Consider the following 144179-nt stretch of genomic DNA (forward strand, 5'->3'; position numbering starts at 1 on the left):
AGTGTAGATGGAAGTAAAGAATACAGATGGAGGTAGAAATTGTTCTTTTGTCTATTGTCCGCCCTGCCATGACTAGGAGTTGTTGTATGATGTCAGTATGATGTCCAGGCGGACGAAAAAGATCCCTCTAAATTCTATTAGTTTTAACTATGGGCTATATGCAGCCTCTCTCAATACACTCTTAGCACTGATCTCGGGAAAGCTACTCATTGTTCCATTTATTTCATTAGGATAGCTTACTTCATGTTTCACTAATATTTTCTATTTGAACAAACTGCTTTCTGTTAGCTTGTTGTAAGAATGCTGGGATTCTGGGGAACTCTTGAACAGTCACAGAGCCGCAGTGCACACACAATTGACTGGCGGAAGGAGAAGTAGTTCCTTAACCTAACCTGATATAATTAGACTTTTCTGGTGACTACAAGTTACTTATAAACACTCACTCCAAATTACTGAGTTTAAATATCGATCTTTTTATGAGAATCGATACTAGAGCAGGAGACTTTGGGATCGTAAATATCAATACTTTAGTATTGATCCGCACATCACTAGTCCCTGCCTCGAAAACTTCCGTCTTCGGGTCGGTTACAGTAGTAAGCTACAAGCGAGAGAGTGGCGACAGTAAGACAAGGACTGTGTGTTGGCGTTGTTCAGCAGTTGTTGGGTATGTGAGTGGAAATACATCTAACATGCTAACGCATATCCAACACCATCACCCAGATGTGCCATTCACTGGAACGAGACAAAAAAAAAAACTGTCCAACTTCTCCTCCCTACTGTGCTTAACCAGCCTTTAGATACAAATAAAAGTTAAATTAAAGGGAGAAGAGCTTGGATGTTAAACAAGAGCATATTCATATTACCTACTGTTAAAAAAAAGAAGCAAATACAGGTTAATCTCTCATACACTACTCTTTTTGCACTTGCTCTGTTTACTTACATTTTTTATTTTTGTATTCCTCCTGAAGGTGACTTTATTTTGTTGTTGGATTGATAGCTACATCTGGCTTCAGGTTGCACTACAAATTCATTTTACTTGAACTTCACTGTTCAAGTAAAATATTAACTGTAAATGTAACAGATTGGTTTGGGTCTGTTAATTTTAAATTAATCTAGATTCGGATTCCGGGCCACACCAACACAGTGAAGAAGGACAAGCGGGGTTTCGAATAGTCTATTCCAATCCAGAGATACGGGACCAGGAATTCTGTGGTGCTGTTCTGCTTCTGTTATTGGAGAAATTGTAAAATCAATGTGCAGCCTGCTCGTAGCCCGGCAACCTTGAAACAGTCTCAGGTGACTATAGAGTGACAACTTTCCTTTCGTATCACTTCATGTGGGCCCATCAACAATACTGCCGATACCGCTGCTCTGCCATCGGCCCCTGGATCTGGCACCTTCACAGAAATAAACGACTAAAAACGGCTCCTTTAGCTCAAATGCTAAAAACATACACACTCATCAGTGTGGGAGAAAAGGACCACTTTCCTTTAGTCAGAGTTTTGTGAGCGTTGACATTGCAGAGTTTGGGAGTCGGTTCCACCAGGGCACAGGAGATCCCGTCAGCAGCAACACCGAGGGCAAAGAAGATCAGCAAGTCAGGCCGCTGCAGCACACGGCACGTCCATCCATCCAGAGCGTTGTCCCCCCTGGTAAGAGATCTAGCCTCCTTTTATTGGGAGTGGTCTGATCAGCTGGCCAATTAGATCGCTGATGTGAATGGAGTTCTACAGGTGTGTCAATTAGTGTTTGTTGCAGTTCGTGAAAGAGGGAAAAGATAAATTGTCCACAGCAAAATATAATAAAGTAAATCCACACCTCTCCGGGAACCATCACCTTATCGTGGTGGAGAGGTTTGTGTGTCTCTATGACCCTGAGGGCTGTGTTGTCTGGAGCTTTGTGCTCCTGGTAGGGTCTCCCAAGGCAAAGTGGTCTCAGGTGAGGGGCCAGACAAAGAATGGTTCAAAAACCCTATGACACAACGAGGTAGAGATGGAGTGACCCTGCCCAGAGGAAGCCCGGGGCCCCCGTCTGGAGCCAGGCCCAGATGGCGGGCTCGTCAGCGAGCGTCTGGTGGCCAGGTTTGCCACGGAGCCCGGCCGGGCAAAGCCCGAAAAAGCTACGTGGCTCCCATCTCTCCAGCCCATGGCCCCACCACCTGTTGGAGGAACCGCTGTCGAGTGCGCTGCCAAATGGGTGGCAGTGAATGTCAGGGGCCTCGACGGACCAGACCCGGGCAGCAGACGCTGGCTCTGGGGATGTGGAACGTCACCTCTCTGTGGGGGAAGGAGCCAGAACTGGTGCGGGAGGTGGAGCGCTACTGGTTAGATCTGGTGGGGCTTACCTCTACGCACAGTCTCGGTTCTGGAACCATACTCCTGGATAGGGGTTGGACTCTTTTCTTCTCCGGAGGTGCCCAGGGTGTGAGGCGCCGGGCGGGTGTGGGGATACTCACAAGCCCCCGGCTGAGCGCCGCTACGTTGGAGTTTACCACGGTGGACGAGAGGGTCGCCTCCCTACGCCTGCGGGTTGTGGGGGGGAAAACTCTGACTGTTGTTTGTGCATATACACCAAACAAGAGTTCGGAGTATTCAGCCTTCTTGGAGACCTTAACCGGAGTCCTGCATGGGGCTCCAGTGGGGGACTCCATTGTGCTGCTGTGGGACTTCAACGCGCACGTGGGCAATGATGGAGACACATGGAGAGGCGTGATTGGGAGGAACGGCCTCCCTGATCTAAACCAGAGTGGATGTTTGTTGTTGGACTTCTGTGCTAGTCATGGATTGTCTATAACAAACACTATGTTCAAACATAGGGATGCTCATAAGTGTACTTGGTACCAGAGCACCTTAGGCCAAAGGTCAATGATCGATTTTATAATCATTTCATCTGATCTGAGGCCGTATGTTTTGGACACTTGGGTGAAGAGAGGGGCGGAGCTGTCAACTGATCACCATCTGGTGGTGAGTTGGGTCAGGGGGTGGGGGAAGACTCTGGACAGACCTGGTAAGCCCAAATGGGTAGTGCGGGTAAATTGGGAACGTCTGGAGGAGGCCCCTGTCCGACAGACTTTCAACTCACACCTCCGGCGGAGCTTTTCGTGTATCCCTGTGGAGGCTGGGGGCATTGAACCTGAGTGGACAATGTTCAAAGTTTCCATTGCTGAAACTGCGGCGAGGAGCTGTGGTCTTAGGGTCTTAGGTGCCTCAAGGGGCGGTAACCCACGAACACCGTGGTGGACACCGGTGGTCAGGGAAGCCGTCCGACTGAAGAAGGAGTCTTTCCGGGATATGTTATCCCAGAGGACTCCGGAGGCAGTTGCAGGGTCCCGGCGAAGGTCTGAAGGGCCTGCAGCCTCTGCCGTGAAAGAGGCAAAGCAGCTGGTGTGGGAGAAGTTTGGAGAAGACATGGAGAAGGACTTTCGGTCGGCACCAAAGTGCTTCTGGAAAACTGTTCGCCACCTCAGGAGGGGGAAGCGGGGAACCATCCAAGCTGTGTACGGTAAGGATGGGACACTGTTGACCTCAACTGAGGAGGTAATAGGGCGGTGGAAGGAGCACTTTGAGGAACTCCTGAATCCGACTAATAAGCCCTCTATGTTAGAGGCAGAGCTGGAGGATGACGGGGGATTGTCGTCGATTTCCCAGGCGGAAGTTACTGATGTAGTCAAACAACTCCACAGTGGCAAAGCCCCGGGGATTGATGAGATCCGTCCAGAAATGCTCAAGGCTCTGGGTGTGGAGGGGCTGTCCTGGTTGACACGCCTCTTCTGGGACAGTACCAAAGGAGTGGCAGACCGGGGTGGTGGTTCCCCTTTTTAAAAAGGGGGACCAGAGGGTGTGTGCCAATTACAGGGGTATCACACTTCTCAGCCTCCCTGGTAAAGTCTACTCCAAGGTGCTGGAAAGGAAGGTTCGGCCGATAGTCGAACCTCGGGTTGAGGAGGAACAATGCGGATTCCGTCCTGGTCGTGGAACAATGGACCAGATCTTCACTCTCGCAAGGATCCTGGAGGGAGCCTGGGAGTATGCCCAACCGGTCTTCATGTGTTTTGTGGATTTGGAGAAGGCGTATGACCGGGTCCCCGGGAGATACTGTGGGAGGTGCGCTGCGGGAGTATGGGGTGAGGGGGTTCTCTCAGGGCCATCCAATCTATATACGACCAAAGTGAGAGCTGTGTCCGGGTTCCGGCAGTAAGTCGGACTTCGTTTCAGGTGAGGGTTGGCCTCCGCCAGGGCTGCGCTTTGTCACCAATCCTGTTTGTAATATTTATGGACAGGATATCGAGGGTAGTCGGGGTGGGGAGGGGTTGCAGTTCGGTGGGCTGGGGATCTCATCGCTGCTCTTTGCAGATGATGTGGTCCTGATGGCATCATCGGCCTGTGACCTTCAGCACTCACTGGATCGGTTCGCAGCCGAGTGTGAAGCGGTTGGGATGAGGATCAGCACCTCTAAATCGGAGGCCATGGTTCTCAGCAGGAAACCGATGGAATGCCTTCTCCAGGTAGGGAATGAGTCCTTACCCCAAGTGAAGGAGTTCAAGTACCTTGGGGTTTTGTTCGCGAGTGAGGGGACAATAGAGCGGAGATTGGTCGAGAACAGCGAGTGCGGTATTACATTCCATCTATCGCACCGTTGTGGCGCGAAAGAGAGCTGAGCCAGAAGGCAAAGCTCTCGATCTATCGGTCAGTTTTCGTTCCTACCCTCACCTATGGTCATGAAGGCTGGGTCATGACCGAAAGAACGAGATCCAGGGTACAAGCGGCCAAAATGGGTTTCCTCAGGAGGGTGGCTGGCGTCTCCCTTAGAGATAGGGTGAGAAGCTCAGTCATCCGTGAGGAGCTCGGAGTAGAGCCGCTGCTCCTTTGCGTCGAAAGGAGCCAGTTGAGGTGGTTCCGGCATCTGGTAAGGATGCCCCCTGGGCGCCTCCCTAGGGAGGTGTTCCAGGCACGTCCAGCTGGGAGGAGGCCTCGGGGAAGACCCAGGACTAGGTGGAGGGATTATATCTCCAACCTGGCCTGGGAACGCCCCAGTCGGAGCTGGTTAATGTTGCTCGGGAAAGGGAAGTTTGGGGTCCCCTGCTGGAGCTGCTCCCCCCGCGACCCGACACCGGATAAGCGGACGAAGATGGATGGATGGATGGAATAACATTAAAAGAAATACATATAAACCATGATAATATCTCGTGAATAATGTTGATTAAAACAGCGGTTATTGGGCTAAAAATACCAATAATAACTGTCACAGATTTCGTTTTTTTCTTTCGTCGGTATTTGACGGTGAGGGAATAACATGAATGTCTATCTGACGGACCCCCTCGTCGAAAAATAACGTCAAGGATACACCTCTTTCGTTGAAACTTGACGCCAGGGTTCTTGACCATGCGTCATACATTTGACGAGTAGGGAGTGAGACTGTGTTGACGATCCGGGTGACGCTTTTCACATTCAATATCCAACTAAAAAAATGTGATTTTGGTTTTTGGTGTGGTCCCTCCACGCCCTACTTTTTCCTTGCAGGTGTTGCATATTGCAAACTTTTTATCTTCTGCACACACGCTGAAGAATTTTCAAACAGCTGACATGTTGCAGGTTAATTCACGAGGTTATCTACACGTGCGAGAATAGCGCGGACAGGCGCTTCACACAGCGAGTGGGTACGCGCCACACACAGCAGAAAAGTTGAGAGAAAGGAAAAAGAGACTGTGCTGTCGCATCCGTGTGTGCATGCGTCCTTGAGAACTGTAACTCGTATAACTTATGTTGTCAGTTAATTGTAGCATTGACCGGCATGAAATCGGCATATGTCAGACTGACCTGCCGGTCGCTCGTCATGGCCGAGCACGTGAAGCACGGCTTTGGTAGCCGTCATGTTGAATGTAAACAAAAAGCTGCTCGCTATCGCTGCGCTATCGTTGACGCGTAAAGCCCGCCTCAACGGTTGTGATTGTTGTAAAGCCTGCCTCAGCGGTTGTGATTGGTGCCTCGATTTTGGGGACATTGGAAATGGGTTTGAATGGCTCTTCGCCACACTGACTTGGCACAGCTACCAGAAGACTTACAACTTTCAGACAGGTTGCTCACGTCACATCTACGTCATCAAGGTCAGTTTGAGGCTGCGTAGTATGCTCAGCCATCACTGGAAAAGTGCTTCTATATAGGCTCATTCGAGATAAGCCAGGTCTGCGCAGAATCGATCACCGCGATCGCCGCCCAATGCATGCTGGTTAGATTTGTGTCCGACTTAATCCCGACTTGCTCTGACGTCATGCACACGATGGCAACGATAACCTCACGAGATGAAGGCGGCCGTAGGTTTGAGATGCAAACATCTGTTCATGTTCGCTGCAAGAGTTACTTTTCTGTTTAGCATTGTTCAGTGCAAATATAACCTATAATTTAATCTCAGTAATGATGGAATGTAAGCTCATATACTGTTGTTCTGGTAAAGGCAAACGTCCCACTGTATTGCTGTTACACAGATCACGGAGATCTGATTGGGTATCTACTTTACGGCACCGTAGTTAAAGGGGAACTATATTATAGCATAATTTACATTAACTGAACAGCTTCGGAGTCATTGGAATGGTTATATGACTTTTTTCGGGTTGAATGGTGGTCGTCTCGCTCCCCCCTAGCGCCTGTGAATGGAAAAACCACCCTTACAACTTTTGGCCGGCGTCAGGAAGTATTGCGTGATATAAGGTCTCGCGATGAAACAAATTGCTTTAGGCACTGCACACACGCGCCCATTCAGGAACCGGCTAACAAGGTAGCGATGGAGTTTTTCACACTATCGTCATGGCTGAGCCGGCAAAAAAGAATCAGAAAGCTATGAAAGCATTGTCAGAAGAACAGAGAAAGAGGAAACAGCAGACTGACCGAGCGAGGAGTCAGACACAAGTAAACATAGGAGCTGCCAAATATCTATTCCGAAGCTGTTGGGGGAGCTCTATAGAGAAACCTGCGAGCAAAAAGCGAAAGAAAAGAAATGGCCAAAACTGCATAGTGCCCCTTTAAGTGAATGTGGGTCAAGTTGTAATGTACAGCCCTACCAGCAGGCGGCAGCATAGCCATGATAATACAGTATGTTTACAGAATGCATTCGAAATGTATATCTGATTCATTGTATGTTAACTGTTAGCGCATATGCCAATAACTGCAAGTAATGATTTAATCAAAATGTTGAGACAGAACTCACTACAACACATTTTTGTTATGCATTTTGACTTTATTTATTCACATTATTTTATATTTTCAGTTAAATGATGACAGACTATTTCTAAAATGAGACATATTAAAAGGATATTCACAAAATGACATTATAATTAGGAAAATATTTGATGTTAAACAAACTTGTGAATATAAATATTTATATCCAAAAGGTAAATGCACAGCATAAGCTGTATAATGTATGTTGCCAACTTAAAGGAGATTTTTTTTTACGTTAATCTTGATCACTATAAACATGCGTGTACTTTCGACTGAAAAACCCCCGACCCGAATCAGTGCAGGCAACACGGAGAAGCTGCAGCTACATGTATGAGCTTCCACTGAGCTAAAATGGCAGTTGTCAGGGCAAGTTTTAGAGTGCCTTTTTCCCTCTTAATAGACATAAAATGCAATCAAAATGTCTGTGCAACATGAATGGGGCCCTTACGTGACAACAAGATGCATTTTCAACTCAGACATTGTTTAAATTCACCTACCCTGGTCCCTGTCTCGATCCGGTAGCTAGCTTGCCCTGCTAGCTGATAGCTGTTTGCTGCTAGCTGCCGTCCGGTGAGTGTATTCAGCCAGGCTTCTGGGATAATCATACACTCACCGGACGGCAGCTAGCAGCTAACGGCTATCAGCTAGCAGGTTCAGGTTGGGGTTTTTGTCAATCGAAAGTACACGCATGTTTATAGCGAATGTAAAAATTGGCCGGAATTCTCCTTTAACTATTTCCAAACCTCCAGAATCTTAGGATTAATTTTTATTCATTAAATGTTTCTTGGTGTTCTTCTCGGGCTTAAACAATATAATGAAACACTTTGGCGTAAATATACACAGTATTAGTCCAAAACTGGAGGCCAGAATGGCAAATATCTCCACAGCCACAGTAAATTTTCCAGGAGAGCTGAGATATGCAGGAATAAAGGTGATCCAGACTGCACAGAATATCAGCATGCTGAAGGTGATGAGCTTGGCTTCATTAAAATTATCAGGTAATTTCCGAGCTAGGACAGCTAACACAAAGCAAAAGACAGCCAGTAGGCCTATGTACCCGAGCACAGCCCAGAACCCAACAGCTGAGCCTAATGCACACTCCAGGATGATTCTCTCCTTGTATATGGTTAGGTTTTTCATTGGAAAAGGGGGACTAAGAACCAACCAAATAGTACATATTAGGACTTGAATAAGCGTGAAAGACACTACAGTCATTCTTTGCTGTGGAGGACCAAACCATTTCATGACATTACTACCTGGGAGTGTAGCTTTGAAGGCCATTAACACTACTATTGTTTTTCCAAGAACACAAGACATACAGAGGACAAAGGTGATCCCAAACGCTGTGTGGCGCAGCATGCAGGACCACTCAGATGGTGCTCCAATGAAAGTTAATGAACATAAGAAACATAGAGTCAGGGAGAAGAGCAGAAGGAAGCTCAGCTCAGAGTTGTTGGCCCTGACAATCGGTGATGTCCTATGACGATAGAACACAGCCGCTGTTACAATGGCCAGACAGGCGCCACCAACTGAAAATGCAGCCAGGATGATTCCTAGGACCTCGTTGTAGGAAAGAAACTCTACAGGTTTGGGGAGACAAGTGTCTCTCTCTGCATTAGGCCAGAACTCCTTGGGGCAAGGAAAACAGCCAGGGGAATCTGAAAAAATAAAACAAAAAGGCTGTCTAGAAGTCATACTGTATAGTGATCTTGTACAGTACATCGGCTTTGTATAGGAGAAAAAAAAATACCTGTAGCATTACTAATCTCTCCCTCAGGACACAGTATACAATCGTAACAGCAGATGGGTTTTCCTTTTTGCAGCAATTTACGAGTTCCAGGAGGACAGCTGTCAGTGCACACTGACACAGGAACCTGGCACATAGAGAGAAACAAACTCATACATATTCATATATGCCCTGAAGCACTGAGGATTAAAAGGATTAAAAAAATTATTTATTGAACTATATTGACATATTTATAAATATGTCATATATATAAATATATTTATTTTACATGTTTTTATATATTTTTCACCTCATTTATTTATTTTAGGATCAATTACAATGAACAAAAATGTGTCCAATGTACACATATCAGACCCTACAAGATCACCATATTTATAGCCTGGGTAAACCCGGACGAACTTCCGGCAAATTTGAGATTTGCTCTGCAAGTCAGTCTGGCGAAGAGCCCATTCAAACCCATTTCCAATGTCCCCAAAATCGAGCCACCAATCACAACCACTGAGGAGGGCTTTACACCAATCACAATGGTTGAGGCGGGCTTTACGCGACGACGATAGCGCAGCGACAGCGAGCAGCTTTTTGTTTGCATTCAACATAACGGCTACCGAAGCGTAACGTCACCCGGATTGTTGGACTGATTGGTTGAACTATCCAATGCGCCCAGAGGCATTTGAGCGGCGTCCGTTATTGACGCCCCTTTGGAATTGAACTGTCAATGAACCTTTCCCAGATCCACTCTCAGTTACAACTGGGAAGGGTCTGGTGTCAACCAGGCTACCATATTTATGTAAAATTATTGCTTTTCATTTCTTACTTGTGTGCCACCATCCACCCAGGTGAGGTTTCTGTTGATTTGGAACTTCTGGCCCACCGGCAGTGATGCATCGTATTGCCCTACTGTCACCAACTTAATGCTGCCACTCTCACTTTTTTGCGAGTTAACCAGTTCGTACCGGGCCACTGGATCACTGTTGGCATCAAACGACACATCATAACCATTTCGGGAAAAATTTACTTTTTTCAGCTGAGTTAGAACCTGTAAAGATCAAATAAAGATAAACAGTGAGGGAGAGCAAGGAAATAACATAAAATAAAACAAATATTTTATGTCAGAAAAGGTACATCATGGCAAAAAAAGGGAATTGGCGTTTCAACTTATTTTCAACTGACCTCTTTGGGTTCTAACCGGGTAAATGTGTCACACTGAGTTGTAGAATTTGTTTCCTGACACACTGCTTTATGAATGGCATGAGCTATTGCATAAACAGCCTTGTATACCATGTTAGTGATCCGGAGCTGAGATGTGTCAGTGTACGGGCTCTGGAGTGTCTTTATGTCTTCAGTTCCATCACATAATCTCTCGTCTATGGCTGCACCTAAAACACATGACAAAGGCCTTGACAATAATATGTGATATTACATTATTATTCTTCCCTATGTGTTTCTTATTAGTTTACCTCGGGCAGGAGGGTTATGTTTTTGGTTGAGTTTTTTTGTCTGTTTGTCAACAGGAGTACAACAGGCCTGCTTTTAATGAAACTTGGTAGAAGTTTGTATCATGGGCCAGGGGAAAACCCCATTAAATTGTTGATCAGAGCCGAATCACGGGGCAAACACGCTAATTAGTTTTCACTTTCGTTACCATTGCAAGAAATGGTGGTCTGCATTCTCCAAACACCCTTCTAGTTGTATTGTTGTCTTTTAGTTTTTTTAACCTGCTAAACGTGCCTTGCAGAAATCCATATATCTACATTGTTATAATTTATTAGTAAAACATTATTTTACAACACATTTCAAAGCACTGTTTTGCAGATATGCCTTTTTGTTTTCAAATTGTTGCTGTTTCAGTTTGTATCAGGACATATTTTAGTTTTTATTATCTTTATTTATGCTAGCTCACGACAACACAAATCAGTCATCAGACATTTAAAAAAGGCAACAAATTTATTTTATTAAATACTGACATGAACGGCCTGACGTGTTTAAAATAAATTGAATGATCTGATATCACTGACAGTATGATAGCCTTAATAGAACTAGAAACACAGGAATCTGCAATCAAACAATAAAAAAACAAAAAAAAAATGTGTTAAACATAAATAAAAATGTCTCACTTTTTCCCAGCCTGCAGTTGAATGCATCCTCCCAGAACTCAGTAAGCACTGGAGAGGCAGCCACTTTAGAAGGAGAGAGATCCAGCAAGAAGTCTCTCACACCTGGTATTACAGATTTCTGAATGCCAAATCCGATGGTTCCAGCACAGAAGCTGAACCTCAGCATGTCTGGGGCGGTTACCCAGGATTCACTGCCTATCCACTGGCGAGGTTTAAAAGGCTCAAGTGACAGCTCTTCCAGCAGGATGCTGAGGTCTACAGGGGATGTAAATGCCACAACAACCATAGCTGTCGACCTGGAGAGACATTTAAAATAAATACAGTATACGTTTTAAAATACCTATCAAGAAAGTAAACACAAACAAACATTGGTGCCTATATGACACTTTAGAAGGCTATTTTGTCTGACTGACCATTTTTATAACAATATCAGTAATACATAATGTAATAAAAAAAAAAGAAACATTTCCAATTTGACACGGAACATAAAAAAATTTACAGAACATTTTTGTTTTGCTTTTGTGTGCAGAAGGTCAGTGTCAACACAGGGAACATCAAACCTGCGGATAACGTCAGCTACTTTCTGGATCCTGCTACGTGGGTGGGTCCGATAGAAAGATTCTGAGTATTCTACACAGATCCCCTCTTTGCGTGCTGCGTCCAGAAAAGACGCCATACCATTATTTCCATAATCCGAATCTGACCGGACAGCACCTATCCAAGTCCAGCCAAAGTGTTTTACCAGCTTGGCCAGCGCGTCAGCCTGGAACTGATCACTAGGGACTGTTCTGAGGAAATTCGGGTACTGCTGCTTATCGGACAGACATGCACAAGTGGCAAAGTAGCTCACCTGAAGTAAAATAACAGGGTAAATATTAATGGGACACACAAAAAAATCAGCACTGCATGGTATCTATTCCATTTTTTTTTTCAGAAATTAAGAATATTTACTTGAGGAATGTTAAAGGGCCCGATGATGCGCGACATGCTGATGGATGGTGTGGACTCAGACTCACCAACGACAGCCTTCACCATACCAGATTGTGAGCAGTTGTCGCTGGTGTAAAACACCGTGTCCAGACCATTTGAAAGCTGGAATGCCACATGCACCGCCACGGGCACCGAGCCGCACGCATCATAGATGTGATAACCGAGTTTGATTCCTGGCAGCAGCTCCGTGCTGTTGTTTATCTCCTCAATGGCGAAGATCATTGCGCGTGAGAAGCGCAGTTCACGGGTGTTAATGCTGCACACAGACACTCAAGTATCTTAATCAAGGACAATCACAACTTAAAGAGAAATAATTGTAATAATAAAGGGAAATTGCAATACATAGTTATTGACAATGGCTGATATCTGCCCATATGTGAACAAAATACTGTATAGGCATCAAAGAGTGTCTGAACACCAAAATTCAAAGGACTAAATATGAGTCAAAAACGATAAAAAAATATTATATTCAATACTCTTAATTTGTTTGTATCTTAAATACAAATACATTTTCAGTTAATATTCAAAACAATTTTTTTTTCATATCAAACTCGAATTTGTAAATATGTGAATTAATACCTGCAATATATATGACTAAATACTGAATTGCACTTTATGTGAAATATATTTTTTTTGTTCAGTCCAACACAAAACCTGCAACACAATTGTAAGCACATGATACAAATCAGAACAATTCTATCGCCACACAGTCTAACATCCTCTTATCCCCCACTTCTCCCTCATACTAACCTGGTACATCTTAGTGGCTCAGGCATGGTGGTGTAGTTATGCTTCACTGTGTGCATGTAGTGGTGTATAGAGAAAACACCCCCAATAATATAGTCACCATCCATTGAGAACACAGGGAGACGAGTGGTACCCTGGAGCTTACATTTCACAGATGAAGTCTGAGTGCTGACCCCAGCTCCAGTCCTATCCTCTGTAAACCCAGTCCTTTGTTTAACATCATCCTCAGAACCATTCAAGGCAAGAGCTGAGTTCAGCTCACACAAACCCAGAGACAGGATCAGGCCAATACAGAGAGCGGAGATCTCCATCCCTCAACTGTGAGCATGTGGGCATGTGTGTTTTATAAATTTTCAGACAAAACCTTCCCTCCTTCTATTGTACGTCAGTTTACTTTACATCAGAGAGAGGATGGCCTCATCCAGTCCTATCATTTCATCTATTTGGCTTTGATTTAGCTTATATTAGAGTTAAGCCTAACAAATGTGCACCTTCAATCCAATTTAAAAAAATGCAAATACAGAAATTATTTGTAAAAGAAAATTATTTTATAATAAATGAAAGTATATGTTGTGAATTTAGACTTAATTTATTCACTTAATTTTTTATATTTTCAACCCATGATGAAAGAATATTTATAAAATAAAACATCAACAGTAAAAGGACATTCACAAAATGTGAAAGTGAAGGTGAAGACTTTGTTGGATGTGCACAGTTTACATACTGTATGTTGCCATCTTAACTATTTCCAAACCTCAGATATCTTAGGATTGATTTTTGTTCATTAAATGTTTCTTGGTGTTCCTCTCTGGCTTAAACAATAGGATAAAACACTTTGGAGCAAATTTACACAGTATTAATCCGAAACTGGAGGCCAGAATGGCAAATATCTCCACAGCCACAGTAAATTTCCCAGGAGAGCTAAGATATGCAGGGATAAAGGTGACCCTGACTGCACAGAATATCAGCATGCTGAAGGTGATGGGCTTGGCCTCATTAAAGACAGATATTTAGTCATTTACACTGTGTTCCGCAGTTATTTAATTCTAGGGAATTTAAATGCTATCCTGTATTCCATGCAGTTGGGCCATCTCCTCCTCCTGCGCTCCGTAGCGGACTCTGTGACAGTGAGATTAAATATTGAGAACGAATGGATTTACGATTTGAGTTGGATTTTACACGGTGTTTATGGAACAATTATCACTCAGTACAAGCGCAAATAAAACAGCTGGATTTAATCTTCATGATAATGTGGATGATATGGAGAGAAAATATGTGCGTGAGACATCAATACTTGAAAATATTACATGTAATCGTTATTCACACTTTTACTTTCTGCAGTCTGACTTCAGTTCACCACCTCACCATTTGTGTTGCCAATTCCCATTGTCTCCAAAATGTGCATATGCATGGGTCAGAGTTTGCGTGGAGGACCGCACATTCTCCCGTCAAGTTTGTTTTTTATGAATTACAACTTTTGCGTGGGAAGTGGCGTATGGACATTTTCAGCCCCGTTTTGTGCTTAACGTCCAGGAACCTAAGGCCATTTTTACAATTCCTTGTCCGTCTGGTTTTATTTTCTAAAAAAGCTTGTAAGACATCAACCCTGTTGTCTATAGTCAATCATTGTACATCATTTTTTTCAGGAAATATTGGGCTATTAGAATATTTGTGCTGTAGTGAGGTCAATTGAATGTAAGAAAAAGGTTGTATGACCTTAAAAACAAATAAATAAATAAATAAAACGGAAAATGAATCTCACAGATATTTATTGATATCACACACAGAACAATAAAAGCTAAGCCAATCTCCTGTCTAAATCAGTTTCCATATGTTTTGGGTGTCAAACTGTGAAGAAATAAACATTATAACTTATACAGTTGACAAAATATATACATTTGCATATACAGCCCAGACGCTTTTGCCAATAATCAAAATAATAATGTCAAATTTATTGATATCACACACACAGCAATGCTACACAAGCATTTGTGTTGTCTAAAACAGTTATCCTATATATTTGGAGTCATCCAGTGCAAAAATAAACATAGTGAACATTATAACTCATATAAATGACAAACTATTTACATTTCTTCAAAAAAAGGCCCAAATGTGTCCCAAATATCTAAACAGTGACGCCATTCTTCTCTGTAGAACGGCCATAGACCGTAGTTCTCTCTCTTTTTCACTTTACTCTTTGTTCTCGCTCGGATTTCTTTCTTTTCCGCTATATACTCTTTGTGTGATGGACCTGCCTTCCCATTGGTTGAAAAACATAAACACATTCTTGCAAAGCATCATGGGATATTCAAAATGGCAGCTAGCATCGAGCTAGCGGCAGAAATGACCGAAAATGTGATAAATTATGGACGTAACGTGGATAAATCTTGGATGTAAGTTTGGATTTATTGCTGAACAACTCCAAAAAGGAGCACAAGTTCCAGGCTGGATATAAAACCTTCAGGCTACGAAGACAACAAAGACACCCCCATGATGGCTAGCTCGTTAGCTTTTCGCTGGAAAAAAACGGTAAGAAAATTAATAAAACTTTCATTAAATTATCTAAATATTAATCGGAGGTGCCGTGTGACGTCGTCGACGACGTCGTAGGGCTCTGAGGGTACTGTGCATATATCATCAAATGTCAAAGTCTGAAAATACAGACGTTAAGCTCACATGCAATCGTTACACTTAATGTCCTCGTTATCGGTCCAAACTTTAATACTGTTCATGACAAAATCTGCATGAAGAAAAATGTGTTTCCAAATTGTATTTCGGGGTGGGGGATACCACTAGTTGATGCTGTGATTTTTGGCAAGCTGTTAACAATCACAAATTGTTGTAAACAGAAATACTGCCCATGCATAATGCTGCATGATGGCACTGCTGGCACTGCAGGAGGACTACGCCAATGGAAGAATCAGGAGAGAAAAAGACTTCAGGGACCATAACGATGACTGGCTAATATGCCGATTTAAATTCCCTAAAGCTGTGCTTTTGGATCTATGTAGTGAAATGGGTACAGTAGAAAGGGCAACGCGCCGGAACCGTGCCATCCCGGTTCAAATACAGGTCCTCCGCTCTGGGGGCAACCAGCTTTTTCCAGTGGTAAATGGCAGACAGCTGTAAAGTGTTTTATATAAATATTATATATAATCTTCAACTTTATCACAAAGGCTTGTTTGGATATATAATATATAGTTATTTTAAATATTATCTTTTCTGTTATCCCTGTTTATGCTTTGCATATACTGACATCTAGTGGACATTTTAGGTAGAGCTAAGGTATTCTTAAGTTTCGCTTTCCATTCTCCATTTTGTTGTCAGTTGAACAAAGAGCAAGCTACTGTGTGAATGTGAAACAGTCTTCTCCTTTCGTTTAAAGGTCCGATGACATGGCGCTCTTTGGATGCTTTTATATAGACCTTAGTGGTCCCCTAATACTGTATCTGAAGTCTCTTTCCCGAAATTCAGCCTTGGTGCAGAATTACAGCCACTAGAGCCAGTCCCACAATGAGCTTTCCTTAGTATGTGCCATTTCTGTGTCTGTAGCTATTGAGGAGGACAGAGGGAGGGGCAAGGTGGAGAGTGGGGAATTGGCCTTGACCAACTGCCACTGTTCTCGTTTGAAAGCCATGATGTCTCTCTCTCATGTGTTGGCCAAATTCTCTGTGCGGGCAATGCAGAGAAAGGGGAGGTAACCTTGCTCCTTATGATCTCATAAGGAGCAAGATTCCAGATCGGCCCATCTGAGCTTTCATTTTCTCAAAGGCAGAGCAGGATACCCAGGGCTCGGTTTACACCTATCACCATTTCAAGCCAATTGGGGACCATAGGGAGGCTGGGGGAACTCATATTAATGTTAAAAAACCTCATAAAGTGAAATTTTCATGCCATGGGACCTTTAAGCCTTGGAGATGATGGGCCCTATTTTAACGATCTGAAACGCAAGTATGAAACGCAAAACACAAGTAGCTTTGTGGGCGGATCTCGGCTGCTGTTGCTATTTTACCGGTGGGATAAATGAGTCTTGCGCCCGACGCAAATCTTAAATGGGTTGGTCTGAAGTAGCTAGGTGTGGTTTGGGCGTAACGTGAAAATAACCAATCAGAGCGTCATCTCTCATTCCCTTTAAGAGCAGGCGCACTTGTTCCATGGCGGATTGCTATTATGACGGCGGATTTGCCTGCCGCATGCCAGCGGGAGCTGTCCGGGATGCGGCAAAGTAACGTTGCTGCTCCTCTCAGGCGCATCTCCTCAAGTCTGGAGAGGATTGCTGCAGCCATGCAGCGTGGGCCTCCAAAGCACCACCTGCACCTGTTGTGCCCTTTCCTCCTCCCCCCACTCCATCTCCTCCAATTCCTCTAATATTTCCTCATTTATGTCATCAACACATCCATGATTCATGGAAATGTTGTGTAAAACACAACAAGCCACAAAGAATGCTGCGACTTTTTGAGGACTGTACTGTAAAGTGCCTCCTGATCTATTCAAACACCTGATGATGTGATTTGATGAGAGGAACCCGTATCGAGAGGAACTTCATAATGCAGCTAGAGTTAGGAGTCATTTTTGAATCATTTACAATCCTGTAATTGTCTCCATGTGTTAATAGCCCGACCGAAGTTGACTCACATTATCGCCGTTGTCTTTCACTTTCCCTTTTAGCTTTTTGCTTCTCTCACCGTTTAGATGAGAGAAGCAAAGTGTATGCGCATTGTGCGGACGCTACATTACAGCCAAGTATGCGCCCCTAAAATAGCATCTGAATAACGCGCCACTGACTTTAAACCAGGTTTTTCCTGGTCAGTGGCGGAATTGTTTTCTGAAACTGCAAAATAGCACCAGAGAACGTTTGCGCCGGAACACGCCTCCTCTTTTCGCTGAACCGCCCCCTGCAGCGCAAATACATTCCCTAATTTACCGATGTGCTTCTGTGAAGGGAAAAGTCCGCTGTGCGTAGGGTGCAAAATAGGAATGATACATGCGTCGGTGTACAAAGGCAATTGCGCTGAGTGCAAGCTAGGGCCCGATATGTCCGTAAGTAAAGATGCAAAATGTTAGAATGAGTATTTTCATGGTGAAATTAATCTGCAAAAAGGAACGTTATCAGTTGCTAGATGAATATATAATACACGTTTTTTTGCTTCACTTTTCGACTTAGCAGCTAGCTTTAAGGAGCATTCCTATTGAGGTGTGTGCTAAGTTAGCTGTACATTCCTATGTTAATACTTAACTTGAGTTACTTACCATGCTGTATACTTATGCTAGATCAGATAAAAAATACTTACCTTCCAAGTTACCTGTGGACAGAAGTTAAAATACATGTACTGCAAAATGCATGGGCATTCAAGTATAATGTTAATTACATTTCAATCAGGAGAGACTCCGTTGCAGATATGCAAACATTTAATAAGGGAAACCAAGTACATACACATAGGTATTTGGAACATTATTTGAAACGTAATTATTTGGAGATTAGTCTCCATTGGAAGGGTATCTATACAATTCTTTGGTTTAGGAAAACCAAACACATCCCCCAATGGAAACCAGACACTGGTGGTGGCAAGGAAAAGCCGAAGACGAACGAGAGCCGACAGCCAGGAGAAGACGGAGAACACCGTCCAAAGGCCGGGAGGAGAAAGGGGAGGAGGCGGGTCGCACCGAAGTCTGAAAAACAACTGACAGAAGCAGGAGAGAGGACAGCTTTAAAACACGGTAGTCAGCTGTGATTGGTTAGAACATAAGTGCCAGACTCTAATTGGTATACAGAACCGTAACACCCGCCGCCCAGCTGACGGTAAAGGGGGAGGGACCACGAATAGAAGTCTCCCTGACTGAATTTACGCTGAGCTCCATTTCAATCAGGAGAGACTCCGTTGCAGATATGCAAACATTTAATAAGAGAAACCAAGTACATACACATAGGTATTTGGAACATTATTTGAAACATAATTATTTGGAGATTAGTCTCCATTGGAAGGGTATCTATACAATTCTTTGGTTTAGGAAAACCAAACACATCCCCCAAAAATAGAAGACTTAAGTGAATAAAGATGTGAGTAACATACCTTATAGCCGCCACGACTGTATGGTGACCTAGAATAAAATGTGTTACTTAATCAGAGAAGAAGTAGTATAAACGCTTAACCATACTATGCCAAAGTTCCACCCCACGAAATAAGTAACTGCAACAACCCAAGGCAAGTCAGGCCGTAAAACCAAAACATCGGCAATACAAGCTGGTACAAATAAAAACATCAGCCCTTCAAGCCGGTACAAACAAAACCATCGGCAATTCAGGCCGGTACAAACAAAACCATCGGCAATTCAGGCCAGTACAAATAAAAACATCGGCACTTCAAGCCGGTACAAACAAAAACATCAGCAATTCCGGCCGGTACAAACAAAAACATTGGCAATTCAGACCGGTAAAAACAAAACCATCGGCAATTCAGGCCGGTACAAATAAAAACATCGGCAATACGGCCGGAACAAACAAAAACATCGGCAATTCAGGCCGGTACAAATAAAGACATCGGCAATTCAGGCCGGTACAAATAAAAACATCGGCAATTCAGGCCGGTACGAACACCATCGGCAATTCAGGCCGGTACAAACAAAACCATCGGCAATTCAGCTGGCACGAACTTGGCTATCCAGGCAGGGAGCAACACGACCCTCTGCAGACAGCGGCACCTGTAATTATAAAACAGAACACTGCAATTTGAGCTGGACACCCTCACATCAGGAACCCAGCAGGAACCCCGGGACAATAACTACTACTGTAAAACAATACAGGAATACCATTTGAGAAAACACCCAAACATGCGCCACCACCAGTTATATGCAATCTTACCTCATCAAGGTTTCAGAGATCTCTGATTATTGATGACGTCCTTTACATCAGGGCGAATATATGAAGAGTACGCAGAGGAAGCCCACCGTGCAAGTTGTTGAAGAGACATACTGGAGACACCCTGACTAGCAGCAGTAGTAGCAGCCCCTATTCTAAATGAATGACTTGTATAACGCTTCGGTGAAATGTTAGCCTTTATAAGAACAAGTTTCAAATGCTGGTTGAACCAACATTTCGACATAGGAAAATCCCCTGGAATAACAAATAAGGGTGCCAAGTTACTGCTCTGAGGCCTGCAAGATAGATACTTGATCATAGCTTTAAATGGGCAAAACTGTGTATCGTTACGGGCAACAATGACTGAACAAGAGCTGCCACTTTTAGAATGCTTGAGTTGCAAGCTGTAATGTCGGGAATGAAAGGTTAAATCAGAAAACGAGATATCTCGGTTGGAATTGAAGATCTTGGATGGAGTGGTAAATTCACTACACCGCAAAAAGGCATAAAACGCCATAAAGAACACAGCTTCCAATAAAGAATCAACATAGGAGGAAATAGCGTCGACACCAAAACATGCAAAATCCTGAGGGTAATAGCCTGTCTAAGGTCAGGAGCTGAAGGATGAACCTTAGCTATACCTTTTAGAATCAATTTAATTGCGGGATTGGAAAACAGGCTAGGAAACGAGGGATCATAACATCTGATATTGAACTGTATGCCTGCAAGCAACCCACGAGTATACTGATGTTTAAACTTACGAGTATCAGTGCAAAAGCAAATAAAAGCACAAACCGTATTGATGAGAACTGGTTTTAGTGGAACATCAATGGAAACACAAAAAAATGCAAAAGTACACGAGGCGAAATCATAGGTTCTTAATGTTGACTCAGCCAAACCCTTCCTCATATAAAACCTGGCAGAATCAACATAAGCGCGTAAGGGTACCTGGTTTAATACAGCGCTAAATCTACCAGAGAGGGAAGCACTACTGGTACCGGGCTGGCTGCGGGGCAGTGGCTCCGAAAGGTCTGAAAGTGAAAGCGAGAAAGAGCATCAGCTGCTGTGTTATAGTGACCAGGGACATGTCGGGCAGTGATAATAAAGTTGTTCATAACAGCTGACCAAGTGATGTGTCTCATGTAAGGCATAATTCTATTACAGGTAGAACGCCCTCTATTAATGATGCTGACCACAGACTGATTGTCGCAAAGTACTGATATGCGTTTCCGAGACCAATGACAGCCCCATACGTGACATGCTACAGCAATGGGGTATATCTCGTACAGCGCAAAAGTATCTGACACTGTGAACTCGGAAGGCCAGTGGCCCGCAAACCACTGCTCGAGGAAAAAAAAAAAAAAACCCGCAGACGGGGCAGCGTCGGTAAACAACCGCAACGCGTCGGAGGAATACATCATGTCATCATAGAAAAAAGAAACCCCATTCCATTCACTCAAAAGACGAAAACAGAAACCCAAATCAGAGCGGCACCCGTCATCCAAGGACAGGACATCATGCAAACCAAGCAGAGGAAGCCAAATCCAACAACCGAGAAATAAAAGAGCGGCCCTGGGGAATAACGCGCATGGCGAAATTCAAATGACCGAGAAGCGAAAGCAATTGCCGTTTGGTCACGCTACCCGCACCAAGAAAAGACTCAGCGATCCCACGGATGCGCTGCAATTTCTCCAGCGGAAGAGAAGCTTCCATACGGAACGAATCAAGGGTAATGCCGAGAAATTCCAGGCGGGTATCGGGACCAATAGTTTTAGCCTCCGACAGAGTCACACCAAGTGACTGAAAACAAGCCCGGAGCTTGCCAAAGGTCGAGCCAGCACTATCCTGAGGGGGATCAACGAGCAGAAAATCATCCAGCAAATGAAGCACAGACGGCACCCCAACCCTGTTAAGCAGGATGCAACACAGAGCCTCCGATATGTGGTTGAAAATACACGGGCTACTCCGACACCCAAAAGTCAGCCGCACCCCGAAATAATACTTGGAATCCCACCTAACACCAAAAAGAGGCCACCGGGAAGGATGAATGGGCACGATCTTGAACGCGTCAGTGATATCAGCCTTAGAGAGCCAAGCCCCATTACCAGCCACTTTAATCAGCCTGATGGCATTATCCACAGTAGCGTAATGCAGAGAAAAAGGCACAGGCGATATCAGGCTATTGACGCTAGCAATCTCACCGCTGCGCGGAGCAGACAAATCAAAAGTCAGCCGCTTCTTACCTGAATATTTACGAGTAGCTACACCAATAGGACTAGTACGGAACACCGAAAATGGGGGAGAAGCAAACGGCCCGATGACATACCCTTTCTTGACCTCGGCATCCAACAGCAGTGACACGGACGGCGGAAAGAAGATTTTTACATACATGCGTCACAGTTGGATAGGAAAGCACACCCACCCGAAAACCCTGAGAGAGTCCTGAGAGAACATGATCCACAAACATGGAATTAGGATGAGACGACAGTTCAAATGCCAAAGCCGGAACATTTATTGGAGTGGACGGATGAATCTTCAAAATGTCTTTGAACCACGTCGCAACTGCTGCTTGCCCCTCCGAGCTGGAGCTGGGCGCCGGGGGCAGACTGACCTGGGATGCACATCTCGGCAGTCGCTGCAGATATGAAGGAAAACGCAATTGGGGTACGTACAAACACCTTCATTATAAATGGGAGTATATCTAGGATTATAAACCTGACGCCCACGGGAATCCACACCAGGAACTGGATTACTCTGAGAAGCCCGTTGCACCGGACCCGCTCCGGCTACATCACGCTGAAACGCCACACTAGGGCAGAAGGAGGCAAAATGTCCAGCAACGCTGCAAGTCACACACGCCAACGCCGGGGAACCCCCCGCAATCAAGATCAAAAGCTCAGTGTCAAGAATGGACCAGTTCAGGCGGACATTGGATCGGGCAATATACATAGCAGACTTCCTGGCAAAGGCCTTGTGGTACTGATAAAACACATTCCTACCATACCTCAAATTAAGATCAGCGATAAGCGCCAGATACGCATCAAACTCCTGTCTCCGGTCCGGATACACAGAACAAATCACATCCCGGTAGATCCCGAAAGCCACCACAAACTGCCCGATCGACAGCTCTTTAGAAAGCCTGGGATCTGCAGATTTAAACACTGCAGAGAAATTTTCCCCGGAGACTAGAGACATATCACACTCCGGTGATGGCAAAATAAGGCTCACTAAATTAATGTCCTCCCTCAGCAGAATTTTAGATCTCATCCTGGCCGAGACATTAGCAGCTTCGGAGATATAAGGCCTACCCATAGCTGACGATGCCACACTCGAAGCCAGGGAATACGTAACATCAACCGGAGCCGACACAGACGGCTGAGAAAAACTGGGCACCGGCAGTGCCGCAGAAGCCAGAGCGGCATTAACAGTCACCGAAGCACCGGCAGCCGAGGAGCCCTCCACAGCCAGCAGCCTCGCATCCAGAGACTGCATCGATCTGCCCAGAGCCTGTAGAGACTCGAGAATAAGGCCGGATTCGGAGGAACCACCAGGAACAGCAGCAGCAGCAGGCTGGCGGGAAGAACCACCACCGCGACGCTTCGGCGGGGCGCAGGGAGGAGTATCCGCCTTCCTGGTCCGCTTCCGACCACGAGCCGCCGCCGGTACAGCCAGCACATCCCTCGGAGAGATGCACGCAGCTACATCCGCCAGCTCCCGGATGTCAGGAGAATCCAGCCCCGAAGCCGGAGTGATCCCACGAAGATGAAGATCCTGCAGCAAAACCTCCGTCCCCTTCGAACAAGACCCGGGAATCCCAGCCAGGCGGGAGCTCCGTCCCCATCCAGAGAATCAGCACAAACCACAGGAGAAACCCCCCGTACAGGATCCGGGACCCCCAAAGAAGCAGACTGGGAATCCGACATAGCGAGAGCGCCGAACCCGACGCAACACAGGAAAAACACAAGTGCCATAAGCCAACCCACCAATCGCACCGAAGTCTGAAAAACAACTGACAGAAGCAGGAGAGAGGACAGCTTTAAAACACGGTAGTCAGCTGTGATTGGTTAGAACATAAGTGCCAGACTCTAATTGGTATACAGAACCGTAACACCCGCCGCCCAGCTGACGGTAAAGGGGGAGGGACCACGAATAGAAGTCTCCCTGACTGAATTTACGCTGAGCTCCATTAAGTGAACGGTTATTTCATACATAGACCTATTTACATGTCAATAATATTTTATATGCATATGTGTGCAGTATATTGATACATGCTTTGTATTGTATCTTTCAGTTTTACAGAAACGGCCATCAATAAAGCCACACGTCTTCTAAAACACGGTTTATTGGAGTTTCTGTCTAGCCTTGCCCAGACACACAGTCGTGTACCCGAGTGCCGTAATGCCTGCCGTTTTGGACGTATTATTAATATAGGTAGTATATAGATCAGGTTTCCCGACACTGTGCTAGAACAGGCCGAAAATTATAATTCAATTTGCAGCAATTTCCGAACGTCTAAGAAGTTTTTTGCTTTTTCCCAGCCTGTCGTCACATAACGAAAGAACAACTGCCAGGGTCCTTAACGTACTGATCATCATTCATGCTTTGTGCTTTGTGTAACTATAGTTAGTTAAATCCCAGGTTATTTCTAATCTGTTCTAAGAATTTAACTGTATATAATTTATTTGTGTTCTAAATGTGTCTCTCTAATTTAAAATTATAAATGTAATATTTTCCATGTGAAGAAAGCACCAAAAGTAGCTTCTCCTAAGCTTAAAGGAACACGCCGACTTATTGGGAATTTAGCTTATTCACCGTAACCCCAAGAGTTAGACAAGTCACATGAGACACAGCCATCTTCTAACCGTAAACAAACCAGAAACTATATTCTCAGGCGGAGAATATAGTACTTGGGCGGAATGATTTGCTTTGCAGCAAGCCTGTCTGAGAGTATAGTTCCCGGTTTGTTTACGTTTAGAAGATGGCTGTGTCTCATGTTACGTTGTTTTTTGTACACGCTGTGACTCTACAAATCACAACACGTAAATAGGAGCATGTTGGCGTTATTTTGTCACTTATTCGGAGCAGTAGGCTAGTTGGAACCAGTTACCTGCAGGTTCTGTGCTAGGCTAAGCTACCGGTGGGGCCGTCAAACAACGTTACAACACGCACGGACACGAAGAGGGTATGTATCGACTTGTCTTACTCTGGGGGTTACGGTGAATAAGCTAAACTCCCAATAAGTCGGCGTGTTCCTTTAAGTCAAATTACAACTTGTATATGTGTTACTGTACCTTTAATTGAAGCAGCATTTGTTAGATGCTGTTTTCAGCGTGCAAAACCGATTGGAGTGGTCATCTTACCTGGGTACCAATCTCTGTGCATTCTCCTCGACTGATGCATTGTGTGTGTGTGTAGATGAAGAAAAGTAAGTCAGAAGTCAGAAAACTGACAGATAAGTTGAACACGGATGAAGAAGAGGCAACTGTTTAGAGTTGTAGACAATTCATTTCCCGGTGAGTAATGATCGCTATGCTACATTAATTACACGCTGTTAAAAACGTAAAGATGAGCCTTGTACTCTCACTAAAACCAGTCGGGATAAACTTTAATTAATGTCTGAAGCATAAGTTTATGTGCTTTATGAATCTTGTTGTTATATAATAACTGTGTTGTTATTCAAATTATTACGGTGTGTGAAACACTTGATAACTGCTTGCTGCAGGCTAATTAGGTATTGCGCTAGTGTTAGGCCAGCAGAAATTTCATGCAGCTAAGCTTATGAGTGTTTTGAATTCCTGGGGTGATGTAAAATTGTGTAAAATTAATGTAAATAGGTTACAGTATGAACTGTATATTAAGGAAACACTTTATTTTGAAACGTTTATGTGAATTCATGTTATGTGTACTGTGAATTATGATGGTCATTTTCCTTCAGGTGACAGGTGCAGGTAGGGGTAACATTTGCATTAACTATTTATGGTTAAAAATTCACGTATGCACTCTTGTGGGTCATCTGTGATTTATAAAGGGAGCATTGCTTACAGATGTGCGTACGCACGGTTTTTTAAATCTGAATTGTTTTTGGCATACGCCATTTTTGACTTTTGGTCGTACATACACTTTTAGTAAGCATCCTACGCACAGTTTTATAAATGAGACCCCAGATCTCTGTTCTCGCAACTGTAATATTCAGTAACTGAGAACGTAAGAGAGGACCGTGCAGGGCACAAGAGCGCAAAAGAAATTTTCACGACTGCGCATGTGCAAGGGATAAACCCAATAGCAACAGCTTTTAGAGGGCTAGCCTATACGAAATAGAACCGACCAAATCTGACAGTCTCTTAATCCCCCATCCTCAGTACACATTACACTAAAACACATCCTGGACTATTATCCCTGGACATTCCACATATTATTCTGTGAACTCCTGCACATCGCTGATCAACATTTCTCGGCACTCTTTACAAACCGTACAGCCTGCTTTTCCATTCTTTCAGTTATATTGCACATATTTGTTATAGTTAGTATATCTTTTTACATACTTTTTTGTCTTAATAAATCTGTGTTTATATTCTTGACTGCAGCAGTCCTTTGCCTTAATGTTTATTCTCTTTTTAATGGCAGAAGGGCAGGGGGTAAGTATAGTTCCAACAGTAACCAGCTCCTTATATTTGATCTAGAAATCAAACAGGGAGGATGGGGAAAGGGGGAATAGGGAATGGTGAATGGTGAAGGAGATGGATCTGCAATGGAATTGGCTTTGGTGAGGGGGTAGAGAGGGGTTGAAGAAGGGTTGAGAGTCCTTGTCTCGGCTCCAAGGTGGTTATGGCTCTCCTCAGATGGGGGCTGAGATGGATTTCTGCTGTGCTGTTAGGTCCTCCTCTTGTTTGCATTCGTCTCAACTCTTCTTCTGACTGGCGGTAGATGACCACTTATAAATCCAATCCAGTCCAACCTAACTTCCTTTGTAAAGCACATTTAAAACAACCAGGTTGACCAAAGTGCTGGACATTGACAAGATTTCGGACAGAGTATAAACACATGAGTAACAAAACAAACATTTAAAACAAGTAAAAAACTAGAAAATGAAAATGCAGAATACAACTCTCAAGCAGGTTTAAAGGCCAATGAATAAAAGTGAGTTTTAAGTTGTGATTAAAAAAATGTGAAGGCTGGGGGCCAGTCTGACATGCAGAGGCAATTCATTCCACAGACTTGGGGCCACAACGGAAAATGCTCGATCGCCCCTATTTTTGAACTGTGTTCTAGGGACAACAAAGAGTCGCTGGTCAGCAGACCTTAATGACCTTAGAGGAGCGTGCGGCTTCAGAAGTTCAGTGATATAAAGAGCACATAAAGAGCTTTAAAAACGAACAACAGAATCTTAATATGTATTCTAAAGCAAACCGGTAGCCAATGATGGAGGCAAGAATGTGAGTGTAATGTGAGCTGGTTTACGATTTCCGGTAAGGAGTCGAGTGGCAGCATTTTGAACCATTTGTAATTTGGAGAGGGAGGCCTGGCTAACACCTACATATAAAGCATTACAGTAATCCAGGCGAGTTGTGATAAAAACATGTATGACCCTCTGAAAATCTGCGAAAGATAAAAATGGCTTCAGTTTGGTAAGCAGCCTGAGTTGAAAGAACTGAGTTGAATTATGTTTTACAACATAATTTATCTGCTTCTCTAGTTGAAAATCACTATCCATCTTAACACCATTTTAAAACCACCTGTACATAGGGTGTCAGGGTCCCAGGTCCAATTGGGAGGCGCCAAGAGAACTGCTGTGTCTAAATATCATGAGCTCGGTTTTTACTTTTCATTAAAACCATCCAGGCTTTAATGTCATAAAAACAATCTAACATTTTTTTTAGGGAATTATCACCCAGGCAAGTAGATCTGTGAATCATCTGCATAAAAATGGAAACTGATGTTATGTTTCTTTAAAATGGATCCAATGGGAAGCAAATAAAGGTAGAAGAGAATGTTGTGTTTGTGTATTTCAATATTTAAAATAGGCAAACTGAATGACAAAACAAGGTGTGGCCATGGATCTGTGTCAGACCACTTACAAACTGTGTAAGGTTAAAACCGTCAATAAGATTTAAAAAAAATCTTCAGCCAGCAGATTCATAGGACAGCATACATGAATGTTCATATCTCCTACAATTAAGATCTGGTCATCATTCAGCATGATTTCAGACAATAATTCAGGAAAATCTCTGATGAAGTTCTTGTTGTATTTAAGAGGTCAATAGATAAGTGTGTAACCCAGATGATAAATACATGAAGAAGAGAAGTAATACATTGTTACAGATCATAATTTTGATAAGAAAGTTCAGTCATATTTTAGTTGGACTTTTTCTAAGAAATATCTTGATAAAAGATAAAAGATGTATATTTTATTGTACTGAGTGGTAGATTTAAAGTTATCAAGTGAAAGATATTTAGTTTAAAATAAGCTTTTGTTTTGTTTTGAAAGGTTAAACTTGATTCTAAGTTTATGTTTTCATGTGTGAAATGCATATGAGGTGCTAATTTGAAGTATTTATCCCAATGCTTTATTCTGAAATGAACTAATTATCTTTTGGTACGATTGTAAGCTTATTGCAGTTGTAATTTGAAGTACTTATTTGAATGCAAGGTATTATATCTGATTACTTTGCATTGGTTAACTGAACGGTATACTACTTTTTAGTATGAAGAAGTAAATACAGTTCTGTAAATATTTATTTTTACACACTGGAGTGTTGTACAACATGTGAACACAGGAGAATTTGATAGATGAATATAAAATCAACCTGCATTAGGGAAAGGAGTTATGAAACTTAACAAAAGGTTATAACCTGGTTGTGAATGAAGGTCAAGTTTTTGGTTGGATTTGAAAAGTCCTGGAAGAAGATTCATCGATGTCCATAGATTTCGAACCAACCCAGCCGGATGCCCTATCTGCTTCATGGTAGGATTGTACCAGTCACTCCACTGGTCATCACTCTTCGGATAGCCACACACTGACTATTGACTTGACTAATCTGACTTTACACTTGAAGCGAGGATTGGAAAAGGAACATACAATTAAATCCAAGGAAACACAATAATTCAACTTAAAGGAAAATTTATTGTATTTTACGGAATGTTCAAAGAGCCCATTTTATTTTTTTACATGTGTAAATGTATTTGCACCTGGTTCAATTATACATTTGGTTACTAAAGTCTAAGTAACTTTAACCCTGGTGTGTGTCTGCTGATTGCACTTGAACTCCCCTCCTCACGAACTGAGCTTTGCCCAATTCAAACATTGTTAATTCAAAACTCGAAAAGGTTGTAATTGACAACTGCCTGCAGTTGTACTTATCCTTAAAAATAACGGCAAGTCCTCCTCATCGACCAGTAGTCCTCTGGGAATTAAAATATGTGCAGTCAAGCGGTAAAAGTTCAGAAAAAGAGCTTGACTCACCAACATTCAACCAAGTTTCAGTCAAGAATAGGAAATCCAAGTAATTCCGGGAAAAGCGGTCCTTTAAAATAAAGGTCTTATTCACCAACGATCTAACATGGACCAGGGCAGCTCTGACAGGAGCAGGGGAACTGGCCATGTGGGTTACATGACTCAACGACCGAAGATGTCCGTGGTTAACGCCGCCTCTACTAGGACGAGGTGAACGTTGGCGAGGATACTCCTTATCCGAGCCGATAATCGGTACCAGCCAGGTGCCGGCAGTATCCAAGGCACGCCAGGAAACATAGCGATCTTGAAGCAAACAAAAGTGATGACGGTTTCCAGGGACAGGATAATCCGCTAGGTAGGCTTTCAGCTTCACTAGCTGGCCGCTGCGTTTCCCACTGCGTCTAGAGCGACTTCTCCGGACAAAGGAAGCTGGATTGCGTTTAAAGTGAGCAGGTTTGTTCAGTAGGAAGGGAGGGAGAAAAGTTTTCTGACCACCCCAATCACACTTGGGAGCGACTTCTCCAACGCGAGACAGTAGTCGAGCAGCGCTTGCCGATTATAAACCAGCAGAGAGTCAATATATTGCATAAACAGTGACACAAACAGTAAAATCACAAACAATTTGCCCTGCACTAGACAGCCGGCCACATTCACTGGTGCAATCTTGGTTTATCTAAGTTAATGGCCATGTATTTCCAACACCTCATCATTCAGAGCTAACTGTTCAGCAGATCTATAAAGTCCTGTTTCAGCACTTGAGATTCTTGCTTCACAAGATCATTTGACCATGTTCAGTATGATGTTTTTCACAGTTGGGTGTGCTGCCACTATGTGCAGGATTGTTTCTGCCAAGTCAGCGACTTTATCCTTGGGAAAGCAGAGTAGTTTTGTTTTCTTTTACTGAAAATGCTTTTTACATCTTTTACAGCAGAGTCACCCACAATCAGAATTTGAGGCCCAGTTGTTAGCTTTCCTGATAGCCTTTTACTTTTTGAGTTACTGTCAGTCCTTAACCTGGGCAACCTTATCCTCTGCAGCAGTGGCGCAAATCTGTTGTCCAGTTGCACGCTCAATTGTTGGGGAGGTTTTTTTGTTGCAAATTTTTTCTTTCCCAACTATTCACGGCTGTGTCGTACTAAGTACAGTGGTTGAAGAGGTGCTCTGCCTCGATGACAATGAAGGCAAGCTGGTTACATCACAAATCTCGGGTGGTGGTGGCGCAGTGGATACGACACATACCTTTGGCGTGGGATATTTGGGTTCAATTCCCACTGCGATACATCAACCAATGTGTCCCTGAGCAAGACACATAACCCATAGTTGCTCCAGAGGCGTGTGGCCTCTGACACATGTAGCAATTGTAAGTCGCTTTGGATAAAATTGTCCGCTAAATGGCATGTAATGTAATCTCAGGGTGCGTGCTGTGCTCTGCTCGTTACACCTCCCATTTTCCAGGGTTTACTCTTAGGCTTTGTTGTTAGGCTTTGCACCAAGAGAGTTCCAGGGATGACTACCATTTTTTTACCATTACCACCATTTATTGGTGCTACCTAGCCATGTGTTATTCTTTAAAATTAATTTTATATTGTATGATGCTATAACTAAGCTTGCCATTCTAAATCAAACTTAGATTTGAGTGAACTTGTTTATTAATCCTAAAAAAATATTGAAATAGTAATGATATAACCAAAATGTTGAGACAAAACTCAGTACCACACATTTTTGTCATGCATTTTCACTTTATTTATTCACATTATTTTATATTTTCAGTTAAATGATGAAAGCCTATTTCTAAAAGCAGACATATTAAAAGGACATTCACAAAATTATATTACAATTAGGAAAATATTTAATGTAAAAACAAACATTATAAACATATAAATATTTAAATCCACAAGGTAAATATGTATGCACAGCATAAGCTGTAAAATGTATGTTGCCGGCTTAACTATTTCCAAACCTCCAGAATCTTAGGATTCATTTTTGTTCATTAAATGTTTCTTGGTGTTCTTCTCGGGCTTAAACAATATGATAAAACACTTTGGCGCAAATATACACAGTATTAGTCCAAAACTGGAGGCCAGAATGGCAAATATCTCCACAGCCACAGTAAATTTCCCAGGAGAGCTGACATATGCAGGAATAAAGGTGATCCAGACTGCACAGAATATCAGCATGCTGAAGGTGATGAGCTTAGCCTCGTTAAAATTATCAGGTAATTTCCGAGCTAGGACAGCTAACACAAAGCAAAAGACAGCCAGTAGGCCTATGTACCCGAGCACAGCCCAGAACCCAATAGCTGAGCCTAATGCACACTCCAGGATGATTCTCTCTTTGTATATGGTTAGGTTTTTCATTGGAAAAGGGGGACTAAGAAACAGCCAAATAGTACATATTAAGACTTGCATAAACGTAAAAGACACTACAGTCATTCTTTGCTGTGGAGGACCAAACCATTTCATGACATTACTACCTGGGAGTGTAGCTTTGAAGGCCATTAACACTACTATTGTTTTTCCAAGAACACAAGACATACAGAGGACGAAGGTGATTCCAAACGCTGTGTGGCGCAGCATGCAGGACCACTCAGAGGGTGCTCCAATGAAAGTTAATGAACATAAGAAACATAGAGTCAGGGAGAAGAGCAGCAGGAAGCTCAGCTCAGAGTTGTTGGCCCTGACAATCGGGGATGTCCTGTGACGATAGAACACAGCCGCTGTTATAATCGCCAGACAGGCACCACCAACTGATAATGTAGCCAGGATGATTCCTAGGACCTCGTTGTAGGAAAGAAACTCTAAAGGCTTGGGGAGACAAGTGTCTCTCTTTGCATTAGGCCAGAACTCCTTGGGGCAAGGGAAACAATCAGGGGAATCTGAAAAAAATAAAACAAAAAGGCCTTCTAGCAGTCGTACTGTATTTTGATCTTGTACAGTACATGGGCTACGGATTAGGAGAAAAACAAATACCTGTAGCATTACTAATCTCTCCCTCAGGACACAGTATACAATCGTAACAGCAGGTGGGTTTTCCTTTTTGCAGCAATTTACGAGTTCCTGGAGGACAGCTGTCAGCGCACACTGACACAGGAACCTGGCACATAGAGAGAAACAAACTCATACATATTCATGTATGCCCTGAAGCTATAGGGTTAAAGATAGGTATTTATTTATTGAACTATATTGACACATTTATATATTTATTTTACTTTTAGTTATATATTTATCGCCTCATTTATTCATTTTAGGATGTATTCTGTAGCTATATTTATTTATTGATTAGGGCCCGAGCACCGACAGCGGCGAAGGCCCTATTGAAACTGAAGGAATTATTATTATTTTCTGCAAGTGAATTGGCTTTTTGAGGGGCTTAACATATTAAAAAACTCACCAAGATTGGCGGTCGCATCAAGTCTGGTCAAAATTTACGTATTTTAAGGGTTTCGGGAATAGGTGCGCAAAAATGGCTCGCTAGCGCCCCTTACAAAGATAAAAAGAATTGAGCCCCTGCAGTGCATGTAACATAGACTCACAAAACTTGATACACATATGTACCATGTCAAGATGTACAAAAGACGTAATTGGAGCCATACCCTAAACCCAACAGGAAGTCCGCCATTTTTATTTCAATGTTTGAAATTAGTTCGATTTTGGCCATTTCCACATGTCGTACTTTAACGAACTCCTCCTAGAGATTTCATCCGATCAACTTCAAATTTGGTCTGTGCCATCTTAAGACGTTAAAGATGAAAATTTGTTAAAAGAAAAACTTTTCGTCATAGGACGTGGCCTTCGCGGGGCGGCCATTTTGTGTGTTTCGCCATCAAAACAGGAAGTGGCTGTAACTTGAGTGTACATTGTCCAACTGGCTCGAAACATTTAAGGATTCATAAGAGTCCAACCTTGAGGACAAATAAAGGCCGATATTTACTTAAAGTCATAGCGCCCCCTAGTGGCAACAGGAAGTAGGCCTAAAAGTCAAGGTGCTATACTTTAACGAACTCCTCCTAGAGATTTCATCCGATGGACTTCAAATATGGTCTGTACCATCCCAACACCTTAATGATGAAAATTTATTAAAAGAAAAACTTTTCGTCAGACGCTGTGGGCGTAGCGTGGCAGCCATTTTGAGTGTTTAGCGATGAACAAATAAGTTGTTGTAACTTGAGTGTACGTTGTATCTGCCTGAAATTTCTCACCATTGACAAGGGTCCAGGCCCGAGGACACCTACAGGCCAAAATTTATTGTTGAGCGACAAACATCATCCGATTTACATGAAACTTATAATGTGTGGTCTACATGTGATACTGAGCCGCCCCCTATACTTTAACTATGCCCACTTACTCAGACCACGCCGCCTTTCATACATTTGAACCGTTTAAGGTAGAGTCTTGTGTGAGGTGTCATTGAACTCAGCAGAGACTTCATTCTTCGTTGGTGATGGTTTGACCCGCCCCCTAAGCTTTAGCCACGCCCCCTTTCACAGCTAATGAACCGTATTACGTAGAATCTTGTGTGAGGTATCGTTGTACGATTTGCGGTGTCTGAGTGCCACGCAAATGCATGGTCGCAAGGAGCGGCGTCCGCCGCTAACCCCGACGCGAGCAGAGGCGCGAGGGCCCGTCCATCACTGCTCGCAGCTTTAATTTATTTATGTGTTTATTAATTTATTTAATATTGAATAAATTGCCATTCTAAAGTAGATTACATTGTCAGTAGCCTACTGGTTACAAGCAGGCTCGGTAGTGATTGGAGGAACAATTACAGTGAACAAAAATTCTTTCAATGTACACATATCAGAACCTACAAGATCGCCATATTTATGTAAAAGTATTGCTTTTGTGTTTCTTACTTGTGTGCCACCGTCCATCCAGGTGATGTTTCTGTTTATTTGGAACTTCTGGCCCACCGGCAGTGAGTCATCGTATTGCCCTACTGTCACAAACTTAATGCTGCCACTCTCACTTTTTTGCCAGTTAACCAGTTCATATCTGGCCACAGGATCACCATTGGCATCAAACGACACTTCATAACCATTTCGGGAAAAATTTACTTTCTTCAGCTGAGTAAGAACCTGCAAATTTGAAATAAAGGTAAACAGTGAGGGAGAGCAAGGAAATAACATAAAAAAACAAATATTTTATGTCAGAAAAGGTACATTATGGCAAAAAAAGGGGATTGGTGTTTCCACTTATTTTAAACTTACCTCTTTGGACTCTATCCTGGTGAATTTGTCACACTGAGTTGTAGAATTTATTTCCTGACACACTGCTTTATGAATGGCATGAGCTATTGCATAAAAAGCCTTATATACCATGTTAGTGATCCGGAGCTGAGATGTGTCAGTGTACGGGCTCTGGAGTGTCTTTATATCTTCAGTTCCGTCACATAATCGCTTGTCTATGGCTGCACCTAAAACACATGACAAAGGCCTTGACAATAATATGTGATATTACTTTATTCTTCTTCCCTATCTGTTTAGTATTAGTCTACTCCGGCAGGAGGGTTATGTTTTTGGTATGGTTTGTTTGTTTGTTTGTCCACAGGAGTACGGAAGACAACAGGCCTGTTTTTAATGAAACTTGGTAGAAGGTTGTATCATGAGCCAGGGAAAACCCCATTAAATTGTTGATCAGATCCGAATCACAGGGCAGATACGCTAATTAGTTTTCACTTTCGTTAAAATTGCGAGAAGTGGGGGTCTGCATTCTCCAAGCACCCTTCTAATTGTCTTTGATTTATTTTTGTTTTTTTAACCTTTTAACATTATTTTACAATAAACACAATACAATACAAAGCACTGTTTTGCAGATATGCCTTTTTAAATTTTTGCTGTTTCAGTTTGTATCTGGACACATTTTTTTTTCAAATCTTTATTTATGCTAGCTCACATCAACACAAATCAGTCATCAGACAATTAAAAAAGGCAACAAATTAATTAAATCCCGACATGATAGGCCTAACGTGTTTAAAATAAATTAAATTATCTGATATCACTGACAATATGACTTGTTAGCCTTAATATAACTAGAAACACAGGAAGCTCCACTCAAACAATAAAAAAAACACAAAAAAAAACACGATCACAAGGACACAATTGTGGGTGCCTCTCTTATGTTAAAAATAAATACAAATATCTCACTTTTTCCAAGCCTGCAGTTGAATGCATCCTCCCAGAACTCAGTAAGCACTGGAGAGGCAGTCACTTTAGAAGGAGAGAGATCCAGCAAGAAGTCTCTCAGACCTGGGATGACAGATTTCTGAATGCCAAATCCGATGGTTCCAGCACAGAAGCTGAAGGTGGTGAAGCTTATGCTTCACTGTGTGGGCACGTAGTAGTGTGGTGGACAAACACCCCCACAACGTAGTCACCATCATCCACGAGAACACAGGGAGACGAGTGGGTGCACCCTTGGAGCATACATTTCCCCACAGATGAAGTCGGAGTGCTGGACCCCAGCACCAGTCCTATCCCTCTGGTACCAGCCCCTTTGTTTAACAATTCTCATCCTCGGTGAACCATTCAAGGCAAGAGCTATTCAGGATCACAATAAAACCCAGAGACAGGATCAGACCAATACAGAGAGCAGAGATCTCCACCTCACTATCTGGATGTTGGCATACTGTATGTGTTTTTTATAGATCAGACAGCTTCCTCCTTCTAATTGCACGCCGCTTACTGTACACGAGATGGCCTTATCCAGTCCAGTCCTACCAAGCCATCCATTTATTTCGGATGAAGTTTATATTAGAATTAAGCCTAACAAATGTGCACCTTCAATCCCATTTAAAAAATGCAGATACAGAAATAATTTTTTAAAAGAAAATTATTTTATAATAAACGAAAGTTTATCTTTTGAATTTAGACTTAATTTATTCACTTAATTTTTTTTCAGCGCATGATGAAAGAATATTTATAAAATACAACATCAACATTAAAAGGACTTTCACAATATGACAATTAAGAAAATATTCAATGCAAAAATAACCTATTTTAGACAACAAGGCGAAGACGTTCACAGCTTACATACTGCATGTTGCCATCTTAACTATTTCCAAACCTCAGATGTCTTAGGATTGATTTTTGTTGATTAAATGTTTCTTGGTGTTCCTCTCTGGCTTAACCAATAGGATAAAACACTTTGGAGCAAATTTACACAGTATTAATCCGAAACTGGAGGCCAGAATGGCAAATATCTCCACAGCCACAGTAAATTTCCCAGGAGATAATGATATGCAGGGATAAAGGTGACACGACTGCACAGAATATCAGCATGCTGAAGGTGATGAGCTTGGCCTCATTAAAATTATCAGGTAATTTCCAAGCTAGGACAGCTAACACAAAGCAAAAGACAACCATGGGGCAAGGGAAACATTCAGTGAAATCTGAAACAAAAGAGGGCTTTTAGCAGTCATAATCAGGGCCTGAGCACTAACAACTTCGGTCAGCGAAGGCACTATTGAAATTGTTCTGTTTATTATTCTTAACTTAAATAAATCGCAATTTTGAGGGGCTAAACATGCTAGTTAGTGAAGCAGGTGGTCTGGATCTTAGAGGGGTATGAGAGTCTAGAATCTGGAGTTACAATACGTAACTATCGTTCTATTTCATGTAGGCTTCGTCCTCTAAGAGCTGTTGCTATTGGGTTAAGGGTGAAGCTGATGTAGTCAATGCCACCTGCGACACAAAGGTCCACAAGCAGAATATAGACTAATTCCTCTTCCTACTCACACCGAACAAGTTTTAATGTATCAAACAACATATTATTTTGTTAAAAAACTTCATCACCATGAATTGGCCTGTTACTGATCATTTTAGTAGTAGTTTAGTAGTAGTTTATTTGAACATGTAACAAAAATAAAAAAAATATATATACATACATACATATATAAAATTAAAATGACAGATAAATAAGAACATGTACTTCTCAGCACAATCTACCAAAATTATTATAAATAATTCAAATAAGAAATTCCCATGTTCAAAATCATAAGGCACATGTCATGTGGACTGTGAAGGTGCTTTACAATGACAAAAAATGTATATCACACTTTAACAACTGCAGAAACACATTTCTCACAGCCACTCAGTGCAGGAGGCAGTGCACTGCTGGTCTTTCAAAGAGGGGAAGCTCATTTTTGGCCTACATCATAGAAATTGTCCATTTATAAATACGCAAATTTTACTCTACATTCCTTTTCAAGAAAATGCTCTGTGACCCTGTTGTACCACCTAGGCGTCTTTTCCAGTGACTTGACCAGTGTCCTCTCAACGGTCAGCAGAGCTAGGCTGCATAAAACGGCCTTGGCCCATTGTGTTACGGTGTAGGACTTGAGCCGCTTTAAACAGGAGAAGCCCCTTTCTACATCTGCAGATGTAGCTCCAATTGTTGCTACTAATGAGAACAGTTTGTAAAGCTGAGGCATTGCACTGTCCAACTCCATTTCTTTAAGGAACACCAAGTAATCACACAGCTTTCCCCTGTTACCCTGCAAGTCCTGATCTGAATACAGGACTTGAAGTTCAGACCTGAACTCGAATCTGCCTGAATCAAAGTGATGGCCATAACATTTCAGGACACTTTGGAAGGCCTCCTCTGGAAACATCATGTCATCAAATTTCCCTGCATTGACAAATTCTAAGAAGAGCATACTTTCCCAATTTGAAAAACATCTTGGAATCTGCTCGAAGATGTTACCAAGGATGGCCATGTACAGATTTCTGTAGCGCTCTTGGGGATCGTGCAATTGGGTCAGACGGCGCTTTCTCATGGGCTCGTCTTGTGGGTCGTATGTAAGATCTGCTGCTTTGGCATAAACAGCTTGGAAAACCCCCTCTGACCTTTTCTCTTAGACAAAAGCAAGAAGAGACTGAGCAGGATGGAAGCTAGGCTCTGCTCCAGAGGCAGGACTGATGGGAAACATGTCTCTGTGTCACCGTGGACCCTGGTGAACGGGCCGAAGCTCCAAGAAGCACGGCCACAGGCAAGCGTGTCTGGATGGCGGCTCCTGTATGTAGACGTCACCGCAGCAGGTGCTGGTTGTTCAGCCGGCATCGCGATGCCTCTCTGGTTTGCCGTCTTTTTGATGATGTCTGGTAGATCCATAAAAAGAGCCTTAGCAGTGGGGAGGAGGGCCGCCTGATGCAGAGGAGAGAGCCGCCGCGTTGGGGCTCCTGGCCACTCAGGAGACGGAGAGAGCCGCAGTGGTGGGACTCCGTCTTCCCTCTCTCTCTCTCTTCTCTAGCTCCAGTTCGGGAGAGCTGGGAAGAGAACCGTCTTCGGGGGGATCTGAGTCAGCAGACTCGTGCCCGCCAAAGAGATCCCCTTCCGGGATGTCTGGGTGTTGCCGCTGGTGGTATCCTTACCTTACCTGACTGCCGGCTGCCATCGCCTGCCGCTACAGTTCCTCCGTCGGTAAGCGGGTGCAGAACAGCTGGCGGCTGGCAGGGTGCTAGCCCGGCGAGCGGGGCCGAGGTATGCCTTGCAGCTCGGGTGGAGATATGGCGGCAGGATGTAGCCAGTCCGTCAATCGTTACACTGGCGGACACCACAGTTCTTTGAAGTCTTCAAACTGCTTGTCGCTGAAGAAAAAAAGGGAGCAGGGGTCTCATTTATAAACGTGGCTTAAGCACAAAACGGGGCTGAAAATGTGCATACGCCACTTCCCACGCAAAAGTTGTGATTCATAAAAAACAAACTTGACGGGAGAATGTGCGGTCCTCCACGCAAACTCTGACCCATGCATATGCACATTTTGGAGACAATGGGAATTGGCAACACAAATGGTGAGGTGGTGAACTGAAGTAGGACTGCAGAAAGTAAATGTGGGAATAACGATTACATGTAATATTTTCAAGTATTGATGTCTCACGCACATATTTTCTCTCCATATCATCCACATTATCATGAAGATTAAATCCAGCAGTGTTATTTGCGCTTGTACTGAGTGATAATTGTTCCATAAACACCGTGTAAAATCCAACTCAAATCGTAAATCCATTCGTTCTCAATATTTAATCTCACTGTCACAGAGTCCGCTACGGAGCGCAGGAGGAGGAGATGGCCCAACTGCATGGAATACAGGATAGCATTTAAATGACCTAGAATTAGAAAACTGCTACACACAGTGTAAATAACTAAATATCTGTCTTTAACGTCCAGGAACCTAAGGCCATTTTTACAATTCGTTGTCCGTCTGGTTTTATTTTCTAAAAAAGCTTGTAAAACATCAACCCTGTTGTCTGTAGTCAATCAATGTACATCATTTTTTTCAGGAAATATTGGGCTATTAGAATATTTGTGCTGTAGTGAGGTCAATTGAATGTAAGAAAAAGGTTGTATGACCTTAAAAACAAATAAATAAATAAAACGGAAAATGAATCTCACAGATATTTATTGATATCACACACAGAACAATAAAAGCTAAGCCAATCTCCTGTCTAAATCAGTTTCCATATGTCTTGGGTGTCAAACTGTGAAGAAATAAACATTATAACTTATACAGTTGACAAAATATATACATTTACATATACAGCCCAGACGCTTTTGCCAATAATCAAAATAATAATGTCAGATTTATTGATATCACACACACAGCAATGCTACACAAGCATTTGTGTTGTCTAAAACAGTTATCCTATATATTTGGAGTCATCCAGTGCAAAAATAAACATAGTGAACATTATAACTCATATAAATGACAAACTATTTACATTTCTTCAAAAAAAGGCCCAAATGTATCCCAAACATCTAAACAGTGACGCCATTCTTCTCTGTAGAACGGCCATAGACCGTAGTTATCTCTCTTTTTCACTTTACTCTTTGTTCTCGCTCGGATTTCTCTCTTTTCCGCTATACACTCTTTGTGTGATGGACCTGCCTTCCCATTGGTTGAAAAACATAAACACATTCTTGCAAAGCATCATGGGATATTCAAAATGGCAGCTAGCATCGAGCTAGCGGCAGAAATGACCGAAAATGTGATAAATTATGGACATAATGTGGATAAATCTTGGATGTAAGTTTGGATTTATTGCTGAAAAAACAAAAAAAAAAACACAACCCCCCGGCGGAAAAAAAACCCCCCCCAAAGGCCCCCCCCACCCCCCCACCCCCCCCCCCCCTGGCTCGCTTCTTTCTCTTCCCCCAAACCCCCTTTTTTTAAAAAATTAACCTAAATATTAATCGGAGGTGCCGTGTGACGTCGTCGACGACGTCATAGGGCTCTGAGGGTACTGTGCATATATCATCAAATGTCAAAGTCTGAAAATACAGACGTTAAGCTCACATGCAATCGTTACACTTAATGTCCTCGTTATCGGTCCAAACTTTAATACTGTTCATGACAAAATCTGCATGAAGAAAAATGTGTTTCCAAATTGTATCTCGGGGTGGGGGATACCACTAGTTGATGCTGTCATTTTTGGCAAGCTGTTAACAATCACAAATTGTTGTAAACATAGAAATACTGCCCGTGCATAATGCTGCATGATGGCACTGCTGGCACTGCAGGAGGACTACGCCAATGGAAGAATCAGGAGAGAAAAAGACTTCAGGGACCATAACGATGACTGACTAATATAATATGCCGATTTGAATTCCCTAAAGCTGTGCTTTTGGATCTATGTAGTGAAATGGGTACAGTAGAAAGGGCAAGGCGCCGGAACCGTGCCATCCCGGTTCAAATACAGGTCCTCCGCTCTGGGGGCAACCAGCTTTTTCCAGTGGTAAATGGCAGACAGCTGTAAAGTGTTTTATAGAAATATTATATATAATCTTCAACTTTATCACAAAGGCTTGTTTGGATATATAATATATAGTTATTTTAAATATTATCTGTTCTGTTATCCCTGTTTATGCTTTGCATATACTGACATCTAGTGGACATTTTAGGTAGAGCTAAGGTATTCTTAAGTTTCTCCATTTTGTTGTCAGTTGAACAAAGAGCAAGCTACTGTGTGCATGTGAAACAGTCTTCTCCTTTCGTTTAAAGGTCCGATGACATGGCGCTCTTTGGATGCTTTTATATAGACCTTAGTGGTCCCCTCTCATGGGTTGGCCAAATTCTCTGGGCGGGCAAAGCAGAGAAAGGGGAGGTAACCTTGCTCCTTATGATCTCATAAGGAGCAAGATTCCAGATCGGCCCATCTGAGCTTTCATTTTCTCAAAGGCAGAGCAGGATACCCAGGGCTCGGTTTACACCTATCGCCATTTCAAGCCAATTGGGGACCATAGGCAGGCTGGGGGAACTCATATTCATGTTAAAAAACCTCATAAAGTGAAATTTTCATGCCATGGGACCTTTAAGCCTTGGAGATGATATGTCCGTAGGTAAAGATGCAAAATGTTAGAATGAGTATTTTCATGGTGAAATTAATCTGCAAAAAGGAACGTTATCAGTTGCTAGATGAATATATAATACACATGTTTTTTTGCTTCACTTTTCGGCTTAGCAGCTAGCTTTAAGGAGCATTCCTATTGAGGTCTGTGCTAAGTTAGCTGTACATTCCTATGTTAATACTTAACGTGAGTTACTTACCATGCTGTATACTTATGCTAGATCAGATAAAAAATACTTACCTTCCATGTTACCTGTGGAGAGAAGTTAAAATACATGTACTGCAAAATGCATGGGCATTCAAGTATAATGTTAATTACATTAAGTGAACGGTCATTTCATACATAGACCTATTTACATGTCAGTATTATTTCATATGCATATGTGTGCAGTATATTGATACATGCTTTGTATTGTATCTTTCAGTTTTACAGAAACGGCCATCAATAAAGCCACACGTCTTCTAAAACACGGTTTATTGGAGTTTCTGTCTAGCCTTGCACAGTCGTGTCCCCGAGTGCCGTAATGCCTGCCGTTTTGGATGTATTATTAATATAGGTAGTATATAGATCAGGTTTCCCGACACTGTGCTAGAACAGGCCGAAATTATAATTCAATTTGCAGCAATTTCCGAACGTCTAAGAAGTTTTTTGCTTTTTCCCAGCCTGTCGTCACATAACGAAAGAACAACTGCCAGGGTCATTAACGTACTGATCATCATTCATGCTTTGTGCTTTGTGTAACCATGGTTAGTTAAACCCCAGGATATTTCTAATCTGTTCTAAGAATTTAACTGTATATAATTTATTTGTGTTCTAAATGTGTCTCTCTAATTTAAAATTATAAATGTATTATTTTCCATGTGAAGAAAGCACCAAAAGTAGCTTCTCCTAAGCTTAAAGGAACACGCCGACTTATTGGGAATTTAGCTTATTCACCGTTACCGAGTTAGACAAGTCGATACATACCCTTCTCATCTCCGTGCGTGCTGTAAGGCTGCCTGACGGCTCCAGCGGCATCTGGCCAGCACAGAACATGCAGGTGAATGGTTCCAGCAATCCTACTGCTCTGAATAAGTGACAAAATAACGCCAACATGTTCCTATTTACATGTTGTGATTTGTAGAGTCACAGCATGTACAAAAAACAATGTAACATGAGACACAGCCATCTTCTAACCGTAAACAAACCAGAAACTATATTCTCAGGCAGAAGAATATAGTACTTGGGTGGAATGATTTGCTTTGCAGCAAGCCTGTCTGAGAGTATAGTTCCTGGTTTGTTTACGATTAGAAGATGGCTGTGTCTCATGTTATTTTGTTTTTTGTACAAGCTGTGACTCTACAAATCACAACACGTAAATAGGAGCATGTTGGCGATTATACCTAATCGAGCAGTAGGCGAGGTGGAACCAGTTACCTGCAGGTTCTGTGGACTAAGCTAACAAATTGGGGCCGTCAAACAGCGTTACAACACGACGAACACAAGGAGTAAAGTAGACTTGATCTTACTCTGAAGTTACGGTGAATAAGCTAAAGTCGCGTAAATAAATGTAAATCCACTAAGTAAAATTACAACTTGTATATGTGTTACTGTACCTTTAATTGAAGCAGCATTTGTTAGGTGCTGTTTCCAGCGTGCAAAACCGATAGGAGTGGTCATCTTACCTGGGTACCAATCTCTGTGCATTCTCCTCGACTGATGCATTGTGTGTGTGTGCAGATGAAGAAAAGTAAGTCAGAAGTCAGAAAACTGACAGATAAGTTGAACACGGATGTAGAAGAGGCAATTGACGAGCTGCAACTTCAAGTAGGATGCCGTAGAACCGTTTAGAGTTGTAGACAATTAATTTCCCGGTGAGTAATGATCGCTATGCTACATTAGTTACACGCTGTTAAAAACGTAAAGATGAGCCTTGTACTCTCACTAAAACCAGTCGGGATAAACTTTAATTAATGTCTGAAGCCTGTGTTTATGTGCTTTATGAATCTTGTTGTTATATAATAACTTGTGTTGTTATTCAAATTATTACTGTGTGTGAAACACTTGATAATTGCTTGCTGCAGGCTAATTAGGTATTGCGCTAGTGTTAGGCCAGCAGAAATTTCATGCAGCTAAGCTTATGAGTGTTTTGAATTCCTGGGGTGATGTAAAATTGTGTAAAATTAATATAAATAGGTTACAGTATGAGCTGTATATTAAGGAAACACTTTATTTTGAAACGTTTATGTGAATTCATGTTATGTGTACTGTGAATTATGATGGTCATTTTCCTTCAAGTGACAGGTTCAGGTAGGGGTTACATTTGCATTAACTATTTATGGTTAAAAATTCACGTATGCACACTTGTGGGTCATCTGTGATTTATAAAGGGAGCATTGCTTACAGATGTGCGTACGCACGTTTTTTTAAAATCTGAATTGTTTTTGGCGCGTACTTCGTTTTGACTTTTGGGCGTACATACACTTTTAGTAAGCATCCTACGCACAGTTTTATAAATGAGACCCCAGATCTCTGTTCTCGCAACTGTAATATTCAGTAACTGAGAACGTAAGAGAGGACCGTGCAGGGCACAAGAGCGCAAAAGAAATTTTCACGACTGCGCATGTGCAAGGGATAAACCCAATAGCAACAGCTTTTAGATATTATTCTGTGAACTCCTGCACATCGCTGATCAACATTTCTCGGCACTCTTTACAAACCGTACAGCCTGCTTTTCCATTCTTTCAGTTATATTGCACATATTTGTTATAGTTATATCTTTTTACATACTTTTTTGTCTTAATAAATCTGTGTTTATATTCTTGACTGCAGCAGTCCTTTGCCTTAATGTTTATTCTCTTTTTAATGGCAGAAGGGCAGGGGGTAAGTATAGTTCCAACAGTAACAAGCTCCTTAATTTGATCTGGAAATCATACAGGGAGGATGGGGAAAGGGGGAATAGGGAATGGTGAAGGAGATGGATCTGCAATGGAATTGGCTTTGGTGAGGGGGTAGAGAGGGGTTGAAGAAGGGTTGAGAGTCCTTGTCTCGGCTCCAAGGTGGTTATGGCTCTCCTCAGATGGGGGCTGAGATGGATTTCTGCTGTGCTGTTAGGTCCTCCTCTTGTTTGCATTCGTCTCAACTCTTCTTCTGACTGGCGGTAGATGACCACTTATAAATCCAATCCAGTCCAACCTAACTTCCTTTGTAAAGCACATTTAAAACAACCAGGTTGACCAAAGTGCTGGACATTGACAAGATTTCGGACAGAGTATAAACACATGAGTAACAAAACAAACATTTAAAACAAGTAAAAAACTAGAAAATGAAAATGCAGAATACAACTCTCAAGCAGGTTTAAAGGCCAATGAATAAAAGTGAGTTTTAAGTTGTGATTAAAAAATTTGAAGGCTAGGGGCCAGTCTGACATGCAGAGGCAATTCATTCCACAGCCTTGGGGCCACGACTGAAAATGCTCAATCTCCCCTATTTTTGAACTGTGTTCTAGGGACAACAAAGAGTCGCTGGTCAGCAGACCTTAATGACCTTAGAGGAGCGTGCGGCTTCAGAAGTTCAGCGATGTAAAGAGCACATAAAGAGCTTTAAAAACTAACAACAGAATCTTAATATGTGTTCTAAAGCAAACCGGTAGCCAATGATGGAGGCAAGAATGTGAGTGTACGATTTCCGTTAAGGAGTCGAGCGGCAGCATTTTGAACCATTTGTAATTTGGAGAGGGAGGCCTGGCTAACACCTACATATAAAGCATTACAGTAATCCAGGCGAGTTGTGATAAAAACATGTATGACCCTCTGAAAATCTGCGAAAGATAAAAATGGCTTCAGTTTGGTAAGCAGCCTGAGTTGAAGGAAACTAGCTTTTACAACATAATTTATCTGCTTCTCTAGTTGAAAATCACTATCCATCTTAACACCAAGGTTAGTTACCATAGACTTTACATAGGGTGTCAGGGGACCCAGGTCCAATTGGGAGGCGCCAAGAGAACTGCTCTGTCTAAATATCATGAGCTCGGTTTTTACTTTTCATTAAAACCATCCAGGCTTTAATGTCATAAAAACAATCTAACATTTTTTAGGGAATTATCACCCAGGCAAGTAGATCTGTGAATCATCTGCATAAAAATGGAAACTGATGTTATGCTTCTTTAAAATGGATCCAAGGGGAAGCAAATAAAGGGAGAAGAGAATGTTGTGTTCGTGTATTTCAATATTTAAAATAGGCAAACTAAATGAAAAAAACAGGTGTGGCCATGGATCTGTTGCAGACCACTTACAAACTGTATAAGGTTAAAAGCGTTGATAAGATTTAAAAAATCTTCAGCCATCAGATTCATAGGACAGCATACATGAATGTTCATATCTCCTACAATTAAGATCTTGTCATCATTCAGCATGATTTCAGACAATAATTCAGAAAAATCTCTGATGAAATTCTTGTTGTATTTAAGAGGTCGATAGATAAGTGTGTAACCCAGATGATAAATACATGAAGAAGAGAAGTAATACATTGTTACAGATCATAATTTTGATAAGAAAGTTCATAGGAATTAAGTCGTCATTGTTAAAAACATCATTTTGATGAAGAGATACTTTTACTGTCTCAAGTCACAATTAGGTACTTTTAAAAGGTACTTTGAAACTCCGCGATGCATGTCAGCTGCATCCTAAGATGGTCTTTTTTTTTGCAAGCACCATATTCAGTTGTTTTCTGGAGGCGCTGAACCTTGAAAAGTGATGAATAAGTTAATGAAGTTTTTTTGGAACATTTAATAAAAGAACTGTAAACTTTTGAACGGTGTTTGATGAAGACAGGTGCCGAATTCATCAAGTTGTTTTGTCAAAACCCTGTCTCGGTAAGCTAGCCTGTTCATCCTTACTTTAGTTAACAGCCTGAATCCCTCATGTTATATTTTAGTTGGACTTATGCTAAGAAATATCTTGATAAAAGATATATATTTTATTGTACTGAGTGGTAGATTTAAAGTTATGAGTTGAATGGAAAGATATTTAGTTTGAAATAAGCTTTTGTTTTGTTTTGAAAGGTTGAACTTGATTCTAAGTTTATGTTTTCATGTGTGAAATGCATATGAGGTGCTAATTTGAAGTATTTATCCCAATGCTTTATTCTGAAACAAACTAATTATCTTTTAGTACGATTGTAAGCTTATTGCAGTTGTAATTTGAAGTACTTATTTGAATGCAAGGTATTCTATCTGATTACTTTGCATTGGTTAACTGATCGGTATACTACTTTTTAGCATGAAGAAGTAAATACAGTTCTGTAAATATTTATTTTTACACACTGGAGTGTTGTACAACATGTGAACACAGGAGAATTTGATAGATGAATATAAAAGCAACCTGCATTAGGGAAAGGAGTTATGAAACTTAACAAAAGGTTATAACCTGGTTGTGAATATGGTCAAGTTTTTGGTTGGATTTGAAAAGTCCTGGAAGAAGATTCAGAAGATTCGATCTCCATAGATTTCGAGCCAACCCAGCCGGATGCCCTATCTGCTTCATGGTAGGATGGTACCAGTCACTCCACTGGTCATCACTCTTCGGATAGCTACACACTGACTATTGACTTGACTAATCTGACTTTACACTTGAAGCGAGGATTGGAAAAGGAACATACAATTAAATCCAAGGAAACACAATAAGTCAACTTAAAGCACAATTTATTGTATTTTATGTTCAAAGAGCCCATTTTATTTTTTTACATGTGTAAATGTATTTGCACCTGGTTCAGTTATACATTTGGTTACTAAAGTCTAAGTAACTTTAACCCTGGTGTGTGTCTGCTCATTGCACTTGAACTCCCCTCCAACGAACTCAGCTTTGCCCATTTCAAACTTTGTTAATTCAAAACTCGAAAAGGTAGTAATTGACAACTGCCTGCAGTTGTACTTATCCTTAAAAATAACGGCAAGTCCTCCTCATCGACCAGTAGTCCTCTGGCAATTAAAATATGTGCAGTCAAGCGGTAAAAGTTCAGAAAAAGAGCTTTACTCACCAACATTCAACCAAGTTTCAGTCAAGAATAGGAAATCCAAGTAATTCCGGGAAAAGAGGTCCTTTAAAATAAAGGTCTTATTCACCAGCGATCTAACATGGACCAGGGCAGCTCTGACAGGAGCAGAGGAACTGGCCATGTGGGTTACATGACTCAATGACCGAAGATGTCCGTGGTTAACGCCGCCTCTGCTAGAACGAGGTGAACGTTGGCGAGGATACTCCTTATCCGAGCCGATAATCGGTACTAGCCAGGTGCCGGCAGTATCCAAGGCATGCCAGGAAACATAGCGATCTTGAAGCAAACAAAAGTGACGACGGGTTCCAGGGGCAGGATAATCCGCTAGGTAGGCTTTCAGCTTCACTAGCTGGCTGCTGCGTTTCCCACTGCGTCTAGAGCGACTTCTCCGGACAAAGGAAGCTGGATTGCGTTTAAAGTGAGCAGGTTTGTTCAGTAGGAAGGGAGGGAGAAAAGTTTTCTGACCACCCCAATCACACTTGGGCGACTTCTCCAACGCGAGACAGTAGTCGAGCAGTGCTTACCGATTATTAACCAGCAGAGAGTCAATATATGGAATAAAGAGTGACACAAACAGTAAAATCACAAACAATTTGCCCTGCACCAGACAGCAGGCCACATTCACTGGTGCAATCTTGGTTTATCTAAGTTAATGGCCATGTATTTCCAACACCTCATCATTCAGAGCTAACTGTTCAGCAGATCAATAAAGTCCGGTTTCAGCACTTGAGATTCTTGCTTCACAAGATCATTTGACCATGTTCAGTATGATGTTTTTCACAGTTGGGTGTGCTGCCACTAGACATTTGAGGCCCAGTTGTTAGCTTTCCTGATAGCCTTTTACTTTTTGAGTTACTGTCAGTCCTTAACCTGGGCAACCTTATCCTCTGCAGCCGTGGTGCAAATCTGTTGTCCAGTTGCACGCTCAATTGTTGGGGAGGTTTTTTTGTTGCAAATTTTTTCTTTCCCAACTATTCACGGCTGTGTCGTACTAAGTACAGTGGTTGAAGAGGGGCTCTGCCTCGATGACAATGAAGGCAAGCTGGTCACATCACAAATCTCGGGTGGTGGTGGTGCAGTGGATACGACACATACCTTTGGTGTGGGATATTTGGGTTCAATTCCCACTGCGATACATCAACCAATGTGTCCCTGAGCAAGACACTTAACCCATAGTTGCTCCAGAGGCGTGTGGCCTCTGACACATGTAGCAATTGTAAGTGGCTTTGGATAAAAGCGTCCGCTAAATGACATGTAATGTAATCTCAGGGTGCTGTGCTCTGCTCGTTACTCCTCCCATTTTCCAGGGTTTACTCTTAGGCTTTGCTGTTAGGCTTTGCACCAAGAGAGTTCCAGGGATGACTACCATTTTTTTACCACTACCACCATTTATTGGTGCTACCTAGCCATGTGTTATTCTTTAAACTTATTTTTATATTGTATGATGCTATAACTAAGCTTGCCATTCTAAATCAAACTTAGATTTGAGTGAACTTGTTTATTAATCCTACAAAAATATTGAAAAAGTAATGATATAACCAAAATGTTGAGACAAAACTCAGTACCACACATTTTTGTCATGCATTTTGACTTTATTTATTCACATTATTTTATATTTTCAGTTAAATGATGAAAGCCTATTTCTAAAAGCAGACATATTAAAAGGACATTCACAAAATTACATTACAATTAGGAAAATATTTAATGTAAAAACAAACATTATAAACATATAAATATTTAAATCCACAAGGTAAAGAGTATGCATAGCATAAGCTGTACAATGTATGTTACCAAGTTAACTATTTCCAAACCTCCAGAATCTTAGGATTCATTTTTGTTCATTAAATGTTTCTTGGTGTTCTTCTCGGGCTTAAACAATATGATAAAACACTTTGGCGCAAATATACACAGTATTAGTCCAAAACTGGAGGCCAGAATGGCAAATATCTCCACAGCCACAGTAAATTTCCCAGGAGAGCTGACATATGCAGGAATAAAGGTGATCCAGACTGCACAGAATATCAGCATGCTGAAGGTGATGAGCTTGGCCTCGTTAAAATTATCAGGTAATTTCCGAGCTAGGACAGCTAACACAAAGCAAAAGACAGCCAGTAGGCCTATGTACCCGAGCACAGCCCAGAACCCAATAGCTGAGCCTAATGCACACTCCAGGATGATTCTCTCTTTGTATATGGTTAGGTTTTTCATTGGAAAAGGGGAACTAAGAACCAGCCAAATAGTACATATTAAGACTTGAATAAACGTAAAAGACACTACAGTCATTCTTTGCTGTGGAGGACCAAACCATTTCATGACATTACTACCTGGGAGTGTAGCTTTGAAGGCCATTAACACTACTATTGTTTTTCCAAGAACACAAGACATACAGAGGACGAAGGTGATTCCAAACGCTGTGTGGCGCAGCATGCAGGACCACTCAGAGGGTGCTCCAATGAAAGTTAATGAACATAAGAAACATAGAGTCAGGGAGAAGAGCAGCAGGAAGCTCAGCTCAGAGTTGTTGGCCCTGACAATCGGGGATGTCCTGTGACGATAGAACACAGCCGCTGTTATAATGGCCAGACAGGCACCACCAACTGATAATGTAGCCAGGATGATTCCTAGGACCTCGTTGTAGGAAAGAAACTCTAAAGGCTTGGGGAGACAAGTGTCTCTCTCTGCATTAGGCCAGAACTCCTTGGGGCAAGGGAAACAATCAGGGGAATCTGAAAAAAAAAAAAAGGCCTTCTAGCAGTCGTACTGTATTTTGATCTTGTACAGTACATGGGCTATGGATTAGGAGAAAAACAAATACCTGTAGCATTACTAATCTCCCCCTCAGGACACAGTATACAATCGTAACAGCAGATGGGTTTTCCTTTTTGCAGCAATTTACGAGTTCCAGGAGGACAGCTGTCAGTGCACACTGACACAGGAACCTGGCACATACAGAGAAACAAACTCATACATATTCATGTATGCCCTGAAGCTATAGGGTTAAAGGTAGGTATTTATCTATTTATTATTTATTTAGGTACTGCAAGTTAATTGGCTTTTTGAGGGCCTTAACATATTCAAAAACTCACCAAGATTGGCGGTCGCATCAAGTCTGGTGTAAATGTACGTATTTTAAGGGTTTCGGGAAGAGGTGCGAAAAAATGGCTCGCTAGCGCCACTTACAAAGTTAAAAAAAATGAGCCCCTGCAGTGCGTGTAACATAGACTCACAAAACTTGATACACATATGTAAAATGTCAAGATGTACAAAAAATGTCATTGGAGCCATACCCTAAACCCAACAGGTAGTCCGCCATTTTTATTTCAATGTTTGAAATTAGTGCGATTTTGGCCCTTTCCACGTCGTACTTTAACAAACTCCTCCTAGAGATTTCATACGATCAACTTCAAATTTGGCCTGTGCCATCTTAAGACGTTAAAGATGAAAATTTGTTAAAAGAAAAACTTTTCGTCATAGGACGTGGCCTTGGCGGGGCGGCCATTTTGTGTGTTTCGCCATCAAAACAGGAAGTGGCTGTAACTTGAGTGTACATTGTCCAACTGGCTCGAAACTTTTCAGTATTCATAAGAGCCCAACCCTGAGGACAAATAAAGGCCGATATTTACTTAAAGTCATAGCGCCCCCTAGTGGCAACAGGAAGTAAGCCTAAAAGTCAAGGTGCTATACTTTAACGAACTCCTTCTAGAGATTTCATCCGATTGACTTCAAACATGGTCTGTATCTTCCCAACACCTTAACGATGAAAAGTTATTAAAAGAAAAACTTTTCGTCAGACGGTGTGGCCGTAGCGTGGCGGCCATTTTGAGTGTTTAGCGATGAACAAAGAAGTTGTTGTAACTTGAGTGTACTTTGTCGTATCTGTCTGAAATTTTTCACCATTACAAAGGGTCCAGGCCTGAGGACAACTACAGGCCAAAATTTACTTTTGGTCATAGCACCCCCCGCTGGCAACAGGAAATGCGCCTTAAATGACAAACATCATCCGATTTACATGAAACTTATAATGTGTGGTCTACATGTGATACTGAGCCGCCCCCTATACTTTAACCACGCCCACTTACTCAGGCCACGCCCCCTTTCATAACATTTGAACCGTTTAAGGTAGAGTCTTGTGTGAGGTGTCATTGAACTCAGCAGAGAGTTCATTCTTCATTGGTGATGGTTTGGCCCGCCCTCTATGCTTAAGCCACGCCCCTTTCACAACATTTCAACTGTTTAAGGTATACCTTTGTGTGAGGTATCATTGAACTCAGCAGAGACTTCATTCTTCATTGGTGATGGTTTGACCCGCCCCCTAAGCTGTAGCCACGCCCCCTTTTATAACTAATGACCTGTTTGATGTAGACCCTTGTGTGAGGTATCATTGAACTCAGCAGAGACTTCCTTGTTCATTGGTGATGGTTGGCCTGCCCCCTATGTTTAAGCCACGCCCCCTTTCATGCATGCTGACCCATCTAAGGTAGAGTCTTGTGTGAGGTATCAATGAACTCAGCAGAGACTTCCTTTTTTATTGGTGATAATTTGACCCATGGGCCCACCACCTGTGGGAGAAACCGCTGGGGTCGGGTGCGCTGCCAAATGGGTGGCAGTGAAGGTCAGAGGCCTCGACGGACCAGACCCGGGCGGCAGACACAGGCTCTGGGGACGTGGAACGTCACCTCTCTGTGGGGGAAAGAGCCAGAACTGGTGTGGGAGGTGGAGCGCTACCGGTTAGATCTGGTGGCACTTACCTCTACGCACAGTCTCGGTTCTGGAACCATACTCCTGGATAGGGGTTGGACTCTTTTCTTCTCCGGAGTTGCCCAGGGTGTGAGGCGCCGGGCGGGTGTGGGGATACTCACAAGCCCCCGGCTGAGCGCCGCTATGTTGGAGTTTACCCCGGTGGACGAGAGGGTCGCCTCCCTACGCCTGCGGGTTGTGGGGGGGAAAACTCTGACTGTTGTTTTTGCATATGCACCAAACAAGAGTTCTGAGTATTCGGCCTTCTTGGAGACCTTGACTGGAGTCCTGCATGGGGCTCCAGTGGGGGACTCCATTGTTCTGCTGGGGGACATCAACACGCACGTGGGCGATGATGGAGACACATGGAGAGGCGTGATTGGGAGGAACGGCCTCCCTGATCTAAACCAGAGTGGTTGTTTGTTGTTGGACTTCTGTGCTAGTCATGGATTGTCTATAACAAACACCATGTTCGAACATAGGGATGCTCATAAGTGTACTTGGTACCAGAGCACCCTAGGCCAAAGGTCAATGATCGATTTTATAATCGTTTCATCTGATCTGAGGCCGTATGTTTTGGACACTCGGGTGAAGAGAGCGGCGGAGCTGTCAACTGATCACCATCTGGTGGTGTGTTGGGTCAGGGGGTTGGGGAAGACTCTGGACAGACCTGGTAAGCCCAAACGGGTAGTGCGGGTAAATTGGGAACGTCTGGAGGAGGCCCCTGTCCGACAGACTTTCAACTCACACCTCCGGCGGAGCTTTTCGTGCATCCCTGTGGAGGCTGGGGGCATTGAACCTGAGTGGACAATGTTCAAAGTTTCCATTGCTGAAGCTGCGGCGAGGAGCTGTGGTCTTAGGGTCTTAGGTGCCTCAAGGGGCGGTAACCCACGAACACCGTGGTGGACACCGGTGGTCAGGGAAGCCGTCCGACTGAAGAAGGAGTCTTTCCGGGATATGTTATCCCAGAGGACTCCGGAGGAAGTTGCAGGGTACCGAAGGGCCTGAAGGGCTGCAGCCTCTGCCGTGAAAGAGGCAAAGCAGCGGGTGTGGGAGAAGTTTGGAGAAGACATGGAGAAGGACTTTCGGTCGGCACCAAAGTGCTTCTGGAAAGCTGTTCGCCACCTCAGGAGGGGGAAGCGGGGAACCATCCAAGCTGTGTACAGTAAGGATGGGACACTGTTGACCTCAACTGAGGAGGTAATAGGGCGGTGGAAGGAGCACTTTGAGGAACTCCTGAATCCGACTAATACGCTCTCTATGTTAGAGGCAGAGCTGGAGGATGATGGGGGATCATTGTCAATTTCCCAGGCAGAAGTCACTGATGTAGTCAAACAACTCCACAGTGGCAAAGCCCCTGGGATTGATGAGATCCGTCCAGAAATGCTCAAAGCTCTGGGTATGGAGGGGCTGTCCTGGTTGACACGCCTCTTCAACATTGCGTGGAAGTCTGGGACAGTGCCAAAGGAGTGGCAGACCGGGGTGATGGTTCCCCTTTTTAAAAAGGGGGACCAGAGGGTGTGTGCCAATTACAGGGGTATCACACTTCTCAGCCTCCCTGGTAAAGTCTACTCCAAGGTGCTGGAAAGGAGGGTTCGGTCGATAGTCAAACCTCAGTTTGAAGAGGAACAATGCGGATTCCGTCCTGGTCGTGGAACAACGGACCAGCTCTTTACTCTCGCAAGGATCCTGGAGGGAGCCTGGGAGTATGCCCAACCGGTCTACATGTGTTTTGTGGATCTGGAAAAGGCTTATGACCGGGTCACCCGGGAGATACTGTGGGAGGTGCTGCGGGAGTATGGGGTGAGGGGATCTCTTCTCAGGGCCATCCAATCTCTGTACGACCAAAGTTAGAGCTGTGTCCGGGTTCTCGGCAGTAAGTCGGACTCGTTTCAGGTGAGAGTTGGCCTCCGCCAGGGCTGCGCTCTGTCACCAATCCTGTTTGTAATATTTATGGACAGGATATCAAGGCATAGTCGGGGTGGGGAGGGTTTGCAGTTCGGTGGGCTGGGGATCTCATCGCTGCTCTTTGCAGATGATGTGGTCCTGATGGCATCATCGGCCTGCGACCTTCAGCACTCACTGGATCGGTTCGCAGCCGAGTGTGAAGCGGTTGGGATGAGGATCAGCACCTTTAAATCTGAAGCCATGGTTCTCAGCAGGAAACAGATGGAGTGCCTACTCCAGGTAGGGAATGAGTCCTTACCCCAAGTGAAGGAGTTCAAGTACGTTGGGGTTTTGTTCGCGAGTGAGGGGACAATGGAGCGGGAGATTGGTCGGAGAATCAGCGCAGCGGGTGTGGTATTACATTCAATTTATCGCACCTTTGTGACGAAAAGAGAGCTTAGCCAGAAGGCAAAGCTCTCGATCTGCCGGTCAGTTCTAGTTCCTACCCTCACCTATGGTCATGAAGGCTGGATCATGACCGAAAGAACGAGATCCAGGGTACAAGCGGCCGAAATGGGTTTCCTCAGGAGGGTGGCTGGCGTCTCCCTTAGAGATAGGGTGAGAAGCTCAGTCATCCGTGAGGAGCTCGGAGTAGAGCCCCTGCTCCTTCGCGTCGAAAGGAGCCAGTTGAGGTGGTTCGGGCATCTGGTAAGGATGCCCCCTGGGCGCCTCCCTAGGGAGGTGTTCCAGGCACGTCCAGCTGGGAGGAGGCCTCGGGGAAGACCAAGGACTAGGTGGAGGGATTATATCTCCAACCTGGCCTGGGAACGCCACGGGATCCCCCAGTCAGAGCTGGTTAATGTTGCTCGGGAAAGGGAAGTTTGGGGTCCCCTGCTGGAGCTGCTCCCCCCGCGAACCGACACCGGATAAGGGGACGAAGATGGATGGATAATTTGGCCCGCCCCCTATGATTTGGCCACGCCCCCTTTCACAGCTAATGAACCGCATGACGTAGAATCTTGTGTGAGGTATTGTTGTACTTGGCGGGGAGTTCCGATTGACGATTTGCGGTGTCGAGTGCAAATGAACGGTCGCAAGGAGCGGCGTCCGCCGGTAACCCCAACGCGCGCAGAGGCGCGAGGGCCCATCCATCACTGCTCGCAGCTTTAATTTATTTATGTATTTATTAATTTATTTAATATTGAATAAACTGCCATTCTAAAGTAGATTACATTGTCAGTAGCCTACTGTTTACAAGCAGGCTCGGTAGTGATTGGAGGAACAATTACAGTGAACAAAAATTCTTTCAATGTACACATATCAGACCCTACAAGATCGCCATATTTATGTAAAAGTATTGCTTTTGTGTTTCTTACTTGTGTGCCACCGTCCACCCAGGTGATGTTTCTATTTATTTGGAACTTCTGGCCCACCGGCAGTGATTCATCGTATTGCCCTACTGTCACAAACTTAATGCTGCCACTCTCACTTTTTTGCCAGTTAACCAGTTCATATCTGGCCACAGGATCACCATTGGCATCAAACGACACTTCATAACCATTTCGGGAAAAATTTACTTTCTTCAGCTGAGTAAGAACCTGCAAAGATTAAATAAAGGTAAACAGTGAGGGAGAGCAAGGAAATAACATAAAAAACTATTTTATGTCAGAAAAGGTACATTATGGTAAAAAAGGGGATTGGTGTTTCCACTTATTTTAAACTGACCTCTTTGGACTCTATCCTGGTGAATTTGTCACACTGAGTTGTAGAATTTGTTTCCTGACACACTGCTTTATGAATGGCATGAGCTATTGCATAAACAGCCTTATATACCATGTTAGTGATCCGGAGCTGAGATGTGTCAGTGTACGGGCTCTGGATCGTCTTTATGTCTTCAGTTCCGTCACATAATCTCTTGCCTATGGTTGCACCTAAAACACATGACAAAGGTGTTGACATTAATATGTGATATTACTTTATTCTTCTTCCCTATGTGTTTAGTATTAGTCTACTCCGGCAGGAGGGTTATGTTTTTGGTTTGGTTTGTTTGTCTGTTTGTCCACAGGAGTACGGAAAACAACAGGCCTGTTTTTAATGAAACTTGGTAGAAGGTTGTATCATGGGCCAGGGGAAAACCACATTAAATTGTTGATCAGATCCAAATCACAGGGCAGATACGCTAATTAGTTTTCACTTTCGTTAATATTGCGAGAAATGGTGGTCAGTATTCTCCAAGCACCCTTCTGATTGTCTTTGATTTATTTTTGTTTTTTTAACCTGCAAAATGTGCCTTGCAGAAATCCATATATCTACATTGTTCTAATTTATTAGTAAAACATTATTTTACAATACACACAATACAATACAAAGCACTGTTTTGCAGATATGCCTTTTTATTTTTGCTGTTTCAGTTTGTATCTGGACACATTTTAGTTTTTATTTTTTTAAATCTTTATTTATACTAGCTCACATCAACACAAATCAGTCATCAGACAATTAAAAAAGGCAACAAATTAATTAAATACTGACATGATCGGCCTAACATTTTTAAATAAATTAAATCATCTGATATCACTGACAGTATGATAGCCTTAAAGAACTAGAAACACAGGAAGCTCCACTCAAACAATAAAAAAAAACACAAAAAAAACACGACCACAAGGACACAATTGTGGGTGCCTCTCTTATGTTATACATAAATACAAATATCTCACTTTTTCCCGGCCTGCAGTTGAATGCATCCTCCCAGAACTCCGTAAGCACCGGAGAGGCAGCCACTTTAGAAGGAGAGAGATCCAGCAAGAAGTCTCTCAGACCTGGGATGACAGATTTCTGAATGCCAAATCCGATGGTTCCAGCACAGAAGCTGAACTTCAGCAGGTCTGGGTCGGTTACCCATTCACTGCCTATCCACTGGCGATGTGGAAAAGGCTCAAGTGACAGCTCTTCCAGCAGGATCATCAGGTCTTTACGGGATGTAAATGCCACAACAACCATAGCTGTCGACCTGAAGAGACATTTAAAATAAATACAGTATATGTTTTAAAATACATATCAAGAAAGTAAAAACGAAACAAAGATGAGATTGCCTATATGACACTTTAGCAGGCTATTTGGTCTGAATGACCATTTTTATAACAATATCAGTAATGCATAAACATGATGAAAAAAAGAAACATTTCCAAAATGCCACTGAACATGAAAAAAATCATGTATCTTACATTTACAGAACATTTTTGTTGTGCTTTTGTGTGCAGGTCAGTGTCAACACAGGGAACATCAAACCTGCGGATAACGTCAGCTACTTTCTGGATCCTGCTACGTGGGTGGGTCCGATAGAAAGATTCAGAGTATTCCACACAGATCCCCTCTTTGCGTGCTGCGTCCAGAAAAGACGCCATACCACTATTGCCATAATCCGAATCTGACCGGACTGCACCTATCCAAGTCCAGCCAAAGTGCTTTACCAACTTGGCCAGCTGGTCAGCCCGGAACTGATCACTAGGGACTGTTCTGAAGAAATTCGGGTACTGCTGCTTATCAGACAGACATGCACATGTGGCCAAGTAGCTCACCTGAAGGAATATAACGGTAAATTTTAACAGGACACACAAAAATATAAGCACTGCATGGTCTCTATTTGCAATTTTTTTCCCAGAAGTTCCGAATATTTACTTGAGGAATGTTAAAGGGCCCGATGATGCGCGAGATGCTGATGGATGACGTGGACTCAGACTCACCAACGACAGCCATCACCATACCAGATTGTGAGCAATTGTCGCCGGTGTAAAACACCGGGTCCAGGCCATTTGAAAGCTGGAATGCCACATGCACCGCCACGGGCACCGAGGCGCACGCATCATAGGTGTGATAACCGAGTTTGATTCCCGGCAGCAGGTCCGTGCTGTTGTTTATCTCCTCGATGGCGAAGATCATTGCGCGTGAGAAGCGCAGTTCACGGGTGTTAATGCTGCACACAGACACTCAAGTCTCTTAATCATGGACATTCACAAATTAAAGAGAAATAGTTGTAATAATGAAGGGAAATTGCAATTCATAGTTAGTGACAATGCCTGATAGCTGCCCATATGTGAACAAAATATTGTACAGGCATCAAAGAGTGCCTTAACACCAAAATTCAAAAGAGTAAATATGAGTCCAAAATGTACAAGAATCCTATTGCACCGTTAAAAAATAGTTATAGTCAATAGTCTTAATTTGTTTGTATCTTCTTACATATATATACTTCAGTTGTAATACAAAAACATTTTCAGTTAGTATTCAAAAATGCATTTTTTCATATCAAACTCGAATTTGTAAATGTGTGAATATAATACCTGCAATATTTATGACTAAATACTGAATTTGCACTTTATGTGAAATATATATATTTTTTTGTCAGTCCAACACAAAACCTGCAACACAATTGTAAGCACATGATACAAATCACAATAATTATATCGCCACACAGTCTAACATCCTCTTATCCTCCACTTCACCCTCTTACTAACCTTCCTGTACATCTTAGTGGCTCAGGCATGGTGGTGTAGTCATGCTTCACTGTGGGCACGTAGTAGTGTATGGACAAAACACCCCCAATAACTTAGTCACCATCCATTGAGAACACAGGGAGACGAGTGGTACCCTGGAGCTTACATTTCACAGATGAAGTCGGAGTGCTGACCCCAGCACCAGTCCTATCCTCTGTAAGCCCAGCCCTTTGTTTAACACCATCCTCAGAACCAGTCAAGGCAAGAGCTGAGTTCAGATCACACAAACCCAGAGACAGGATCAGACCAATACAGAGAGCAGAGATCTCCATCCCTCAACTATCTGGATGTGGGCCTACTGCATGTGTTTTATAGATGTTCAGACAAAGCTTCCCTCCTTCTACTGTACGTCAGTTTACTGTACATCAGAGAGAGGATGGCCTTATCCAGTCCAGTCCTACCGTTTCATGTATTTGGCTTTGATTTATCTTATATTAGAATTAAGCCTAACAAATGTGCTCCTTCAATCCCATTTAAAAAAATGCAGATACAGAAATAATTTTTAAAAGAAAATTATTTTATAATAAATGAAAGTTTATCTTTTGAATTTAGACTTAATTTATTCACTTAATTTTTTATATTTTCAGCGCATGATGAAAGAATATTTATAAAATACAACATCAACATTAAAAGGACATTCACAATATGACAATTAAGAAAATATTCCATGCAAAAATAACCTATTTTAGACAACAAGGTGAAGACTTTCTTGGATGTGCACAGCTTACATACTGCATGTTGCCATCTTTACTATTTCCAAACTAAGGCATGGATACCCGAACCGAGGCCGATGGGTTCCGACGGTACCAGCCAGGATCGGACAGATATTTAGAAATGATGGTCGGGGTCGGGTCGGGGTCGGGTCGGGCTCGGTCAAATCAGCGCGATAAGGCATTTGTTGTAAAATGGTGCTGCGGCTCCTAAGAGAGCTCAGTGTGTGTGTGTGTGTGTGTGTGTGAGTGTGGTAAGTGGGCAGAAGAGAGATAGAGAAAGAGGAAGTAGACGTGTTGTAGATGCAACCGGAGCAGAGTTAGAGGTTATTCATGTTATAACGTGGGCCCTGGAGGTAACCAGTCTCCGCTGGTTTTCTGATCACGGTCGGAAACGAAGCGATCAGGAAAGGTTAACCCATTGAACATGTTAACAGCTTATTAACGTGCGCTTGTTGCCCCGTTTGCGCTGATGCGCTCATCTGTTGACATTTCGAATGCCTTCCTACAGTTGCTTAACAAAAGCAAGCTTTCCACACAAAGAAACGTAGCCTACATGTGTCATTAGTATGAGAGGAAAAAAGATGAGATTTTAACTGTGTCGGGCTCGTGTCGGGCTCGGACACAAATTTCTTAATACCTGTCGGGCTCGGGCCGGGTTCGGTCACGGCTCCGTCGGACGCGGGCCGGCCTTGGACAGAAAAATTCGGCCCAATCCGGACGCTATTCCAAACCTCAGATATCTTAGTATTGATTTTTGTTCATTAAATGTTTCTTGGTGTTCTTCTCTGGCTTAACCAATATGATAAAACACTTTGGAGCAAATATACACAGTATTAGTCCGAAACTGGAGGCCAGAATGGCAAATATCTCCACAGCCACAGTAAATTTCCCAGGAGAGCTGAGATATGCAGGAATAAAGGTGATCCAGACTGCACAGAATATCAGCATGCTGAAGGTGATGAGCTTGGCCTCATTAAAATTATCAGGTAATTTCCGAGCTAGGACAGCTAACACAAAGCAAAAGACAGCCAGTAAGACTATGTACCCGAGCACAGCCCAGAACCCAATAGCTGAGCCTAATGCACACTCCAGGATGATTCTCTCTTTGTAGTTAGGTTTTTCATTGGAAAAGGGGGACCAAGAACCAGCCAAATAGTACATATTAAGACTTGAATAAACGTAAAAGACACTACAGTCATTCTTTGCTGTGGAGGACCAAACCATTTCATGACATTACTACCTGGGAGTGTAGCTTTGAAGGCCATTAACACTACTATTGTTTTTCCAGATCCGAATCACAGGGCAGATACGGTTATTAGTTTTCACTTTCGTTAATATTGCGAGAAATGGTGGTCTGCAATCTCCAAGCACCCTTCTAATTGTCTTTGATTTATTTTTGTTTTTTTAACCTGCAAAATGTGCCTTGCAGAAATCCATATATCTACATTGTTCTAATTTATTAGTAAAACATTATTTTACAATACACACAATACAATACAAAGCACTGTTTTGCAGATATGCCTTTTTTATATTTTTGCTGTTTCACTTTGTATCTGGACACATTTTAGTTTTTTTTTCAAATCTTTATTTATACTAGCTCACGGCAACACAAATTAGTCATCAGACAATTAAAAAAGGCAACAAATTAATTAAATACTGACATAATCGTATTTATAATATACGTTTTTAAAATGAATTAAATCATCTGATATCACTGACAGTATGAAAGCCTTAATAGAACTAGAAACACAGGAAGCTCCACTCAAACAATAAAAAAAACACAACCACAAGGACACAATTGTGGGTGCCTCTCTTATGTTAAACATAAATAAAAATATCTCACTTTTTCCCAGCCTGCAGTTGAATGCATCCTCCCAGAACTCAGTAAGCACTGGAGAGGCAGCCACTTTAGATGGAGAGAGGTCCAGCAAGAAGTCTCTCAGACAGATTTCTGAATGCCAAATCCGATGGTTCTAGCACAGAAGCTGAACTTCAGCAGGTCTGGGGCGGTTACCCAATCACTGACTATCCACTGGCGAGGTGGAAAAGGCTCAAGTGACAGCTCTTCCAGCAGGATCCTCAAGTCTACAGGGGATGTAAATGCCACAACAACCATAGCTGTCGACTTGAAGAGACATTTAAAATAAATACAGTATACGTTTTAAAATACATATCAAGAAAGTAAACACAAACAAAGATGAGATAGCCTATATGACACTTTAGCAGGCGATTTGGTCTGAATGACCATTTTTATAACAATATCAGTAATGCATAAACGTGATGAAAAAAAGAAACATTTCCAATTTGCCATTGAACATGAAAAAAATCATGTATCTTACATTTACAGAACATTTTTGTTGTGCTTTTGTGTGCAGGTCAGTGTCAACACAGGGAACATCAAACCTGCGGATAACGTCAGCTACTCTCTGGATCCTGCTACGTGGGTGGGTCCGATAGAAAGATTCTGAGTATTCTACACAGATCCCCTCTTTGCGTGCTGCGTCCAGAAAAGACGCCATACCACTATTGCCATAATCCGAATCTGACCGGACAGCACCTATCCAAGTCCAGCCAAAGTGCTTTACCAACTTGGCCAGCGCGTCAGCCCGGAACTGATCACTAGGAACTGTTCTGAAGAAATTTGGGTACTGCTGCTTATCAGACAGACATGCACAAGCGGCAAAGTAGCTCACCTGAAGGAATATAACGGGGTCAATTTTAACGGGACACACAATAAAATAAGCACTGCATGGTCTCTATTTGCAATTTTTTCCCCAGAAGTTCCGAATATTTACTTGAGGAATGTTAAAGGGCCCGATGATGCGCGAGATGCTGATGGATGACGTTGACTCAGACTCACCAATGACAGCCATCACCATACCAGATTGTGAGCAGTTGTCGCTGGTGTAAAACACCGGGTCCAGGCCATTTGAAAGCTGGAATGCCACATGCACCGCCACGGGCACCGAGCCGCACGCATCATAGATGTGATAACCGAGTTTGATTCCCGGCAGCAGCTCCGTGCTGTTGTTTATCTCCTCGATGGCGAAGATCATTGCGCGTGAGAAGCGCAGTTGACGGGGGCCAATGCTGCACACAGACAATCAAGTCTCTTAATCAAGGACAATCACAACTTAAAGAGAAATAGTTGTTAGTTGTATAGTTATTGGCAATGCCTGCTAGCTGCCCATATGTGAACAAAATACTGTACAGGCATCAAAGAGTGCCTGAACACCAAAATTCAAACTATTAAATATGAGTAAAAAATGTACAAGAATCCTATTGCACGGTTAAACCATAGTTATAGTCAATAGTGTTCATTTGTTTTTTATCTTCTTAAATATATATAAGTCAGTTATACAAATAAATGTTCAGTTAATATTAAAAAATGCTTTTTTTCATATCAAACTCCAATTTGTAAATGTGTGAATATAATACCTGTAATACATATGACTAAATACTGAATTGGCACTTCATGTGAAATGTAGTTTTTGTTGTTCAGTCCAACACAAAACCTGCAACACAATTGTAAGTACATGATGCAAATCGCCACACAGTCTAACATCCTCTTATCCCCCACTTCAACCTCTTACTAACCTTCCTGTACAATGTAGTGGCTCAGGCATGGTGGTGTAGTTATGCATCACTGTGTGCATGTTGTAGTGTATAGAGAAAACACCCCCAATAACTTAGTCGCCATCCATTGAGAACACAGGGAGACAAGTGGTACCCTGGAGCTTATATTTTACAGATGAAGTCTGAGTGCTGACCCCAGCACCAGTCCTATCCTCTGTAAGCCCAGTCCTTTGTTTAACATCATCCTCAGAACCATTCAAGGCAAGAGCTGAGTTCAGCTCACACAAACCCAGAGACAGGATCAGGCCAATACAGAGAGCGGAAATCTCCATCCCTCAACTGTGAGCATGTGGGCATGTGTCTTTTATAGATTTTAAGACAAAACCTTGCCTCCTTCTACTGTATGTCAGTTTACTTTAAATCAGAGAGAGGATGGCCTTAACAAATGCACACCTTCAATCCCATTTAAAAAATACGCAGATACAGAAATAATGTGTAAAAGAAAATAATTTTATAATAAATGAAAGATTATGTTGTGAATGTAGACTTAATTTATTCACTTAATTTTTTATATTTTCAGCCCATGATGAAAGAAACTTAAAAAAAATAAAATGTCAACATTAAAAGGACATTCACCAAATGAAAATGCAAAAATAACCTATTTTAGACAACAAGGTGAAGACTTTGTTGGATGTGCACAGCTTACATACTGTATGTTGCCATCTTAACTATTTCCAAACCTCAGATGTCTTAGGATTGATTAAATGTTTCTTGGTGTTCTTCTCTGGCTTAACCAGCAGAGAGTCAATATATGGAATAAAGAGTGACACAAACAGTAAAATCAGAATTTGAGGCCCAGTTGTTAGCTTTCTTGATAGCCTTTTACTTTTTGAGTTACTGTCAGTCCTTAACCTGGGCAACCTTATCCTCTGCAGCAGTGGCGCAAATCTGTTGTCCAGTTGCACGCTCAATTGTTGGGGAGGTTTTTTTGTTGCAAATTTTTTCTTTCCCAACTATTCACGGCTGTGTCGTACTAAGTACAGTGGTTGAAGAGGGGCTCTGCCTCGATGACAATGAAGGCAAGCTGGTCACGTCACAAATCTCGGGTGGTGGTGGCGCAGTGGATATGACACATATGTTTGGTGTGGGATATCTGGGTTCAATTCCCACTGTGATACATCAACCAATGTGTCCCTGAGCAAGACACTTAACCCATAGTTGCTCCAGAGGCGTGTGGCCTCTGACCTATGTAGCAATTGTAAGTCGCTTTGGATAAAAGCGTCCGCTAAATGACATGTAATGTAATCTCAGGGTGCTGTGCTCTGCTCGTTACACCTCCCATTTCCCATGGTTTACTCTTTGGCTTTGCTGTTAGGCTTTGCACCAAGAAAGTTCCAGGGATGACTACCATTGTTTTACCACTACCACCATTTATGGTGGTGCTACTAGCATGTGTTTTTTTTAAAATTAATTTTTTTAATTAAAAATTGATTTTAAAAAAAAAAATACCTAGCCATTTGTTTTTCTTTAAAATTAATTTTTTTTTTTTTATGATATAAAAAATTTTCTCTTTTAAAAAAAAAATATTTTTAGTGAAATTTTTTTTAAAAAATAAAAAAAATAAAAAAAAAAAACTCAGTACCACACATTTTTGTCATGCATTTTGAATTTATTTATTTACATTATTTTATATTTTCAGTTAAATGATGAAAGCCTATTTCTAAAAGGAGACATATTAAAAGGACATTCACAAAATGTCATTACAATTAGGAAAATATTTAGTGTAAAAACAGACATTATAAACATTTATTTAAATATTTCATATATTCAAATGACATCCCTCCCATTTGGAAATAAGCCTTTGTGGTTCCCATGCTAAAATGTGATGACCCTTCGATCTTAAATAACTACAGACCAATCTCCAAACTCTGTGTCTTGGTCACGGTTCTAGAATCACTTGTTAGTGATCAGCTAAAGAATTTTTTTAATAGTCATAATATTTTATCTGACTTCCAATCTGGTTTTAGAAAAGGGCATAGTACAACATCAGCAGCTCTTAAGGTTTTAAATGATTTTATTGAAGCTACGGACAACAAGCAGCATTGTGCAGCCCTTTTTATTGACCTTTCGAAGGCATTTGATACAATGGACCACACAGTACTTAAAAAGAGACTGTATAGGGCTGGGCTTTGTGAACAAACTGTTGGCTGGTTTGTTAACTACCTTACAGATAGAACTCAGTGTGTGCAGGCGGTGGGTAGCACTTCTCGCTACCTAAAAATAACAAAAGGTGTGCCTCAGGGGTCAGTCCTGGGGCCACTGTTTTTCATCCTCTACATCAATAATATTGATCATAATGTGTCTAACGTAAAATTTCATTTTTATGCTGATGACACTGTAATGTATTGCTCAGCACCCACTGCAGACCAGGCCCTCTCTCAGCTACAACTTGCTTTCAACATGCTTCAACATAATCTCTATGATTTAAAACTTGTTTTAAATGCAGATAAAACTAAAGTCATGCTTTTTTCAAATTCAAAATTTAAATCAAATCTGCCCTCAATCCTCACTTCTCATGGTACAAAGATTGAATGTGTATCTAAGTACAGATATCATGGTATTTTAATTGATGAATCTATTTCTTTTACCCTTCATATTGAGCAGCTAGCTAAAAGATTAAAACTTAAATTAGGGTTTTATTTCAGAATCAAATCCTGCCTCTCGTTCGAATCTAGAAAGAGGCTGGTCAATGCCACTTTTATGTCTGTACTTGACTATGGTGATGTTTATACATGCATGCTTCCTCTAAAAGTTTACATGCACTGGACACTGTACACCATGGAGCTCTGAGGTTCATCACTGGTATGAAAGCCCTCACTCACCACTGTGATCTATATGAACGTGTTGGATGGCCTTCTTTATCAACACGGAGACTTCAACACTGGCATACTCTCATATACAAGGCTATTTTAGGTCTCCTTCCATCCTACCTTCTGACCTATATCAATGTAAACAGTACTGGGACTTACAATCTTCGTTCCCAGGATCTTTTCCTTATGTCTGTTCCAAAGGTTAGAACTGAGCTGGGGAAAAAGGCATTTAAGTTTGCTGCTCCCTCTGCATGGAACAAGTTACAGAAATCCCTGAAACTTACTAAACTGGTCTCATTGGTCGCTTTTAAGAGGATGTTGTTTGACTTAGAGGGAATCACATCTGGCTGTAGATGTTTTACCTGATGTGTTTAGTAATCTGGTTGACTCTGAGGGATTTGCTGTTTCAGTTGTTTTATGTTCTTAGTGTTTTTGTGTATTTTGTATTGGCATGTATGTGTGGTTGTACTGCTGCCTGCCTTGGCCAGGACACTCTTGAAAAAGAGATTTTTAATCTCAACGAGTTTCTTCCTGGTTAAATAAAGGTTAAATAAAAATAAAAATAATTTAAATCCACAAGGTAAAGACTATGCACAGCATAAGCTGTATAATGTATGTTGCCAACTTAACTATTTCCAAACCCCTGGAATCTTAGGATTCATTTTTGTTCATTAAATGTTTCTTGGTGTTCTTCTCGGGCTTAAACAATATAATGAAACACTTTGGCGCAAATATACACAGTATTAGTCCAAAACTGGAGGCCAGAATTGAAAAAAAATAAAAATAATTTAAATCCACAAGGTGAAGACTATGCACAGCATAAGCTGTATAATGTATGTTGCCAACTTAACTATTTCCAAACCCCTGGAATCTTAGGATTCATTTTTGTTCATTAAATGTTTCTTGGTGTTCTTCTCGGGCTTAAACAATATGATGAAACACTTTGGCGCAAATATACACAGTATTAGTCCAAAACTGGAGGCCAGAATGGCAAATATCTCCACAGCCACAGTAAATTTCCCAGGAGAGCTGAGATATGCAGGGATAAAGGTGATCCAGACTGCACAGAATATCAGCATGCTGAAGGTGATGAGCTTGGCCTCATTAAAATTATCAGGTAATTTCCGAGCTAGGACAGCTAACACAAAGCAAAAGACAGCCAGTAGGCCTATGTACCCGAGCACAGCCCAGAACCCAATAGCTGACCCTAATGCACACTCCAGGATGATTCTCTCCTTGTATATGGTTAGATTTTTCATTGGAAAAGGGGGACTAAGAACTAACCAAATAGTACATATTAAAACTTGAATAAACGTGAAAGACACTACAGTCATTCTTTGCTGTGGAGGACCAAACCATTTCATCACATTACTACCTGGGAGTGTAGCTTTGAAGGCCATTAACACTACTATTGTTTTTCCAAGAACACAAGACATACAGAGGACGAAGGTGATTCCAAACGCTGTGTGGCGCAGCATGCAGGACCACTCAGAGGGTGCTCCAATGAAAGTTAATGAACATAAGAAACATAGAGTCAGGGAGAAGAGCAGCAGGAAGCTCAGCTCAGAGTTGTTGGCCCTGACAATCGGGGATGTCCTGTGACGATAGAACACAGCCGCTGTTATAATGGCCAGACAGGCACCACCAACTGAGAATGTAGCCAGGATGATTCCTAGGACCTCGTTGTAGGAAAGAAACTCTAAAGGCTTGGGGAGACAAGTGTCTCTCTCTGCATTAGGCCAGAACTCCTTGGGGCAAGGGAAACAATCAGGGGAATCTGAAAAATTAAAACAAAAAGGCCTTCTAACAGTTGTACTGTATTTTGATCTTGTACAGTACATGGGCTACAGATTAGGAGAAAAACAAATACCTGTAGCATTACTAATCTCTCCCTCAGGACACAGTATACAATCATAACAGCAGATGGGTTTTCCTTTCTGCAGCAATTTACGGGTTCCTGGAGGACAGCTGTCAGTGCACACTGACACAGGAACCTGGCACATAGAGAGAAACAAACTCATACATATTCATGTATGCCCTGAAGCTTTGAGGATTAAAGATAGGTATTTATTTATTGAACTATATTGAAAAAAAATAAAAATAATTTAAATCCACAAGGTAAAGACTATGCACAGCATAAGCTGTATAATGTATGTTGCCAACTTAACTATTTCCAAACCCCCGGAATCTTAGGATTCATTTTTGTTCATTAAATGTTTCTTGGTGTTTTTCTCGGGCTTAAACAATATAATGAAACACTTTGGCGCAAATATACACAGTCTTAGTCCAAAACTGGAGGCCAGAATTGAAAAAAAATAAAAATAATTTAAATCCACAAGGTAAAGACTATGCACAGCATAAGCTGTATAATGTATGTTGCCAACTTAACTATTTCCAAACCCCCGGAATCTTAGGATTCATTTTTGTTCATTAAATGTTTCTTGGTGTTCATCTCGGGCTTAAACAATATAATGAAACACTTTGGCGCAAATATACACAGTATTAGTCCAAAACTGGAGGCCAGAATTGAAAAAAAATAAAAATAATTTAAATCCACAAGGTAAAGACTATGCACAGCATAAGCTGTATAATGTATGTTGCCAACTTAACTATTTCCAAACCCCCGGAATCTTAGGATTCATTTTTGTTCATTAAAGGTAAATACTATGCACAGCATAAACTGTATAATGTATGTTGCCAACTTAACTATTTCCAAACCCCCGGAATCTTAGGATTCATTTTTGTTCATTAAACTGGAGGACAGCTGTCAGTGCACACTGACACAGGAACCTGGCACATAGAGAGAAACAAACTCATACATATTCATGTATGCCCTGAAGCTCTGAGGATTAAAGATAGGTATTTATTTATTGAACTATATTGACACATTTATATATTTATTTTACATTTATTTATATATTTATCGCCTCATTTATTCATTTTAGGATGTATTCTATAGCCATATTTATTTATTTACGTATTTATTAATTTATTTAATATTGAAACTGTCATTCTAAAGTAGATTACATTGTCAGTAGCCTACTAGTTACAAACAGGCTCGGTAGTGATTGGAGGAACAATTACAGTGAACAAAAATTCTTTCAATGTACACATATCAGACCCTACAAGATCGCCATATTTATGTAAAATTATTGCTTTTGTGTTTCTTACTTGTGTGCCACCATCCACCCAGGTGAGGTTTCTGTTAATTTTGAACTTCTGGCCCACCGGCAGTGATTCATCGTAGTGTCCTACTGTCACCAACTTAATGCTGCCACTCTCACTTTTTTGCCAGTTAACCAGTTCGTATCGGGCCACAGGATTACCGTTGGCATCAAATGACACTTCATAACCATTTTGGGAAAAATTTACTTTCCTCAGCTGAGTTAGAACCTGCAAAGATTAGATAAAGGAAATCAGTTAGGGGAAGCAAGGAAATAACATAAAATAAAACAAATATTTTATGTCAGAAAAGGTACATTATGGAAAAAAAGGGAATTGGCATATTAACTTATTTTAAACTGACCTCTTTGGATTCTATCCTGGTGAATTTGTCACACTGAGTTGTAGAATTTGTTTTCTGACACACTGCTTTATGAATGGCATGAGCTATTGCATAAACAGCCTTGTATACCATGTTAGTGATCCGGAGCTGAGATGTGTCAGTGTACGGGCTCTGGAGCGTCTTTATGTCTTCAGTTCCGTCACATAATCTCTTGTCTATGGCTGCACCTAAAACACATGACAAAGGCCTTGACAATAATATGTGATATTACTTTATTCTTCTTCCCTATGTGTTTATTATTAGTCTACCTCCGGCAGGAGGGTTACGTTTTTGGTTTGGTATGTTTGTCTGTTTGTCCACAGGAGTACGGAAAACAACAGGCCTGGTTTTCATGAAACTTAGTAGAAGGTTGTATCATGGGCCAGGGGAAAACCCCATTAAATTGTTGATCAGATCCGAATCACAGGGCAGATACGCTAATTAGTTTTCACTTTCGTTAACATTGCGAGAAATGGTGGTCTGCATTCTCCAAGCACCCTTCTAATTGTCTTTGATTTATTTTTGTTTTTTTAACCTGCTAAATGTGCCTTGCAGAAATCCATATATCTACATTTTTCTAATTTATTAGTAAAACATTATTTTACAATAAACACAATACAATACAAAGCACTGTTTTGCAGATATGCCCTTTTTTAATTTTTGCTATTTCAGTTTGTATCTGGACACATTTTAGTTTTTTTTTAAATCTTTATTTATGCTAGCTCACATCAACACAAATCAGTCATCAGACAATTAAAAAAGGCAACAAATTAATTAAATCCTGACATGATCGGCCTAAAGTGTTTAAAATAAATTAAATTATCTGATATCACTGACAATATGATAGCCTTAATATAACTAGAAACACAGGAAGCTCCACTCAAACAATAAAAAAAAAACACAAAAAAAAACACGACCACAAGGACACAATTGTGGGTGCCTCTCTTATGTTAAAAATAAATACAAATGTCTCACTTTTTCCCAGCCTGCAGTTGAATGCATCCTCCCAGAACTCAGTAAGCACTGGAGAGGCAGCCACTTTAGAAGGAGAGAGATCCAGCAAGAAGTCTCTCAAACCTGGGATGACAGATTTCTGAATGCCAAATCCGATGGTTCCAGCACAGAAGCTGAACTTCAGCAGGTCTGGGCGGTTACCCATTCACTGCCTATCCACTGGCGAGGTGGAGAAGGCTCAAGTGACAGCTCTTCCAGCAGGAACCTCAGGTCTACAGGGGATGTAAATGCCACAACAACCATAGCTGTCGACCTGGAGATACATTTAAAATAAATACAGTATACGTTTTAAAATACATATCAAGAAAGTAAAACAAACAAAGATGAGATAGCCTATATGACACTTTAGCAGGCTATTTGGTCTGAATGACCATTTTTATAACAATATCAGTAATGCATAAACGTGATGAAAAAAAGAAACATTTCCAATTTGCCACTGAACATGAAAAACTCATGTATCTTACATTTACAGAACATTTTTGTTGTGCTTTTGTGTTCAGGTCAGTGTCAACACAGGGAACATCAAACCTGCGGATAACGTCAGCTACTTTCTGGATCCTGCTACGTGGGTGGGTCCGATAGAAAGATTCAGAGTATTCCACACAGATCCCCTCTTTGCGTGCTGCGTCCAGAAAAGACGCCATACCACTATTGCCATAATCCGAATCTGACCGGACTGCACCTATCCAAGTCCAGCCAAAGTGTTTTACCAGCTTTGCCAGCGCGTCAGCCCGGAACTGATCACTAGGAATTGTTCTGAAGAAATTTGGGTACTGCTGCTTATCGGACAGACATGCACAAACGGCAAAGTAGCTCACCTGAAGGAAAATAACAGGGTAAATGTTAACGGGACACAAAAAAATAAGCACTGCATGGTCTCTATTCCAATTATTTTCCCAGAAGTTCCGAATATTTACTTGAGGAATGTTAAAGGGCCCGATGATGCGCGAGATGCTGATGGATGACGTGGACTCAGACTCACCAACGACAGCCATCATCATACCAGATTTTGAGCAATTGTCGCCGGTGTAAAACACTGGGTCCAGGCCATTTGAAAGCTGGAATGCCACATGCACCGCCACGGGCACCGAGCCGCACGCATCATAGATGTGATAACCGAGTTTGATTCCTGGCAGCAGCTCCGTGCTATTGTTTATCTCCTCGATGGCGAAGATCATTGCGCGTGAGAAGCGCAGTTCACGGGTGTTAATGCTGCACACAGACACTCAAGTCTCTTAATCAAGAACATTCACAAATGAAAGAGGAATAGTTGTAATAATGAAGGGAAATTGCAATTCATAGTTATTGACAATGCCTGATAGCTGCCCATATGTGAACAAAATATTGTACAGGCATAGAAGAGTGCCTTAACACCAAAATTCAAAAGATTAATTATGAGTCCAAAATGTACACGAATCCTATTGCATGGTTAAAACATAGTTATAGTCAATAGTCTTAATTTTTTTGTATCTTCTTTAATATATATAAGTCAGTTGTTATACAAAAACATTTTCAGTTAATATTTAAAAATGCTTTTTTTTCATATCAAACTCGAATTTGTAAATGTGTGAATATAACACCTGCAATATATATGACTAAATAATGAATTGGCACTTTATGTGAAATATAGTTCTTTTTTTTTCATTCCAACACAAAACCTGCAACACAATTGTAAGCACATGATACAAAGCACAATAATTATATCGCCACACAGTCTAACATCCTCTTATCCTCCACTTCACCCTCTTACTAACCTTCCTGTACATCTTAGTGGCTCAGGCATGGTGGCGTAGTCATGCTTCACTGTGGGCATGTAGTGGTGTATGGACAAAACACCCCCAATAACGTAGTCACCATCCATTGAGAACACAGGGAGACGAGTGGTACCCTGGAGCTTACATTTCACAGATGAAGTCTGAGTGCTGACTCCAGCACCAGTCCTATCCTCTGTAAGCCCAGCCCTTTGTTTAACATCATCCTCAGAACCATTCAAGGCAAGAGCTGAGTTCAGATCACACAAACCCAGAGACAGGACCAGCCCAATACAGAGAGCAGAGATCTCCATCCCTCAACTATCTGGATGTGGGCATACTGCATGTGTTTTATAGATGTTCAGACAAAGCTTCCCTCCTTCTACTGTACGTCAGTTTATTGTACATCAGAGAGAGGATGGCCTTATCCAGTCCAGTCCTACCGTTTCATCTATTTCGCTTTGATTTAGCTTATATTAGAATTAAGCCTAACAAATGCACACCTTCAATCCCATTTAAAAAAATGCAGATACAGACATAATTTTTAAAAGAAAATTATTTCATAATAAATGAAGGTTTATGTTGTGAATTTAGACTTAATTTATTCACTTAATTTTTTAAGAATATTTATAAAATACTAAATCAACATTAAAAGGACATTCACAATATGACAATTAAGAAAATATTAAATGCAAAAATAACCTACAACAAGGTGAAGACTTTCTTGAATGTGCACAGCTCACATACTGCATGTTGCCATCTTAACTATTTCCAAACCTCAGATGTCTTAGGATTGATTTTTGTTCATTAAATGTTTCTTGGTGTTCTTCTCTGGCTTAAACAATATGATGAAACACTTTGGAGCAAATATACACAGTATTAGTCCAAAACTGGAGGCCAGAATGGCAAATATCTCCACAGCCACAGTAAATTTCCCGGGAGAGCTGACATATGCAGGGATAAAGGTGATCCAGACTGCACAGAATATCAGCATGCTGAAAGTGATGAGCTTGGCTTCATTAAAATTATTAGGTAATTTCCGAGCTAGGACAGCTAACACAAAGCAAAAGACAGCCAGTAGGCCTATGTACCCGAGCACAGCCCAGAACCCAATAGCTGAGCCTAATGCACACTCCAGGATGATTCTCTCCTTGTATATGGTTAAGTTTTTCATTGGAAAAGGGGGACTAAGAACCAACCAAATAGTACATATTAAAACTTGAATAAGCGTAAAAGAAACTACAGTCATTCTTTGCTGTGGAGGACCAAACCATTTCATCACATTACTACCTGGGAGTGTAGCTTTGAAGGCCATTAACACTACTATTGTTTTTCCAAGAACACAAGACATACAGAGGACAAAGGTGATTCCAAACGCTGTGTGGCGCAGCATGCAGGACCACTCAGAGGGTGCTCCAATGAAAGTTAATGAGCATAAGAAACATAGAGTCAGGGAGAAGAGCAGCAGGAAGCTCAGCTCAGAGTTGTTGGCCCTGACAATCGGGGATGTCCTGTTATGATAAAACACAGCCGCTGTTATAATGGCCAGACAGGCGCCACCAACTGAGAATGTAGCCAGGATGATTCCTAGGACCTCGTTGTAGGAAAGAAACTCTACAGGCTTGGGGAGACAAGTGTCTCTCTCTGCATTAGGCCAAAACTCCTTGGGGCAAGGGAAACAATCAGAGGAATCTGAAAAAATAAAACAAATAGGGCTTTTAGCAGTTTAATAATAATAATAATAATAATAATAATAATTGTTTTTGTATAGCACCTTTAAAGACAATAGTTTACAAACTGCTTTGACAGGAGAAATAAAAGCACATACAAAATCAATTAACGATAGTTACGTATTGTAACTCCATATTCTATGTGTATAGGCATAGCCCTCTAGGATCTGTTGCTATTGGGTTTATCCTTTCGAGCATGCGCAGTTGTGAAGATTTCTTTCACGTCCTTGTGCCCTGCATGGGCCTCTCTTACGTCTGCAGTTACTGTATTTTACAGTTGCGCGACCATATAACTGCTCCCAACATCAGCATTTTTCTTCAGCCGACGTTGGTGAAGCAGGTGGCCTGAATCTTAGAGGGCTATGCCTATACTCATAGAATCTGGAGTTACAATACGTAACTATCATTCTATTTCGTATAGGCTGAAGCTGATGTAGTCAATGCCACCTGCAACACAAGGTCCACAAGCAGAACATAGACTAATACTTCTTCCTGTTTGGACTGAATAAGTTTTAATATATCAAACAATACATTATTTTGATAAAAACCATAATTATGAATTGGCCTATTACCGATTGTATGGCCAATGTCATGATTGTGAAAGTGCTTTATAATGGTAAAAATTAATAACTCGGTTAATAACTGCAAGCAACCCCATTCCTCACAGCCACTCAAGTGCAGGAGGGATGGAGACAGCAGCAAAAACACATCCAGCAGCACATCATTTTCTGTCGAGTGTTGATAGGACCGGACACATCACACAGATAAAGACGGATGAACGGACACAGAGATGCCCAGGAAGTACCTGCGCAGATGTCAGCCACCATCATGCCTCTGAGGGCCGCGGATGCTGATGGCACTCTCGTAGAATGTGCCTGTTTGCCCTGTGGGGGTTCCACTCCCTCCGTGCTATAGGCTTGGGTGATAGCTTCACACAGCCAGTGAGACAGCCGCTGCTTTGAAAGGGCCACACCTTGGAAGCGCTTTCTGTGTAACAGCAGCTGTGTTCGTCTGATGTGTACCGCGCGTAAAACATACTGAGATAAGGCGCGCACCGGGAAAAGTCAGTCAGACGCCTCCTCTGTGACGTTGTTATGAGGCGGAGAGAAAAAAACCCAGAGGGAGAACATCCTCGACCGTAAAGAGTTGGTTAAAACCTTTGGCGTAAATTAAGGATTTGGCTGTAAAGCAGCCATGCTCCCGTCCCCTCTAATGGAGAGGCAGGACGGTGAAACCGACAGGGCACATAAATCACTCACCGTCTTAGCCAACGTCAAGGCGAGGAGGACCACTCTTTTTCAGTGACAGCATCCTGAGAGAAACTTGTGCTAGAGGCTCAAAAGGAGGATTCCCCAGAGCTCGGAGCACCAGGGTTAAATCCCAGTGAGTTGTGAGAGTGCGCAACCCCCGACAGAGCCAAATCATTATCCACCAATGTTTGGAGCTAAGTTAACACGAGGGGCAGAGGACACGATGTGGGTTCTGCGCCTTTCTCTACACACCAGTGCCGGAAAACGGGCCATCGTCCAGTGTAACATGCCATAGTAGAGGGGGCTCTCACACCCCAGATAATGCGCACAATGGCAGGGGGCAAACCTAGCCTCTCCAAGCGTTTATGGGCCAGGCCAATAGCCGCTGGCTTATTACCGGGGGGTGGGATATCGCACCGTTCAGCTGCGACAGTGCGTCCCCGTGCCACCAGGGTCGGGAACCAGGATGCACTTGTGCGAATCAGAGGGACCGGGAGAAAAGCATATAGGAGGGCTCTGGGCCATGGTCGGTGAGAAAAGGCATCGACCCCGAGAGGTGGATTGTCCCGTGTGTTTATAGAAAACTACAGTGCGCACTGTGCTTTTTCTCGTGAGGCGAACAGATCCACTTTCGCTCTACCAAACCTGCACGAGAGTGGGGTTCAATTTACACTCGTTGTGAGAGAGAATGTACACCGCTCTGAGTGACAGCAGGTGTCTGTGTGCCCACAGCAGTAGGCTCCTAGCTATTTCTAACAGCCAAGCCAAGCGCACGCCACCCTGACGGTTTATGTACGCCGCTGCTGTCATGTTGTCCGTCCTTACGACTACATGTCTCCCTGTCACCACTCAGGCAAAATGTTTCAACACTTTCAGCACCGTGGACAGCTCCAGGCAATTTATTTGGAGAAGTGGAGAATCTGGCCATCTCCCTCCCACCACCTGCTCCCTCCCAAGCCGGTGAGAGACACGTCTGTGTACACCATTATGTGTGACGTCACTCTCCCCAGGGGAAAAGCGGATGACAGGGTCCGGGGGTTTCCCCAATATGTCAGGTCCGACTGTAAAGAGAGAGGAATGGTCAGCATGCACCTCCTGTGCCGTGCCGGGTCGAGGTGTAGGTGACCGAACCATCTCTGAATTTTTCTCATGTGGAGGAGACCCAGAGGAACCATCACGTGACTCGCAGATCTCATTCCCAGGAGACACATCACAGACAGCGCCGACACTGGTATGTGAGGCGTGATGCGTGACAGCAGAGAGCTTAGTGCGTCTAGCCATGGCGCTGACAGTTTGGCTCTCATAATAGCTGAGTTTATGTCCACGCCCAGATAAACTATTGTCTGTGAGGGGACTAACGAGCTCTTTTACCAGTTTATGGCAAAACCCAATGTCTGAAGGTGCTGCACGACTTCCATTGTGTGGAGAGCAGCCCTCTCCTGGTAAGGAGCCATAACAATAAAATCGTCCAAATAAAAAAGGACTTCGATCCCTTTCCTGCATAACGGCTGTAACGCTGTCTCCACGCATTTGGAGAACGTGCGGGGGGCTAATGAGTAGCCGAATGGTAGCCGATTGTACTGGAAAAGAGTTCCCTGAAAAGAGAAGCACAGGAATTTCCTGTGTTTGGGGAAAATAGAGATGTGGAAATATGCAGCTCTCAGATCCACGGAGGTGAAACATTCGTGGGGCCGCACGCATTCCATCACATGTCTGATCGTCAGCATGTGGAATGGGCCGATTGAATTGAGAGAATGGGTCGCCTTCCACCCGTGTTTTTCGGTGTGAGAAAGTAACCGTCATTCTCTTCTCCTGAAGGGACGCGGGAAAAAAGCATCCTTTGCCAGCAGCTCTGCTGGCTCTGACGTCAGAGCATCGATCTCCCCTGACACGGTTGTTTTCAACACACCGGCCAAACGAGGTGATAAGCTTTGACATCCATGCATTCCTGGGTAGCAAGTTTTCCCACACTGCGCCCCGCTCCGAGAGCGCGCCGCTATGCTGGGGATGCATGGCGGGGCAGTCATCGAGTCAGAGCTCTCCCCATCAAGCTCAGACGGTGGGGGGTGAGGAGTGACTGTGTAGCACCGCACATTCTGAGTAGGCGCTTGCTCCCGCTGTTTACACAGTGCGGGAGTGACTGGGCTCTGTCTATGGCACACATGTGTGCAAGGCGTCAAAGGCGTTATCTGAACTTGAGATAGTAGGATAGTTTTCACCACGCCGGTAAGAACCAGGAGAGGGCTGGCGAATTGAAGCGTATAGCCATTTGTATGCTTCTCCCCACATCACAGCGTCTTGAGAGGAGGCACGACCATATCCATGTGTTGTATGTTGCCATAGCAACAGAGAGCGCGGAGCCCTTCCCGCGCTGTGATAAGTGAGAGCCCGGTCATCACAGCCCAAGGTAGGGCGTAACCGAGCTCTCCCCGTCCGCTCAGACGGCCGGGGTGGGGCCTGTGTGTCAGGTGTTTACATAGCAGTGAGTATCGTGCCCTCCCGCCGCTGTGAAAAAGCGGCAGTTTGATTCTCACAAGCCGTCCACTCAGCCCTCTCACCATTCCGCGTAATCAGCTGGGAGTTGAGGAAGAAAACTGAGTAGGCTATAAACATGCATGAGTGGTGTTTGAGCCTGTTAGTTCTGACACAGTGTGGCTGGCTCTGGCCACGTACTGCACGTGGGCGTGGCGGCGAGCCTGTCTAGATGTGTGTGAGGGGAAACTTGTGGTTCAGTGGCCGCAAGATGTGCAAAAATGCTGACTGACTGAGAGGGAAAACTGCTTTTTTAAGGGAACTGTGTGGCCCATAAAAGCGCCGTTATGTTTCCAACTCCAGCTGGAGTGAGACACGCGTTCCCAGCGTCCCATCACTGTCACTGCCGTCGCCATTTGCGGATCGGCGAGTGGATTGGACCAGGTGGGTGCTGCCCACCGAGCCTCATGGCTGCGCCACCAGTAGGTGGACCCGGGGCTTGGAGAGGCGCAGACCGCAGCCCGCAGGGCGCCGTCTCCTTGAGCCGACATCTCGGTGCCATTGTTGTGGCCCAAGTGCTGCTCTCCAGGAGGTGTGTTTCTGCATCTCCTCCACACTACCTACAGCTTGTGGCTGCCCCAGCCTTAGCGGGGTACAGCCAAAGCTTAACGATCAGCAGAGCAGCAGAGCAATGTTGTTCTGCACCGCAGTCACCCAGGCGGTACACAGGTACGCGCGGTCAGTGGAACAAGCATGGACCTGGTTCGGGGAGACGGCAGTGTGGGCTCCCGTTGGCCAAAAAGAGGGGCCGTCGGAGGCAGGATGGAGGCTCTACCACAGTGGCGGGACCGCTAGGAACTTCATTTTCGTGTCACCTTGAGCCGTGGTGAACGGTGCTTAGCGAGACATCGGAGCTGCCCATCTCCTGGAATCGGGGAATGCTACTCAGCATTTACACAGGTCGAGAACAAGAGAAAAGCCTCCAGTGCGGTGCTCCCCTACTGGAAAAGAAAAAGGAGACAGCCGAGTGGTGGGCTCCGTAATCTTCTGCTCTTTCGAGCTCCAGTTCTCCCAACAGTGGAAGAGGGAGAGCTGGCAAGAGAACCATCTTCAGGGGGATTGAGTCAGTGGATTCATGCCCACCAAAGAGGTCCCTTCATCGATGTCCGGGTGTCGCCACTGGTGGTATCCTTACCTTACCCGACTGTCCGGCCGGCTGCCATCGTCTGCCGCTTCGGTTCCTGTTGGCGGCCAGCCCGGGGAACGGGGCCGAGGTCCGCCTTGCAGCTCGGGTGGAGAGCCGGCGGCCGGATGTAGCCGGTCCATGAGTCGGGTACGCCGGCGGACACCGCTGGTCTTCGAAGTCTTCAAGCTGCTTGTCGCTGAAGAAAAATAGGGAGCAGTTCTATGGTCGCGCAACTGTAATATACAGTAACTGCGGACATAATAGAGGCCCATGCTGGGCACAAGGGAGCGAAAGAAATTTTTATGACTGCGCGTGTGCGAAGGGATAAACCCGATAGCAACAGCTCTTAGAGGGCGAAGCCTATACGAACATACACATCATTGTAATGTGATAATAGAAGATGGGGCAGCTTTAAATGACAGAAAGACAACAATTAAATAAATAAAATGGAAAGTGATGATAAAAAAAGACAAACATGTTTTTTTGATTTTGGAGATGGTTCTAATATGGAGAAAACAGGACTAAGCTTTATTGATGTGTGGGATGAATGTGAAGTCTGAGTCAAAAATGACACCTAAATTGCTGGCGGTTGGCTTGACGTTACTAGATAGTGGACCAAGGCTGTTGGGACTGGTGATGGTGTTGGGCGAATAGTATTATTTCAGATTTAGAGTTGTTCAGTTGGAGAAAGTGTTGGGCCATCCAGTGGTTTACATCTTTAAGGCAGCCTGACACAGCATCCAGGCTTCAAATTCAAAAGGCAAATTGTTGTAATGTATATTTGATGTACTGTAGATATTTGGAGAAAAACAAATACCTGTAGCATTGCTAATCTCTCCTTCAGGACACGGTATACAATCGTAACAGCAGATGGGTTTTCCTTTCTGCAGTACTTTACGAGTTCCTGAATGACAGCTGTCAGTGCACACTGACACAGGAACCTGGCACATAAAGACAAACAAACACACATATTAACGTGTGCTACAAAGCTCTATTAATGGATAGGTTCAAATTTTTTTCAAGTCTGTCTGAAAACAATAAGATGTGTCCTGAAAATGTTAATCATCACTGTAACCAAACTGTAACTGAAAAAGACCACCACTTTGAGCAGACTGGATTGGCTATAGTGATACAGTGTCTCTAATCTCTCTCTCTCTCCCTGTCAGCATTAGCTCGCTCTACCTGGACTAATAACGTATCAGCATGCAGTAAGGTCTCTGCTCCTAGGCTTGGCTTGGACACAGCGGCCTTGAGCGAGAAAGGCGATAACCTGAACCCTCTCAAACTTTCTGTTGTTTTTTTTTGCGATGTTGCGTGGTCTGCCGGAAAGGCGCGGTTGAGGTGTGGCCCTGCTTCCTAAATTCTGCTAGGTAGCTTTGATTAAGATCACCATTTTAATGTTAAATTATTGCTTTTGGGCTACTTACTTGTGTCCCACCGTCCATCCAAGTGAGGTTCCTGTTGATACAGAACTTCTGGCCCACCGGCAGTGATGCATCGTAGTGCCCTACTGTCACCAACTTAATACTGCCACTCTCACTTTTTTGCCAGTTAACCAGTTCGTATCTGGCCACAGGATCCCCATTGTCATCAAATGACACATCATAACCATTTTGGGAAAAATGTACTTCCTTCAGCTGAGTAAGAACCTGTGAGGATGAAGTAAAGGAAGACAGTGAAGGAGTGAATTGAAATAATATAAGATAACATGAATATTTAATTTCATAAAAGGCACATTATATCAAAAAGGGCATTGGGGTTTTCACTTATTTGTTTCGACTGACCTCTTTGGACTCTATCCTGGTGAATTTGTCACACTCTGTTGTAGAATGTGTTTTCTGACACACTGTTTTATGAATGGCATGAGCTATTGCATAAACAGCCTTGTATACCATGTTAGTGATCCGGAGCTGAGATGTGTCAGTGTACGGGCTCTGGAGCGTCTTTATGTCCTCAGTTCCGTCACATAATCTCTTGTCTGCGGCTGTACCTAAATACACATGAAAGAGGCTTTGACAATATTACATTATTTATCCGTATGTGTTGGTGATTAACTCCACCACGGCAGTTATATTTTTGGTTTGTCAGCAGGAGTACAGAAAACAACAGGCCTATTTTCATTAACCTTGGTGGAAGGTTGTAGCATGTTCCAGGTAAAAACATATTCAATTCGGAAGCCAATCAGAATTACAGGGTGGATACACAAATTATCTGTCACTTTCGTTAACGCTGCGAGATAGGGTGGAGGTTTGTGTTCTCCAAGTGGCCTTCTAGTTCTTTTTTGTTTTGTTTTTGTTTTATTTTACCTGTCTAATTTGTTAGTAAAATATTATTTTACATTACATCTCAAAGCACTGTTTTGCAGATATGGCTTTAGTTGACTTTAGTTTTTTTTAAATCTTTATGTATTCCAGCTCACAGTGACGCAAATCAGTCTTCATACAATAAGTAACATTTCTATAAGTCAAAAAAATATGTTGCTTTAATGAAATAATCACATGATTATAATGTTTTTTTAGATAAATTACTAATCTGAAATCAGTATAATAGCCTAATTAGAACTACATACATACTTCCATAGCCTATATAGTTTAAATTAAGACTAATCTGGGAAGTTTGGTAATGAATACAAAACATACATTTTGTGCAGCTAAAAATTATTTAATCTTAGTTTTTCGACAATATAAAGCACAGCGCTAGTAAACTTCGCTATTAAATTACATACGCAGTTAAGTTTTTATCTACGAAGAATTACAAGAATTACGATTCTTCAACATCAACGTTTACTCTTGGCCCGTGGCCTTCCATCCAGATACATTTTGGCCCTTCATCTGAAAGATTTTTGGCTCCTCTGCTGTAAATGATACATGCTGGCAAGTCCAATTTTTGTATCTTTATTTAGCTTGGTGGCCTGTCTAAACTGTGTTCTTGTCTTCAGGATAAACATGTTGACATTGTGAAACAATTTTCAGCCAATTTCATACAAACAAAAGAAAGCATCATATTAAGTGAAATTATTCACAGAGATGCACCTTATGCCCATGAAATGTCTTTTGTTCAATATCAATACATCTCCCTGTTAATCTGGGGTTTGGCCTAAAAGCAGCGGTGGACATTTTAACACAGGAAGCTCCACTCAGACAGACAATCAAAAAAACAACACGTGAGTGTCTATCCTCTGGTAAACATAAGAAAAACTTTCTCACTTTTTTCCAGCCTGCAGCTGAATGCATCCTCCCAGAACTCTGTAAGCACTGGAGAGGCAGCCACTTTAGAAGGAGAGAGATCCAGCAAGAAGTCTCTCAGACCTGGTATTACAGATTTCTGAATGCCAAATCCGATGGCTCCAGCACAGAAGCTGAACCTCAGCATGTCTGGGTCTGTTACCCAGGCTTCACTGCCTATCCACTGGCGAGGTGGAAAAGGCATTAGTGACAGCTCCTCCAGCAGAATCCTCAGGTCTCCAGGGGATGTAAATGCCACAACAACCATAGCTGTCGACCTGTAGATAAATTATAGTGTATTGTATTATATTAGTAGACCTATTAATAAAAAATTAACGGTTTTAAATACTTCAAAACTATACTTTACTTTTTGTGATGTTTCAACATGAATGTGAATGTACAGTATTGGTCTCACTAATTCTAATTTTATAACAATATCAATAAAAATAAATGTGATGGAAAAAAAAGGTACATTTCCAAATTGTCACTGAGAGAATAAAACAACCATCTTATATTCAACTTCACATTTACGTGGTTTTGTGTGCAGAAGGTCAGTGTACGCACAGGGAATATCAGACCTGCGGATAACGTCAGCTACTCTCTGGATCCTGCTACGTGGGTGGGTCCGATAGAAAGATTCAGAGTATTCCACACAGATCCCCTCTTTGTTTGCTGCGTTCAGAAAAGATGCCATACCATTATTGCCATAGTCCGAATCTGACCGGACAGCACCTATCCAAGTCCAGCCAAAGTGTTTTACCAGCTTGGCCAGCGCTTCAGCCTGGAACTGATCACTAGGGACGGTTCTGAAGAAATTTGGGTACTGCTGCTTATTGGACAGACATGCACAAGTGGCAAAGTGGCTAACCTAAAGGAAAACAAAAGTGTAGTTATTCAACAGGACTTTCAAGAAAAACAGCACTGGTTTATTTTAAACCCAGTTTCAAAGAAAATTAAAAATATTTAGCTTAGCCTACTTGAGGGATGTTAAAGGGCCCAGTGATGCGCGAGATGCTGATGGATTGCGAAGACCCAGACTCACCAACGACAGCCATCACCATACCAGATTTTGAGCAATTGTCACCGGTGTAAAACACCGGGTCCAGGCCATTTGAAAGCTGGAATGCCACATGCACTGCCACGGGCACTGAGCTGCATGAGTCGTAGATCTGATAACCGAGTTTGATTCCCGGTAGCAGCTCCGTGCTGTTGTTTATCTCCTCGATGGCGAAGATCATTGCACGTGAGGATTGCAGTTCACGGGTGTTAATGCTGCCAACAGACACTCATGTCACTGTTTGAATTCAGACAAGGACAATTCACAATTTTAACTGCAATTCATAGTTATTGACAATAACTTATAAATGCACATCTGTGAACCAAATACAGTATACTCAACAGTATACAATCAAAGAGTAGGAAAACCAAAAACACAGGATTAGATATCAGTCAATAATTCATAAGAATCTCAATGCATGGATTATTAATAAACAACTGAAGTTTTAATTTGTTTTTAGGTCTCTTAAATATGTAGGCTATAAATCAATTGTTAAAACATCTTTCAGTTAATAAACAAAAATGCTTAATTTTGATACAGTCAAATTAATATTTTTGTGAATATAATACCTGCAAAATACATATATAGCTAAATACTGATTTGGCACTCAATGTGAAATATTTTTTTTTTTTACGTTTTCCGTCCAACACAAAACCTGCAACACAATTGTAAGCACATCATACACATCAAAACAATTATATTGCCACACAGACTAACATTCTCTTATCCCCCACTTCTTCCTCTTACTAACCTTCCTGTGCATCTTAGTGGCTCAGGCATGGTGGTGTAGTTATGCTTCACTGTGTACATGTAGTAGTGTATGGACAAAACACCACCGATAATGAAATCACCATCCATTGCGAACACAGGGAGACGAGTGGTACCCTGGAGCTTACATTTCACAGATGAAGTCTGAGTGCTGACCCCAGCACCGGTCCTATCCTCTGAAAGCCCAGCCCTTTTTTTAACATCATCCTCAGAACCATTCAAGGCAAGAGCTGAGTTCAGTAAACACAAACCCAGACACAGGATCAGGCCAATACAGAGAGCAGAGATCTCCATCCCTCAGCTGTGAGCATGTGGGCATACTGTATGTGTGCTTTATATATTTTCTGACAAAAGCTTCCCTCCCTCTACTGGACCTCAGTTACTGTACTTCAGAGATAGGATGGCCTTATCCAATGGCCTTTGATTAACTCTCGTCTAAGTCTTTTTTGTGGGCTGTATGTACAATATAATGTATATTTAGTGTATATGTCTCTTTTCTACAATTGTAAAGTTATCGTAGTAAACACATCTTCCTACACATATCTTCCTAATGCTGTTCAACCCTTACACCTTTTCCTGCTTTGTTTTAGCTCATATTACAGTTAATTTGTTATTTATCAACCTCAACCCTATCTTCCCATGCATTTGTGTCTAACTTATGTGTGTTTTGCTTTGTTTTATCTTAGGTTACAGTTAAGCCTAACACATGTACACCTTTAATCCAATATTAATTATTTTGGATATGGAATATTATTAAAATACAAATTATTTTATAAAAGAAAAGAACCACAACTTCATGTTATGAATTATTTACTTTATTTATCAACCTAATTTTATATTTATATCCTATGATAAAAGAATATTTGTATGTAAGACAATGACATTTCAAAAGAACATTCATAAAATGACAATTAAAGAAAATGTTGAATGTAAAAAGAAAAACAATTTAAGTCAGCAAGGTGAAGACTTGTTGGACTGTTGGATGTGCACAGCATACATATTGTATGTTGCCATCTTACCTATTTCTGACCCTGAGATGTCTTAGGATTGATTTTTGTTCATTAAATGTTTCTTGGTGTTCTTCTCTGGCTTAACCAATATGGTAAAACACTTAGGAACAAATATGCACAATATTAGTCCAAAACTAGAGGCCAGAATGGCAAATATCTCCACAGCAACAGTAAATTTCCCAGGAGAGCTGAGATATGCAGGAATAAAGGTGATCCAGACTGCACAGAATATCAGCATGCTGAAGGTGATGAGCTTGGCCTCATTAAAATTATCAGGTAATTTCCGAGCTAGGACAGCTAACACAAAGCAAAAGACAGCCAGTAGGCCTATGTACCCGAGCACAGCCCAGAACCCAATAGCTGAGCCTAATGCACACTCCAGAATGATTCTCTCTTTGTATATGGTTAGGTTTTTCATTGGAAAAGGGGGACTAAGAATTAACCAAATAGTACATATTAAAACTTGAATAAACGTAAAAGACACTACAGTCATTCTTTGCTGTGGAGGACCAAACCATTTCATCACATTACTACCTGGGAGTGTAGCTTTGAAGGCCATTAACACTACTATTGTTTTTCCAAGAACACAAGACATACAGAGGACGAAGGTGATCCCAAACGCTGTGTGGCGCAGCATGCAGGACCACTCAGAGGGTGCTCCAATGAAAGTTAATGAACATAAGAAACACAGAGTCAGGGAGAAGAGCAGCAGGAAGCTCAGCTCAGAGTTGTTGGCCCTGACAATCGGGGATGTCCTGTGACGATAGAACACAGCCGCTGTTATAATGGCCAGACAGGCACCACCAACTGAGAATGTAGCCAGGATGATTCCTAGGACCTCGTTGTAGGAAAGAAACTCTACAGGTTTGGGGAGACAAGTGTCTCTCTCTGCATTAGGCCAGAACTCCTTGGGGCAAGGGAAACAATAAGTAGAATCTGAAAAATGAAACAAAAAGGGATTTTAGCAATCGTAATGGATATTTAATGTTGTACAGTACATTGGCTTTGTATAGGAGAAAAACAAATACCTGTAGCATTACTAATCTCTCCCTCAGGACACAGTATACAATCATAACAGCAGATGGGTTTTCCTTTCTGCAGCATTTTACGAGTTCCTGGATGACAGCTGTCAGTGCACACTGACACAGGAACCTGGCACATATAAACAAACAAACTCACACACATTCAGGTGTGCTCCAAAACTCAGGATTAATTCACATTTTTTTCAAGTCTGTTCGAAAATAATACTCATATGTCAACATATGTACAAAAATGTTACATTGTCACTGTAACCAAGCTGTAAGCCCTCTTAAAGCCATTTCAATGTAATTGCTGGGGGACAAAATATACAGTCTTCTGTGTAAACATCCAGCAATCCAGTTAGTTCTTTTAGCAAAAAATACTTCTTTATGTTACTATCCCTCTGTTTCAGTTCAGCAAAGGAACACTTTCCTAAAGGGGGAATTTCTTAGTAAAATGTCCTAATAAAAATACACTTACATCATTTCTGACATTGAAATTGTATTAAGATTAGATCTTTCCACAGCCATTACGGACAGGAGGAACAATATCAGTAGCTGTCAATATACAAATACCATACTATTTCACTAACAAGGACTACACCATCATTTGAACAATTTATCAATAAAAGATTATTCATTCGCGAAGCGTGATGCTGCTACTTCCGATTGCTGACGTGTTGTGGGGAAGCTTTGGTAGGGAATCTACGGAGAGGAGAAAGGTGATGAAGAAAGAAACAGCATAGGAGGGAGGGGTACAGAATGTGAGAGTAATCGAGAGAAGAGGGTTAGGTGGATATTTACAAGAATGCCGGAAGAGGCGCGGTTAAGCTGTGGCCCTGCTCCCAAAATTCTGCTAGGTAGCTTCAATTCACTAGATCTTTGTGATCTGAACAAATGTAGCAGTGAAATGAAGGGGGAACAACTGTTCATGATTTTTATTACAGTTAGTGCTTTGGGATGCTACTGCTGGAAACCGAGGTAGTGGCTCCAATCCTGAAGGATTGTCCAGAGGAGTGCCAGAATGGAGAAATGCCAGACAAGGACACTAGGTGCTGGTGGAACCAGAATCGAGTAACAACTTGTGCAGACTCAGAGATGAAGAGAGGATCTGTCACCATTATGCTCTGGAGTAGCTGGTAGTTTGCAAGAGTCGAGAAAGGATTTAATGATGATAGGACTTGGGTAAAGGCAAGTATAAGCTGACCGGATTGATTGGCTTAGTGTAAACATATCACGGAATGGGCGTGTAAACAGTAATGGTGACGAGATCAAACAACAGAAAGGTTAAATTGTACAGGTCGTAAAAGTAGCAGAAGCACTATCATGCTAATCAGTGAGACAAGAGGGTTGAGGGTAATAAGCTATTAGTGATTTAGTTCTGGGAGTCAAAGATCAGGCACAATGGGCAAGATTTTCATGTTGAAAGTCAGTGTCAAATATGAAGGAACTGGTGTTGGGTGAGTGTCTGCAAGAAGGGACGATATTCTGAACTTGCCAGCTCAGGTGTTCATTATGCTGGTAACCTTCCATTGTAGAAACCCCCAAAACCGGCAGAAAGAGCTGCATTTGTGTGCAGATGGATGTTGTGTGGGTGAGTCAGTTACAGTTTGTCATGGAAGAGGTTGTTGCGTTCCAGATGGTAAGAATCAGATAAGCACAGCTTGAACTGTCAGGGTAGATGAAATTCACAGGTGAGCCATGAAGCTTTCTTTGACTTTCTTTGTGAGCAGGTGGCTCATCTGGCTCGCTTATAGCTAATTGAAGACTTGCATTTAAGAAAGATGGATGGTTGTGCAGAGATTCCAGGGTGGAAACCTTCTGTAAACCATTTGATGAGGAACAAGCTTTGCAAAGTAGGGTTGTAGGGGCGTACAAGGCAGGCATGGCATCCAACAGAGAAAGAGTGAATGTGAAAGAAGCAGCATTGAAACATGTTGCATGGTGGAAGTTAGTAAGGGAAGCGGGGGGCACTGGAATCCCAGTCCTAGGAGCACCAGCTAGAGCTTTGCTGGAAGTGCATGGGGTGGTGGGCGCTTACATCCTGGTGCCAGGAGCTCCAGCTAAAGAGAGCTGCTGCAGTTACTGAAGGTTAGTCTGGATCAACGGAAGTACATTTCCAGGATAACGCGCTGCATGTCCCTCACTTTCTGCTCTGTGTGTTGCCATTCTCAAACTCTGTTCCCTTCAGGAAACAACAAAAAACTCAGAGCTAGAAAGCTACAGGCTAAAAATGGCAAGTTTTAGAGAAAATGTGGCTCGTGTAACAAGGCAGGCCTGCTTGGTTCTAGGAAAGATTGTAAAGATTTACAAACAACATGTTGATGGCATTAAGTTTCTAACTGGGACGTTTTGGGACCGATTGGTGGGGATTGCTATGGACAAAATATTGTCACGGCATAACTACAACCCTGGGAAAAATTGATAGTATTGTTACATCTAGGGGCTTCCAGAGTTTGGCAGCGCGTGCATATGAAACTACAGAGCTATACTCAGTTTGCTAGGCCACAGGTAAAATGAGTGGGCCTACTGTACCTGCCGTCCCGTCAGCCGACCAGCTCTCTCACCGTGGTCCGGCACTGCGTAGTCGGTGCTCCTTTGACAGTTCATTTGTAGATATTTAAGACGCCAACATGGCATCATGACTTTGCGTAAATATATACGCCACTTTCATAAAAACAAATGGCGTGTTATTGTACGCATTTTCAGCTATCTGCGTGTATGATACACGCTGTATACAGCTGATGTAAACATACCCACCACGTGGCCTCGCCACGTTGTGCATTATCGCGAGAACGCGACGTACTATCGCGAGAACGTCACATGCCTGTTAAGAAAAAAAATAAATAAAAAATGGTTGAGTTTAGGAAAATAACACAGGGAAAGGCTTTAGAAACAAAACAGTGACAAAAACAAGGAAAATAACGACAAAAACACGCTTACAACAACAACAAATGGTTGGGTTTAGGAAAGAAACATTGGGTAAGGCTTATTAAAAACAAAAAGTAAAAAAAAAAAAAACGGCAAAAAACGGCCGAAAAATCGCCACACACTGGCCGCGAACCCGGCTCTCCCAGGTGAAAGCCCTGTGTTTTACCCAGCCGCAAAGTAGGCCAATGGCGGCCAACTTGCGTTGATATACACGCCAAAATGAGATTATGCGTCTTGATAACACGCAAAAACGGAATACAAATTGGCGTTTCATACATACGCCAATTCATGAGATCAGTCTGAAGACGCGGACAAAACATTAACACAACTTGATAGGGAAAAAGAAATCTTTGTCAGGACATTCAGAAGCACATCTCTCATCCAAACTCCGACTGTCTCAGTCTCTCTCACCAACTGCTCTCAATCTTTCTCTTAATCACTCCTATGCTACCCCCACAGGTAAGCCACATTCACCTCAGCCTGGCAACCAATAGGAAAGATGATGGTACAGATGCAGTGACACTACACATGGCAATACACTAGTAAGAGCAAATTATGTTTAACCATGTATCCAACTAATTTAAATAGCTCACGTTAATTTATTGTGTGAACAGTTAACTTATTTTAATATTTTATGTAACGTTTTCTTTTGTGGCAAGAGCAAGCTGCTGCAATCACTGGAAGTAAGACACGAATGCCAGGAGCCCTGACTAGAGCCAGCTGCTGGAAAGGCTAAGCTACGCAAAGCAAGTTTCATAAGAAAATCAATACAAGGGTTGATATTAAAGGGTGATAAAAATAAAATCTCAAGCTCAAAACGTCATTGTGGAGCAGTGAAGTTGACAAGTCGACTAGTTGCAATCCCTAGTCTGTGGTGATTGTAAACAACCAGAGAAATCGAGTGAGAGCATTATCCGCCATTTTGAATCAGATAGAATTTGGTTACAATTTCAATCATGGTGGGCGCTCCGGTTATTTGTCGCCACCTGCTGGCTTTATTGAAGTACTGACACTAATGAGCCAAATATCATTCCTTCCTCTGATTCAGAGGAATATTAAGTCAGTACAATCAAAGCACAAAGGAATGACATATTCTGAAGCTGTTAAAAGAATGGAGAGGTAACGACGAAATGCCAGCAGTACAAGAGGAACTGGAGCAGAGAAGAAATGGAGATGGTCAGAATCTGCATAGACGAGAGGATTTTTGGCTAGTTGTGTGTGTTCAATAGCTGATTTATTGACAGTCTTGCCTGACATTGTAAGGAAAGATGAACTTGACCAGATATAGACCAAGGAAGAGACTTGTGGCTTGCTGTACTGGAGATGGAGGTGGCAGAGAAGTTTTCGACTTCTGTTGCTGGGACTGCCTAGCGTTTCGTCCGAATAGACCATCATCTGAGGGGGATCATGAAGTCTATACTTAAGATGAGGTGAGTGGATGGATGATATTGCTTGTAAGATTGAAGTAGTATGCTTTTATGAGCGAGGCGATGCATGGTCTGCTGGCGCGTTGAGTTGTGGCACCTGCTTCCGAAAATTCTGCTAGGTAACGTCAGTTAAGATCACCACATTTGTTGTTAAATAATTGCTTTTGGGCTGCTTACGTGTGTGCCACCATCCACCCAAGTGATGTTCCTGTTGATACAGAACTTCTGGCCCACTGGCAGTGATGCATCGTAGTGCCCTACTGTCACTAACTTGATGCTGCCACTTTCACTTTTTTGCCAGTTAACCAGGTCATATCTGGCCACAGGATCACCGTTGGCATCAAATGACACATCATAACCATTTCGGGAAAAATTCACTTTCTTCAGCTGAATAAGAACCTGTGAAGATGAAATAAAGGAAAACAGTGAGGGAGAGAAATTAAATTATAATTTAAAATAAAATGAAGATTAAATGTCATAAAAGGTACATTATAGGAAAAAAGTACATTGGGGTTTTCACTAATGTTCAACTGACCTCTTTGGATTCTATCCTGGTGAATTTATCACACTGAGTTGTAGAATTTGTTTTCTGGCACACTGCTTTATGAATGGCATGAGCTATTGCATAAACAGCCTTGTATACCATGTTAGTGATCCGGAGCTGAGATGTGTCAGTGTACGGGCTCTGGAGCGTCTTTATGTCTTCAGTTCCATCACATAATCTCTTGTTTATGGCTGCACCTAAAAACACGACAGAGGCTTTGACAATAATATTACATTGTTGTTCATGCATATGTTTGTCATTACCTGCGCCAAGGAGGTTATGTTTTTGGTTCAGTTTGTCTGTTTGTCAGCAGGAGTAGTACAGAAAACTAATCGCCTGCTTTTAATGAAACTTGGTGAAAGGTTGAAACATAGGCCAGGAAAGAACCCATTCAATTCTGGAGTGGATCGGAATCATGAGGCGGATGCACAAATTATTCATCACTTTCATTCACATTGCAAGATATGGTGACGATCTATGCTCTCCGAGTGCCCTTTTAGTTCTTTTGCCAAACGCGCCTTGCAGAAACTCATATCTACATTGTTCTAATGTATTAGTAAAACATTATTTTATATTGCATTTCAAAGCACTGTTTTGCAAATATACCTTTTCTGTTTTTTGTTTTAAAATAGTTGCTGTTTCAGTTTTTATCTTGACATATTTTAGTATTTTTTTTAAACCCTTTAAGTATTCCAGCTTATGTTAACACAAATAAGTTATCAGAAAATAAGCCACATTTATGAAAGGCAAAACAATATATATTTTCCTTTAGATAAATACTGACTGATTTTTTTAAATGTGATTAAAATGAATGATCTGAAATCACTGTCAGTACCGTATAATAGCCTAATTAGAACTACATACCTACTTACATAGCCTATATACTGTAAATGATACATGCTGCAAGTACAAATTTTAATCTTTATTTAGCTTGGTGGCCTAATACCATACAAACCAAAGTCTTTGTTCATTATCAATACATCTCCTGTTAATCTGGGGTTTCGCCTAAAAACAGCTGTAGACATTTTAACACAGGAAGTTCCTTTCAGACAGACAATCAAAAACACAACACAACCACAAGTGAGTGTCTCTCCTATGTTAAACATGAACAACTTTCTCACTTTTTCCCAGCCTGCAGTTGAATGCATCCTCCCAGAACTCAGTAAGCACTGGAGAGGCAGCCACTTTAGAAGGAGAGAGATCCAGCAAGAAGTCTCTCACACCTGGAATAACAGATTTCTGAATGCCAAATCCGATGGCTCCAGCACAGAAACTGAACCTCCGCATGTCTGTGTCTGTTACCCAGGCTTCACTGCCTATCCACTGACGAGGTGGAGAAGGCTCAAGTGACAGCTCCTCCAGCAGAATCCTCAGGTCTCCAGGGGATGTAAATGCCACAACAACCATAGCTGTCGACCTGGAGAGAAATTATAGTGCATTGCATTATGTTAGTATAAATACAAAATTTACATTTTAAATAGGCATCAAGAAACTTAACACAAACATGAGATTCTTTACTTTTTGGGGTGTGTTGAATATATACAGTATTGGTGTCACAAATTCTATTTTTTATAACGATATCAATAAAAAAACTGAAAAGATACAGTACATTTCCAATTTGTCACTGAGATAATAAAATAATCTGCCATCTTATATTCAAGTTAACATTTGTGTGGTTTTGTGCACTGAATTTCAGTGTCAGAACAGGGAACAAAAGCACAATCAGTGAAGTAGAAACCTGCGGATAACGTCAGCTACTCTCTTGATCTTGCTGCGTGGGTGGTTCCAATAGAAAGATTCAGAGTATTCCACACAGATCCCCTCTTTGTTTGCTGCGTCTAGGAAAGACGCCATACCATTATTGCCATAGTCCGAATCTGACCGGACTGCACCTATCCAAGTCCAGCCAAAGTGTTTTACCAGTTGGGCTAGCGCGTCAGCCTGGAACTGATCACTAGGGACGGTTCTGAAGAAACTCGGGTACTGCTGCTTATCGGACAGACATGCACAAGTGGCAAAGTGGCTCACCTAAATGAAACAACAGTGTTACTATTTAACGGGAGAGACAAGCAAAAACAGCACTAGTCTATTAAACACAATTTAACAGAAATCAAATAAATATTTTAATATTTACTTGAGGGATGTTAAAGGGCCCGATAATGCGCGACATGCTGATGGATGGCGTGGACCCAGTCTCACCAACGACAGCCTTCACCATACCAGAATGCGAGCAATTGTCACCAGTGTAAAACACCGGGTCCAGGCCATTTGAAAGCTGGAATGCCACGTGCACCGCCACGGGCACCGAGGCGCACGAGTCGTAGATCTGATAACCGAGTTTTATTCCCGGCAGCAGCTCCGTGCTGTTGTTTATCTCCTCGATGGCGAAGATCATTGCGCGTGAGAAGCGCAGTTCACGTGAGTCAATGCTGTACATAGACACTCATGTCACTGTTTGAATTTTTTACATGTCACAATTTTAACAGAAATGCATAATAAAGGAGAACTGCAATTCATTGTTTTTCACAATAAGTTAAAGCTGCACATCTGTGAACCAAGTACCGTGCCTTCATCACACAGGTACAACACACAAATTCAAAACACAGGATTAGATATCAGTCAAAAATTCACAATAATCTTAATGCACAGATTATCAATCAACTCAAACGTCTTAATTTGTCTTTATCATCTTAAATATGTATACTGTACATCACTGCTTTTACCACCTATATATTTTGTTAATAAATAAAAAAAATTATTTTTCATATAGTCAAACTTTAAAATGTTTGTGAATATATATATGGCTTAATACTGTGTCCAACACAAAAGCTTTGCAACACAATTGTAAGTACTTTACATCATACAGATGTCTATCCTGACACAGTGTAACATCCTCTTATCCCCCACTTCTCCCTCTTACTAACCTTCCTGTGCATCTTGGGAGCTCAGGCATGGTGGTGTAGTTATGGTTCACTGTGTGCATGTAGTAGTGTATGGAGAAAACACCACCAATAACGTAGTCACCATTCATTGCAAATGCAGGGGGACGAGTGGTACCCTGGAGAATACATTTCACAGAGGAAGTCTGAGTGCTGACTCCAGCATCAATCATATCCTCTGTAAGCCCAGCCCTTTGTTTAACATCATCCTTAGAACCATTTAAGGCAATATCTGAGTTCAGCCCACACAAACCCAGAGACAGGATCAGGCCAATACAGAGAGCAGAGATCTCCATCCCTCAACTGTCTGTATGGGCATACTGTATGTGTGTTTTATAGATTTTCAGACAAAAGCTTCCCTCTTCCCCCTACTCTACGTCAGTTAAATTTACATCAGAGAGAGGATGCGCTTATTCAGTGGTCTTTGATTAACTGACGTCTAAGTCTTTTTTTGGGCTGCATGTACAATATAATCTGAATTCATGTCTCTTTCACTGCATGAAAAGTGGGATTTTCGTCAGTATGCGGCATTGTAGATTGTCGTGGAACTTCAGGTTTACGGCTGTACACGGCAATTTACAGGTAACACCGAAAATTGCCGTGAATTGTCGGAAATTGACGTGGACCTTGCTTGGCAGTTGTCCCCCCAAGACCCCCCCTCCCTCTAATTATAATTAGTAATAAGAAAATCTCTTAAAATAGATCAGACTCAGTATAGCCTAATGGTAGACTATTCAATTTTAGCTTGAATTGATTTATTTAATGAAAGTATGCTAGATTAATTAATGTGTATGTCATTAGCAATGACCAATGTTATGTCAAAAAGATACACAAAATAATTTATATCAACAATTAATCAGGCTTTGCCACAAAGGTAAAATGTGCATTCCATGATTCATTCACAGTCTCCATAGAGCTCAACCACTGTGTTTTCTCTCCTCCATATCACCTCCGGGACTCCAAAGATGCGCTCACAGGAGAAAAAAAGACAACGTAAGTATATGATTATTAATGAAACGGCGAGCTAGTCTTTACTGTTTATTAACTCTTGATCGTACAATGACTGTATGGATGTTAAACAGGCTACTAACGGTAGGGTTCCACACAGCGAAACACCTCGCGAATTTCGGCCAGCGAAAGTTTGCCTCGGGGGGCGTGGTCGCGAAAACAACACGCAAGACCGCAACATTTTTTTAAATGTCCCGGGCTGTCAGAAGACAGGGCGGTAAAAATGCACAGCAGCAAACCATCGGTAAAATGTTAGCTCATAGATGCTCTGGTAACCTGGCTATGTACGCTCGCCTTGCTATGCTTACAATGAAATGCAATGTCCAAACATGCTAGCGGGTGACCTGTCGGCTAGCTGAATCATTTTGAGTGTTTAAACTATCTCCAGTGGTCTATTTGGTGGTGTGTGTTCGCCCTGTTTAAGTTCGTGTGACATATAAACAACAATCCGTGTTGCTACAAGCGTCAATGTTTGCCAATAAAACATGTAATCAAACAAATGCACAAGTAGCCTAGCTAGCTAGCTGCCTGGCTAGGCTACAATGAAATCCACTGTCCGAACATGCTAGCGATTAGCCTGTCGGCTAGCTGAAAAGTTCGAGTGTTTAAACTAACATATACAGTGATCTATTTAGTGGTGTATGTGCCCTAATTAAGTTTGTGTGTCATATAAAACACAATTCGTGTTGATAGAAGTACCGATGTTCGTGTAGAAACATTTTAATCACATCAAAATTTTCATGATACTGCGCTGATGACCTCCGCCATCTTGGTCAGACTTTTTTTGTAACTCCAAAACTCCAAACACAAACACACGGACCTGATTGGTTCTCGAGTGGTCCTCATTTGAATAAAGTTAAACTTTCGTCAACTTTATTTCGCTCCCCTCGGCGATTCGCTCTCATCTCGCTCAATCAGGGCGAATTTCGTCTCCATTCAACCTCAATGAGAGCAAAGCGAAATTTCGCTGTGTGGAACCCTACCGTTAGACTTGGCAGTAATGTTTTAAACCCCACCAAGTTTAAACGCGAGCAGCACAGAGCTGTGTGTCTGGCTGCTTTCAGCGTCATTCATTACAGCTGGTGATGTTACTTTATAAAAGAGTATTTTTTTATCTTGTAATTTACAGGAATTCAGTACGTCTTCTTCACAACTCTGAGACAAACTGTAGCAGGCGCTACGAACCAGAGCAAGGGTCAGATTTAAAGAATATGCTTTCCTTGAATGAACTTCATTAATTCTTCTGTAGGACATAGATACGTTAATAGATACCGATCTTAACCATATATATATATTTTATTTTTTTCAGACTAACCTCGCCTCATAACGAGGCCGTGACCTATATTTGCTCGGAGCTGTCTGCAAGTCCAGATTTACACGACTCTGATAATGACGCCATTGTGTGTAAGTAATTTTTACTTTTTTATCTTTCCTTGTTTAATTTTACTGTGACTTATGTTTTTTTTTAATTCATACCACTCTCATATAATTGTTTTCCAGCTGCCTGTAAGACATATTACGAGACAGCACGCAGGAGCTTCAGCTAGAAACAACCAGATGTGGCATCGCGGGCAGAAGCTGTGAAGAGTTCAGCTTGGAGTCGGTTGAGAAGAAAAGAGAGTAAGATTAGATCCGTTTGGTTAATGTGAATATTTTTCAGGGGCATTAGTTATGTTGTGTCCGTAAGCAGTATATCGCGCAGTACTGATTGTCTTTATTGATTGATTTTACAGCTGCTGGAAGCGAGACAGAGTGTGCTGGCTGCGGGTGAGGTGGACATTTGGAAGTGCGCCACCATAGACATACAGGACAACGCACCACAGACGTCTGCTAAATGGACCGAATTCAGACCGAATGCTGCCGGTTACCAACAGCTCCGAGGCAGCCGCGGTTAGGTGTGGACGGTGCTGCTTCTCGTGAGCATGGGATATTTGTTGTGTGTGCTGTGTGTCTCCGATGCTTTGTACATAGTTTTTTTCTGATTGCGTTTGTGTTTTTTGTCAATAAAGCTCTATCTTTGAATAAACAGCACGTTCCTGGCAAATCATTTTAACTATGATAATCATGACATGAATATACAACATAGCATATATGAAATAAATATATATAATACAATAATGGCCCAGGTTGACCAATAGCCTAACCCGTGACAGACCTGTCAACCAATCACGAGAGATTTTTCTTGTTTAAAAGTAGTGGTTTCATCCAATCCTGAGTGAGGAAATTACAGCCAGGCCAGACGTTCTCTGGCCAGGCGCCTATTCCTATTCTAATTAGATCCATTAACACCTCCGCGGGGGCTCTCCACATACGTCATGGTTCGTTTCCGACAATATGTGACACAGACGAACGTGACGTTCGCAGCCTGTAAATTGTCGATAACTGCCGGAAATTAGGGGGATTTCCGGGCGTTTACAGGCATTTACGGGGACGGAAATTCCACTTTTCATGCAGTGTTTTCTCCACTTATTAGTATTGTAAACACTAAATGTCTTCCTAATTCTGTTCTACCCTTACACATTGTTTTTGCTTTGTTTTAGGTTTAGGTAATTTTGCTATTTATCAATCCGGACCCTTTTTTCCAATTCATTTGTGTCTAACTAATGTGTGTTTTGCTTTGTTTTATCTTATATTACAGTTAAGTCTAACACATGTGCACCTTTAATCCAATATTAAATAATGTGGCTATGGAAAATCTATTGAAATACAAATGATTTTATAAAGAAAAGAAAAAGAACCACACCTTCATGTTGTGAATTGTTTTACTTTATTTATTAACCTAATTATACATTTACATCACATTGAAACATGATAAAATAATTTTTTTACAGCAAGACAACATTTTAAAAGGACATTCACAAGATGACAAAGAAAATGTATGTAAAAAGATAACAATTTGAAATAGGAAGGTGAAGACGGTTGGATGTGCACAGCATACATACACGTATGTTGCCATCTTAAATATTTCCAGTCTTCAGATTTCTTAAGATAGAGTTTTGTTCATTAAATGTTTCTTGGTGTTCTTCTCTGGCTTTAACAATATGATGAAACACTTTGGAGCAAATATACACAGTATTAGTCCAAAACTAGAGGCCAGAATGGCAAATATCTCCACAGCCACAGTAAATTTCCCAGGAGAGCTGAGATATGCAGGAATAAAGGTGATCCAGACTGCACAGAATATCAGCATGCTGAAGGTAATGAGCTTGGCTTCATTAAAATTATCAGGTAATTTCCGAGCTAGGACAGCTAACACAAAGCAAAAGACAGCCAGTAGACCTATGTACCCGAGCACAGCCCAGAACCCAATAGCTGAGCCTAATGCACACTCCAGGATGATTCTCTCCTTGTATATGGTTAGATTTTTCATTGGAAAAGGGGGACTAAGAACTAACCAAATAGTACATATTAGGACTTGAATAAACGTGAAAGACACTACAGTTATTCTTTGCTGTGGAGGACCAAACCATTTCATCACATTACTACCTGGGAGTGTAGCTTTGAAGGCCATTAAAACTACTATTGTTTTTCCAAGAACACAAGACATACAGAGGACGAAGGTGATTCCAAACGCTGTGTGGCGCAGCATGCAGGACCACTCAGAGGGTGCTCCAATGAAAGTTAATGAACATAAGAAACACAGAGTCAGGGAGAAGAGCAGCAGGAAGCTCAGCTCAGAGTTGTTGGCCCTGACAATCGGTGATGTCCTGTGACGATAGAACACAGCCGCTGTTATGATGGCCAGACAGGCGCCACCAACTGAGAATGCAGCCAGGATGATTCCTAGGACCTCGTTGTAGGAAAGAAACTCTACAGGCTTGGGGAGACAAGTGTCTCTCTCAGCATTAGGCCAGAACTCCTTGGGGCAAGGAAAACAATCAGGGGAATCTGAAAAAATAAAACAAAAAGGGCTTTTAGTAGTTGCATATTTTATGTCATAGATGAGCCTTAGAAAAAGAATAAGAAAATACCTGTAGCATTGCTAATCTCTCCCTCAGGACATGGTATACAATCATAACAGCAGATGGGCTTTCCTTTCTGCAGCACTTTACGAGTTCCTGGAGGACAGCTGTCAGTGCACACTGACACAGGAACCTGGCACATAGAGAGAAATAAATTCACATATATTCATGTGTGCTTTGAAATAGTGATGGTCAAATGAAGCTTCACGAACCACTGTCTTTATTTTCTGAGGTCACTAGATGGCACTCTCTGTTCAAAGAAAAAGGTTAAAGGAATGGCATTTCAGTGTGTTTTTAACCCTTTGTTGAACAGCGAGCACCATCTAGTGAGCTCAGACAATAAAGACAGTGGTTCACAAAGCTTCATTTGACCATCACTACTTTAAAGTTCTGAAGATTAAGGGATATAGCTTCACATTTTTTCAAGTCTGTCCTAAAACAATACTCACATGTCAATATGTGTACTGAAAGTGTTATTGGTCACTGTCCCTAAACTATAACCCCATCCTAGAGCCATTTCAGTCCAAAATCAAGCTTTACCTAAACAGAGTCTATATCTACGACATTCTACTCCCGGGATTGCTCCGTTGCCGCAGGAAATTCCGCCCGATGCATGTCTTTTCGCCAATGCTCATTTCCTTCCGCTTTCTATTTGTGGTGGTTTTGATGATTGGTTTAAAGAAATGCCAATAGACCAGAGCATGTTTTTCTCCCATCCTGGAATGCTGTGTGGACTCGCCAGACCCTTCTCCACTGCGCTGTGGAGGAAGGTCTGGCAATGCGAGACTAGTTTAAACTGGACAAATCATGTGATTTATTCTGAGTTACAGTCTTTTAAAAATTGACTTTATATGGCGTCAGGATTATGTCATATCTTGCGGGCGTGATAAAACATGCTTACGAGCAAAATAAATAATTTCACACCAATTCAACAATCGTAACAGAAACAGAAATAATGTTCTTATGATGTGGTGTATGATATAACCATAGACATAATGTGTGGTTCCATTCTACCAACATGTTAAACATGCCAAAAAATAATAGTATTTGGTTAGTTTGCTTTAAAATTCTGTAATGTAATTTCTGTAAATCATACTGGCTGTCCAGGCTAACAACAGCCATGTTAGCTAAGGCTAGCTCTAATGTTAGGGTAAGGAAATATTGCATAGGATATACAGATTTCAAAAGCAGCGTACATATTCCAACAAATGAACGGATAAGAGACACTTATACATTCCTTTATTTATGGTGCTATCTTGCGATACATTGCTAATGAAGACAGAAAAACTTACACCAACTCAGGGCTTCCAGAACGATAGCTGACGATCAAGGTAAACTAACGAGGAGGACCAGAAGGAGTGGTATTTACATGGGACTATGGGTAATGTATTGACCATCTAGCTAATTTGTCTTCGAGCATAACCTTAGAGTGTACTGTTAATAATAAAGTAAAGACAGTATAGGTGACAGAGGTTTAGTGTTTAAGATTGACGTGGTTCTTAGAGGAACCCCGTTTTTATGGAGGGGGGTGTTACGACCCCTCCCTTTTCTGCCTGCTGTTGGCTTCTCTGGCTTTCCTGGCTGAGCTGGCAGTATGGGAGGGGTCATTCGTTAATTAGTGGACACCTGGGAAGGCCTCAACCAAGACTATTTATACAAGTCATGTCTCATTGTTCTCTCTCTGCATTCTCCCTCTCCTAGGCTCCACATCTTTTGGTTTGGGTTTGTTTGATCTCTTTTGTTACAGATGTAATTTATCCACACATCTTTCACTCACACACACTGCACACTGCAGTAATGCACACACTGCATTACTGATAACATTGATTCCACATCTGTTTTGATTCTTTTGTTGACAGTAGTTTATTTACTTAACAATAAACACTTTATTGGCATTTTAACCTGTTTGGTCTCCCCTCTTTGTCACATGCATTGAGCCGGTTTGTGACAGTCCGTATGAGTGAAATTGCCTTGAAAGTGACTAATCATAGGAGGGATAGTGCTTCCTTTGGTTTCCGCCCCTTACTCATGGGCATGTCGTAACTGCTCTGTGTGCATGCTGCTTAGTTTTATACATGCAGGTGCCATTCTTCGCCTCTCCCTATGTTTTGTTTCACACTCACAGCTGCCTGTACAACTCTCGATTGTTGAATTGGTGAGCGAAGAGTGATATCAGCGTCTGTGAAATTATATGATTTGCTTTTGAGCATGTTTTTTCGTGGTCGCAAATTTTCTCTAACTAACCCTGTGATGCAGCTCAACAAGGGAACACTTTTTAAAAAGAATATAAAGGGGTACTGTCATACTAAAAATACTGTAACTTTGGACTGATCTCTACCCTGTATGGATAGTAGGAGCATGGACCAAAAACACATATCGCTAGGTTACGTAGGCTCTCACTCCACTGTTACATATTCAATATGTGCAGGGAATAATCCACCATTGTCAGGTACATGGATACTTCTTTAAGACACCCCAGCTTGCCCGGCCATGCCTTACGGTGTGCTGGATTGGAATCACTGATAATCTGATCGGAACCATCTCTGAGCAGCCTAAAAGATGAAGAGATAGTCTCTTTACTCAGAGAAACAAGGTAACAACGTAACCAAGCTTTCTTTGTCATATTGAGGCTATTTCTCCGTTACATAATCTGTATGTACAGGGAACTCTTTACGTGACAGTACTTCCCAAGCCCAATTAGTGAAACAACAAGTAATACACAGACTAAATGTATGCTATTGTCTCCCTCTATGTTGTATGAGAGCCTCTGAGGGTGGAGGCAGGGTTTTCGCAGAGTGTGAAAGATGAAAACACAGGCAATGATTTACGGAAGAAAAGGGTTATGTAACGTAACATCAAACTATATTGATAACAGTATTGTCTTATCCCATTTCTTGTTTGAAATTATATCAATATACCTTAAAAAGTCAATATACCGCCCATCCTTACACTATTTACACAACAATAAAATCTAGGCCCCACAAGCTGGGGGTAGTCGGCAGGATGCAAGACTGAGTCATGGATCACCTAGAGACCCACAAAGTGCAAGGCCAAACCTAAGAATGGAGTGGCTACTCAGGTCAGCCTGTAACACACTAAGCTGACCAGGGAGACAACAAACCAGTGAAATGAGCATGTGGCCCACAAGGCTTAGTCATTTATTGATGACTAAGACAACAACCCAGCACTCGCAACACCACAGGTTGAGTGCACCCAGACCCCGGACAGGACAGGCACACCCAAAACTACATACGCCTGCTGAACAGTGTCCACCACCCAGTTGACAGTCTTGGCTTTGACAAAGGCCTGCTCACATGACTGAATTTTAAGCAAATGAACAACTGATCAGTCTTCCTACCTGAAATCTCATCCACACAGTGGTAACAGCTTACCTACATCCAGTCCAAACATAGCTGAAGATTCCACTGGCAGTTTCAATAAACAGTCCCAGTCGACTTGTTAGAGCTGGGACAGAGCCATCCAAAGATGGCGCCTTGCAAACCAAAGGCTCTGCATGCAGCTTCTGCTTGTTCCTTAAAGGTCCCATGGCATGAAAATGTCACTTTATGAGTTTTTTTTTAACATGAATATGCGTTCCCCCAGCCTGCCTATGGTCCCCCAGTGGCTAGAAATGGCAATAGGTGTAAACCGAGCCCTGGGTATCCTGTTCTGCCTTTGAGAAAATGAAAGCTCAGATGGGCCGATCTGGAATCTTGCTTATTATGAGGTCATAAGGAGCAAGATTTCAGGTGGCCGAGCTGGAATCTTGCTCATTATGAGGTCATAAGGAGCAAGGTTACCCCCCCCATCTCTCCTTTGCCTGCCCATTCAATTTGGCCCACCCATGAGAGAGAGGCATCATGGCTTTCAAACGAGCAAAGTGGCAGTTGGTCAAGGCCACACCCCCACCCTCCACCTTGCCCCACCCCCTCTCTCCTCCTCAATAGCTACAGACACAGAAATGGCACATGCTAAGAAAAGCTCATTGTGGGACTGGCTCTAGTGGCTGTAATTCTGCACAAAGGCTGAATTTCGGGAAAGAGACTTCAGATACAGTATTAGGGGACCACTAACCTATATAAAAGCATCCAAAGAGCACCATGTCATGGGACCTTTAATAAAGGAGGAAAGGTATGAAGAAGCCATATGAAGCTCTCCCACAAGGCTTCAGAACCTTCCAGTACCTGGCAAGCCAGGTAACAAAGGTTTAGCCGACAATGCTAGCTCTTACATGGGCTATTGTTTTCCCTGGGCACATTAGCCGACAATGCCAACAATATGCTATAGCAGCGGTCCCCAACCTTTTTTGCGCCACGGACCGGTTATGTCAGACAATATTTTCACGGACCGGCCTTTAAGGTGTGGCGGATAAATACACAAAATAAAATGATACGACTGTGGTATTTTCTAAATATAATAATAAACGTGAATCCACTATGTACTCGTATGCAACTTTATTAGCAGTGTCCTCGTAACATCGCGCCAACAAAATTAACATGAGTAACATACTCTCTGCCCCCTAACACTCTCTGGTCGCTATGGTAACGTTTAAACATGCCTTCAAAATAAGATACAACACAAAAACAAATATAAAGTGCATGAAAAATACAACTCACCATAACGCTAAATCAGTGGGAGCCCTGAGCTTGTTTCTCTGCAACGAGACGGTCCCATCTAGGGGTAATGGGAGACAATGACACCCGAAGTGTGTTTCTTATGTCCAGTCTACTCCGTAATTTTGTTTTGGTTGCTGTCACTGCAGAAAATCCCGCTTCCCGAGGTAGATAAGCAGAACAGTGTTCATTGACTTTGTTCAGTGTAAGGTTGGGGGCTATTATGGGAGTGTTCAACAGAGTGACTGCTTTTGGAAGGAAACTGTCTTTGTGTCGGCTGGTTTTGGCGAACAGTGCCCTGTATCGCCTACCAAAGGGAAGGAGGTTGAACAGTTTGTGACCAGGATGTGAGGGGTCTGCAGAGACTTTTGCTGCCCTTTTCCTGATCCTGGATAGGTACAGTTCCTGGATAGAGGGAAGGTCAGCTCCAATGATCCTCTCTGCAGCCCTAATTGTCTGTTGCAGTCCACCCCTGTCCTGTTTGGTGGCTGACCCAAACCAGACAGTGATGGACGTGCAGATGACAGACTGAATAATGGCTGAGTAGAAAGTGGTCAGCAGCTCCTTAGGCAGATTAAACTTCCTTAGCTGTCGCAGGAAGTATAACCTCTGCTGGGCCTTTTTCTGGACAGAGTCAATGTGGGGTGACCATTTTAGGTCCTGTGAAATGGTTGATCCCAGGAACCTAAAGGAATCCACAGTGGACACTGTGTCGTTCTGGATGGTGAGGGGGAGTGGGGGGACTTCTCCTAAAGTCCACTGTCATCTCCACAGTCTTCTTGGGGTTTAACTCCAGGTGGTTCTGATTGGAACAACTGTTCCACTTCCCGTCTGTAAGCAGACTCATCACCATGCTGGATCAAACCAATGATGGTGGTATCATCTGCAAACTTCAGGAGTTTTACAGACGGGTTCTTTGAGGTGCAGTCATTAGAGTAGAAGGAGAAGAGCAGCGGGGAGAGGACACACCCCTGTGGGGCACCAGTGCTGATGGACCGGGTTTTGGATAATATGCTCCCCAGTCTGACATGCTGCTGCCTGTCAATCAGGAAGTTGATGATCCACTGACAGGTGGTGGCAGGCACTGAGAACTGGGGGAGCTTCTGATATAGGAGTTCAGGGGTGATGGTGTTGAACGCTGAGCTGAAGTCCACAGAGAGGATCCTGGCATACATCCCTGGGGAGTTGAGGTGGTGCAGTATGTACTGAAGACCCATATTGACAGCATCACCCGCCGACCTGTTTGCCCTGTAGGCAAACTACATGGAGTCCAGCAGTGAGTCCTGTTATGTCCTTCAGGTGGCTCAACATCAGTCTTTCAAAGGGTTTCATGACCACAGACGTCAGGGCGACAGGCCTCTAGTCATTTAATCCTGTGATGGAGTTTTTTTGGGGGACTGGGATGATGGTGGAGCATTTGCAGGAGGGCACTTCACACAACTCCAGATCTGCGTGAAGATTGGCGCCAGCTGTTCAGCACAGACTCGCTGACAAGAGGGGGACACACCATGAGGTCCTTGGGCCTTCTTGATCTTCTTTTCCAGCACTGTAGCATCTGTACACCAACCTTCATTTAAGTAGAAGCAGATTCCTCCGCCTTTTGTTTTCCCCGAAAGCTCTGTGTCTGCCCGGATGAGTTGGAAACCAGGCAGCTGAAGTGCGCTATCCGGGATGCGTTCACAGAGCCAGGTTTCAGTGAAACACAGGGTGGTGGATCTGTAAAAGTCAGTTAATTTGGTTGAGAAGCAGCAGCTCATCCATCCTGTGTGCCAGGGACCGGGCGTTTGCCCGTAGAAGAGGTGCGTAGTCCCCACTTCCTTAATTTCACCAGCACTCGTTTCCCACGCCTGCGTCTTTGGCAGATTCCATGGAGAACCACGGCGCCTCCAACCAGGATTTTAGTAAAACTTGCTGGGTTTGTGAAAACCTGAGAAAAAGTTCCTGTAGCGGTTTGCCTGATGTTTAAGTTCCTCTCTGGTAAAAGTTACGGGTGAAAGACCGCAGAAAGCGCAATAAACGCACAAAAACAAAGTACTAGAGAGCGAAGTACCGAGGCTGCCATCTTGTATCGCTTCTCTATCTTTAAAGGGATACTTCACCGATTTAGCATTAAGCTTTGTATCAGCAGAAACATGGTAATATTTTTGAATGACTGTGCTCCCCTCCCTCATGTCCCCCTGAGACCAGAGATCTCTGGGTCTGGGTCTGGGTAAAAAATCTTCCGATGACTTTTGCGTCATCGGAAGATTTTTGCCCAGAGGCAAAGGACTACAGCCAGTACTAGGAGCTACTTCCACATAGCCCATAGGGGGTTGGACTGTCGGCTTTCTCGGAGATTGCCGAGGAAAAAACGAGTGTCAGCCATCTTGAATTCTCGCCACACATCTGCTCCCTTGGCCAAGGACACGAGACAAGATGAACCAAAACAAGAGGAAGACACAACAAAGTGCGGCAGTGATCCACCACAGCCCCCACCTGAGCAAAGATTTGACCATGGGAGACCAAAGAGCAGAGATGAGAAATCTCAACCCCCCTTCTCACCCGTCCAACACTCCTCAAACACCTTTGACAACCAGGACGCCTTTGAGGACGCCTTTGAGGATATTTCACTCTCCCCTCTTTCCCCCATCCCCATGTTGGAGTTCACTGACCAGATGAAGCAGCTGGTGGATGCTGGAACCAAGTATGCCCCCCTTCCTTCTCCCATCATTCACCCCTGGCCAAAAGTAAAACGCCAGGCACCTCTGCCCCCTCAAGGACGGCAGTTAACTCCTTCTGATAACCCCCAAACTGATAAGGATGCTTGTGTGCACTTGCAAAACCTGCACAACTGATATGGGGCGGGTCCAGGCTGCATGCCTAGTAGCACTCATGACTCTTTCCAAGACAAGCCTGGGCCCTGCGTATTACATTCTTCCACAATTTATGTTGTGATAGGTAATAGAAAAAGAATGGCGAATAAGCACCTAACTGCAAACTTAGCAATCCTCGTCAGCCACAGTCTGTCCCAAAAAATGAAAACGCACTAACACTAGCACTACTAAACGTTAAGTCTTTGGCGGGAAAATCATTTTTAATCAATGATTTTATTATTAAGCACACTCTTGATTTTATGTTTTTAACTGAAACCTGGTTGGACCATAATAGCTGCTGTTCTCATTGAGTCAGCCCCCCCTAACTTCAGTTTTATGAGTGAGAATAGAGTGAATAAGAAAGGAGGTGGAGTCGCCATTTTGTTTAATGACTCATTCCAATGTAGGCAATTATCTTATGGAAATTTTGCTTCTTTTGAATATGTGGCTCTTCAGCTAAGATCCTCCCCTCAAGCTATACTTCTAAATATCTACAGGCCACCCAAATACTGTGCAAACTTCTTTGACGACTTTACTGAACTGTTGTCTATAATCTGTATTAACTTTGACCGTGTAATTATTGCTGGTGATTTTAACATTCATGTTGACAACCCCAGGACTGAGGGACCAAAGAACTGTGTTGTGTTTTTGAGAACTATGGACTGACTCAGCATGTGACACAGCCCACGCACAATAAGGGGCACACACTGGACTTGATTATCTCCAAGGGTCTAAACATTTCCAAGATTGTGGTGACTGATGTTGCTCTCTCTGATCATTCCTGTGTTTTCTTTAACGACACTATCTCGGTGCCCAAAAGTGTTCAAACAAAGTTAATCAGAAAACGGTATATCACTGAAAACACCAGTGAATCATTCATTCAGCTTTTCTCTTCTACACCCACCCTCACTGGGGCCTCAGTCACTGAGCTTATCGATAATTTCAACTGTAAAATTACAAATGTTATTGATGCCATTGCTCCCACTAAGGTCAAAGCTGTCTCTGGTAAGAAAAGATCTCCATGGAGAAATTTTATAGTGGTGAGAACAGAAAAAAGAGAGTGTCGAAAAGCTGAACGCAGTTGGCGAAAAACTAATCTCCAGGTCCATTATAACACCTATAAAGAGAGACTTCGCATTTATAATTTGGAACTAAGGAATGCAAGGCGGTCCTTTTTCTCTGACATTATCGCCAGAAACAATAATAACTCACGTGCTTTGTTTGCTACTGTGTAGATTAACTAACCCTCCAGTACCAATAGCATCTGAACTCTTGTCTACCAAGGCTTGCAATGACTTTGCCTCCTTCTTCACAGACAAAAAATTCAGAAAATTAGACAAACAGTCAGTGCTTCCATATCAAGTGCAGGATATGTGTTGTCACAAATTCAAACATGACACAATTTCATACGATCAACCATAAAAACCTGGAGGACATTATACAACATCTGAATACCTCCTCCTGTTGCCTTGATATTCTATCAACGGGTGTTTTAAAAAATGTTTTGAATTGTTTGGCTTCTGATCTTCTACAGATTGTAAACACATCTCTGCTCTCAGGTATTTTCCCACAGGCCCTAAAAACTGCAGTCATCAAGCCACTCCTAAAAAAGAACAATCTAGACACGTCACTAATGAGCAACTATAGGCCGATATCAAACCTTCCATATTTAAGTAAAATCATTGAAAAAAGCAGTTTTTCAACAACTCAACCTTTTCTTATCACTAAACAACAGTTTTGATGCCTTTCAGTCAGGTTTTCGACCACACCACAGCACTGAGACAGCTCTTGTTAAAGTCTTTAATGACATCCACTTAAACACAGATAGTGGCAAAATTTCAGTCTTAGTATTACTTGATCTCAGTGCTGCATTTGATACGGTCGACCATGACATTTTACTTGACCGATTGAAAAACTGGGTTGGTCTTTCTGGCTCAGTACTAAAGTGGTTTGAATCCTATTTAAAGAATAGGGACTACTTTATGTCTATAGGTAATTATATATCTGACCATACAAATATGACGTGCAGAGTCCCCCAAGGCTCTGTTCTGGGGCCTCTTCTGTTCAACATCTACATGCTTCCACTGGCTCAGATTATGGAAAACAACAAAATAAGTTACCCTAGTTATGCGGATGACACACAAATTTAAATAACCTTATCGCCAGGGAACTATAGCCCAATACAACAACTGAATAAGTGCATTGAACAAATTAACGATGTGCCAGAACTTTCTTAAATTAAATGAAGAAAAAACTGAGATGGTTGTTTTTGGAGCTAAAGAGGAATGATTAAAAGTCAGCACTCAGCTTCAAACGACGATGTTAAAAACAACAGACAAAGCCAGAAATCTTGGTGTAGTCATGGACTCAGACCTGAATTTTAAAAGCCACATTAAGACAATTACAAAATCAGCCTATTATCGCCTTAAAAATATATAAAGGGTTAAAGGATTTATGTCTCAGAAGGATTTGGAAAAAGCTTTTATCTTCAGTAGACTTCACTACTGTAACGGTGTCTTTACAGGTCTTCCTAAAAAATCAATCAGACAGCTGCAGCTGATTCAGAACGCTGCTGCCCGGGTCCTCACTAAAACCAGGAAAGTGGATCACATCACTCCAGTACTGAAGTCTCTACACTGGCTTCCAGTGCCTCAAAGAATTGATTTGAAAATACTTTTGCTGGTTTATAAATCACTAAACGGTTTAGGGCCAAAATACATTTCTGATCTGCTACTACACTATGAGCCACCCAGACCTCTCAGGTCGTCTGGGACAGGTCTACTTGTTGTCCCCAGAGTCAGAACTAAACAGGGGGAAGCAGCGTTCAGTTTTTATGCTCCACATATCTGGAACAAACTCCCAGAAAACTGCAGGTCCGCCTCAACTCTCAGTTCTTTTAAATCAAGGCTGAAGACCTATCTTTTTGATCTTGCCTTACTTTAAATAACCTATTGTATCTGCTTTTATATGTTTAACTGTTTTAACTGCTCTTTCTTTAAATTCTTATAATTTTTTTTATACTGAAGCTGACACTGTATGACATTATATAACTGCTCTTTAATGTTTAATTTGTTATACTGCACTGTAACTTTTATTCACATATTTTATCTCTCAGTTCTTTGGGGTTCTAGTTAGATCAATTAATAGAATTGAATTTATGATTATTCCAGTGACATTTTGCAGAATCGGACATATTTCAGATTATTTCTTTGATACGGGTGTGACAATAGATTACAGAAGAGACAGGCTGTGGACTGTCAACAAAGTTAGTTTGATAACTAACAAAAGGGTCTGAAGACCAAAACAATTACAATTGAACAAAACAGTCTACGAAACTAGCACGTTTCCTGACTAATAGAGATGGTCTGAAGACCGTTCCGGGTTTTGCAAGGTTTGCCGAAGAAAAGAACTAAGCCTTGTGGTGACGACTGCATTGAAATTGACTAAAGCTTCTGTAACTATGGGGAATGTATCCTCCATGTGAAGCATCTGGACCCATTGTTGGTGAGATGAACCAGAGATATGGACTGAACTGCTTGAGATGTCTGACATATTGGTCCTTTCTTTAATTAACGTATTTTATCTGCTTTTATATGTTTAACTGTTTTAACTGTTCTTTATTCACGTATTTTATCTCTCAGTTCTTTAAATTCTTATACTGCACTGTAAAATGTATTCTTGTCTTTTAAATTGTTTTTAATTGTTTTATAGCACTTTGAATTGCCCTGTTGCTGAAATGTGCTATATAAATAAAGCTGCCTTGCCTTGCCTTGCCTTGCTTAGCTTCTCAGCAGCAACTGTTAGATAGATGTATATATCCCGAAGGAAATTTTAGAACAACAAATATATGCATTTAAACTACCGCACACCCGGTGTATCCCGGTGTACCACCAGGATACATGGGTACAGATCGGAGAATATGCAGGAAACTTTATTACAGACGGAATACTCGACACACTATGTGAGCTTCACCCGCCGGCTATTGAGACCAGCGGTGTTGCTCGATGCATCTGGCCGGTAAAGGGACATCATCAGCGGGGACTTTGAACAAATTTGTCAGTGAAAAACTAACGGTAGCTGGCGACCTGTTCCATCAATCCTGCTTGCAAGTGTCCGCTCATTAGACAACAAACTGGACTAGATCCAACTTCAACGAAACTCCCAACATGAGATCAGAGACTGTGTTTTTGTTGTTGTGGAAATATTGCTGTACCAGCCTGCGGCTCTGTCGCCGGGTAAGACTAGTCGAGGTGTGCTGCGTTAACACGGACTGCCTGTTGCAGAAATGGGGTGATTTGTATCCAACGAACTGCTAACTGCTGGTGGAGTTTGTGACTGTTAAATGCCAACCATTCTAATTCCACGCAAATTTACGGCTGTTTGTACTCGGTGTTTACACCAAGCGCTAATGCTAGTAGCTATGTGTTAGCTGAACTTTACGGAGCATATAATGTGTGTGCACTAAATGTAGCCTGTTTTGTATGTCGTTTTTATATAATGTCGTTTTTATATATTTTAAATGTGTAACACCACTTGAGCCACTGTGAAACGTTGTTTCGTGTACCGTATTTTCCGCACTATAAGCCGCACCGGATTATAAGGCGCACCTTCAATGAATGGCCTATTTTAGAACTTTTTTCATATATAGGGCGCACCGGATTATAAGGCGCATAGAATAGAAGATACTGCAGTCAAACGTTTGACTGGGGTTGCATTATGCATCCATTAGATGGAGCTGTGCTAAAGGGAATGTCAACAAAACCGTCAGATAAAGTCAAACTTTATTAAGCGTTCTGACAACTCCGTTCACTCCCTCCTTATAACATTTAAATCTAAGTGGTCCGAGAAAAATGGCGATCGTCTCAACGTGGTCCCTGACATGTTGTCATCGGCTTGGCCGCTTCCATTGGCCATATCAGAGGCAAACCTGAACGGATTGGCTAATATGAGCTAACAATCGAAAGCTTAGAAGCTAGGGAATACGATGACGCCCACATTGATCATGTAGCAAGCTGGGCAGAGAAGCTAACGGCGATGACAAGTGCGGAGATGGAAAACGCGTTTTTCCGTTGTGATTCGGCCAGAAACTCCAACATTGTGAGGCGAACAGATCGTTTTGGAATATAAAGCTTGGATATTATATTTCCTTGGACTCTTGTGGATTTATGAAAATCAAGTTTTGGCCAAAATACCACTTTGTTGCTGAAAGGACAACGAAATCAGGTATGGATGCACTCTCGACACCTGCGCAGATTATGGCTGAATTGTTTTATTGTAAATTGTTTACTTTGTAACAGTTGTGTAACTGCTATAAATCATCGTATGCTTTGTATGTGGGCTTAAATTAATCATTAGAGGTTAAGCTTTCAATTGGTGTGTCGCATGGCTGTATATTTTGAATATTTAATGCTTTAAAGTTATAAAAACGCGAATGAGTGGAAGTTTTATCGAGGTTACAGCGACGCAGTGTCCCGTCAACGGGGCAGTGATCCGAGAGGTTGATCCATATATAAGGCGCTCCAGATTATAAGGCGCACTGTCGTTTTTTGAGAAAATTAAAGGCTTTTAAGTGCGCCTTATAGTGCGGAAAATACGGTATATGGTTGAAATGACAATAAAACACACTTGTTGAGTTGATCGTCTCACTGTCTGTCTGTAAAGGGTAGGCGTGGCTTGGGAGTAGAAGTGCATTCTGGGATTTGGTGTCTTTCATCCACATGATCCAAAGACACATTTTCTGGCTTTTCTCGGCCTAGAAGCCACCAATTTAAAAAAAAATTCACATTTCTCCTACATAAGTGACCCAATTTAAAGATATATTCATCTTTCCAACGGTGAAATATCCCTTTAAGATATAATGCAGAATGCTCTCACGCACTGCACACTGACTCAGGTCAAGATCAAGCAATCCGCTTGAAAATTGTTTGGATTGTTTGATGTAAAGATGTATCCACAAAAATACAAAGATGTATCCACGTACCTGACCTCAAGGTGACCATTCCCTGTACATATGGAATATGTAATAGTGGGGAAATAGTCTCAATATGATAGAGACTTCAAGATCAAAAAATTTGAACATGTAAAATTATTGCTATTAGGCTCCTTACTTGTGTGCCACCGTCCACCCAGGTGAGGTTCCTGTTGATACGGAAGTTCTGGCCCACCGGCAGTGATGCATCGTATTGCCCTACTGTCACCAACTTAATGCTGCCACTTTCACTTTTTTGCCAGTTAACCAGCTCATATCTGGCCACAGGATCCCCGTTTGCATCAAATGACACATCATAACCATTTTGGGAAAAATGTACTTTCTTCAGCTGAGTAAGAACCTGTGAGGATAAAGTAAAATTAAATTAAATTAAATCAATACTTAATTTCATAAAAGGTACATTATAGCAAAAAAGAGCATTAGGTTTTTCACTTACAGTCTATGTTTCAACTGACCTCTTTTGATTCTATCCTGGTGAGTTTGTCACACCGAGTTGTAGAATTTGTTTTCTGGCACATTGCTTTATGTATAGCATGTGCTATTGCATAAACAGCCTTGTATACCATGTTAGTGATCCGGAGCTGAGATGTGTCAGTGTACGGGCTCTGGAGCGTCTTTATGTCTTCAGTTCCATCACACACACGCCTGTCTGTGGCATCTAAAAACACAGATATTTCTTGTTTTTGTTTATTTAATCCGCCAAACATGTCTTGCAAAAACTCATATACCTATATTGTTGTAATTTATTTATAAAACATACTAATTTTGCATTACATTTCAAAGCACTGTTGTCTTTATTTATTGTTAAATAGTTGCTTTTTCAGTTCTACTTTTTTAACCTTTATGAATACCAGCTGCCATTACAACACGAATTGGTCATCAGACAAGGCAAAACATTTATTTTCCTTTAAGTAAGAATCACAATTCTCTTTATTGGTCAAATATGTGAACATACACAAGGAATTAGACTACGGTTTCCATTGCTATCAATACACCTTTCCATTAAATTAATAATGTAACAGGTTGCTTTGTATACATAGATATAACAGTAGATACAGCATGCTTAGATTTATATTGACAGTGATGATATGTAGACCTACAGGTTAAACACATTGTGTACTTAAAGTATAGAAATATATGATTTATATACTGACTTGACCTGTTTTAACGTGTTTCAAAAATAAATAAATAATCTGAAATCACCATCAGGTTAATAGCCTAATTAGAAATACATACATACTTTTACATGCAACTGATACATGCTGGCAAGTAATTTATTTATTAATCTTTATTTAGCTTGGTGGCCTATATTAAAAATCAAACTGTCTCACTTTTTCCCAGCCTGCAGTTGAATGCATCTTCCCAGAACTCTGTAAGCACTGGAGAGGCAGCAACTTTAGAAGGAGAGAGATCCAGCAAGAAGTCTCTCAGACCTGGGATGACAGATTTCTGAATGCCAAATCCGATGGCTCCAGCACAGAAGCTGAACCTCAGCATGTCTGGGTCTGTTACCCAGGCTTCACTGCCTATCCACTGGCGAGGTGGAAAAGGCTCAAGTGACAGCTCTTTTAGCAGGATCCTAATGTCTCCAGGGGATGTAAATGCCACAACAACCATAGCTGTTGACCTGGAGAGAAATTAAAGTTAATTTTATTACATCAATGTAAACATAAAATGAAGGTTTTTAAATATGTATAGAGATAGTTTTTTTTATAACAATATCAGTGATAAATATGAGAGTAATAAACATGATAAAAAAAATACATTTATAATTTGACGCTTCAATAATAAAACAATCTTCCATCTTATATTTGATTAAACATTGTTGTGGTTTTGTGTGCAGAACGTCAGTGTCAACACAGGGAACATCAAACCTGCGGATAATGTCAGCTACTCTCTGGATCCAGCTGCGTGGGTGGTTCCAATCAAAAGATATAGAGTATTCCACACAGATCCCCTCTTTGCGTGCTGCGTCCAGGAAAGACGCCATACCATTATTGCCATAGTCCGAATCTGACCGGACAGCACCTATCCAAGTCCAGCCAAAGTGTTTTACCAGCTTGGCCAGCGCGTCAGCCTGGAACTGATCACTAGGAATTGTTCTGAAGAAATTTGGGTACTGCTGCTTATCGGACAGGCATGCACAAGTGGCAAAGTGGCTCACCTAAAGGGAAATAACAGTGTAGGCTAATTATTTAATAGGACATACTGTACATAAAATAAGGTCAATATTAAACACATAGTTTGCCAGCAATTCAAAATATTTACTTGAGGAATGTTAAAGGGCCCGATAATGCGTGACATGCTGATGGATGGCGAGGACGCAGACTCACCAACGACAGCCATCACCATACCAGATTGTGAGCAATTGTTGCCGGTGTAAAACACCGGGTCTAGGCCATTTGAAAGCTGGAATGCCACATGCACCGTCGCGGGCACAGAGGCGCACGAGTCGTAGATGTGATAACCAAGCTTGATTCCCGAAAGCAGCTCCGTGCTGTTGTTTATCTCCTCAATGGCGAAGATCATTGCGCGTGAGAAGCGCAGTTCACGGGGGATAACACTGCATACAGACACTCTTAAACTTACATATGGCGAGGACAATTCACAATTTTAGCAAAGACACACAATAAAGAAGAATTGCAATTCATAGTTATGGACAGTAACTGATAGCTATACAACATCTGTGAACCAAATATACTATACATTAAAGAGTTGCCTAAACAGCAAAGATCAAAACACAGAATTAGGAAATTCAGAGGAAAGTTAATGCACAACTTAACAGTAGTCAACTAAATCTAAAGTCAATAATATATAAATGTAAATACTATAGAAATTAACTAAGTATAAATCAGTTGTTAAACACATCTATATTTTCAGTTAATAAAATAGTAGTGATTTGTTTTTCATAAAGTCACACACAATATTTTTGTGAATATAATATAATCTATGGCCAAATACTGAATTTGCACCTATAATAGTTATTGTTTGTTTTAAAGTTCCCAATACTACAGTACAAAAAAGCTTTGCAACATGATCATAAGCACATCATACAAAGCAAAACATTTCTATCCCCCACTTCTACCTCTTACTAACCTCCTGGAGCATCTTAGTGGCTCAGGCATGGTGGTGTAGTTATGCTTCACTGTGTGCATGTATTGGTGTATGGCAAAAACACCACCAATGACATAGTCACCATCCATTGAGAATGCAGGTAGACGAGTGGTACCCTGGAGCGTACACTTCACAGATGAAGTCTCACTATCCTCTGTAAGCCCAGCCTTTTGTTTAACATCATCCTCAGAACCATTCAGGGCAAGAACTGAGTTAGGCTTACACAAAAACCACGACAGGATCAGGCCAATAAAGAGAGCAGAGATCTCCATCCCTGAACTGTCTGCATGGGCAGAATGTGTTTTCAATGGTTTATATAGATTTTCAGGGAAAAAAAGCGTCCTTCATTCTACTGTACGTCAGCTTTCTGCACATCAGAGACAAGATGCACTTTCTTGGTGGTCACAAGACTTATGGTTTCACTATGATTTAATTGAAAATAGCTGCTCTATAATCTGACTCAACTGCAAATAATCAGCGTTTAACTTTTGAGAATGGTTCATTGCATTTTTAAGCAAACCATCGTCAAGACAATTCCATATTACATTTATTACTCCAAGCTATAGAGGAAGCACTGAATATTTAGCATTACATTGTATATCGTAATTTGAAAAAGTACTGTAGCTGAGTCTGGATGTTAAATTAAGCCATGCCAAAGGCACACAGTGTGGTACGGAATGAATAAAATAACAGCATAAAATTTTAAAATTCCCCTTCCGCATAGTCAAACCAGATGTTTGATGCTCATGATGATAAGGGATCATTTCAGAGAATTAAGACAAATTAGAGCCCAGGGCCAGATTATATCACAGGAAGACTTCTTAAGCATTGTTCAGAAACATCTCTGTGAGGTGTTCTTTTACATATTTAGTATGTTCTGCAGCAGCGAAGGGTTCCAAAGTTATGGAAGGAGTCCATTGTCCCGGTGGCTAAACGACTTGTGGCTAAATGACTTCACTGGTCATGAAGTCATTTGAAAGGCCGGTCAAAAGGGAACTTTTGGATAATTGTCTCGTTAAATAACATACATAAGGTAGGAATTTGGGGTAAACTAAGTAATCTTGAAATTAATAAATTGCCGATCTTGAAACCTATATTTTAAACATATATGCTGGAGTAGAGTTCACAAAATGAATGTTTAGCTGACAAATCTTCTACATTTCAGTTGAAATGCCATAAAAATCTGGGCTGCTCTAACTGCAAATTAATGACCCCAAATAATAGGCCTCATTCACCAATATCTTCCTAAGTTTTCTCTTAAATATGTTCCTAAGAAAGTCCCTAAGAAAAGTTTACGTCAGATTCATGACGTGTTCTTAAACAGCAGAATTGTTTGCACCTGTGTTCTTAGGATTGAATCCCATGTCTTCGTCTCGTAATTGAAAGCGTGTGCCAGTTGTTCCTAATTAACATAAGAAAATGCCCTGCAAATTCCCATATAAGGACATGACACTTCCTGTGCACCTCCTGGGAAGCGGGAGACTGCGTTCAAGAGATGGTTGTCGGAGTCGCAGATGACTTGTACATTGCAGTGGTGGAGGAAGTACTGAATCTCAGTAGCCTATTTAAGTAAAAGTACAAATAACCAGAGACATATTTACTTTAGTAAAAGTAGAAGATGTCCACTATCACAAACAAGGCAGACAAGAAGTTCCTATCCTAACCAGCATAAAACGGAAATATGTTGTTAGAATCGGAATGTGGTTGGTTTTATTCATGGATGTATTTTAAGACGGTTTTATTTTCTTTAACCATGCAAGTAAGCAAATAAAGTGTGTGAAGCAGAAAAAATGGGGAGCTGTGAAGAGGTCCAGCCAAATAAATAAGATATGAACGTGTCTTACGCTGCCTAGCGGAGGAGTAAACGACGCTGTGGAGAGAAATAGATGGCAACTGTGATGGTTGGGGTCGGCTGGCTGTGAGTTTTTGTTTTGTTTTCCAGTTTCCTAATTCTATTTCATTTCCACTGTCAGTTTTCTCTGTTTGCCTTGCCTCTCTCTGTGTCTCCTGTGTTTTCCCCTCCCCCTGCCTGCTTCGGCCAGCTGACTACACACACCTGCTCGTAATCCCACCATCACCTCTCCCGCCGTGCACACCTGCCAGCCATCTACAATCAAGCCTGGTATATGAACCCTGGATCCACTCATCATCTTCGCTTGATCGTTGCTTCAGCCATCCTGGTGACATGCAATACAAGCTCTCTAAAAATCTTTAGTACTTACCTGTCCTTGTCTGTTGCTGACTCTCTCTGTGTTTTTCCCCTGCAGCCATCTCCTCCATACCTCTCAGTTACCTCCAGTCAGCTGGCTTCGCCATTCGGTCCCCTCCTCACGGCTCCTTGCTCCACCCTGCCTCCGCTTCTGCTCCGACCTGCCTCCACTCCTACTTCTAGCCATCCCCTCCTCAACTCACCCATTCCCCGCTTGCTCGTTTCCCCTTCCCCCCTTAGTCCTCTACCTATCCTACCCCCGCTCAAGCTCCCTCACTCACCATCTGCGCCCCTGCCCCCGCAGCTCCTACCATCCTTGCCTGCCCATCTCCTACCTACTCCCTCTTTCATGTTTTTCCCAATAAACTTGTTTTTGCTGAGCCTTGCATTTGGGTCCGTTCTGTCTCCCACACAACAGAACGATCAAGCCAAACATGGACCCAGCAGGTTCTCCCCCCCCCCCCCTCTAGCCCATCCACTTTCCCGCCTCAAGATTTGTCATTTGTCGTGGCCTCCCAGGGAGCGTTGCTCGGCCAGCATTCCTCGGCGATTACATCCATGACTGAGTTGCTTCGCTCCCTGGCCGAGGAGGTCCGGCGTCTCGGCTTCCAGTTCCATCACCCCAACAGTTTCCGCATCTGCTCTGCCCGCTGTCGCCTCCTCTCCCCTCGAGTCCCCAGTTTCTTCCCCGGATAAATTCTCAGGCGTGCTGGGAACCTGCGAGGGGTTCCTAGTGCAGTGTGCCCTGGTGTTATAGCAGGCAGACAGTAACCTTCCACTCTGATGAGGCCAAGGTGTGCTTCGTCCCCGGGTTGCTCCGTGATTGGACGCTTGCGTGGTTTACCACGGTAAGTGAGGGACAGCCACACCTCCTTTCCTCATACTCTTCTTTTGTGGAGGAGATGAGGAGGGTGTTCGATCGCCCTGTGTGGGGGACGGAGTCGGCTTCCCGGCTCGTGTCTCTCCGGCAGGGGGATCGCAGCGTCACGGAGTACTCAATAGACTTCCGCATCTTGGCCACTAGATCAGGCTGGAACAGTCCGGCTCTCCGTAGCATGTTCCTGGCGGGTCTTAGTGAGCATATGAAAGATTTGTTAGCTGCCAGGGACATGCCAGAGGGTCTCGATGAGCTCATCGAGACCGCCATTGACGTAGATAATCGCCTCCGGGAAAGAGAGGGAACGTGCGCCCCGCGGTCCCTCGTCTTCCCCGTACTGCTCTCTGCCAGCACGGGTCTCTGGTAACCATTATGAGTCTATTTCTTTCCACCTCATCCCCTCTCCTGCTAACCCTGTTGTTCTTGGTCTCTCCTGGCTAATTACTCACGACTCCAATGTGGACTGGGCGCGGGGGAAGATCAGGAATTGGAGCAATCACTGTCATGCATCCTGCCTGTTGTCAGCGCCTGCCCCCGGTAAGCCCACCCAATCCATCGTTCCCCCGGTTTCCCCAGATCTGACTCTAGTTCCCCCCGAGTATCATGACCTAGCCCTGGTATTTAGTATAGATCAGGCATTGTCCTTACCCCCCCACCGCCCCTACGACTGCTCCATAACCCTCCTCCCGGACGCACCAGTCCCGTCCAGCCGCCTATTCAACCTGTCACGTCCGGAGAGAGAGGCCATGGAGCAGTACATCAAAGACTCCCTAGCTGCCGGTATCATTCGTCCCTCCTTCTCCCCTCTAGGCGCTGGTTTCTTTTTTGTGGCTAAAAAAACCAAGACCCTCTGCCCGTGCATCGATTACTGGGGGCTGAATGCCATAACCGTTAAAAACAAGTACCCGCTCCCCTTAATGGATTCCGTGTTCAAGTCCCTCTCCCGGTCCGCCTTCGTTAACAATTTCTTCCGCGATTTCCTCCATCGCTTTGTTGTCGTCTACCTTGACGACATCCTGATCTTCTCCCATGACCCAGTCCAACACACCGAACACGTACACCTAGTGCAGCAGCAGCTTCTGGAGAATAGGCTGTTCGTCAAGGCACAGAAATGTGAGTTTCACGTCCCATCCGTACAGTTTCTAGGTTTCATTATTGAGAGTGGGCAGCTCCGCGCAGACCCAGCCAAGATTCAGGCTGTTGTCGACTGGCCCACCCTCACCTCCGTCAAACAGCTGCAGCGCTTTGTGGGCTTTGCCAATTTTTACCGTCGCTTCATTCGTGGTTACAGTTCCTTGGACGCCCCTCTCACCCGCCTCACCTCCCCTTCGGTCGCCTTTATCTGGTCTCCGGAAGCCGCTGCAGCCTTCTCCCTCCTCAAGACCCGGTTCATCTCCGCCCCTATCCTCACCAACACTGACCCCCTCCCTTCAGTTCGTGGTGGAGGTGGATGCCTCAGACGTGGGCGTTGGGGCCACCCTGTCCCAATGCTCGCCCTCTGACCACAAGCTCCATCCCTGCGCCTTCTTCTCCCGCCACCTGACTCCCACTGAGCGTAATTACAACGTGGGGGACTGGGAGCAGCTAGCTGTCAAACTGGCCATTGAGGAGTGGAGACACTGGTTGGAGCGCAACAAACACCCCTTCCTAGTTTGGACCGACCATAAGAACCTGTCATACATTCAAACTGCCCAGAGACTCAATTCCCACCAGGCTAGTTGGGCCCTGTTCTTTAACCGGTTTCATTTCACCCTGTCCTACCGCCCTGAGTCCAGCAACACCAAACCTGATGCCCTGTCCCGCCTCCATTCCCCGGATGACCCGGTTGTTCAGCCAGACACCATCCTTCCCCGTTCCTGCCTTGTTGCCTCCCTGGTATGGGAGGTGGAATCCGCTGTCCGCCGTGCCCAGTCCACGGACCCAGGCCCTGGTACTGGCCCTCCCAACCGCCTCTACGTCCCTCTGAGTGTTCGCTCCCGGGTCCTTCAGTGGGGGCACGCCTCCAAATTCAGCTGCCACCCAGGAATGGCCAGAACCCTGTTCCTGCTCCGCCAATGCTTCTGATGGCCCACCATGGAGAAAGACTGCCGGGACTTTGTGGCAGCTTGTGAGGGGTGCGCCCGCGCCAAGGCCTCCCACCAACTGCCCACCGGTCTGCTCCGCCCACCGGTCTGCTCCGCCCCCTCCCTGTCTCCCGGTCGGCCCTGGTCCCACATCGCCTTGGATTTCGTCACCGGTCTGCCCACCTCCAACGGCAAGACCACCATACTCACAAGTCTGTTCACTTCATCCCCCTACCCAAGCTGCCTACATCCATGGAGACCGTCCGCCTACTGGTTCACCACGTCTTCCGCCTCCACGGTATCCCCCAACATATCGTCTCCGACCGGGGGCCCCAGTTCACGTCACAAGTCTGGCAGTCCTTCTGCCAAGCCCTCTGTGCCACAGTCAGCTTGTCGTCAGGCTACCATCCTCAGACCAAAACCGTGTGACGGTCAGGAAGACGTTTTGGCAGGGGGACAAACTGTAATGTAACGGAACGTTGTAGAAATGTAGAAAGTATAGATAATTGCTGCAAAATGTAACGAAGTAAAAGTCAAAAGTATGCACTATTGATTCTACTTAAGTAAAGTACAAATACGTGAAAAATGTACTTAAGTACAGTAATGAAGAATTTGTACTTTTTGGCCCTATAAATAGCGCGATCAATCACCAAATAACACAAGATTTAATCAGTTTAATTGCTGATGTAAATTGCAGTGTTAGTGTTTCTTTGCATACTAGTTACAGTACAATGCTATCATTGTAAATGACTGTAGAATTAAATAAAATGCAGTAACCAATTATTTGGAGCAAATTGTCATCACTCAAATGTGCGTAAGAGTGCCCTTGAGTGTTCGTAGATTTTGTTCTTAGCTAAGAACAAATCCAAGATAAGAAAACATTAGTGAATGTCAGAATCTTCTTAAAAAGTGCGTAAGTGGGGTTTAAGAACACATTTCTTCGTAAGAACAGTTGGTGAATGAGGCCCATTGCTTGCATAGTAAAAGTATTAGCATAGAACAGCTGGAGGTATTTTAAAAACCTAAAAGATTTGTGGCTTTAGATAAAACGTTCAGGGCTGGAGCCCCAGAAGTCATTGTCTGTCATTGTCCTAAACCCCATATGGGAGAAACAGTTGTGATTGGTCCGTCCAGGTTCTCATCTGTCAAATCTGTTTAAATGGTAGGGGGGCCAGAAATATCTGCAAGAGCAAATGAAACATGAGCTGACATATTCCAGAATTCCAGGCTAGTATATCCTCAACATTCACAGTACACAACTGCTTTTTACACGTCTGGTTAAAGGACCAGACGTGTAAAAGGTTAAAGGACCCTCTCCGGGAACCATCACCTTATCGTGGTGGAGAGGTTTGTGTGTCTCTATGAACCTGAGGGCTGTGTTGTCTGGAGCTTTGTGCTCCTGGTAGGGTCTCCCAAGGCAAAGTGGTCTCAGGTGAGGGGCCAGACAAAGAATGGTTCAAAAACCCTATAAAGCCCGGGGCCCCTGTCTGGAGCCAGGCCCAGATGGCGGGCTCGTCAGCGAGCGTCTGGTGGCCGGGTTTGCCACGGAGCCCGAGAGGGTTGCCTCCCTACACCTGCGGGTGGTGGGGGGGAAAACTCTGACTGTTTGTGCATATGCACCAAACAAGAGTTCGGAGTATTTGGCCTTCTTGGAGACCTTGAGTGGAGTCCTGCATGGAGCTCCAGTGGGGGACTCCATTATTCTGCTGGGGGACTTCAACGCGCACGTGGGCAATGATGGAGACACATGGAGAGGCGTGATTGGGAGGAACGGCCTCCCTGATCTAAACCAGAGTGGTTGTTTGTTGTTGGACTTCTGTGCTAGTCATGGATTGTCTATAACAAACACCATGTTCGAACATAGGGATGCTCATAAGTGTACTTGGTACCAGAGCACCCTAGGCCAATGGTCAATGATCGATTTTATAATCGTTTCATCTGATCTGAGGCCGTATGTTTTGGACACTCGGGTGAAGAGAGGGGCGGAGCTGTCAACTGATCACCATCTGGTGGTGTGTTGGGTCAGGGGAGATAGGGGAAGACTCTGGACAGACCTGGTAAGCCCAAACGGGTAGTGCGGGTAAATTGGGAACGTCTGGAGGAGGCCCCTGTCCGACAGTCTTTCAACTCACACCTCCGGCGGAGCTTTTCGTGCATCCCTGTGGAGGCTGGGGGCATTGAACCCGAGTGGACAATGTTCAAAGTTTCCATTGCTGAAGCTGCGGCGAGGAGCTGTGGTCTTAGGTGCCTCAAGGGGCAGTAACCCACGAACACCGTGGTGGACACCGGTGGTCAGGGAACCACCGGTGTCCCTTCCTGGATATGTTATCCCAGAGGACTCCGGAGGCAGTTGCAGGGTACCGAAGGGCCCGAAGGGCTGCAGCCTCTGCCGTGAAAGAGGCAAAGCAGCGGGTGTGGGAGAAGTTTGGAGAAGACATGGAGAAGGACTTTCGGTCGACACCAAAGTGCTTCTGGAAAACTCTTCGCCACCTCAGGAGGGGGAAGCGGGAACCATTCAAGCTGTGTACAGTAAGGAGGGGACACTGTTGACCTCAACTGAGGAGGTAATAGGGCAGTGGAAGGAGCACTTTGAGGAACTCCTGAATCCGACTAATATGCCCTCTATGTTAGAGGCAGAGCTGGAGGATGATGGGGGATTGTCGTCAATTTCCCAGGCGGAAGTCACTGATGTAGTCAAACAACTCCGCAGTGGCAAAGCCCCGGGGATTGATGAGATCCGTCCAGAAATGCTCAAGGCTCTGGGTGTGGAGGGGCTGTCCTGGTTGACACGTCTCTTCAACATTGCATGGAAGTCTGGGACAGTGCCAAAGGAGTGGCAGACTGGGGTGGTGGTTCCCCTTTATAAAAAGGGGGACCAGAGAGTGTGTGCCAATTACAGGGGTATCACACTTCTCAGCCTCCCTGGTACTACTCCAAGGTGCTGGAAAGGAGGGTTCGGCCGATCGTTGAACATCGGGTTGAAAAGGAACAATGCGGATTCCATCCTGGTCGTGGAACAACGGACCAGCTCTTTACTCTCGCAAGGATCCTGGAGGGAGCCTGGGAGTATGCCCAACCAGTCTACATGTGTTTTGTGGATCTGGAGAAGGCGTATGACCGGGTCCCCCGGGAGATACTGTGGGAGGTGCTGCGGTATGGGGTGAGGGGGTCTCTTCTCAGGGCCATCCAATCTCTGTAACGACCAAAGTGAGAGCTGTGTCCTGCTCCTGCAGTAAGTCAGACTCGTTTCAGGTGAGGGTTGGCCTCCGCCAGGGCTGCGCTTTGTCACCAATCCTGTTTGTAATATTTATGGACAGGATATCAAGGCGTAGTAGGGGTGGGGAGGGGTTGCAGTTCGGTGGGCTGGGGATCTCATCGCTGCTCTTTGCAGATGACGTGGTCCTGATGGCATCATCGGCCTGTGACCTTCAGCACTCACTGGATCGGTTCGCAGCCGAGTGTGAAACGGCTGGGATGAGGATCAGCACCTCTAAATCTGAGGCCATGGTTCTCAGCAGGAAACCGATGGAATGCCTTCTCCAGGTAGGGAATGAGTCCTTACCCCAAGTGAAGGAGTTCAAGTACCTTGGGGTTTTGTTCGCGAGTGAGGGGACAATGGAGCGGGAGATTGGTAGGAGAATCGGCGCAGCGGGTGCGGTATTACATTCAATCTATCGCACCGTTGTGACGAAAAGAGAGCTGAGCCAGAAGGCAAAGCTCTCGATCTACCGGTCAGTTTTCGTTCCTACCCTCACCTATGGTCATGAAGGCTGGGTCATGACCGAAAGAGCGAGATCCAGGGTACAAGCGGCCGAAATGGGTTTCCTCAAGAGGGTGGCTGGCTTCTCCCTTAGAGATAGGGTGAGAAGCTCAGTCATCCGTGAGGAGCTCGGAGTAGAGCCGCTGCTCCTTCGCATCGAAAGGAGCCAGTTGAGGTGGTTCGGGCATCTGGTAAGGATGCCCCCTGGGCGCCTCCCTAGAGAGGAGTTCCAGGCACGTCCAGCTGGGAGGAGGCCTCGGGGAAGACCCAGGACTAGGTGGAGGGATTATATCTCCAACCTGGCCTGGGAACGCCTTGGGATCCCCCAGCCAGAGCTGGTTAATGTGGCTCGGGAAAGGGAAGTTTAGGGTCCCCTGCTGGAGCTGCTCCCCCCGCGACCCGACACCGGATAAGCGGAAGAAGATGGATGGATAGATGGATGGTTAAAGGACAATTCTGGCGCAAAATGAACCTAGGGGTTAATAACATATGTGTACTGAGTCAAATGTTCTCTGGAATATGTTTTCATCCTAATCGAATGCATCTCTAGTTTTAAACAAGCTACCGCAAAACCGGTGGTTACCTGCTGATGCTAGCTTTCGGGGCACTTGGTAAATCACTATTTCTATAACGTTCGACTCAGTACACATATGTTATTAACCCCTAGGTTCATTTTGCGCCAGAATTGTCCTATAATGCTAAACTGCATTACATTGTCTCAGTACCTGTACTCTGTGCAATGACAATAATGTTGAATCTAATCTGATATAATGTAAAATTGTCATAAACTGCCACCCAGACAAAATAAAAGTTGCATGTAGTTTTGGTAAGGGATTAACTGAGCAACAAAAAGATCCAGTGAGGTAACCTGTATATCTGCTACTGAATTCACAAATGTAAGGTTAAGATGGCTTGGCAAGTTGATGTACCTAAAAGTGACACATGACCATGTAGGGGAATCATTGTTTGACTGCTTATGGTATCAACACTGGGAATAGACCTGAAAAAACCTTAAATGTTCCAGATACGTGTGTCAGCCTGTGTTTGGTAACTTGTATAATGATACACCATCAAGGAGTCAATGGACGGCCTTTCATACAGAGTTCCAAACAATCAGAAGGAATCGCTAATGCAGTAGTCTACATCCATGACGTTCCACTTCCGGGTTTGCTCCGTTGCAGCCGTAAAATCTGCAGGATTTCCTCTTTTCGGCCGGATGTCCGGTACCTTCGGCTTTCTTTGTGTTGGAATTTTAAACTCCGGTGGATTTATGAGGACTATGGTTAACTGCTCCTCAGATCTCTACAGGGTAAATCCAGACAGCTAGCTAGACTATCTGTCCAATCTGAGTTTTCTGTTGCACGCCTAAAACAACTTTTAAACTTAGGCCTACACATGTTCCACTAAAACAAGTTCCTTCCCGAGGCTATTTTGCAGCGGCACCGTGGCTTCGCTCGGTGCTTAGCATTACCCATGACGATTGTGATTGGTTTAAACAAATGCCAATAAACCACAGCACGTTTTTCTCCCATCCCGGAATGCTGATTGTCTAATTTATTTATTGACTTCAGGACATTTCATAGGCATATTTATTTGTTAATTTATTTATTTAATTTTGAAGAAAATGGTATTCCATGCTTTCAGAAATGATAATATTAACTCTTTTTGTGCCATTGTGGTAAGATGGTAAGAACACAGTGTGGCTGCAGGAAACAACTAAACACACTTGCTGGGCACAGGCCCAGAGGCCCAAGAAATCAGGGAATCCTTAAACCAGAGCTTCAGTGATAAGAATATTTTAACCTCAATATATTTCTAAAGTGTTAAAAAACGTTTTCATCATCCTATGAACTTCCTAATTCCTTACCTGATTATTATTATAATTCTCGTGGTATGTCCTGCCCACACTGCTGGCTGTGTCCTGATAGGTGGTGTGAAAGATTAAACAATGACGAAATGGACTTGAAGAGGATTTCATAAACCTGCATATAAAGTAAAGTAACCATGCATCAAGATTAGAGACAGGGGTGAAGGGAGGAGACAAGTTATGGGGGCATTTTATGACATATTATTCTTTAGAGTCTATCCGATCTTGCTTTTGTTCTCTACTTCTTTTTTCTTCTCTTTGTCTTCCGCTCTTTCCTCATCTTGTAAATTACGGAGACAGTTTCACCTAAATGGGTTGCACAAGGCTGGCGACGTGGTTCTGGGTGGGCTGTTTGAGGTCCACTACACCTCAATCTTCCCTGAGTGGACATTCACTTCAGAACCAGAACAGCCTACCTGCAAAGGGTGAGTTTCACACACATGCAGGAGACATGCAGATATGTGTCATGCATTTTAATATGGTTAATCAGATGTTGAGATGTATTAAGTTTAAATTGCAGCTTTAAAAAGGACATATTAATATGTTTTGGTAATGTGGATATGATGGTTGTATACTTGTGTTCTCACAATATTTATAGTGGTTAATAGACATTTTGTCTTTTAGCTTTGACACTCAAGGGTTCAGGCATACCATGACGATGGTTTTTGCTGTTGATGAGATCAACAGTAACTCCAATCTGCTACCCAATTTGACTCTGGGATACAGTCTTTATGATAACTGCGGTGCACTTGTTATTGGATTTCGTGCTGCTTTGGCACTTGCCAGTGGTCAAGAAGAGCAGTTTCTGCTTCAGGAGAACTGTTTTGGGACCCCTCCAGTCCTCGGGATTGTGGGTGATTCTTACTCAACATTTACTATTGCCACCTCCAATGTGCTAGGTTTATTCAGATTGCCCATGGTGAGCTTATATTTATTCTGTGCTTAAGAATTTGTGGTGTTGTTAAGATGGGTCAAATATTTTAAATGGGTCTATTGACTTGATTAAGATACTGTACGCTGCCTGTGCGCATATTGTCTGTCTTGTTTCAGGTGAGTCATTTTGCCACATGTTCCTGTCTGAGTGATCGGCAACGGTTTCCATCCTTCTTTAGAACAATCCCAAGTGATGCTTTCCAGGTGAAATTATTAGCAAAAATAATAATTTTAATGTTTTAAAGGGAGTACAGCAAACTTGAAAATATGATGATGAAGATGATGATGAATAATTTTATTTCAGTTAACATACATGAAAGAAACAATTATTTACCACAAGTTGCCATGGTAGCTAAACGAAAAAGGAATAGGCTGAAGCCAAGGCTTCCTATAATCCCCATATAATCACCCAGAAATCCAACAAAACTAAATGAAACTAAATACTTGAGTACAATCCTAGTAATTTTACGCTTTAATCAAATTACTTCATTAACCCATAATAAAGCTTTTTTGAAACTCAACAGAGACGTACACATTTTCAACTCATTAAGTCCATTCCATAATTTAACCCCCAAAACTGAAACACATAAAAAAATCCTAATTAACGTCTCTTAAATAAAAAAATAAAATGAATACAGACAGGAAGGCCATTGTTCACAACATCTGGAAATTTTAAGCTCCTGGAACTTATATTAATAAAAAATGATTAGTTGATTCATAATAACAAGCTTTATGTATTATTCTAATCACTCTGTTCTGAAGTTTAATTAGGATCTATATTTGTTTTCATATGCATTTTCCTATATTTCTTCACAGTATGTCATGTATGGCATTACAAGTGAACAATACAATATATGCAGACATCTCTTACTCAACAAATCCCTTACTTTATAAAGAACAGCAATATATTTAGATAATTTCCTTTAAATATAATCTATATGTGGCTTCCAACAGAGTTTATAATATATAATCAAAATAATTCTCCACAATAAAACAAAGTCCCATATTGGGCCATAAGGAAATGCATGCTTTGTGCATAGTTAATGAACAAAGATAGATTGAGATGATAATGCAGAATATTCTCTTATCTACTCAGGTGCGTGCTATGATTCAGATTTTAAAACACTTTGGCTGGACTTGGGTTGGCCTTCTGGTCAGTGATGATGACTATGGACTCCATGTGGCTCGATCCTTCCAATCTGACCTAGTTCAGTTTGGTGTAGGTTGTTTGGCCTACGCAGAGGTTTTGCCCTGGGGCAGTGACCCAGCAGAACTTAGGAGGATTGTGGATGTGATGAAGAAATCAACAGCTCGTGTGGTCATGGTGTTTGCACATGAGATCCACATTTATAAACTCATGGAGGAGGTTGGGTTCAAAGTACAAAATCATTAATGAATCTATGTTTTTACTGTAAGCTAAGAATAAAACATGAAAAATAAATAGGTACACCTTTACAAAAGGCATGAATTCCTTTTTTCTCCCTGCTGCTGTAGAAAAAGTAAAGAAAAATGAAGTAAATAATTGTATTATCACAGCATTATTGTACACAATTAAGTGCATGCCACAAAGATTATATTTGTTTTTTTTAGATGTCTGAAAGAAATTTGTTTTAAAATGCAATACACAGGTGGTGAGGCAGAATGTGACAGGCTTACAGTGGATGGCCAGTGAAGCTTGGGCATCAGTTGATGTACTCCAGACGCCTGACTTCATGCCGTACCTGGGTGGCACACTGGGCATTGCCATCCGTCGAGGAGAAATAGCAGGGTTCAAGGACTTCCTTTTAAGAATACACCCTAATCAATACCATAACAACTACGGAAATAGTTTAGTGAGGGTTAATTCTTACAATCTGACCAGAAATTGCAGCAGTACATATTGTCATTATTTCTGTTAACACTCAATTTTCTTTACACATTTCAGGTAAATCAGTTTTGGGAAGACATATTTCCGTGTAAATTTGCACCACCTCCAGCCGGTTGGCTGGAGGCTGGGGGAGCACTATGCACTGGACAGGAGGTTCTACATAATGTGGAGAGTGAGTTGTTTGATGTTTCAAACCTGAGGCCAGAGTACAATGTTTACAAGGCTGTCTATGCCCTGGCGTATGCCCTCGATGACATGCTGCGCTGTGTGCCAGGGAGAGGGCCTTTCAGCGGACACAGCTGTGCTACTTTGCAAAGACTGGAGCCATGGCAGGTGTGATATCAGTTTATACTCCACCTGTTTGTTTCCAAATACAGCTGCTACACCTTTAGGTACTATCTGAATGTAGTTTTTCAGTAGGAATATTATAAAAAAAATAAAAAGTACTGGTTGCAGTACTCCAGGACCCTGTGACATCACGTCAGAGGTGAAACAAACTTGAAACTTTCAACTAGAGAGGGCAGCAAAACACAGATGTTCAGCCTGGTGTTAGGTTACACTTTAAACTTGATAATTCCATCAAAGCTAGAATATTTTATAATTGATAGCTATTTCTGATCTGATACATATATGGATGGAGTTTGTTAAATCTTTGTTACGTCTGTTTTATTTCTCTCAAATATTTGAAGCTGGTGTATTATTTGGATAAAGTTAATTTCACCACACCGTTTGGTGATCAAGTGACATTTGATGAGAATGGTGATGCCTTACCAATTTATGATGTCATGAACTGGCTGTGGCTCCCTGATGGAAAAGCAAAGATACAGAATGTGGGTGAGGTTAAAGAGTCAGCCAAAGGAAAAGAACTCACACTTGATGAAGCTAAAATCTTCTGGAACTTTGAATCCAAACAGGTTACTTATTCTTGTTGATTTTGTTGACTTTTGTCCAATAACAACTCAAATAACAGCATCAAATTGTAGATCAGTGATAACTCTTACCCATACAGCCACCCTGGTCAGTGTGCAGCGAGAGCTGTCCTCCAGGTACCCGCATGGCCAGAAAGAAGGGGGAACCCGAGTGCTGTTTTGACTGCATCCCTTGTTCTGAGGGAAAAATCAGCAACAAAACAGGTTGGTATTTATTTTAAAATACCCAAGGTTCAGTGGTGGAATGTAACTAAGTTAATTTACTCAAGTACTGTACTGAAGTACAAATTTGAAGTGCTTGTACTTTACTTGAGTCTTTTCTTTTGATGCCACTTTCTACTTCTACTCCACTACATTTCAGAGAGAAATATTGTACTCTTTACTCCACTACATTAATCTGACAGCTTTTGTTACTAGTTACTTTACAAATTAAGATTTTTGCACACAAAACACATGTAGTTAATAAAATGCAATGTTTTAATATAAATGTAACTACCCAACAATATAAAGTACAGCTGAAATGATTAACCGATTAAACACATAGCTGATAAACAGAAATGTTTTAATCGTTTCCAGTTTCTAAAATGTAAGGATTTTTCTGCAATGAGTACTTTTACTTTATACTAATAAGTACACTTTTTCCGATGATACATACTTTTACTTAAGTAACCTTTTCAATGCAGTTCTTTTACTTGTAACAGAGTATTTTTGCAGTGTGGTATTAGTATTTAAAGGGATATTTCACTGCTGGAAAGCTGAATATATCTTTAAATTGGGTCACTTATGTAGTATAAATGTGAAAAGAAAATTTTAATTGGTGCCTTCTAGGCCAAGAAAAGCCAGAAAATGTGTTTTTGGCTCATGTGGATGACACCAAATCCCAGAATGCACTTGCTTCGCTGCTGTGAGTCCACTCCCATGCCACGCCTACCGTTTACAGACATAGACAGACAGTGAGGCAGTCAACTCAATTCAAATGTTCAAGTGTTTTATTGTCATTTCAACCATATACACGAAACAATGTTTCCCCGTGGCTCAAGTTGTGTTACACATTTAAAATATATAAAAACAACATTATATAAAAACGACATACGAAACAGGCTACATTTAGTGCACACACATAGGCTCTGTAAAGTTCAGCTAACGCATACTAGCATTAGCGCTTGGTGGGCTGTAAACACTGAGTATAAACACAGCTGTAAATTTGCGTGGAATGTAGAATGGTCGGCATCGAACAGTCACAAACTCCACCAGCAGTTTGATACAAGCAACCCATTTCTGCAACAGTCCGTGTTAACACAGCCCACCTCAATGAGTCTTACCCGGCGACAGAGCAGCATCCAGGCTAGCAGGCCTGGTAGCTGGATAGCGGTGTCCGGTACACTGTTGTTCAGCCATGTTTCCACAAAAACACAGCAGTCTCTGAACTTCCGTTGGGACTTTCGTTGAAGTTGGATGTAGTCCAGTTTGTTGTCCAATAAGCGGACATTTGCAAGCAGGATGGATGGGACAGGTGGCTGGCTAGCGTTAGCTTTCCACCTAGCTCGTTCCGCGTTTCCGCTTCCTTGCACACCGCTTTCGATGTCCCCTTCCCCGGCTAGCGGCATTGAGCGACACCGCAGGCTGAGGTGCTGGCCATTTCGGCACCAGTCTGTGTTAACACAGCCCACCTCCACTAGTCTTACCCAGCGACGGACTCAGCAGGCCTGGTAGCTGGATAGTCCGGTGCACTGTTGTTCAGCCATGTTTCCACAAAAACAAAAACACAGCAGTTTCTGTCTTTAGTTGAAGTTGGATGTAGTCCAGTTTGTTGTCTAATGAGCATACACTTGCAAGCAGGATTGATGGAACAGGTGGCCGGCTAGCGTTAGCTTTCCACCAGCTCTAACTTCTGCACACCGCTCTCAAGGTCCCTTTCCCCGGCTAGCAGCATCGGGCAACACCCGAGGCGAGTGCTGGTCTCCATAGATGGCGAAGCGTAGTGTGTCCAGTATTCCGTCTGTAATAAAGTTTCCTGCATATTCTCCAATCTGTACCAATGTATCCCGGTGGTACACATGTGCGGTAGTTTGAATGCACATAATTGTTGTAAAGGTTTCTGCTGAAAAGACCATAGGAGTAGCCAGTTTAGCGAGACTTCAAGATCGCTGACACTCGTTTTGCTTCAGGAACCATCGGGTAAAGACGACAGTCCAACCCCCTATGGGCGGGTTGAAAACATGCGGAAGTAGCTCCTACTACTGGCTGTAGTCCATTGCCTCTGGGCAAAACATCTTCCAATGCAAAAATCGTCGTTTTACGTCAGATTTTTTCCAGACCCACAATACAGAGATCTCTCGTCTCAGGAGGACATGAGGGAGGGAAGCACAGTCATTCGAAAATACTACCGTGTTTCTACTGATACAAAGCTTAATGCTAAATCGGTGAAGTATCCCTTTAAGTTAAGTATCCGAATACTTCTTCCACCACTGCCTAGGTTTCCCTATATATCCTTTTCATGTAATGTAGATATTTATCTTAATATTTGTTCTCTTCTTGTCAGACTCCATGGAGTGCACCAGTTGTCCGGAGGATTTCTGGTCCAGCCCCCAGCGTGACCACTGTGTTCCTAAGAAAACTGAATTCCTCTCCTATCAAGAGCCTCTGGGTATCTGCTTGACAACCGCCTCATTGCTGGGCACATTTATCTGTGCTGTTGTCCTGGTAATATTCATCTATCATCGCAGTACACCCATGGTACGTGCCAACAATTCAGAACTGAGTTTCCTGCTTTTGGTGTCACTTAAGCTATGTTTCCTGTGTTCACTGCTGTTTATCGGCCGTCCAAGTCAGTGGACTTGCCAGCTGAGACATGCAGCATTTGGAATCAGCTTTGTACTTTGTGTGTCATGCATCCTGGTTAAAACCATGGTGGTTCTGGCTGTGTTCAAGGCCTCCCAGCCAGGAGGAGGAGCCAGTCTGAAGTGGTTTGGTGCTGTGCAGCAGAGAGGGACAGTTCTGGTTCTTACTTCTATTCAAGCAACAATCTGCACTGCCTGGCTTGTCTCCTTCTCACCAGTGCCTCATAAAAACACGCAATACTACAATGATAAGATAGTGTATGAATGTGTTGTCGGGTCTACAATTGGTTTTGCAGTGTTATTGGGTTACATTAGTTTACTTGCTATCCTCAGCTTCCTGTTAGCATTTCTGGCAAGGAATCTTCCAGATAACTTCAATGAGGCCAAGCTCATCACTTTTAGCATGCTGGTCTTCTGTGCTGTGTGGGTTGCCTTTGTTCCTGCTTATGTTAATTCTCCTGGCAAATATGCAGATGCAGTGGAGGTATTTGCCATCCTGGCCTCCAGTTTTGGCCTTTTAGTGGCACTTTTTGGACCTAAATGTTACATAATCTTGCTGAGACCAGAGAGAAACACAAAGAAAGCTATCATGGGTCGAGGTACCACAAAGTCATAAAGCAGCACTTATGATACTATCTGTACTTTACATTGCTTTAAGAGTGATCTACTTATTGTTGTTTGAACTTCGGCAACTTAGGAACGTTTTTTTGACATGAAAGAAACAAGCAGAATGTAATGTAAAGAAATAAAGCTATCCAAGAACAAGTCTTCCATAATTATTGACTTTTTGCACGATTATTTACTCTTTCCTGGGATTCTAAAAAGAAACAAAAAATGTGTTCAACTAGGTAGCTGTACTATTGTCTGTCGACATAAAAATACTTTTATTCCACGTGGCCTGGCACCAGTATTTAACTTTTTGATTACTGTAATTTTTACTGTTGAGAACTTAAAAAAGCTGGGTTGTAATTAAAAGCAGTGTTAGTTCTCTCCTTGTTACACTAATGAAATTATGTTGTTGTTTCCCATAGTTTCCATTAGTTCCCTCTTATTAGAGGATAACTTCGGGATATCTACAGGGTATGCAGGCTGTTCTCTAAAGCAGTGTTAGTTTCCCCTTTGTAACACTTAATCACAGGATAACTACAGGGTATGAAGCCTATCATCTGAAGCAGTGTTAGTCCTTCCTAGTAACAATTAAAGGATAACTACATGGGCTGTAATCTAAAGCAGTGTTAGTTCCCCCTTTGTTACAGGATAACTACAGGGTATGCATTCTCATGAACAGGTTTGTAAGCTATGATACGAAAATGTATGCACGTATAAACCATGAATCCAGCCAATCTATATAGCTCATGTTACTGTATTGTAAGTTACTGGCTTAACAGTTAACTTCATTTAATATTATATGTTTTTTTATATATTCCATTTTGAAGAGCACACTCGTTGTATAGACAATATAAATACATGACAAAGGCCCACCTTAAAAATAAAGTACTGTATTTATAGTCAATTAAATAGAAATATACATTTTATGTAAACTGGAGGGGTTTGCAGCTTTATAAGACCATCCGATACATATCTAGACACATACAATACGATTCAGGTACAATACATTTTCATATGGAACACTTCAGTGCAATTCGATTCGTTGTTGAAACGACTTGTTGCGATTCGATGAGATATGATTCCACCTGATAGAGTTAATATTTAACTGTATATTTTTTCCCTGATTGCATAGACTTGAGAGAACAATTCTTAAAAGCCAAAAGTCTTGTTCATTATTTTTGTTCTGTGTGATTTCAATACATTTCCGTGATATTTAGTTTTTTCTTTTGTCTTTATAGACATACAACAATTTATACATTCATGTGACATCCATGCATAGTTTGGCTTCTGTGATTGGTCATGCCAGAGAGCACTTCCAATAGTAAGGCACACTATATGCAGCTTCACCTGATCTAAAGTTTAAACAAGAAGATAAAAGTGCATTATGATTTAAGGGTCATTGTTGGTAGTCTCTATTGCTGCATTTGTAACTTCTTTTTTAGACCTTTAGATTGTATTTTCCACTCTGAAATTAGGTTTATTATGGCAAATATAAATGTCCCACTAAACACACATCAAAACATACACAGAAGACTAACCTGATATTGTCACAACTTCAGGAATTATACTCATAGTGTAAACATACAGTAATTATCCTTTGCTGTATTGCTTTTTTGGAGTTTATCTTTCATCTCCACAGTGCGTTCAGTGTCTATTTTTTTTTTTTATTCATTTTTATTTAAAACAGGGACAATGCACAAGTTAACATTAACCTTGTATAAGAACAAGGAGAGATGCATTGTGCCAGGTTGTAGCACAAGTGCTATTTTCCGCCCGTAGTCCCTTTACAGGTCATTAACACAATAAAAATGCCATGCAAGTGAAATACAAAACATTAAAATATACAATTTTACAACCACAGTCACACCCAATTTACAATTAAAAACTATCATGTGCTCAATTGTTCCCCCTTCCTAAAACCAACCCCCACCCCACACCAACAAAGCTATAAACTCAAAATCCTTATCTCTCCCAATACACACACACACACACACACACACACACACACACACACACACACACACACACACACACACACACAGCTTGCATTGGCCTGCTGAGGCTGAGGCACACACACACCTCATAAATGTGTGCAATTTTGTTGTGACAGTAACCATGCTTTTGTCAAACTCGAAAAGGTTTGAGGCTTTGTACATGTAATAGGATGTGTGGGGAGAGTATTCCACTGACTTATGGCCACAAAAGAAAAGGATGATTTCCCAAATGAAGTTTTGCGATTGGGAATATTGCACTCTCCTCTAGTGGCTGGCTGCTGAATGTGACACGCATTGTGTCATTGGATTACGGCAAAATACGGATCTTTTTTCTTAAAGGTGCAATATGTAATACTGACAGCTAGTGTTTAAAATAGTTACTGCAGTACAAATTCAAAATACTGGAGAGAGTCATCTCCCCCGCCCCCTCCTCCCTAGACTTGAAGTTCACGTTTGTTGCCAGGCTGAGACCGGAGCATCCACAACAATGTTGCTAGACGCTTGTCTCAGATAGCCAGACATTACTCCACAGCTCAGCGGAGTAGTTAACATTAGATGTTGGCTATATTGACAGTCATAAAAGCCTGTGCTCACGCGGAGCTCTCCACACGCTAGACAGACACACTTCCTCGGCTTAGAATTACGATACGAACTGCTAACAATACTACTACCATGCCTTCCTTTTCCACCCGACTGAACACACTTTATTGGCTTAGAATTACGGCAACAATCGCTAAACACACTGTAAACTCACTGTCCTCTCTTCCTGATTTACAGCCCCCCTCTCTTGTCTTAAAATAACTCACCGTTGTCGGCTACGGCGGCTGAACAGGCTACACGTTGTAAACAGCCGTGGCCCACTTGCCTGGTCCTCCGGTAACGTTAGCAGTTAGCAGGGTTAGCAGGGTTAGCATGGCGGCGTTAGCCAGGACCAGTCGGGATCACTTCACTGGCTGTGTTTCAATTGTTTTTGCGAGTAACCAACTTGGGTATTCTAGCTAAATAATTCAATGTGAGTAGCTACACAAATGTTGAAATGACATAAAATGCCCGTCTCTAGTAGCTGTGATAAATTAGCCTGAAGCTAATGCTTACCTGTTCAGGAGGAAGTTAGCCAACTCGGCGTCCTTTGGGACTCTGAGCTGTCTCCATCTTTCAAATACATCTCCAATATTTACCCAACGGGTTTGTTACATCTCTGGTCACGCAATTGTTAGAAACATGCCGTTTTTTTTGTCGGGTAGAATCTATCTCCGTTGATCCTGTTCGTTTGTTTGCTGCTTTCATGGCTGTACTAACGTTACAGCTGTAGCGCACTGGGTTCACGTTTTTACAGGTATATCTGGCAACCCGGCCTGGCTGACAAACTGTGCAGTTGATAACAACACACAGGCCAAAACACAAACAGAAATTATGCACGGAACAGAAATTTCAAAAGGAGAAAATACTGGCATTAGCATTGTTGTCAGTAAAGATAGTTTTTCAACTTAGCATGTTTCCTTAATATCTGATGACGCATTGGGGTCATTTTTGAATTTATTACAGTAAATATATTACATATTGGACCTTTAACGTGTCGTAACGTTTTATGGTGTGATTGCGCTTCATTTCTGTGTTAGGGTTAGTGGCATCTCAATAGACTGTAGGTCGAACACTGATTGTTCACTGTTACATTTTAGTTGAATTATTCCGCCACCGTCTGTCTATTGCATTCCAAGACAGCCATGCCGCGATTGGATATTGATTATTACCCTAGTTCACTAGAGGAGTATCTTAGTATTTGGAGTAATGCAGTAATGCAGGAAGTGTGCATTTAGTTTCCATGCTTATTGTGTTTCCATAACAATGTTAGTGAGTAAATCTAATGAAATGGCCACCACACCATAACAGTGGAGTATGATGTGTTAAATGAGAAAGCAGAGATTAAGTAACATATCTCAAAGCTGTAAAAATATAATGGGTTTCTGTATATGTTTACTAAGCGCAAACCAGTACAGAAGGCTTCTATAAATTGTTGGGGAGGGTCATGCATATTTTTCTAATCATTTTGGAGGGTCATGGAAAACTTATTGCTGGCGAAGGGAGGGTCAAATCTATTTTGACGAAAGATCCCAAAACTCTAACTAATTAGCTAATTTGATATGTGTAAGCACCGCCCCCACATGACTGCCCGTACCATAGGAGTGCCTGGGGGGTGTGAAACTATGACGAAAACCACCAAAGGAGATGACATAGCTCTGCATATAAAATTAAGTAACCGTGCATGAAGCTCAGAAAGAGTGTCGGGAAGAGGGCAGTTATGGGTGCATTTCTAGATACATTTTTGTTCTTGTACGTCTACCTGATCTTGATTTTATTCTCTACCCCCTTTTTCTTGTCAGAGTCTTCCTCTCTCCTCTCATCTTGTAAATTAAGAAGGCAGTTTCATCATAATGGGATGCACAAGCCTGGTGATGTTATTCTGGGTGGGCTGTTTGAGATCCACTACACCTCTGTCTTCCCTGAGCTGACATTCACCTCAGAACCAAATCAGCTCAACTGCCAAGGGTAAGTTTCACACACATGTAGCAGACATTGTGCGCAGATGATCATAAATAATGTATTGCTTTTTAGTGGTTGATTAAGACATTTTATGTGTTAGCTTTGACCCTCCAGGGTTCAGGCATGCCATGACCATGGCCTTTGCTATTGATGAGATTAACAAAAACTCCAACCTGCTACCTAATGTGACTCTGGGATACAGTCTTTATGACAACTGTGCTACACTTGTAATTGGATTAAGTGCTGCATTGTCATTAGCCAGTGGTCAAGAAGAGCAGTTTCTGCCTCAGGAGAAGTGTTTGGGGACCCCACCAGTCCTGGGAATTGTGGGTGATTCCTTCTCAACATTTTCTATCGCCACCTCTGATGTGATAGGTTTATTCAAATTGCCCATTGTGAGTTTACTTTCTTCAATACTGCTGTTTTTAATGTGCCAATTGAAGGTTGAAGGTATTTCAAATTTTAAAATGAAAATGAGGATAGGACATATACATTAAAGCTTAGCTCTAGCTTCTCCAACAAACCTTTATTTGGTAAGAAGTGATCTTTTTATATTAGATTTTATAATTGTGGATTTTTAAATAGAGGACATTATTTGAATGTTTCAACTGATTGTCATGAGATGTGAAATATGTTTGTAAACAGTATGTTTCTTTATAGGTGAGTTACTTTGCTACATGTTCCTGCCTTAGTGATAGGCGAAGGTTTCCATCTTTCTTCAGAACAATCCCAAGTGATGCTTTCCAGGTAAAACTCTGTTTTAGAAATAACAAATCCAAAACATGGTTTACAGGGAGTTTAGTGAGATGTCCTGAAAGTCCCTTAAGCGAACACATATTTTGCTTGTACTGTATTTGATTTGTGCATCATTGATGCAAATAAATGGATTTAGAAGAAAGAGCATAATGGGTTCAAGTAATTGTAATTTTAATGTGAGACATGAATAGCTATTTTTTCACTGAAAGTTATTCCAACCTGTGCACTAATCCCTCTGCGCTCTATGCAATTAGGTGCGTGCTATGATTCAGATTCTAAAACGCTTTGGCTGGACTTGGACAGGTCTGCTGGTCAGTGATGATGACTACGGACGTTATGTTGCCCGATCCTTTCAATCTGACCTGGCTCAGTCTGGAGGAGGTTGTCTGGCCTACTTAGAGATATTGCCCTGGGGTGACAACCCAGCTGAACTAAGGAGGATTGTGGAAGTGATGAAGAAATCCACAGCTCGAGTGGTCATTGTGTTTGCACATCAGATCCACATGATTCAACTCATGGAAGAGGTCTATCTATCTATCCATTCATATTTTTGTGTTATATTGTACTGATTCAGTGGTACAAAGTAGACTAAATTATTCTACAGTATGTCAGTCTGAAATAAATATATTAAATAAAATGCAATGAACAGGTGGTGAGGCAGAATGTGACAGGCCTGCAGTGGATGGCCAGTGAAGCCTGGACATCAGCTGCTGTGCTGCAGACCCCCCATCTCATGCCATACCTGGGTGGCACTCTGGGTATTGCCATCCGCCGCGGAGAAATACCAGGGTTAAGAGAGTTTCTGTTAAGAATACTGCCTGACCTACATGACGAAATTCATGAAAATAGCATGGTAAAGATTGTAACATTACATTCAGATCAGTTATTGCAATTTATAATATTGATATTTCTGTTAAGACTTTTAAATACATTTCAGGTGAGGCAGTTTTGGGAATACACATTTGAGTGTAGATTTTCACCACCTCCACTAGGTTGGGTGGAGGCCGGGGGAGGACTATGCACTGGACTGGAAGATCTAGAGAATGTGGAGACTGAGTTTTTGGATGTTTCTAATCTCAGGCCTGAGTACAATATTTACAAGGCTGTGTATGCGCTGGCGTATGCCCTCGATGACATGCTGCGCTGTGTGCCAGAGAGAGGGCCTTTCAGCGGGCACAGCTGTGCTACTTTGCAAAGACTGGAGCCATGGCAGGTGTGATATCAGTTTACACTCCATCTGCTTAGTTTTTGAAAACAGCTGCTGCATCTTGAGGTTTGAAAATTCCTGTATATCTTTGAGTAGATGACAAAATGCTTAATCCTAGAAGCTGAAAGAGAACACAAAATTAATTTCTTGTGACAAACAATTAATTAATGGCAACAATGTTTGATCGAATTTAGAGAGCTTACATTTCATGTGTTTAGAGAGCTATATTTAAAATACTTGCATGACTGAATCAACAATTTATGACAAAGAACATCTGAAAGCATGCACACAATCAAGAACAAGGAATTGTTTTGAGTCTATGATATAATCTGTATTGTACCCCTATGTAGCTAATGTATTACTTGGAAAAGGTTAACTTCACCACACCATTTGGGGATCAAGTGTCATTTGATGAGAATGGTGATGCCTTACCAATATATGATATCATGAACTGGCTCTGGCTCCCTGATGGAATAACTAAAGTTCAGAGTGTGGGGATTGTTAAAAAGTCAGCCACCAAAGGTGAAGAACTCACACTTGATGAAAACAAAATCTTCTGGAACTTTGACTCCAAACAGGTTACTTCTTTTTATTGTTGTATTTACCTCAGTACTGTATTACACACAAAACAGAATCAAAAAGTGTAGAATACCTGTTATATAACTCTTACTATCTCTTCAGTCACCACAGTCGGTGTGCAGTGAGAGCTGTCCGCCAGGTACCCGCATGGCCAGAAAAAAAGGGCAGCCTGTATGCTGTTTTGACTGTGTCCCTTGCTCTGATGGAAAGTTCAGCAATGAAACTGGTTGGTATCATTATAAAATGTTGTATTGTGGATATGAATTTGTTTTCAGGAACTTTCCCCTTCTTGGTGCCCATGATGTAGACAAAAAAAAACATTCCTGCCACTGCAGACACCACAAGTGCAATTCCTGGCATTGGTGGCCCATCAAACATTACTGTCAATGTTCACTGGTGAGAGGGACAATATCCTTGATGCTCTGTTCCCCTATTTCCATAGATTCTATGGAGTGCACCAGTTGTCCAGAGGACTTCTGGTCCAATGCCCAGCGTGACCACTGTGTTCCTAAGATAACAGAGTTCCTCTCCTACCATGAGCCTCTGGGTATCTGCTTGACCACCGCCTCATTGATAGGCACATTTATCTGTGCTGTTGTCCTGGGCATCTTCATCTATCATCGCAGTACACCCATGGTACGCGCCAACAATTCAGAACTAAGTTTCCTGCTTTTGGTGTCACTTAAACTATGTTTCCTGTGTTCACTGCTGTTTATCGGCCGTCCCAGGCTGTGGACATGCCAACTGAGACATGCAGCATTTGGGATCAGCTTTGTACTTTGTGTCTCATGCATCCTGGTTAAAACCATGGTGGTTCTGGCAGTGTTCAAGGCCTCCCAGCCAGGAGGAGCAGCCAGTCTGAAGTGGTTTGGTGTTTTGCAGCAGAGAGGGACAGTTCTGTTTCTTACTTCTATTCAGGCAGCAATCTGCACTGCCTGGCTTGTCTCTTCCTCACCAGCTCCTCATAAAAACACTCAATACCACAATGATAAGATAGTGTATGAATGTGTAGTTGGGTCCACAGTGGGGTTTGCAGTGTTACTGGGTTACATTGGCTTACTGGCTATCCTTAGCTTCCTATTAGCATTTCTGGCGAGGAATCTTCCAGACAACTTCAATGAGGCCAAGCTGATCACTTTCAGCATGTTGATCTTCTGCGCTGTTTGGGTTGCCTTTGTTCCTGCTTATGTCAACTCTCCAGGTAAATATGCAGATGCAGTTGAGGTATTTGCCATCCTGGCCTCCAGTTTTGGCCTCTTGGTGGCACTGTTTGGACCCAAATGTTACATAATCCTGTTGAGACCTGAGATGAACACAAAGAAAGCCATAATGGGTCGAGGCACCACCAAGACATAAAAACTAACTCTAGTAAATTAACTAGTAAATTAATAAAAATTAATTCAGTCTGTATTTTAAATGTATTCAACAGTGATCTGCCCATGAAATGACACAACATAAGTAAATCTTTCTTTACATAGAGGAATAGTGCCAGAAGATACTCCAATATATAAATAAATATTAATTAAAAACATAGTTTTCTATTGTTTCTATAATTTCAATCATTGGCTGTTTTGCCTGATTGTATTTCCTTGGAATTGAAATACCAAAAAATATGTTGAATTGTCTGAACAATATGTCTGTGAATGAGTCAATCATACAGCTCATAACCATCAAAGATGTAAAAAGAAATCTGCTTATTTGTGACTCTTGTAGCTGCTGCAAGTTCACAAGTTGCTCACAAGTTGGAAATTAGTCTATATATTGTGTATTTCAATGCCTTAAATATTAAACTACAACCAAAAAAGAAATGTAAACATTGGAGAACCTTGATGTATGACATTTTTAACTGCTTACTGCTTTAAATACTTTTAGAAGTTCAAGAACAACATGAGAGGGACACTACTAAATATATATTTGTAATCAAGAAACCCTATAACAACAATGCAGATATTATTTCAGTTATGGCAACCTTCATGAAACAACATTGAGACTAATTCATAATTTAACAATTATCTCTCAAAAAACATGTATGATTTGGGAACTGAATTAGTGAACATGGGAGTAACTCATTATTCACTGCCTCCTGAAATACAGCAAGTAGTTTTTTCCTGTACAAGCCATTATAAGTTATTATTTTAGATCCCCCCACTTTTACCAAGTTGAAAATCATTTCCCCAGGAAATAGAAATCGCTAGTGATTCTGTTCAGGTGCGTTCAGGATGGGAATTTAAAGCTCTGACTTTCTCTATTTTTAGCGATACCAAATGTCATGTCATGTTTTCATCACAACTTCATATATTTACTAAGTTCATATTTTTAAGACTTTATTGCTAAATTACTTTGTAATAAGACATAGTTTCGACAACATACAATTGGTTAATAGATTCTGAAATCTAATATTTTCAAAACAGTATAACATCCATATGTTCTATAAATAGACAATTATGAAAAAGCGTTTTATTTTTAATTACACCGTGGGTTGCCCCGGTACCAGAGGCTCTGGGCTTCAAGAGGTTAACAGAAACTGCAGTTGCATGCAAGCATAAAAAGATCCTCAAGTTTAAATAAGCAATGAGTGGTTTTTATGAAATATGGCTCTAAATTAGTAATTGAATCAATTTATTTACTTTTAGCTGTTTAAATCCTTCAACTGTGTAATCTGGGGGTAACCACTTCCTCTGGAGTACAATATATGTATTATATTCATAGTTTTTTTCTAGTATAGAACAGTGAAAAGTATCAAACCACCTGTTGAAAGGCAACAGAATACAGGAAAGTATCTACTGTGTTCAAAATGTTCTTTTTTTTTTTATTTTCTCAAAAGACTCAAAATTGTTTTTTGATTCTTAAAGCAAAATATCTGACCATGTGGCATAGATTAATGGGCACAATTACATACCGTCCCAGACTGTGGACTTGCCAGCTGAGACTGGTAGCATTTGGAATTAGCTTTGTGTTTTTGTCTCATGTATTCTTGTAAACAACATGGTGGTTTTGGCTGGGGGTGGAGACAATCTCAAGGGGTTTGATGCTGTGCAGCAGAGAAGAAAAGTTGTTGCTCTTACCTGCATTCAGGCAGCAATCAAAAGAATAAAAGTATAATAATAATTAAATAAAAATAACAGTAACAGTAAAATGATCTAATATGTTGCTATATGAAATAATATAAATAAGTGTGTATTTATAAATGGTTTTACTTCTAATTCTAGAAGCAATAAAGAAATGCTTGTGTAAAAAGCATTTTTGCCTGATCACATTCCGTAGGACTTTGAAAGTTTTTCTATGTTTCCACCTGACTAAACCTCAGAGATGGAATAAACCAAAAAAAAAAAAGAGTCCTGTAGTTGTTTAAATAGGTTACCCACGAAGGATGGGTATCCTTCTTTCTACAAAGTAAGACAAGCAGCTGTGGGCAGCATCATAATCAGCTTATGTTTTAGGAAAATATTGATATTTAGTTTAGTCTTACACGTTTAGGAAAACGTTTATATATACCTAAGACAATAATTAAAAGACATCTTGTATTGAGATGCAATTGTCTAAGCCAATAAGCATGTCTCATCCATATGTCTCTCATATTAAGTAAAACATTTTTTTTTATCTTTACAACATCATGTAAAGAGTTTTTGCATTTTAGAGAAACAGAAAATATCACCTGCATATAATGCAATTTTGTGACTAAGTATTCCCAAATTGATACCTTTTGATGAATTGATATCATTTTGAGTTCTAGCTTCTCAGTAAGTGGCTTATTTGAATGAGCAAACAGTAATGGCCTTGGTGGGTTCCTCTTTCCATTGGGAAACTTGAAGAATACAAAAGTACCTAATAATAAAGTCCTCTGATGCTGAAACTTGGTAAGCATTTTATATTTGGTATGTATTTCCACTCACTTTCAAATGTTTTTAACGTAAATAGAAA

The 144179-nt window shown here is 42.3% G+C and overlaps 7 protein-coding genes across 7 annotated transcripts; 1 reads left to right on the forward strand and 6 right to left on the reverse strand.

The window, feature by feature from the left end:
• Positions 1 to 7970: 7970 nt before the first annotated feature.
• Positions 7971 to 12853, reverse strand: LOC120547374 (extracellular calcium-sensing receptor-like). The gene is made up of 8 exons (XM_039782922.1): positions 12813 to 12853; positions 12024 to 12318; positions 11633 to 11922; positions 11073 to 11368; positions 10129 to 10334; positions 9773 to 9994; positions 8962 to 9085; positions 7971 to 8869 (listed from the first exon to the last, which is right to left on the reverse strand). Exons 1-8 carry the CDS (start codon positions 12836 to 12838, stop codon positions 7971 to 7973), a joined length of 2358 nt encoding a protein of 785 aa, XP_039638856.1. The 5' UTR covers positions 12839 to 12853.
• An 18233-nt stretch (positions 12854 to 31086) lies between these two features.
• On the reverse strand, positions 31087 to 38172 carry LOC120551684 (extracellular calcium-sensing receptor-like). Its single transcript, XM_039789188.1, has 7 exons — positions 38055 to 38172; positions 37347 to 37965; positions 35259 to 35410; positions 34323 to 34528; positions 33969 to 34190; positions 32086 to 32209; positions 31087 to 31991 (listed from the first exon to the last, which is right to left on the reverse strand). The coding sequence occupies exons 1-7, from the start codon at positions 38170 to 38172 to the stop codon at positions 31087 to 31089; spliced, it is 2346 nt and encodes a 781-aa protein (XP_039645122.1).
• An 11139-nt stretch (positions 38173 to 49311) lies between these two features.
• LOC120572251 (extracellular calcium-sensing receptor-like) lies at positions 49312 to 58669 on the reverse strand. Its single transcript, XM_039821480.1, has 8 exons — positions 58626 to 58669; positions 57790 to 58084; positions 57400 to 57689; positions 56829 to 57121; positions 55840 to 56045; positions 55491 to 55712; positions 50306 to 50429; positions 49312 to 50216 (listed from the first exon to the last, which is right to left on the reverse strand). Exons 1-8 carry the CDS (start codon positions 58652 to 58654, stop codon positions 49312 to 49314), a joined length of 2364 nt encoding a protein of 787 aa, XP_039677414.1. The 5' UTR covers positions 58655 to 58669.
• An 8026-nt stretch (positions 58670 to 66695) lies between these two features.
• Positions 66696 to 83831, reverse strand: LOC120551691 (vomeronasal type-2 receptor 1-like). Its single transcript, XM_039789200.1, is given in 17 exon segments — positions 66696 to 67600; positions 67694 to 67817; positions 68995 to 69216; positions 69350 to 69557; positions 70336 to 70516; positions 70519 to 70634; positions 70910 to 71199; positions 71299 to 71593; positions 72136 to 72382; positions 72931 to 73824; positions 79588 to 79711; positions 80198 to 80419; positions 80555 to 80760; positions 81977 to 82272; positions 82573 to 82862; positions 82972 to 83266; positions 83803 to 83831. Coding segments are annotated over 17 exon segments (4944 nt in total).
• Positions 83832 to 84860: 1029 nt separating this feature from the next.
• LOC120548153 (extracellular calcium-sensing receptor-like) lies at positions 84861 to 93796 on the reverse strand. Its single transcript, XM_039784214.1, has 8 exons — positions 93675 to 93796; positions 92885 to 93179; positions 92489 to 92778; positions 91872 to 92167; positions 90742 to 90947; positions 90384 to 90605; positions 85858 to 85981; positions 84861 to 85765 (listed from the first exon to the last, which is right to left on the reverse strand). The coding sequence occupies exons 1-8, from the start codon at positions 93779 to 93781 to the stop codon at positions 84861 to 84863; spliced, it is 2445 nt and encodes an 814-aa protein (XP_039640148.1). The 5' UTR covers positions 93782 to 93796.
• Positions 93797 to 97671: 3875 nt separating this feature from the next.
• On the reverse strand, positions 97672 to 115343 carry LOC120547817 (extracellular calcium-sensing receptor-like). Its single transcript, XM_039783513.1, is given in 8 exon segments — positions 97672 to 98585; positions 98669 to 98792; positions 112232 to 112453; positions 112569 to 112771; positions 113445 to 113740; positions 113988 to 114277; positions 114382 to 114676; positions 115210 to 115343. Coding segments are annotated over 8 exon segments (2451 nt in total). The 5' UTR covers positions 115317 to 115343.
• An 11312-nt stretch (positions 115344 to 126655) lies between these two features.
• Positions 126656 to 141614, forward strand: LOC120551697 (extracellular calcium-sensing receptor-like). Its single transcript, XM_039789214.1, has 15 exons — positions 126656 to 126853; positions 128033 to 128314; positions 128861 to 129136; positions 129813 to 129936; positions 132275 to 132325; positions 132373 to 132468; positions 137557 to 137722; positions 137817 to 138111; positions 138377 to 138463; positions 138727 to 138996; positions 139122 to 139325; positions 139410 to 139685; positions 140030 to 140257; positions 140361 to 140484; positions 140701 to 141614. Exons 1-15 carry the CDS (start codon positions 126656 to 126658, stop codon positions 141612 to 141614), a joined length of 3591 nt encoding a protein of 1196 aa, XP_039645148.1.
• Positions 141615 to 144179: the final 2565 nt, after the last annotated feature.

The sequence above is a fragment of the Perca fluviatilis genome, chromosome 2 (assembly GCF_010015445.1).
Source record: "Perca fluviatilis chromosome 2, GENO_Pfluv_1.0, whole genome shotgun sequence".
Taxonomy (NCBI): Eukaryota; Metazoa; Chordata; class Actinopteri; order Perciformes; family Percidae; genus Perca; species Perca fluviatilis.

Excerpts from the sequence above, each read along its gene's own strand:
- LOC120547374 (XM_039782922.1), bottom strand. The coding sequence starts at position 12,838 with ATGCCTGAGCCACTAAGATGTACCAG. Across the intron at positions 12,319-12,812 it reads GAGCCACTAAGATGTACCAG|CATTAACACCCGTGAACTGC; the intron begins GTTAGTATGAGG and ends GTCTGTGTGCAG. Across the intron at positions 9,995-10,128 it reads CCCGGTTAGAACCCAAAGAG|GTTCTAACTCAGCTGAAAAA; the intron begins GTCAGTTGAAAA and ends TGATCTTTACAG.
- LOC120551684 (XM_039789188.1), bottom strand. The coding sequence starts at position 38,172 with ATGCCGGCTGAACAACCAGCACCTGCTGCGGTGACGTCTACATACAGG. Across the intron at positions 35,411-37,346 it reads CTGGAAAAGACGCCTAGGTG|CTTCTGTGCTGGAACCATCG; the intron begins GTACAACAGGGT and ends CACCACCTTCAG. Across the intron at positions 31,992-32,085 it reads AGAGATTAGTAATGCTACAG|ATTCCCCTGATTGTTTCCCT; the intron begins GTATTTGTTTTT and ends TATTTTTTTCAG.
- LOC120572251 (XM_039821480.1), bottom strand. The coding sequence starts at position 58,654 with ATGCCTGAGCCACTAAGATGTACAGGAAG. Across the intron at positions 57,122-57,399 it reads GTAGCTGACGTTATCCGCAG|GTCGACAGCTATGGTTGTTG; the intron begins GTTTGATGTTCC and ends ATGTCTCTTCAG. Across the intron at positions 55,713-55,839 it reads CCAGGATAGAGTCCAAAGAG|GTTCTTACTCAGCTGAAGAA; the intron begins GTCAGTTTAAAA and ends TAATCTTTGCAG.
- LOC120548153 (XM_039784214.1), bottom strand. The coding sequence starts at position 93,781 with ATGAATGGTGACTACGTTATTGGTGGTGTTTTCTCCATACACTACTAC. Across the intron at positions 85,982-90,383 it reads GGGTGGATGGTGGCACACAC|GTTCCTGTGTCAGTGTGCAC; the intron begins GTAAGCAGCCCA and ends TATATGTGCCAG. Across the intron at positions 85,766-85,857 it reads AGAGATTAGTAATGCTACAG|ATTCTACTTATTGTTTCCCT; the intron begins GTATTTGTTTTT and ends TTCATTTTTCAG.
- LOC120551697 (XM_039789214.1), top strand. The coding sequence starts at position 126,656 with ATGACGATGGTTTTTGCTGTTGATGAGATCAACAGTAACTCCAATCTG. Across the intron at positions 128,315-128,860 it reads TGGAGGAGGTTGGGTTCAAA|GTAAATCAGTTTTGGGAAGA; the intron begins GTACAAAATCAT and ends TACACATTTCAG. Across the intron at positions 137,723-137,816 it reads AATCAGCTCAACTGCCAAGG|CTTTGACCCTCCAGGGTTCA; the intron begins GTAAGTTTCACA and ends TTTATGTGTTAG.